Source organism: Juglans regia, chromosome 9, assembly GCF_001411555.2.
Source record: "Juglans regia cultivar Chandler chromosome 9, Walnut 2.0, whole genome shotgun sequence".
Classification (NCBI taxonomy): Eukaryota; Viridiplantae; Streptophyta; class Magnoliopsida; order Fagales; family Juglandaceae; genus Juglans; species Juglans regia.
In genome coordinates, this window is record NC_049909.1 from 331,352 (window position 1) to 470,440 (window position 139,089).

General features: G+C 37.9%; 2 protein-coding genes and 1 long non-coding RNA gene across 4 annotated transcripts; all 3 read right to left on the bottom strand.

Annotated features, from left to right (window-relative positions):
• Positions 1-9,197: 9,197 nt before the first annotated feature.
• LOC118349485 lies at positions 9,198-33,755 on the bottom strand. Of its 2 annotated transcripts, none has more exons than XR_004802441.1 (3): positions 33,529-33,755; positions 24,862-24,957; positions 9,198-9,617 (listed from the first exon to the last, which is right to left on the bottom strand). It is a non-coding gene; the product is annotated as an uncharacterized LOC118349485 (long non-coding RNA). The 2 variants fall into 2 exon arrangements; XR_004802440.1 differs by lacking the exon at positions 9,198-9,617 and adding an exon at positions 20,315-20,685.
• Positions 33,756-41,592: 7,837 nt separating this feature from the next.
• Positions 41,593-61,888, bottom strand: LOC109009731 (probable beta-1,4-xylosyltransferase IRX10L). Its single transcript, XM_018990331.2, has 4 exons — positions 61,493-61,888; positions 43,383-43,771; positions 42,928-43,169; positions 41,593-42,436 (listed from the first exon to the last, which is right to left on the bottom strand). The coding sequence occupies exons 1-4, from the start codon at positions 61,596-61,598 to the stop codon at positions 41,923-41,925; spliced, it is 1,251 nt and encodes a 416-aa protein (XP_018845876.1). The 5' UTR covers positions 61,599-61,888; the 3' UTR covers positions 41,593-41,922.
• A 1,790-nt stretch (positions 61,889-63,678) lies between these two features.
• On the bottom strand, positions 63,679-65,238 carry LOC109009722. The gene is made up of 2 exons (XM_018990321.2): positions 65,053-65,238; positions 63,679-64,326 (listed from the first exon to the last, which is right to left on the bottom strand). Exons 1-2 carry the CDS (start codon positions 65,236-65,238, stop codon positions 63,679-63,681), a joined length of 834 nt encoding a protein of 277 aa, XP_018845866.2.
• Positions 65,239-139,089: the final 73,851 nt, after the last annotated feature.

Consider the following 139,089-nt stretch of genomic DNA (forward strand, 5'->3'; position numbering starts at 1 on the left):
AGCTAGAGTTATTATGCCCAAAGATTGTACTACATCTCTAGAGAATCCCTTCAATGGTGTAGGTGACAACCACAGTTTTCTGGGGTCAATGTCTATTTTGGTGAAGGTGTCCCTATAGAGGATATTGGTTGAGCTTCTGTTGTCGATCAAAATTCTCTAAGTGCTATAGTTGGTGACCAACAGTGTTACCATTTATGCATCTGCTTGTGGGTACAAGACCCCTTCGCAATCTTCTTCCTCGAAAGAAATATTCTTCATGCTCTCTTGCCTAGGCTCCTTGTGTGGTCTGTCAATCATGTATACTTCTTCGTATCTTGCTCTACGAGTGTGTGATTTTCCACTCGAAGCGGAAGTTCCTCCCCAAGTGAACCCTCCTGCAATAGTACGTATCTCGCCTAGGGGTTATCCGTTGCGGTTCAAATCTTGGCTAGGGGCATCTCAGTCGTCCCCCCTTGATGTTCATTGCCCTCTTTGACTTCTACTTCGCCTGTTATCCCAATCATGCTTTGTTCCTTGCCTTTGCACTTGTTCTTCGGGCTTCAAGTGCTCTGCAATTAGACATTTCAATTTGTTGCTTCCTCTTAGCTCCTTGACTCGCCTCTTTAGCGTGATGCAGTCCTTTGTCCAACGGGTATCATTCTAGTGATAAGCGCAAAAATGTCATCCTTTTCTTTTCGCTCCACTACCTTCTATTCAATCCATTGACCAGTCATCTGACCGCACACTCAAGTTGCTATGAGCGAACCTCAAGTTGTGCCTCCTTGGGGCTGCTCGCTTTTCCCATCTTTTGTCGCTATAACTTCAGCCAACCTTCTCTGATACTCTTTGCTCATTGGACCTATGGAGGTCTTTATCTTCTTCTTTCATCTCCACTTTCCACGGCGCTATCAAGACTTGCTATGTGTTTTTAACATTGATGAAGTCGTCGGTCTTATCCATAAATTCTCTTAATATTGACGGAGTCCATCGTGCGAGTTCTATCATAAACTTACTTTAAGGCCACACCCCACCTAGAAGGGTTGTCAGCGTAATCTTCTCATCTTAGTCATCGGTCATTAGTCGCTCTTTATTGAACTTGATGAGGTATGTCTTCAGGCTTTCTTCCTCCTATTGTTTGATAGTTAAGAGGTATGCCACGGGTCGTCTTCACCTCTTGCTAGCCATGAAATGTGTTAGGAATTACTTGGCTAATTCCTCGAAGCTATCAATCAATCCGGTAGTAGCACCCCAAATGAGCTTCTCGCCATGCCCTTTAGCATCAATGGGAAAGCCCTACATGCCACCTCTTCAGAGAACCTGTGGAGGGTCTTGTGTGATTTGGAATTTTCCTAGTGGTCGACCAGGTCTCATGACCCATCATATAACTCTATTTGTGGAACTTTGAAAATCTCCTTCTGATTGTTCGTTGTGATCTGGTGCTGCTCCCTCACCGCAGGCTGGATTTTTCCATTTCAAGCTTTTGTTCTCTTATTGGAGGTTTCTATCGTTTTGCTCATTTTCTTTAGATTCTCTTCCATATCTTCGGAGGTGGTATCCTAGTCATGGGTTGTTTGGGAGTGTATCGTAGTAGACATGTGGAAGTCTCATTGACAGGTGTTCAAGGAATTTGTGTCGATCCCACATAAGGTACCATTGTTGATGACATTTTTTCACCACCAACTGATCTCGTTCAAGGACCTACAACAAGGAAGAAAAATGGGGCCTGGTGAGCTTGGTGCACCTTCGATGCCTAACTCAAGAATAAGGATGTATTACTTGGTAAAAGGGGATCTGAATATTGTACCTGAGTTTATTGGTGTTGGTCTCTTATATAGGGGTTAGTATTGTTCACCTGGGTCCAGAACTAGGTACCCTAACATACCCTGACCGAAACCCGGATCGAGTTATCCCGGTTATGACATGGACTGGAACTCGGATGAATCCGAATTTTTGAAGCTCGAAAATTCGGGCTCCAAATGTACCCTTTTTTTTTTACAAAAATTTTGGGTTGTACCTTTCTGTAAGATTATATACTCCATAACCATATATTATGAAACTCTGTTTGAAACGAAAAATTTTATTTGCACCAGAGGTCCTCTTTCTATGAATTGGTAGTTGTTGTTTGGTTTTTAAGGTGATTTAGGGATTGTGTGTACCTCACAGGAGTTCTTTCTTGCGTGCTTTGTAACAGCCCGCTAGAAATTCATTGGTGGAATTTCTATTGACTTTGGGAATCTTTTGAAAAACCCATAACTTTTACGAATCGACCAATAGCTCAGGTTTTAGTCTGTCGTCATAATCAGTGTTATCACTCACTATGGTGCTAGATTTGTGAGTTTAATTATTTGAGATAGTTAGAAGTGTCAGAATATGTTATGGTCTGCGCCATTAGACTCAGTGGATTATTTAGGATTTTATGCCGCAATAACTATTTTTTCATAATTCCGAACGAAACGTCTGTTGGAAATTGTGAATTTTTTTTTAGGGGAACTTCAGGGTTGAATTTCGGTAACGATTTTCACTATAGATTAATATGAATATTTAGAATTTTTTAGTACTCAGTTTATTATATTTTTTTTAGAGTGAATAGTAACCTCGATAAGCGCACCCATTGCAGTGTTTTCAAAATCACAGTGTGGAATGTCCAAATTAGGTTAGAGAAGTTTTATTTGGACACTTGGCAAGATCTTAGCCACACATAGTAAATGGCATTAGACACTTGGCACAAAGAAGAACCTTTAGATAGATTTGTGAAGGAATCAAGGTGTGAGATCATGCCACATAAGCAAAGCTGTGTTTCATCTGTTCAACTAAATTGTGCCAGACCAAAGAGGATTTCAACCCTAGCAAAACCCTAAATGGTTGGAATCCAATTGAAACCCCAAAAGCTTGGTTGAAACCAAAACCCTAAATGGTTTTCCCAAACCCTAAAGTTGGCCTCCAAACCCTTTTTAATCCGATTTCTAGCATTGTGTTTAATCACTTGATTAAATCACTTCCACATGCTATTAATTAATCAAATCTTTGTTATGACATCATTATCCAACCTTTTAAACCTTCAAAATTTGATTGGGCCAAGAAAAATTGATTTTGGGCGTAATAGCATCTCAAACCCATGCTCATTTGGTCGGTCAAAAGTATTTTTAACCATGGAAAGGTCATTCTGGGCGTGAAACTGGAGAGTATGTTATGTTTTAGAAGTTTTGGCCAAGCTAATGGACATATCTTGGTCCGAAAATTTTATGGAGTGTTTTTAACATGTGTTTATGAATGTTCATTGAGGTTTTGTTGCTTGAATAAAGCTTTTGATGATAGATTTTCTTAGAGTTAGAAACTTGAAAACTGGAAGTGGAAAAACAGTTTCTGTTTTGTGAAAGTTTGAATATTTCATGGTTTAATCTTATTCCAAAGGCTTTAATATTTTTATATGATGATCCTAAGCCTCTTATATACATGTTAGGATGTTATTTCGAAGATATTTAGTATTAGTTTTAAAGATATGATTTTCTATGCAAGAGGATTTCGGTTAGGCCTAAACTTTGATGTTTTTGAGTTAGATCCATGTTTTATTAAATTTTAGCCATGTGATTTTAAGTTTGATGGTTGGTTCTTCTTTAGGACACATTTTTAAACCATGTGATGTGTTAGTTTGAAGATCACATGTCTTTAAGCCATGGATCAAGAGATTGATCATAGTTAGTTGGGAAGAACAGTTTCTGTTTTGGACTAAGTTTAAAACCAAAAACTCCAAGTGTTGTTTTGTGATTTTTGGTGAGTTTTGTTTGATGATTTAAAGCATTTTTTATCTTAGGATGATGTTATGAATATGTTAGAAGTAAGATTTGATTTTTTGGAATTTTTGGAGATGTTTTTATTAAGGTCAAAACTTGTGATTTAAGGTTTACTTTTTGTTAAAAAGTGTGGGTCTTTTTACAAAAATTTTGGTGTTGATAATTAGCTTTTTCTTAATGGATATTTTTAAGGGTGTTTTTAAACTTAGGATAGGAAGATCTTTGTTACAAGATTTTGATTTATTCATGAGTTTTAAAACTTGAAAGAATTGCAACCAAAATCAAGACAAATGGCCTATGTAGGTTTCGGCCATAGTGAGTTTTTCATAGTTGTGATTGGTCTTAAATTGTTTTGAGTTGATATTTGAGTTTGGGACAAAATTTACATGAGGAATGTAAATTTTGGAATTAGGATATCAAATCCTTAAGTTAGGGGTAAAATGGTCATTTGTCCACATGTAGAGGGTAAAATGGTAATTTTACTCTAAGTTGTCTCTTTTCATATTTTTAATTGTTAGTAATTAATTTCTAACATTTAGAATACCTTCTTACAGTTCCTCGTGTTTCGCGCTTTATTCTAGTAGAACGTGACGATCGAGGTAAGTTAGCTTTTAACTTACTATCAGTTTAATGTGTATGAGTGATAAGTAAGGGAACTAAAGTGTATGAATGCATGTTATCATATATGCCATGCCAAGACATTACATATTTATCTGTTACACATAATTTATTCTATCATGAATTATTCATCTGTTACATAGGATCGTATTGCTATACATTTCAAGTATGTCATGTTAAATTAAGTATGCCATCTGTTATATGTATTTCATGTCACGTAATATTCACTGTCACATGTTATGCCATGTTAAGAAATATTGTATGATATATGCTATGCCATGTTACGAAATGTTGCATGTTACATGTATGTCATGTTATGAAATGTTCTCTGTTACATTTATGTTATGAAGTATGTCATGTCTGTCATCTTACGTTCATGTCACGTTATGCTACGTCAGGACTTCTGTCTGTTATATCACGTTCATGTTACGTCACGTTACGAAATGTCATGTATGCCAGTTAAGTTATTCATGCCAATCACGACCCTAAGCGCTAGGATGGGTAATATCCTAGTGGAACTCCTTTGTTCATGCTGGAGTGTCTAAATAGGTGTGAAATTTCCTGGGTTGACGAAGTACAGTCAACAAGTTGCGAATGGGGCCTAATTAGCTGGTCACCGGAGCGCGCTAGGCACTAACGCCGATGGTGCCACACATTATGTTATGTGTGTCCACAGCAAGTGTGGCACAAACAAATAAGTCATGGGGCCAAAACAACTGTGGAGCATACACTATGTGAGACACAGCAATTGTGACACGTAGAATACGTGGGGCCACAACAATTGTGGAGTACGTATTAACGCACTCACATCAAGTATAGAAACCTGTGATGTGATGAGGTAATCGGCAGGGACACACGGCTCAAGGGGACCTGTGTAGCACCCATATGGTCACTTTAATGATTAAGTCTATTGAATAAGATTTCAAGTTCATGTATTTCACGTTCAAGCCATGTTTCAAGTTCACGTTATGTTATGTTCAAGTTTACGTTCACGCAATCATGGTATTCACATGAGACAAGAATATGTCTCAAGTTCATGTTATGTTATATTCACGTTTACGTTATGTTTCAAATTCACATTTATGCTATGTCATGCTCAAGTTCATGTTCAAATTATGTATGTTCACGTTCATGTTATGTTTCAAGTCCATGTTATATTTTAAGTTCACGTTCATGCTATGTTTCAAGTCCATGATATGTTTCAAGTCACGTACATGCTAAGCTTCAGTTTCAGTTTAAGTTATGCCAGTTATGTTATGTTGTATGTCAAGTTATGCTATGATTACTTATGATTTGATCATGCATTCATGCTTTTACTGCCATGCATGCATCATTAACCTGTGTGGAAGTTTTCTATTAACTTGCTGAGATTTGTAATTAAATCTCACTGTGGTAGTCCCAACTACCATTCTCCCCGAATGGTAGATTTGTTATAGGATCTGAAAGAGAACCGGGAATCGACCAACTGAAAACGGTCGACTAAGTGACGGAGATGGTAGTACAGTAGTTACCTCAAATTACTACTTGTATTTGTGAAGTTCAATCTCCAGCACTCTTTTGATCACAACCATATAGACTATTGTTGTGATCTTAGTTATTTAACATGTCATTAAGTATGAAGTATATTTTAAGTATTTGGGATATTTCAATTTGGTGCATAGTTTTGCTAAAGAAAGAAAGAAATTTATTATCCGCTGTGAATATTGCATAATGCTAGATGCATGTTAGGAACATTGCATCTTATATGTCATGAATGGGGGCAAGTAACCTTGGGTTGCATGTCCCGACGCTTCAGATGTCCGTCCGATCCCAAGCGGAATCTGGGGGGCGTCACATGCTTTGTTCCTTTGATCTTGTTTAAGGTTTTCTTGAGTATTCATTGTCATAGATCTCGTTTAAGGTTTTCTTGCGTATTCATAGTAATAAATGTTGGTGCATCTCAGTCCCAATGTCATACCATTCCCTCCAGGTCTATGTTGTCTTGCCCTAATAAATCGTCTTCATCTGATGATATGGTTGTAGCCTTTTTTTTTTTTTTTTCAGAATCTAAATTTGCTTGATGTTCTTCACAACTGAGTTTTAAGCATTCTTTTTGGTTGTAATGTTAATTACGTATGTTACTTCATAAAATATACCATAGCCTATTTTCAAAATATTCAAACAAAGAAAAAACAAATGGGTTCCAAGTTTAAAACCCAGTACATGGACCGAGTGTACCTGAGTTTCTCTATGCAGGTACCGACCCAGTTTGTTATGGACCAGAACTCGTAACCAGATAATGGGGTTCCAGACTTGGACGGAAAGAAACCCGGCCTGGATGAACAAGCGTAATAGGGGTGAATCGTTGCTGATAAGGATAGTATATTTTTCCTCAGATCTTGAGCCTCTGATCACCATATTCTCAGGATATGACCCCAGAAGGAGCTATTTCACATCCCGAGAAATAATAACCCAAGTATCTTGTCGTTTCCTCAGCAATATATATCTGCTATGAAGGTCGGTTACCATAATAATATTATTGGGGGCGATATGACCCTGTGAACCCGAATATACAGCGTCCCTGTAGGTTTCTCGTTCCGTTGGGCCCATTACATGGGCCTTTTATTTTGTCAATGAGAAATTGTTGAAAGCCAATGACACCTTTGTTACAAAAAATGGCATTTTCGTGGTCAATATGTAGCTTATTTACTACTTAGAGGATAAAGTCCATGCATGAATTGACAGACACATTGTTACAAAGTTTGGTTTGATGAAGTGACAGAGCCATTGCTTGCTAGTTGATTATGCTTAGTTTTTGTTAATTGTGCATGGATTTATAAACTTTAAAATGTAAAATTCTTTACCAATTTTTATTTGGTAGATGCACTGATTTTTTATGGAATGCCTTGAAGAATACAGGTGATCACTGATGCATCATTTGGTTTACAATTTTTGAGAACTTTTCAAAGGTTTTGAAAGATCATTTCCCATCACAAGCTGACTTGGCATCAAACCACTTTCAGTGGAAAATGATTTGCCTAAAGCAGGTAAATAAATAGGGGGAAGAAAACTCTCATAAACTAAATTAACCATTGAAGTCGATTGTGTAACTACAACGAAATTGTCTTTTCCTTTTTATAGGGTGATTATACGTATTGTGGTGGTACAAATAGAATGCCCCTGTACATGTTACAAAATCAAAAGTTTCAGCTGGCTATAGTCACGCCAAAATATGAGTTATTACAATAATGAGATATCCGATAAAATTCAATCCAAGAGTGAAAATATGTACTAAATGTAGCTCCAATGATTAGTCAAGATAACCTATCAAAGTATGCAAGAGAAATTAACCGCTATCAAAACGTCTCAAAAATTATTACAAGAAAGAAAAGAGGAAATTAAGGTTCAATATCAAACCATCTCAGAGTGGTGATTCAAAAACTAAGATTTATCCCTTTAGAAAAAATTCTATTGGCCATCCTCTGTGACAACCCGGACTTAGCCAAGTCTTCGTCTGTATTTCATCACTACTTTATGTTTAATTTTTGCGCCATGCAGAAGGTGTAGAGTACTTAGAAACCTTGGACCCTATTTGGTTCTAATGCATCAGGCATCTAAGCCCATAAGATAGGCCCAGAAAGGCCTTAAGAATTCGGCCAGCCCATTGGGCTAAAGCCTAAAACCCTAAGGGAACAAGGGGCACACGCAACACATCCAACCTTTAGGCCACTTGTCACACATTTAAGACCAAATAAATCTAGACATGATTGTGGGAAGAACTGGTGAAAGACATAGGATTTCGGTAACCCAAAAGCCCTAGCACGCCTACCATGGCAAAGGCCACTTGTTTTGACACTTGTGTAACATCTTGCCTAATTACCAATTAGGATTAACCCCTAATCTCCATTAGAATGAGCTTATAATACTATATTATATTTTTGGGCTTTATAATTTTAAAGCATAAGATTTATTATTTTTTTAAGGGAGTCAGTTAGATTTGTTTTACCCATTAAACTAAGGCACTTAGTGTCATTAGTGGTTAAGCTTAAGGGTTAAGCATGGGTGGTTTAGTAAGCAAGCTCATTAGTGCTTCACTTAAGGCCCTTACACTCTTAGAATGTTATGGGCTAAGACTTAGAAGCCTTGAACCAAGCCTTATAAGAGTTCAAGTCTTTGTGGGTTAGCCTTAGAAAGGTATGGCGCAAGTGTGAGGAAGGCATAAGAGTTTTGGGCCTAACTTGGTGTTAGTTTTGACCCATATCCCATTTATGATAAGACAAGCCTTTCAAGCCCCATCTTTGTAGATCTTGAGGCCTCATGACCTCTTAAAATCTGGAACCAAGGCCTCCCATTAACCCACACCCAAAGCCCATAAAACATGCAACTCCCTCTCATGGTCTTTTTAAGCCCAACAAGGCCAAAGCCTTGTCATGCATTTTCACACATCTATTTGAAGCCCACATACACCATACCATTGGCTTCCCTCAAGCCCAAATAGTACCCCCATGCCCCCCTAGGACTCCCAATTGTCCATAATTAAGCTTCTAGCTTGATTTAAGGACATTAATCAACTTATCCATGATTAGTGATCTTTAAACCATGTTTTGAGCTTAATTTTCCTTCTTAATATTTTGTCTTTTTTATCTGATATTTTCTTGTTTTATTATATAGTGGCATCCTTATTAGATCATATTAGAACCCTAGATAAATCTCCACACATGTCATTAAGGGTAATGACATGTCAAAACCCTAAACTCACACCAATCGGCACACTTGTGTGCCCTTATGTGCAATGGACTGAACAACCCCTAGCCCAAATGTTTTGTGCATTTTTGCAAGGGAATTATTGTCTTTTATCACCTCAAAATACCCTTCTCAATGCAGACTTAGTGGTGGACGAAATTGGTTCCCACAACCAAGCCAAAAACCCAAAAATCGAATGCACCTAAACACTAGTTGGATGGAAACCAAATGCCTTGCATTTTTGTTTGATTTTCTACTCTCAAATGACCCATACCCTCATGCCACCTCCATCACCATACAATCCCTAAGAGACCCTCAAATGTATTATGGAAAATTGACCAAAAGTTTCCCCACAAGAAAATACACAAAACCGATGGCATCAAACGACCACCACTCAGCAACACCCTTCCCTTCACCCTTTCCTTTGAGCTGCCACTTCATCAGCATTTGGCAGTCAATCTCTCACCCTCCACCATCTAAAAGAGCCTTCCAAGAGTGACTCATGACCTGCATAAAACATCCATGAAGAGAGGACAAGAGGGTGAGTCAAGAATAATCAAAACTGCCCAAGAATGATCAAGAATGAGGTTTTAAGTATTGAAGTGATTTTTGGATGAGTTTAGAAAAATGTTACCATGCTTAAATCAAAATCGAGTTCATTAAGGTTGGATTAAGAGTTTAAATTGTTTTAAGTGAGAATTTTAGATATGGCATGTCATAGCATATTTTGATATGATGTATTAACATCTAAGAATGATCATTGAATTTTACCATCCGAATAATTCCCTTCCAATCATATTTAACATCTTCCATACGTGCAGCACAACGAGCTCTCCAAAGGGACCAAGTACTAAGAATAGGAATAATACCATGAAGCCAACGAACTTACGAGGAAAGGGAAGCCCGACACCCACCATACAATTAATACACCAGTCCACACATGTTTGTGGTAGTTGAATGCCAAAAATTGCTGCAAACAAATCCCAAACCTTCCTCCCCCTCTCATAAAGCACATGATCCAATGACTCAACCTTGTTAGAATCACATCAATGGCACTTAGAAACAACAGGGATACCAAGCTATTTAATAATTTCATCTACCGGAATAGCATTTTGACGTGCCCGCCAACCCAAAAAGGACATCAATTTAGGAACATGAACCTGCCATAGCCACTGCCTCCAAGGACAAACACTACCATGGGAACGAATAAGTTTCCAAGCCGACTTAGTAGCAAAAACCCCAACAACCATGTGCTTCCAAACTAGAACATCATTCCCCCCCGGCGAGAACATTCAACCTTGATTGAATGATTTTCTGAACCATTTCCTCATCTACAAGTTGCCGAAGACAATCAAAATTCCATTCCACCCCCTCCCATAAATTACGAACCTACAACTTGGAATCCCCCACTCTAGGTAAGTAATCCACAATAGGCCCATCACCTAGCCAATTATCATACCAAAAATTCAAAGACCCTTCTCGGACTAGCCATCTCGAATGCCTTAACATCAAAGGAAACATTTGCAAAACTCCTTTCCAAAAACAAGAGCCCTTTAGCACCACCATAATCGAGGCAACATGCTCATTCCACACATTTTTTCCTGAAAAAGTCTGACCAAAGAGATCCACCCATAAGTAGCTTCCAATCAAATTTCATGAACAATGATTGTCGGACCTCAGAAAGATCCCAAATCCCCAAACCACTTTCCTTAACCAGCAAACAAATACAATGCCAGGAAACCCATTTTCGAGTAATTTTAGCAAAAAACTTGCTTAAGGAAGTTAGAAAAAACTTGCTTAATCTTAGCAAAAACTCATTTAGGCAAATTCATCACAGACAACAAATGAATGGGCACACTATTAAGAACATGCTTAATAAGAGTAATTTATCCTCCAAACGAAAGTAATTTACTCTTCCAACCCACCAATTGTTTTTACACTTTCGCCAACAAAAGGTCGAGCATGCTCAAAGTCTTCCTCCTTCTGTGTAGCGGCATCCCCAAATACACACAAGGCCAAACACCTTCTACAAACTCCGAACTTCACTTCAGTTGCTCCTTCCGATAAAGGGCAAATTTGAGGAGAAAAAAATAAAAGACTTATTCAAACTTACAAGCTGCCCCGATAAGTTTTCATACTTCCCTCACCAAATTTCGCATAGACGCCTTCCCACCATTTGTAAAAACCAAAAGATCATCCATATAACAAATGAGAAATCCGAACACCCCCATTTGAACTAAAATACTTCACTCTCCCCAACTGAAACTCATGATGAAGCATACGAGAAAGCAATTCTTCCGACAATATAAACAAATACGGCGAGAGAGGATCCCCTTGACAAAGACCATGAGAAGGCTTAAAAAACCCCTTGCAACTCCCATTCAACATAACTGAAAAAACAAGAGAGGAAATGGAATTAAAAATCAACGTCTGCCACTTCTCCGAAAATCCAAGCCGGTGTAGAACTTCCAACAAAAAAACTCCAATCCACACGGTCATAGGCTTTGATCATATCAATTTTCATCATGACATTACCCCTTCTAGTCTTCTGATTCATGCCATGAACAAGTTCTTGAGAAAGAGACATATTGTCAAGAATACTTCGACCACGAATAAACACGGCTTGCTTCAGTGAAACAATGCCCCCAATAATTGGTGTCAATCTAAAAACCATGATTTTAGCCATGATTTTATAGACTACCGAACACAAGCTAATTGGTAAAAAATGACCAAAATATTCCGGCTCATCAACCTTCGGAATCAAAATAATGTTAGTAGCCCCCAAAAAATAGATAATAGAATACTTTCAAAAAAAGCCCCTCGCCATATCAAGAAGATCTTGCTTCACAACATCCCAAGCAAGGATGAAAAAACTTGCTGAAAACCCATTTGCCCAGGACTACTATCTTGCGAAGTAGATCACAAAGTGGATTTAACTTCTTCTAAAGATGGCGGCGCACATAAAATATGATTCTCACTCTCTATAATGGCAGGAGCCAGTAAACAGAAACTCTCCTCATCCACTTCAACTGAGGATGCTGATAATAAGTTTTGGAAAAATTGAACTGCCGCTTCATGCACCTCCGATGATTCTAACGAAATCCCATCACTAAGGTCCATGCGTTGAATCACCTTATTCTTTTTTTTTAATACGCAAGTAAGCATGAAAAAATGCCGAGTTTGAGTCTGCCTCCGTTAACCACTTGATGCGTGATTTTTGAGTCTCCCTCCATAACCAATGGTAAAAAACCTTCATGAGTCCCCAAAACATGCTGAAAACAAAAATATTTAACCCCACTCCTCTCCTTCTCCAAATGAATTAACATAGGATAATGATATGAAGAAGTTCACAGAAAATACTTCATACAAGCATCCTCAAAGACATCTGAAGAAGTTCACCAAGACCCTATCCAACCTAGCCCAAATCCTCCTCCTCCCGAGTCTTCCATTACACCAAGAAAATTTTTGACCAACAAAAGGAAGCTTAATAAAACCACAACCTTGAATACAAGAATTAAACTCGCCACCACCAAAACACGACCAAACACCCGCAATTAGAGCGCACATATAATCCCACAACTCCCTTCTCTTCCTTTGAAAATAGCTTGCATAAACAATGGATACCAAGACCCACACATTACCACTAACAAACCAACCAGACAAAGCTTGATCCGACATGGAACTTAACTCAAACTCCAAACCAACTTCCCAAAACAACCAAACTTTATCCCCTACTTCAGCGTTATTCAAAATATTTGGCAGGTTCATCCTCCTAGCCCATCGCCGATATTTATTAGAAAAAAGAAAAGGTTCTAAAAGCGCCACCACTTACGATCGATTTTTATTCAAAATGCGCCGAAACCTACTCTTTGACGAACGAATTTTCCTAATATTCCATATAAGTATCTGCATTAAAAAAATTAAATAATTCTTTTAGACCTAGTCCTCCTATCCAGGACAACCAACGGCCTTTTCTTTTTCACCCCCCTTCATTTCTTCAAAGCAACATTCAACTCCGAATCTGAATCAAAAGACTAATTCGCGAACTCCATCGCTTCCTCATACGATTCTCCCTAAGACATAGAACACCACATTAGAGGATGACAGGAGGACGATGGCAAGAAGGATGATTAATAGCACTTCTATTTAGGGGTGTAACGGGTTCGGTTCGGTCCCATTTTGGACATATTTTATAACCGAGCCGGTATATACCAATTTTGAGTTTTGAAGAACTGCACTGGTTATACCTCTAACTCGGTACTTCAAGTTTTGCTTGTTGAAGTCCAGTTCGGTCTGACTTTTCCAGTATATATATTATAGTATATAATAATATAGTAATAATATATTATAGTATATTATAATATATAATATAGTGATATATTATACTATACTAAAATATATAATGATATAGTATTAGTATAAATACTAATACAACAACATTATATTATACATCATCAAATGTTGTAGAAATCAAAACTGCTCCGCTATACCAAGAAAACCAAGTTTACATTGTTTTACCAATTGATGGATGTATAATCTAAAACCCCCTACACAGGACGTATATAATTTTTATAAAGCATCAATCTTCCAAAATAATAATAAAAAAATTTAAAAGAAAAACTAGAATGAATAATTGAAATGGAGAGATGGCCGACCTCTCACAGTTTGGATTGTAATGTAAAAACCATCGGCACAAGGGGAACGTCGAGGTCGAAGGGGCCTCTGCAGCACAGGAAGGGGACATCGCTTGAAGGGCATGAAGGGACTTCCATAAGCATGGGAAAGGGATGACTATAATAATCCTATTAATTCTATGTTGTAAAATGGTTGTAGCGGATGCAAGTTTTTATAGATTTGTAATGGAAAAATGAATGCAAATGAACTGTTTGTGAATTGGTTGAGATAGTTGAATGGAAAAGGAAAGTGATATAGGGTTCTTCGAGGGCCCCTTAACCTCCAAAAACTTCAATTCATAATTCTTGATAACTATTCAAATGCCTTTTTCTTGTGCATAGTCTGATCCTAATACCCACGCAGGAGTAACTACCCATAGCAATAACATATGGACACATGTCCTAACTCTAACGGAATAAAGCAAAAAATTGCAATACAAGGTTCTAGAACAAGTAAAAGAAATAAACAAGTAAAACGGTGCATCTTGATAACAGCTAAAATGGTGCACTTTGGAAATACTGAAATGGTGCGTGTGGCTTGGATGAAACAGTGCGTGTGGCTTGGACGAAATGGTGCGTCTTCACTTTGCTACTGCTGTGCATTTTGGGAATGGCTTGTTTAACTTCAATCTGACTTCCAACACTTAACTCTCGAAACTTCACTTTGTCTTCAATGCCCGTAACCCTAGCTCGTTTGTATTCCTTCTCCCTACTCTATGGGCTCATAACAATCCTCCCCTGTTAAAGGACCTTGCCCATAAGGTGTGGGTAGAGGTCCTTCATCTTCAAAAGTGGCTCCTAACTATTTTTCTCCAAAGAAGCCCCAACCCATTCGATCAAGACTTCTGTGATGGCATGGTCTCCTTGTCGTTTCAAATATCTATCGATGATGCTCTTGGGCTCCGATTGTATTTCCCCCTCTGTATTGACTGGAGGAAGTGTGGGAAGAGGGCATATTTGGTTTCCTAGTTTGCATTTCAAACAAGAAACGTGAAACACTGAATGAATGCGTGAAGTCACCGGCAAATCGAGCTTCTTCCTGACCCTTTGGAGCACTTGAAATGGGCCATAAAACCTTGGTGATAACTTGAGGTTGTGGCGTGTGGCGTTGGAGCTCTAGCAGTAGGGCTGCAAGCGAAGGTAAACCAAATCCCCTTCTTCAAACTCACGTTCACATCTTTTTTTGTCTGCATAAAACTTCATGCGTTGCTAAGATTACTGTAAATTGTGTCTAAGTAAATTTTTGATCTGATCCCTTGTGGTTAAATGTTGATCTACTACATCATTGAGTGTTGTACCCAAAACAAAGGAACTGAATCTCGGTGGACAGTAACCATATAAGGCCTCAAATGGGGAAATTTTGGTTGAAATGTGGTATGATGAGTTATACCACCATTCGACTAGTGGTAACCACTATACCTAGCCCTTAGGTTTAGATCCAGCATAACAACGTAAGTAGCCTTCAAGGGTGTTGTTTATGGCCTCAGTCTGACCATCCGTTTGTGGATGGTAGGCTGAGATGTAGTGTAAGACAGATCCCTTCAAATCAAATAAAGTCTTCCAAAAAACATTTAGAAAAATAGGATCACGATTTGAGAGAATAATCTTGGGAAGTCCATGTAACTTAAAAACTTCGCGAAAGAATAACTGTGCCACCCTAGCAGCTGTATATGGGTGTGCCAATGCTAAAAATGGCCATATTTGGTTAGTCTATCGATGACTACCAATACTAAAATGAACTCTTGGGAGTTAGGTAAACCCTTCATGAAATCTATTGAGATCTCCTCCCAGACTTGTGAGGGAATGGGGAGTGGTTGGAGAAGACCAGGTGGAAAAGTGGTTTCAGTTTTATTTATTTGGCATATATCACATTCCCGAACCAGTCGCTTGATGTCTTTCTTCATTCCTTGCCAATAGAAATCTATTTTTGCTCTCTTATATGTTTTCAAATAACCAGAGTGGCCTGCATGGGGATCTGAGTGAATAAAACTGAGGACCTTAGCCTTGAACAAGGACTGAGGGTCAATGACCAACCTGCCTTTTTTGAAGAGCAACCCTTGCCTTAAAACGTAACCTTTAGGCCTCTGTTGACCAATAGTAAGCTGCTCTACAATCTCCTTCAACTCGGGTGAAGCTGCATATGTAGCCTTAAGTTCTTCTATCCACATTGGGGTGGAAAATGTGATAAGGCCCAGAAATCCCCCTTGAATCGAATATGGTTCATGCCTCCGATAAAGGGTGTTATTCACTTTAGTTTCCCTTCCTTGTTTATTCTAGATCGTAAACTCATAGCCCATTAATTTTGTGATCCATTTTTGCTGCTTAATTAGGCCCACTTTTTGCTCCAATAGATACTTGAGTGATTGTTGGTCAGTTTTAACAATGAAGGTCTGGCCCAATAAATAGGGTCTCAACTTGTGGACTGTTGTGACTAGAGCTAGGAGTTCTTTTTCATAAGTAGAAAGGACTAGAGCTTTACCCTTCAATGCCTTGCTTGAATAAGCAATAGGCTAGCCCTTTTGCATTAATACTTCCCCCATCCCACATCCACTTGCATCGCACTCAATGTCAAATTTTTGTGAAAAGTTAGGCAACTTTAAAACTAGTGGGCTAGAGACTGTTGCCTTAAGCTTCAAAAAAAACCTCGTTAGCATTATCAACCCAAGTAAAAGAGATCTTCCTCAAAAGAGCTATGGGTGGTGTTGCGATAAGGCCATAACCCCGTATAAACTTCCGATAGTACCCAGTCAAGCCTAGGAAGCCCCTCAAAGCTTTAGTATTAATTGGAGTTGGCCAATCAACCATTGTTGTTACCTTCTTTGGGTAAGATTTAACACCCAATCCCGAGACAATGTGACCCAAATAATCAACCTCGGCCACCACAAATTGACACCTGGACAGTTTAGCAAACAAACAGTTTGAAGATAAGGTTTGTAGGACCAGTTTAAAATGCCCAATGTGTTGCTCCATGGTGGTGTTGTACACCAACATGTCATCAAAAAATGCTAAGATAAATCTTCGTAAGTACGGCCTAAAAATGGTGTTCAATAGCCCTTGAAATGTGGAGGTCGCATTGGTAAGCCCAAAGGGCATTACCAAGAACTCATAGTATCCCTCATGAGTTCGGAAGGCCATTTTGGGAATATCTTCGAGTACTACCCGTATTTGATGATAGCCGAATCTGAGATCCAGCTTTGAGAACATAGTTGCCCCATGTAGTTCATCTAAGAGTTCGTCAATCACTGGAATAAGAAATTTTTCTTTAATGGCTTCCTGGTTTAGTGTCTGATAATCGACACATAAGCACCAACTTCCATCAGCCTTTCAGACCAATAAAACAGGGGATGAAAAAGGACTAGAGCTTGGCCTAATGACACCTGTCTTAAGTAATTCAGCCACTATTTTTTCAATTTCTGACTTCTGGTAGTAGGGGTATCGATAAGGCCGTGTAGAAATGGGACTTGTGCCTTCCTTGAGGACAATGCAATGGTCATGAGACCTCACGGGTGGTAACCCTGTGGGCTCGTCAAAAACATGTTTAAAGGATGATAAGACCTTCCTAATCTCAGGATTTTGCACCTCATTAGTCACTAGTGCAGGTTGGGCATATAATTGTAGGATTAAACCCTTACCTTTGCAACAAGAGTTGAGAAACAGCTTGTGGCAGTTAGTAAATAAAGTGTCTTGTAATTGAAGGCCCTTAAATGTAATTGTTTGTCCCTCCCACTGAAACTGCATACGTAGGGCAGAAAATTTCCAATTTATTGACCCAAGGGATTCCAGCCATTGAATCCCTAATACCCCATCACACCCAGCCAAGGGTAATACAAAATAAGAGGGTTAAAAATAGGCCACTTTGATCCTAGTAACCACCTCATTACAGGCTCCCAAAGTTTCTATCATCTCACCATTTGCCACTTGCACTTTTAATTGCAGCTCACTATTAACTTGTAGCTTAGTTTTTTTTTACAATACATGGATTCAGGAAGCTGTGAGTACATCCTGTATCCACTAAAATAAGCACAGATGTAGCACCAATATGTCCATGCAGCACCAATGAAGCATTAATTGTAATGGTTCGGCCTTCAGGTGTTGTTGTTGTTGGAGCTATGTCACTTAAGTCTATGGTGTCATAGAACACCTCTTCACCCTTGTCATCACAAATATGGTCAGCAGTTTGAAAAAATAGATATTTGGGGATTTACTGACATGACCCAGGTGCCATTTTTCGTCATAGTGAAATCATAAACCTCACTTTCGTTTATCATCCATTTGGCTAGAAAACACCCTCCTCATAGGAGTAGGGGACTTTGGTGTTTGGGATGTACTAGTGCTAGGAGCTGATCACTGACTTCCGTTTTGGTAGGTATTTCAGTCTCCCCATGGTTTATCAGTTTTTTGTGTGCTAACCCAGTACTCATCTTGTATTTTTGCTAGGCCAAATGTTGCGTTGAGGTTCACAGGATTGAGCATCCAAAGAGGAAGATGAAATTCAACTTTAAGTCCTCTAAGGAAGCAGCTCAACTTATGGGTGCCAGAAAGGCCTTTGAGACGGTTTGAGAGAGACTCAAACTGAGCTTTGTATGCAACCACAATGGAGGATTGTTTTAGCCTAGTGAGGGACTCCATTGGATCATCATACGCTGTGGGACCAAAGCGTAGTTGGAGTGCTTCAGTGAAGGTATACCAATTTGTGAACTGCTCTATATCAAGCATCTTGGTACCACTTGAGGCCCTCTCCCTCCATGTGGTATGAAGCCATTAATAGCTTCAGCGAAGCAGGTGTTTGGTAAAAGGTAAAGTAGTGGTTCACCTTAAAAACCCATCCGGCTTGGTCATCCCAACTGAAATGAGGGAAGTCAAGCTTGACCCCTCTGGGTCCTTGCCTACGCAGCTCACCTTCAGGACTTGCATCGTGGTTTGGTTCCTGCTACTGGTGTTGTTCATGGTTGGGATGTTGAGTCTGGTCTGCTAAAATAGTTCTTAGCATATAAGACATTTGCTCCCTTATCTTGTGAATGGATTGATCATGCTAGAGTAACATGTCTTGTTGTTGCTGTTTGGTGCAGATATTCTTAGCCATTAGGAACGTTAGGCTCTAGATTCCACTTATAATAATCCTGTTAATTCTGTGTTGTAAAATGGCTGTAGCAGATGCAAGTTTGTATAGATTTGTAATGGAAAAATGAATGTAGATGAACTATTTGTGAAATGGTTGAGATAGTTGAATGGAAAAGGAAAGTGATATAGGGTTCTTTGAGGGCCCCTTAACCTCCAAAATCTTCAATTCAGAATTCTTGATAATTGTTCAAATGCCTTTTTCATGTGCATAGTCTGATCCTAATACCCATGTAGGAGTAACTACCCAAAGCAATAACATATGGACACCTATCTTGACTCTAACGGAATAAAGCAAAAAATTGCAATACAAGGTTCTATAACAAGTAAAAGAAATAAACAAGTAAAACGGTGCATCTTGATAACAGCTAAAATGCTGCACTTTGGAAATATTGAAACAGTGCATGTGGCTTGGAAATATTGAAATGGTGCACTTTCGCTGCTGTTGTGCATTTTGGGAACGGCTTGTTTAACTTCAAACTGACTTCCAACACTTAACTTTCGAAACTTCACTTTGTCTTCCACTTTGTCTTCGATGCCGGTAACCCTAGCTCCTCTGTGGGTTCATAAAAACCCTAGCTCCACTTTGTCTTCCTTCTCCCTACTCCATGGGTTCATAACAACAATGCATTACATGGATGAAGGGACCTCTCCAGCTTAGGAATCATACCACACATGAAGGCATCAAGGGGAAGGCGGAGGATAGGGCTCAGAAGGAAGGCGATGAAGATGCTCAACAGCTCAGGTGTTCTCTAAGGTTAGGTTTGAATAGTGAGTTGAGATGAGATGAGTTGAGATGAAAGTTGAATAAAATATTATTCAAATATGATTTTTTTAATATTATTATTGTTTTACTATTTGAAAAAGTTCAATTGTTTATTGTATTTTATATGAGAATTTGTGAAATTTGTAATGATGAGATGAGATAAGATGAGATGGGTTGAGAGTGTTTCTCAATCCAAACTAAGTTTTGCTTCTTGAATGAAACAAAGCATTTCATACGAGTTGTCCTTTCCCACTTAAATTTAAATGAAACAATGCGCTTCATCATCTACGTGGAGTGAGCCATGTAGGGCATGCGCGAAGAGTACCCTATTCAGGGACTGCAACATAATTACTCCTTAATTTAGCACACCACCGCACTATCAAAGTAATGCCTACTTGACTTAAAAAAAAAATTAAAAACAGGGATGAAGAGGACTTGAGTCCATATCCTCTGTCTCACATTTTGAACACTCCCCACTGTAAAGAAAATCACAAGAAAAAAGATTGCTCTATTTGAGGGAAGTGCCTTTAGAGGAAGGAAAGGTAAAGAGTGAAATTAGGGCTTCTATTACTTTTCCGGATGATTCTTACAAAGTATTATAGTAGTACATATACTGTTAGTGACCGCTTTTTCCCTCTCATGGACATGGTATGAAATACACCCAAACAAAGTAAATAACAGAAGTCTAAAGTTGCAGCTCTAATGCCAAAACAAGGGCTCGGTAAGCTACTGAGCTAACTCATTAAAGTGAAACAACTAAATAAACATAAACTAAGGTAGAGGGCCCATCTAGAGCTCGTCCTTCAAGTGAAATTAAACAAACTAGTTGACTTTGAACTAAAGTGTAACCCACACTTATGTCTCTCTCAGATGCCCCTTCTTGAACCATCCTTTGTTGCGTCTATCTTCCACAAACCCTAAACTTCAGTATGTGATATACCCACCCCTTCAAAACACCTTGCCTGCGAGGTGGGGAAAAGCTTCATTCAGTCGAGAATAAGCTTCCCAAGTGGCGTCCCTATTCAAAAAAAAAAAATTTACCTTCACAGGTGGCATGTTTGAAAAAATCTAATTGTAAGCGATTATGCACACTAATACGCACGCCCATTCAATATGATTGGTCAAAAAGTAGATTTTATTGAAAACGGTGCTAATTTGAATTTAGAATATGAAAATAATAATATTAGTATGCAGATTGATACGCAAACTTACTTGTACATAGCAAAACTCGGCATGTTTCTTTGTTTGTACTTGTGACTTGACCAACAACTCCAATTTTGCTATATTACTAGCCTTAACCAGTCCCACGACTATTTCAGATTTAGGGCTGAGGACTCCTTATCTTCAGTTGGTGGAAGCACAAGAACTATCACATACTTAGCTCCAATCTTCCTTTTAAGTTGGGAAATGTGAAAGCTGGATGGATCCATGAGGTCGCTAGCAGATCCAAGCAGTAAGCTACATTCCCACCCCTTTGTAGTACATGAAACGACCCAAAAACCGTAGGACCAGTATGAGGTAGCGCCGGTGTGCAACAGATATCTGTCGTTTTGGCTGGAGCTTTAGAGATACCCATTCCACTATCTTGAATTTCTTGTTATTTCCTCTTTAGGTCTGCATGTTTTTTCATTATATTTTGGGCTTTGTGTAGATTTTTTCTAAGTAATTGAGATATTTGATCTCTGGAGAGAGATTAGCTTCCACTGTGTCCATACGCACAATGCTTGGTATGTAGTCCATGAGCCTTGGTGGTGGGTATCCATGCAGTGCCTCAAATGATGTGAGTTTGGTAGATAGGTGTGGTATGGAGTTGTAACACCATCTACTAGTGGTAGCCATAGAGCCCAGTCCTTAGGTTAGTCCTGAGTGAAGCATCTTAAGTAGTTTTCTAGGATTTTGTTCACAGCCTCAGTCTGACCACCGGTTTTGGGGTAGTAGACTATGCTTAGGGTCATTTGCACTTCAGAAGTGTAAATAACTCCTACAAAAAATGGCTTGTAAATGTGTTATACCTGTCTGAAATAATGGATAGGGGTAACCTATGCAACTTGAAGATGTTCTTAAGGAAGAGCTCTGCTACATCTTTGGCAGTGTATGAATGCTTAAGGGCTATGAAGTGGTTGGGCTTAGTGAGTTTGTCCACTACCACTAAAATACTGTTAAATCCTCGAGAACCTGGAAGCCCCTCATAAAGTTCAAGCTTATGTGGGTCGAGGGAATGGGAAGGGTTGTAGTAACTCACTGGGCAATGCGTTGCCTGCCTTCACCCTTTGACACAAATCGCAACTCTTAATAAATTCCTTCACATCCCTTTCTAAACATGACAAAAAAAAAATCTCTCCTTACCATTTGTATGGACTTGTCATAACCTATGAGTCCTCCCCTCCCCCCCTCCCCCCAAAGGGCTACTGTGTGTAAGCTCTAATAACTTATTCTTTAATCCTTCATCCTAGGGAGTGTACAATTTGCCATTGTACAAAAGTAGTCCATCCCTCATGGTGTAAGTTGAGCTCAACTTCTCTTCCAAGTAAAGTTTAATAAGGTTTTATAGCTCTTCATCCCTAGTATATGTTGCCTCAACTCATCCGGCCAATCTATAGTTAGAAAAGAGATCAACATTGGAGTTTCTTCTTCCTTAGTCTCTCTTCTTCATAAGGCATCCACTACCCTATTTTCAGCCCCTTTTCTACTACTCAATAAAGTCATATCCCAATAGCTTAGGTATCCATTTTTGCTGCATTAGGATCCTAGTTTCTAGTCCAGTAAGTATTTCAAACTCTGTTGGTCGGTTTTGACCACAAAAGTCTATCCCAAAAGATAGGGTCTCCATCAAAGTATAGCTGAAACCAGAGTGAAGAGTTTCTTCTTGTAAGTTGGCATCATCAAGGACCTCCCCTTGAGAGTTTGGTTGTAGAAAGCTATGGGTCTGCCCTGTTGCATAAGCAATGCTCCAACAACATTACCAGATGCATCACACTCAATAGCTGGAAAGCCACTTCAGCTTCTTCACTCCAATGGAAATTGTCCTTTTTTAGCATTCTGGTCACGGGTGCTGCAATCTCTTCATATCCTCTAATAAACATGTGGTAGTACCCAGTTAAGCCCAAAAATCCCCTCAAGGCTTTCAGGGAATTTGTTAGTGGCCATTCCTTCATGGATTTAAGCTTCTCAGGATCTGCCCTGACCCCTTTAGCAGATATTAAGTGCATCCAAACCAACATTTGGACTGCTTGGCATATAGTTTGTACTATCTCAACGTTTCTAGGATCATTTGCAAGTATTTTTCATGCTCCAACGTTTTTTTACTATAAACCAGAATAATATCATAAAAAAAAACAAGAATAAACTTTTTCTAGTGAGGGCGAAATGACTCTTTCATTAGGCTTTGGGGTGTGGAAAGTGTATTTGTCAATCCAAACGGCATAAGTAGGAACTTGTAGCACCATTTGTGAGTCCTAAATGTTGTTTTGTGCACATCATTGGGCTCGTATTCTAGTGGTAGCCGGATCTCAAATCCAACTTAGAAAATGTAGTAGCTTCTTTCTCATCAATCAATTCCCACAGGTATAAGAAATTTATCTTTAATTGTAACATTGTTCAGACCCCTGTAATCTACACAAAGTCTCCATGTCCCATCTGCCTTTCTAACCAAAAACACAGGAGAAGAGTATGGGCTTTGGTTGGACTGTATAACGCCTGAGGATAATAGTTCCTGTAATATTCTCTCAATTTCATCCTTCTGGAAATAAGGATATCTATAAGGCCTTATAGATATGGGTTTAGTGTCAGGAATTAAATTGATTGCATGGTCATGTGTTCTTGGTGGGGGCAACCCTTTAGGTTTGGAGAGGACATCTTCAAATTGCCTTACTATGGACTGTATGGCTGGGGGTGTTTCACCTCCTCCCGCTTTCTGTTTTTTTTTTCCAACCCTCCCTCCAACATGTGCAAAATGATGCCTTCTTTTCCAACCCATTATACTTGTTAACTGACCCTTCCTCGATCATTTGTGATCTAGCCAATCCATTTAACTCAATTTTCTTTCCCTCATGACATAATTTCATAGTGAGCTTTTCAAAATTCTACAAAATAGACCCTAAGTCTTGGAGCCATTGGATTCCTAGCACCATGTCACACCCAACTAGGACTAAGACTTGCACATCCACAATAAACATAGTCCCTTGGATTGTAACTCGAACCCCACTACACTTTCCCTCATTAGGGATTAATTCACCACTAGCAACCTTCACATTAACCTTCTCAATGTAATCAATTTGCTTATTGCTTACTACTGGATCAAGAAACTTTTGTGTTGACCATGTGTCTATAAAGATGGTTACCCATTGTGCACCAATTTATCCTTTTATTCTCATTGTTCTTTGGGTTGAGGGAGCCTGTCAATGCATGCAATGAAATCTCAAGGTCTTATTGAGTGGCATTCAGTTTTGTTGTTACTAATTCTCCTTTATCCACCATTTCTTCCTCTTGTGCTTTCGATCCTTCTTTCTCTAAGTACTTCCTTAAGTAGGTAAAGTTTTGGGCTTTAACACTTATGCCTTGGGCCCCACTTAACATCACAATAATAGTATAGCCATTTATCCCTCATTTCCTTCATTTTGGCTTGGTTAAGTTTTTGGATTGACAGTGTGGTTTTTCATAAGCTTTTGGATGTATCTCCTAGATTCGTATTAGGGATGTTCAGTATCCCTAGGGTTTGGAGAGTATGAAATAGTGGTCCCAAAAGTTTTTTTGGATATGTTCAAATTTTCTCCTTGGAATTTTGCTACGTTGTAAGCTGTTGTTAGGTTGGGTGGGTTAAATATTCTTACATGTAATCTAATTTCATCTCTTAAACCACTAAGAAAAATAGCTTAGCTTGTAAGTATCAGAAAGTCCCCTCAACCTATTAGACAAGGTTTCAAATCTAACCCTGTATTCCTCTACAGTTCCACTTTGTCCTAGTCTAGTGAGAAATTCCATTGAGTCATCATAAGCACTATGTCCAAATCTCACCAGCATAACTTTAATAAATGAGTCCCAATCAGAAATTTGTCCAAATTCTTCCAAATCGTGAAACTAAATTAGGGCCTTACTCTCCATGTGAAATAAGGCTAGTCTTATACGGTGTTGAGGTAAAGTATTATGAACTTTAAAGAACTGATGTACTTGTAAATCTATCATGCAGGATCCTCACCATGGAAAACAAGGAAGTCAAGGCGCAAGGTCCTAGTCTGAACCCCACCCACGTGCTATTGTTGATGGTTGATTGGTTCTTCCCTCTGTGGCACACCTGAAGAAGATTCCTATTAGAATTAAATGAAGAATGAAAGAAATAAAACATAACTCTGTTAAGAAGAAGATAGCATGAAGACAAAGTATTGTGAGACTCTTGATACATTCAGATATATTGTGTAAAAAAAATGAATGATGATTACAGAGGAAACCGAGAGGGTCTCTTTATACAGGCCAAGAAAGAACAAAAAGTGAACTAACTAAAAATACTGGCGGTAGCTAACAAAACAAGAAAGAAGATTCAAAAACAATAAATAACTTTACAAGTTATCTAATAGTAGCATAGAGTAAATCAAGAAGGATTGAGTGTGGGCACTGGCTTTCCAAATATGGCAGTTATGTTTCCAAGGTCCTTGACTGATTGTGCTGTAACAAAAACATAGAGTAAATCAAGGAGGATTATCTGCTGACTTGTCTTTCAATTTCCTTGAATCTTAAGACTCCCCCTCAAGGTGGACACACGGATTAAGTGTGTTCATCTTGGACATTAGAAAATAGAATGTAGCAGTAGGTAGAGCCTTCGTTAGGATATCTGCAATCTGTAACTTTGAACTCAAATGTACTAGTGTAATGATTCCAGCAAGCACTTTTTCTCTAACAAAATGACAGTCCAACTCAATGTGCTTTGTTCTTTCATGGAACATTGGATTTTTGTTGAGATGTGAGGCTGCCTGATTATCACAATATAGGAGAGCAGGTTTCGGATGGCTTGTGTTAAAATCCTGCAGCAAGTTTATCAACCATACAATCTCACAACTTGTGTTGGCCAATGCGCGATACTTAGCTTCGGTAGAGGACCTAGATATGGTGGTTTGCTTCTTTGATTTCCAGCTAATCAAAGAATCTCCTAAGAAGATGCAAAAACCAGTGGTAGATCTTTGGGTCTCAGGGCAAGCAGCCCAATCTGAGTCGCTAAATGCTCTGAGAAGTGGTGCAGACTTGGAAGAATATAAGAGACCTTGGCCTATGGATCCTTTGAGATATCTCAAGACTCGATGTGCAGCTTGCTGATGGATCTGTGAAGGCCTATCCATAAATTGACTCAAGATGTTAACAGAATATGTGATGTCAGGTCTTGTAATGGATAAATAAATTAACCTTCCAACCAACCTCCTATAACTTGTAATGTCAATGAGAGGATCTGCTGTCAAATGAGAAATTTTATGATTTAATTCCATTGGTGTGCTGATGGGCTTGCATCCGAGCATACCAGCATCCTCTAAAATCTCAAGAGTATACTTCCTTTGATTCAAATGAATTCCCTTTTCTGATCTTGCTATTTCTAAGCCAAGAAAATACTTTAAGATGCCAAGATCTTTGATTTTAAATTGGTTGTTCAGATATGTCTTGATCGAGTCAATTGTTTTAAGATCACTACTTCCAATAAGAATGTCATCACCATACACTAATAATGCAATAAATTGGCCATCATGAATCTTTGTAAATAAAGAGTAATCTGACCTGTATTGTTGGAAACCAATGGCAATGAGTGAGCTGGAAAATTTTGAATGCCATTGCCTTGAGGCTTGCTTAAGGCCATAAAGAGATTTGTGCAGCCTACAAACTAAATTTTGATCTGTAATAGACTCCTCCTTAGGCTAAAATCCCAAAGGTAAATCCATGTAGATCTCCTCTTCGAGATCCCCATGGAGAAATGCATTGTGAACTTCCAATTGGTTCAAATGTCAATTGTGAAGTGCTGCCAAAGCAAGGAAGACGATAACAGTTGTGATCTTTGCAACTGGACTAAAGGTTTCATGAAAGTCAAATCCCTCTCTTTGAGTGTAGCCATTGGCTACCAATCGGGCCTTGTGCCTTTCTAGAGAACCATCTGAGTGCAATTTGGTTTTGTAGACATATCTACAACCAATTGCTTTCTTTCCTTTTGGAAGAGTAGTGATTGTCCAAGTATTGTTGGCCTCCAAGGCTTTTAGCTCATCGGCCATGTCTTTGATCCAATGCTCAGAGAGGACAGCTTCTGCATAGGTGGTAGGGTCTCGGGTAGAAGAGAGGGAGAGGGTATAAGCCTTGTGAGAAGGAGAAAATTGAGTGTAGGAGAGGTAATGCTCAAGTGGATGAGCAGTAGGGTGATGAGGTGATGGTGATGAGGCTGAGTTGCAGTGATAATCAAGGAGATATTTAGGTGGGTTTCTGATCCTATCCGATCTTCTTAGGGGTGGAGGGGATGGTGAATTTTGTGGTAAAGGACAAGGTGAGGATAAGGTGTTGGGTGGCAAAGGGGAAGAAGGGTCAGTTGGAGAAACTAGATCAGGGGAATGAGGTGAGAATGGATCTCTTTCATTGAAAGAAGGAAGGGAAGACGAGGGAAGGGGGTTTTGGAAGTTTGCATTGGAAGGGAGAGAAGGTAGAATGGAGTCTGGAAATGAAGATGATGTAGAATTGTAGTGATGATGCTGGAAAGGAAAGTAAGTTTCATGGAAAATGATGTCTCTTGAGATGCTATACTTATGACTGTCCAGATCATAAACCTTGTACCCCTTAACACCTGGTGCATATCCTATGAAAACACACCTCCTAGCTCTTGGATCTAGCTTTGTTCGGTTACGTTTGAGAGTGGAGATAAAGCATAAGCAACCGAAAACCTTAAATGTGAATATGAAGGAGGGGCTGAAAAAAAAAAGCTCATAAGGTGACCGATTGTTGAGCATAGGAGTGGGGATCCTATTTATCAAGTGAACTGCTGTTAGAACAGCATCTCCCCAAAACTTGGTTGGGAGAGAGGCTTGGAACAACAAAGGTCGAGTAGTAGAAAGGAGGTGCTGATGGAGGATTCCATGTTTATTATAGAATTCTTGCATTAAAAACTCTGCTCCATTATTAGATCTGATTTGTTTGACCTTGAGATTGTATTGAGTTTGTGTCATTTGGATGAAGGACTGCAAGAGGCTTCGAGTTTCAGATTTATACCTCATCAAAAATATCCATGTCATTCGACTATAGTCATCTATTATGGTGAGAAAATACTGATGTCCTTGAGGTGTGGCTTGTGAATATGGTCCCCAAATGTCACAATGGATTAACTCAAAAGGAGAAGAAGTAGAAGATTAGTAAGAGTACTCTTGATAAGCGTGAGACGGCTCCCCTTCGATAAGTACACCCATTTCTAGCTAGCCAGCCTTTTCTCTATCTTCTCCACTATCCCATCCCATATAGCTTTATTCTTGAAAGTTGCTCCCAAGGGGAGACCCAAGTATTTCATTGGAAAAGAGGACACCTTACAATCCAAGAGACTAGCTAACTTGAGAATATTAGAAACCACACCCACATGAACCATCTCAGACTTGCCCAGATTCACCTTTAGCCCCGACACTGCCTCAAAGCAAAGTAGCAATGCTCTTAAAGTTTGGATCTGGCTACTCTTTGCTTCACAAAAAACTAATGTATCATCTGCAAAAAGAAGATGTGATATGACAATAGTGCCACCCTCACCATTGACCACTTGAAAACCCGATAAGAAACCTCCCCCAACCGCAGCCTGCACCATCCTACTCAAAGCCTCCATAACTATGACAAATAAAAGAGAAGATAAAGGATCTCCCTACCGTAGACCCCTTGAACTAGCAAAAAAACCAGCAGGTGTACCATTAACCAGAACTGAGAATCGGGCGGTAGAAATACAATGATGCATACATGCAATCTACCTAATCCCAAAACCACATCTCTCAAGCACGTATAAAAGGAATTCCCAATTCACATGGTCATAGGCCTTTTCCATGTCAAGCTTGCACAGAACACCTGAACTTCCCTCCCGTAACTTGTAATCCAAGCACTCATTTGCAATAAGTACTGAGTCAATAATTTGTCTCCCATGAATAAATGTGTTCTGGGACTTGGAGATAGTATGTTCTAACATCAGACTAAGCCGGTTAGCAAGGACCTTCGAGATTATCTTATACACACTACTAACCAGGCTTATAGGCCGAAAATCTTCAATAGTCGAAGCCCCATTTTTCTTAGGAATAAGAGCAATAAAGGTCATATTAATGGACTTTTCAAACTTCTGAAAGGAGTGAAATTCATGAAAAACCTGCATAACATCACCTTTTACAATATCCCAACAAGTTTGAAAGAACCCCATTGAAAAACCATCCGGCCCCGGCGCTTTATCCTTTGCCATGCCAGATATGACCTTGTGGATCTCTTCTTCAACAAAAGGTCTCTCCAAAATACTCACTCTCTGCGAATCAATTTCCTCAAAATGCAAAGCATCAAGCTTCGGCCTCCAAGTAACCGATTCCAAGAGAAGGGACTCATAATACTGTACTATGTGATTTTCTAGCTCGGAAGGAGAAGATATCACCTGAGAGCCTGATTGAAGTGACTCTATGACATTGTTACGCCGGTGTGAATTAGCCACTTTGTGAAAGAATTTCGTACATCTATCGCCTTCTTTCAACCAAAGTGCCCTAGATTTTTTACGCCATGAAATCTCCTCCGATAGCAAGACCCTCTCCAAGTTTGCCATAACCAATCCCTTCCTCAATAACACCTCCTCCGTATTATCTCCCAAAAACTCTTTATTCTCAAGTTCCTGTAGTTCCTCCAACAGTGAAATCTTTTGGTTGTCAATATGACCAAACACCTCCAAATTCCACTTCTTCAAGTCTTGTTTCAATGCCTTCAACTTGCTTGCAAGAATGTAACTTGGGGTACCAAAAAACTGATATGAAGACCACCGACCACTAACCCTCTCTACAAACCCATATGCTGTTAACCACATATTTCAAACTTTAAATACCGTCGCCCCCTATGAATACCCCCACAACCCAGAAGGAAAAAGATTTCTTTTCTGTTTTGCGAAATGGCAGACATCACATTGATTGAAATCAGTACATTTTACATCCGAGGCATGAGAAGAAATTAAATTTAATCTCTGATTTGATACATGCCCTAATCTAAAATGACATAAATGAAATCTGGGCTTGCTGAAACTTGTTGGACTCAAGATAAATGATTGAGATAAGAATTAGTTGCTGCTGGACTTTGATTGACAAATGGACTTCCTAGTGAGTTGGAATCAAGGAAGTAGAGTCCTTCTCGTACTCTAGCAATTCCAATCATCGTCCATGTAGCTTGGTCCTGAATGAGACACTGTTTTTGAGAGAAAATAAGACACAAAGAAGGGTTTGAATTAATTTGCTGACTGAGAGAAGATTAAAAGTAAAAGATGGGATACATAGTACTCCATGGAGGGTTAAAGTGTTACTGATCTGGACAGTGCCTATTTGAGTGACTTGTGCTTTTTCTCCATTTGGCATCTATACATAGGATCGAGAAGTGGAAGTGATGGAAGAGAGGAGAGTGGTGGAGCATACCATGTGATCTGTGGCTCCAGTATCCACTATCCATGTGATGTGTTTTGGTTTGTGTGAAATGCAGGTGGTTATGGATGCAAAATGGTGGTCATGTTTGGAGGGAAATATAGGAGTTTTGGATGAGGATGAGTGATAAGTTATCATACCTACCATAAGGGACCTATGAGTGAGAGGACCAGGCTGTGATGAAGTCTGCTGTGAGGCATTTTTTTCTTTGCCCGAGTCCTCTATGCTTAGCTGTGATGACTGAGAGTTGGCTAAAAGCATGAGCTGTTGAATTTGAGCTTGACTCAAAACTAGTTGAGCAGGTTCTGCTGCACTGCCATTAGAAGGTTGACTGGTTGATTTGTCGAGTGATTATATCCTTGTTTGGTCTTTGTAAACTTGAAATCAGGAGGGAATCCAATCAACCAGTAGCATTTATCTTTTGTGTGTCCAGTTTTTCCACAATTATAACAAGTGAGATCAGACTTATCTTTCTTTTTGGTCTGATTGTGAGATGCCACTAAAGCACAAGATTCTGTAGCAGGAAGAATGGCAACCCGAGCATGCCTTTGTCTCTCCTCTTGAAGTACCAGGGAGAAAGCTTTGTCAAGTGAGGGCATGGGGCTCATGATGATGATTTGACCTCGAATGCCACCATATGTCTCATTTAAGCCCATAAGGAATTTAAAGACATAGTCTGTTTGCTGCCTTTCTCCAACAAAACTGAGTGCATCACAAGTGCACAGGCCACATGAGCAGTTTGGTGATGGTCGATAGTTGTGTATCTCTTCCCATACTGCATTCAGTTGAGTAAAATATTCCTTTACTGACTGAGTTCCTTGTATGATGGTCCCAAGTTGATGTTGAAGTTGATAAATGCAAGCATTGTCAGGTTGTGCAAACCTGTCTTTGAGTTTGTCCCATACTTTCTTCGCATCACCTATGAAGCAGACATTTGATGATATCTCCTGGGAGATAGAGTGAAGGATCCAAGAGAGGATGATATTATTACATCTGACCCATGGTCCATAAAGATTGCTAGATGTAGCAGGTGTGGTGATGCTTCCATCAAGGAAGCCTAATTTATTCTTGATAGAGAGAGCCAGAGTGAATAATCGGCTCCATGATAGGTAGTTGGGGCCAGATAGAGGTGGAGTAATGACAACAGTATTAATGCCATCAGAATGGTGAAGGAAATATGGGCTGTTGGGGTCTTCAGATGGTGAGAGATTTCCGGCTAAAGGATTCACGCTAGTTTCATCTGTAGACATGATGAAATTTGAACGAGAGTTGACAGTAGCGGAAGGAGATCAAAATGAAGAAGTTGAGCAGAAGAACAGGTCAAAGGTCCTGCTCTGATACCATGTTAGAATTAAATGAAGAATGAGAGAAATAAAACATAACTCTATTAAGAAGAAGATAGCATGAAGACAAAGTATTGTGAGACACTTGATACATTTAGATATATTGTGTAAAAAAATGAATGATGATTACAAAGGAAACCGAGAGGGTCTCTTTATACAGGCCAAGAAAGAACAAAAAGTGAACTAACTAAAAATACTAGCGATAGCTAACAAAACAGGAAAGAAGATTCAAAAATAATAAATAACTTTACAAGTTATCTAATAGCAGCATAGAGTAAATCAAGAAGGATTGAGTGTGGGCACTGGCTTTCCAAATATGGCAGTTATGTTTCCAAGGTCCTTGATTGATTGTGCTGTAACAAAAACATAGAGTAAATCAAGGAGAATTATCTGCTAACTTGTCTTTCAATTTCCTTGAATCTTGAGAATTCCTCAGGGCTGACATTCTGGTTTTTTCTCTATAATTCCATTGTTAAGGCTGACAATTGTGCTATGGAATCTATTTGTCTCTCATTTTGGTTATTAAATTCTTATATTGGGAGTTTGTTGATCTTTTAGGGTAGTGAGCTCATCTTGTAGATGGTTTAGCATGGATCCTTCTATCATAGTATGTACTTGGCTAGCGCAAAGACTAGTGTCTCTCTTGTACGAGATTTGTAACACTCCTAATTGTAATGAATATCAAAAGAAAAATGGTTGCTTGGGAGCACCTCTAGAGGAAGGAAAGGTAGAGAGAGAAATTAGGTTTTTTATCACATTTCTAGATGATTCTTACAAAATATTCCAATAGTACATATACTGTCAATATATACCCCTTTTCCTTCTCATGGCCATGGCCCAAAATACACCCAAACAAAATAAATAACAGAATTCTAAAGCTACAGCTCTAATGCCAAAGGGCTTGATAAGCTACTGGGTGAACCCGTTAAAGTGATAGCACTAAATAAACATAAACTAAGATAGATGGCCTATCTAGAGCTCGTCCTTCAATTGAAATTAAACATACTAGTTGACTTTGAATTAAAGTGTAACCCAAGCTTTTGTCTTTCTCAAATAGGATTATTCTCCGACCTGACCCAAAAGTGACCATTTCTGACCCGACCCAAAAGTAAGCTATTCCATTTGGCCGTTTTAACTGAATACCCGACCCGAAAATAATTTTGGAAAACCGGGTATTCCAACCCGACCCATTTTATTATCATTATTATTATTTTTTAATATATATATTTATTTATTTTTAGTTTACAGCAATTAAAGCAGGAACAAATATGATGTATATTCTGCAAAATCCCCAATAGAACTTCCCTTGACAAAAGTCCCGAAAGCCTTATATACCATTCGTCTAGAGCCAATTTCGTATCAAACCATGGGCCATCTTGCTCGAGAACATCAAGAACCCTCCTAGCATCAATCTTGATATTATCAAAGAAAACCCATTGGTGCTCGGTTTCATCCACATTGGTGCTCGGTTTTTCTTCCGAAATATTATCAAAATCTGAATATCTCCATGCTCTTTTCAAGGGTTCCTCAATTAATTGAAACCCATTACCAACCTTATCACCATCAAAGTCTCTATCGCAGAACTCTCAAGAAATGACCAAACAGATAAATAAAGTTCATTCCCAATACCCATTATATGTGGAACTCTACAGTACCCAACAAACTGAAGAAGCTCACCAAAGATCGAGAAATCTTAGAATATACCAATTCAAAAGGTTTGTACAATCAGACTTCAGGATACCAATTAAAAACAAAAAGGCCTAGATACATAAAATGGGTTGAGCCGAACAAAAATGCTCATTGAGCAAGGACCTCACTTGTGAAGTATAGACTAGTGTCATTGATGAAAAGGATTGGAGCTAGTGAAGGAAAGAAGGAATTTACCTATGATTGAGATGGTTGGTAGGGCAATATCAGTCTTTCTGAGCTAGTCTCGTGTGAGGTTCAGCTGCTGTGAAAGAGGAAGAGGAGGTCGCTATTTTGGAGAGAGAGCAGCTACCCTCCATGCGAGGGTAAATGGGAAGACCATTACGTGAATTGATCTGAATTCAGCACTGGCTTTGAGGGATTGGGAGAGAGTGAGAGCTACGAGGGATTGAGAGAGTGTGCCCCTTCAGATACCGTTTTCAGCTAAAAACTGGAATCAGGTATTACCCGGTTAAAAAGCAAACGGGTATCGATTATAACTAATTCCGGTTTGATATTCGGGTCGGATCGGGCATGTGCCTTTTTTGAACAGCCCTAATCACAAATGCCCCTTCTCGAACCATACTCCCTTACCTTTGTCTTCCACAAACGCTAGGCTTCATCATGTGACACATTTCTCCAAGCCCCCAATCCTAGCTTAAGATCTTAGAGCTTCTAACAAATTGTTTATAAAACATGGGCAAATTTGAAAGGAAAAGTTGTGAGAAAGAGGTCAAGCCAAGTACCTTGAAAATTCTAATTGAATGGAAGTTTTAAGGTTAAACAAATTGTACTGCATGGTTAATTTCGATAAAAGCTCTGGCAGGCTGAAAGGCATAAGAGAAAATAGTGGTAGATCTTCAGTTAACCTAAAATTTAAACATTGCAGCGACAACTTTGTGATAATTGAATTTTCGTGTGTTCTTAGCTTCTTTTTTTCTTTTTTTAATTCTTAAGGATATTTTTTGTACAATTATGTTGTTAGGGTTAGGTTAACGATATATCCTACATAAAGGATAACTTACTATTCATTTGATTTTCTCTTAGCCATCAATTAACTTCAATTTATTTAAACTTCGAAGTGGTTTTCTCTATTTTCAGGGTCGATTTCAATTTCTTTGGGTTTGACATTACTCAAGTTCTTATCCTACTACTTCCACTATGTCAATTGTAATCATGTCAAGCCGAAGATATGTGATCCTTATAAAATGTTAAAGAAGATTAGTAGTAGTGCGAAGGTTATAGATCTGTGTAAAGATGAGAGACTTTTGAAAACTTTACCTATAAGAAACTTATATGCATGAGTATCTTTGTGAAGAAGAACCTTTCTATCCGAGTTCTCCAATCTAGGGATGAGTTCTTTCTATCCAAACAAAAGTAGCCATGAATCACATGAACAAATTTGAGTTGAAAAATGAAAAGGATTCAGGACTAAGGCAGAAGGTAGATCAACGGGCACGAAAATCTGAGCTGAGTTTTGAACCCTAGAGAGATTGTAATGATCAAAGCTCAATAGAACTGTAGATGCTTTAGCCGACTACAAATAAGAGAAGATGATGTAGGACATGAAGCCAAATGATGTAGGACAGATAAGAGACTAGTAAGGCCTCGTTGGTTTCGCAGATGAGATGAGATGAGTTTAAATTAAAGTTAAAAGTTAAATAAAATATTATTATCATATATTTTTTTAATATTATTTTTGTTTTAAGATTTGAAAAAATTGAATTGTTTATTTTCTTTTGTGTTGAAATTTAGAAAAATTGTAATGATTAGATGAGTTGAGTTGTGAAAACAAACGAGGCCTTAATATGCTCACAGAGTGTAATGAACCTGGATAAAGTAACAGAAAACTGGTTTTGTACATATGGATGATTGTAAATGGACTGTGAAAATAAGGAAGATGTTGATAGATGAAGTTCACTGAAATTGTATAGACTTGGATCAAACTCTCTAACAGACTCCACTACTTCTACACAACCAAACTACTTGACACGTGGGTAAGGCTACTCCTCTCTGCATACTACAATTGTTAAACACACACTTCACTAACACTAATACAAAACGGCACCATGCAAATCTCTAGGAACAACGCGTCTCAGTTAGGTTCATAACAATTGTAACGCCTGGACCCAGTCAAGCTCAATTTATTTATTTATTTATTTATTATTATTATTTTCGCACGCCTGGTCCTCTTTGCAAATAGCCCAGCCCGGTCCTACCCACTCGGAAAACAACACGCCAACCTCACGGGAAGCCCCCTTTCGCAATAACATCATTCTCATTGGAGTAGGCCCACCGTGAGCAGACCTTGCTCCGCCGTACTCCACAGCCATTACACCACCCAGAATTCTCATTGCCCCCATACAAAAATCGACGCAACCCGTGCATGCACTACATCTCCACGAATTGCAGCTCCACCTCGCCGTGCGCCACCTCCACTCGACCATCATTGGAACTCCAGCTCCTCTACCGTACACCACTGCACCACCACCATAGTGCCGAGAACAACCACCTACATAGTGAACTGAAAACTCCCCTGTTTTAGCCCCTGAAAACAGAGCAATGCACAGCCGGTGCCCTTGTCGTTCAAAGCCACCACACACGGTGCCAACGCCTCCACGTCGTTACCACCAGCACAGAGAACTCTGACGGTCACTCCACGCCACTCCTATCACGCCGCGTCCCTACTGGTAAGCTCATAGAGTGCCACGGCCTCCTCGCGGTTCTTCTGTTCTCCCTCTCCGTCTCTCTCCTTTTCTACGTGAGGTTTTTCTCTCACTCATCTCTCTCTCTCTCTCTCAATGCCCTACCACCGTGATCTGCCACTGCCCCCAGCTGTGCCGCCGTTGACTTCCACCCAAGCCACCACTGCACATAGTTTCGGTATGCATGGCCCCTATCACGTAAATTTTGATCCTAGGTTATTTTCTCAAAGAGTTATGATTTTTCTTTCCCAAAATGCCCTTGATTGGGTATGTACCGATCATGCTTTTATCATCTACTATGCATGGGATTTTATTAGCAGTATAAGAATTCATATTTACAGATAGAAGTTAAATTACTAAATATATGACTTTTAAAGTATGATTAAGTTAATTACCAAAATGAATCTAAGTTGTAGTTGCTTAATTTTAAAAATAGTTTAGTATAAATATATTAGCTAGTATTAAATCTTATAATTTGATTTCATTAGTAAATAAGTTAGATTTTGTATTTTAGTTAGACTAATTATTTAGGCATTGATGAATTGAGAAATGTGACGATATTTTAGTATTACGTGAATTTAAATTTTTTTAGGAATTAAAATAGGTTATTTTAGCATCTTAGGTAGGGCTGCAAATGGTTTGGTCCGGTCCGGCGATGGACCAAATATTTTCAGTCCATCATTTTTCCAGACCGAACCGGACCGAATACCCAAAGGGACCGGACCGGACCAATCCAGTCGGTCCGGTCTTTTTTTTTTAAATAATTAATAAAAAAATTATTTAAAATACTAAATTAAATTAAGTGACTTATTAATGTAGATTATGTAACAAACTCAATAAAAAAATATTTTATATGGTCAATGATAATAAATTAGATGAAAATTATATTATTAATTTATATAATTACTATATAATTAACTAATTGATATTATATATTAGTTAATTCATAGATTATTAACAAGTGTTAATAACATATTTAAAACTTTATATTGTTAATACTAATAGGTTAGATGAAGATATATATAAAATATTGTTAATTTATAGAATATTAACAAGTATTAATAATATATTTAAAATTTTATATTGTTAATCGTACAATTATTATATATAAAATTTTTTTTTTTTCATTCGGTCCGGTCCGAATAATCCCTGGACCGTGGACCGAACCGAAACTTTTCGGTCCTCTAAAATGTGGACCGGACCGGACCGGTCTAAGTCTCGCTCCAGTCCGATCAATCCGTTCGATCCGACCGGACCATTTATCACCCCTAATCTTAGACTTAAATGTTGAAATACGTGTTTGATTGAAAATTTACGAGAATTACGTGATTATTTTATAAGTAACGATTAATTATTATTCGACATTTTGAGGAAATTTCATAAAAAAGCTAAGAAGTCCTAGTAAGCGGGGTTCCTATGCTAGACTTTGCATTAAAATAAAATAAGTTGAGGTTGATTGTTAGAAAATATATATATTTGGTTATGAAAAGAAATTTGAACTGCCTCAGTTATTTGTTCTGTATTACTCATGAGATTATGTTTAAGAAGAAAGTTTTTTCTGTCATGATTGGTGTAGACATGAGCTTATTTTTGACATTCTATTTCTGATCTATGCAAAAAAGAGCGAAAATGAAAAATTGTGCATAATTATATAAATATGCTTTGGATCTGCTTTGATTAGGAAGATGATATGATTTTGTTCAGTACTCTGTTTGGATAAGATGTGATTTCTGAAAACTTTTGGCATAACGCTTTAATTCTGAATTTGATTTTGTTTCCTCTCTGTTCAGTGACGGCCCTTCCACGGGTGATAATAGTGGATACGGCCCAACCAAGGGTAATAATAGTGGATACGGCCCAACCAAGGGTTATAATAGTAGATACGGCCCAACCACGGGTTATAATAGTAGATACGGCCCAATCACGGGTTATAATAGTGGATACGATCCTGCCACGGGTTATACTAGTGGTCTCTATTTTAAGTGCACACCTTGGTGACAAAGTGATTTATTTTCTGCTTGGCTATCGGCAGATGCACAACCCTACCACGGGGGTTATATATGGCCTCTGTTCTAATATGATGTTCTGATGATGATGATGATCATTTATGTTATGCCAAATGATATTTTTGAATGAATTTATTTATGAATCTTCGCTATGATATTTTGATAACATGTTTTGCTTCCGCACTCTGAAAATGAAAATGTTTTGTTCTGCATTCTGATCTCTGTAAATGCTCACGTTTAAAAACTAGTATATGTCATCTGCTTACTGAGTTGTTGATAACTCACTCATTATCTCCATATATGTTTCAGATAATTTTGATGGTTCAACTGGAGAACAAGAGTAGGAAGTTTTAGAAAGGTGAGATGATCGTAGTGGAATAAGTGCCTGAATGTACAAGTGCTTATTTGAGAGTCGTAGTTAGTAAACTGATTTATTTTCGGTTATTTTGATTTGATGAGATAAGGATATCTTTGAGTTTTTGGAGAGTTTTTAATTTATGTTATTGAGAATTTCTTTATTGTCCCCATGAAGGAACATAGATATTTGGGTTGATTAAATGGATTAACATTTTATGGAGTTTTCTGAATGTTATAGTTGTGTTATTAAAGTTGATATTAAGTATTAAGAGCTAACTCTCCGGATCTTCGGGAACGGAACGTTACAACAATTTCCACCCCTTAAAAAAAATCTTGTCCTCAAGGTTTAGAGCATTGATAGTTTCATGAATAAGCTGGCGTGTGAAGCTTCCAAATCCTTAGAAAAATATGTTATCACCCATTGTTTGTTAGAAAAATATGTTATCACCCATTGTTTGTTCTCTCTCTCCACATTAAACTCTAAGCTTTGAGTGGTGTTCCTGACATTATTGCAACAACTCTTATTTCGGCCATGGCTTGCAAATACATGAACACCCACTGCATTCTCTAATGCCAAGGTTGCACTAACAAGCTCCCAGAAAAACAAGAGCAATAGGAAGGAATATAAGATTGCTTTCCAATCTTGCTAAGAGCAATATTTGCTAATCCTACTTTTAGCATAGCAGACCCATTGAAGGGAGAGAACCCACATTGCAATGACAATTAAAGTAGCACCAAAAGTAGGCTTCACGTGAACATAAAGCTTTGCATTTTCCAAGATTCCATGTTTGACACTCTCTCTCCGACCATCACAAGGAAAGTCCATCCAAAACTCCTCGTCATTCACTCCCTCCTGGTAAATTTGAGTCACTATCAACAATAGCCTCACCATCCAAACAACAGTGCTCCATTTTTTAAAAACCATGAATTATAAGATGGCAAGAAGATTTCTTCTGGATGAAAAAATGCGGTGAGTCCATAGTAACTAAAATAGGATTTAGATTCGTCAAGCATGCAATCTGAAGTTCTTCTCCAGCATCCCCGTGGCTACTACAGAAAAATGTACCTACAGGAACTCCTCTCCCCCTCAAAAGAACCTTGTCCTCAAGGTTTAGCACATTGATCATTCTCCTCACTCCAAATAGCATAACCCACTTGTGAAGCAGAGTAATAAAATCAAGAGCAAAATAATAATAATAATAATAATAATAATAATAATATAACACCCAGGTTGCCTCTCTTATGTACTACTCTTCCATGGATGTAAAGAAAGGATAGTGGATGCCCTCTAAGGCAAGAACCGGAATTTTATAGCAAGTCCCAATCCCTTCCAAACATAGTAAACTCATAAAAGCCGAATGCCTACTGGCCACCTCGTTTATAACATCAAAGGCTTTGACAACTTCTTGTCTTGGCTTCTCAACATGATGGGTGATCCCAAAATAAATTTTAGAACTCTCTCAGTGCCAGAGCCAAAGCATTTTGTACAACATAATTGCTCAGTACTTTAATGGCCGCATCATCCCCTTCTACTTCTTCCACAGAGAAATTGTCCTTCATCACAGTGTACCTTCTCAGATACCACAAAAAATAAAGTGACACCTCCCTTTTCCTCATCTGGTTCACGCAGAATACTATTGCGATAAGTGGCAATTGCTTCACGTAAGTTCTGCATTGATGCACACTTGTCAACGACTCTATCCACCTGTCTTTTCTCTTGAACACCACCCTCTAACACCCGAATCAAGCTTCTTATGACTGCATATTCTCCTCTACGAATTTCCTCTTCTGAATTTGGCAAATGGTCAACAACATTAGCCCCCAAGTCGCAAACTCTCCCAATGGAATTGATTCTTGGAATACCAGAGCTCCAATTCGATTAAAATATATCAAAGTTGCAGTCACCATCCCAGTTGTAGTACGTCCACGTTCCCATTCGACAGTTGAAAATGATCTGTGTTTGTCAGCTTGAGAAATCTTATGAACCAAACAATCAAAATCCGAATACCTCAATTTAGAATCATGAAGAAAATTCTGGCGAATAGAAGAGAGACACCCCTCTGCTGCAACCAGGAAATTCCTCCCCATTTTTAAGCAAAGACTCTTATCATGCTTTTTGAGGATTTTTCTTGAATTTCACTTGAATCCCTGAAAGAATTGATTCACCCTCCTATCATCAGAATATTCACCAGCTATGGCTTCCACTTCATAGACGCCATCTTCAATGGTGAGGAAAGAGACGCCAATTGTTCCACCCCCCGGGTCGAAGACAAGCACACTCGTTTCACCCAAACTGCTTGCCTCCTTATCTGATAGCGTGCTTAGATCACATGTTATTATCCTATTTATCCCTATCACATCAGCAATTCTGGGTAATGCCCACTCAATAATTTCTCCATTAAGACGGAACCGCAATGCTCGATCTTCTGGGAGAAGAGAATTTAATTTCGGTTATGGATTTTTCAGAACCGAGGGAAGAGGGATTTCTGTGGGAACAGCTATCGTGGGCACTGCTACAACCACCACCTCTACTGCCTCTTCTTCTCCATCCTCCATCTGTGATGTGCAGTATTTTCTCAAAAATCTTTTCCATCAACGGCAACAAATTTGCTTGCTGTTTGTAAGTTTACTCCATCCATTAAATAATTGGTGGCTCTAGATACCAATTGTAATGAACCTAGATAGAGTAATAGAAAAATGGCTTTGTACATATGGATGACTGTAAATGGACTGTGAAAATAAGGAAGATGACGAGGGATGAAATTCACTGAAATTGTAGAGACTTGATTTTCGAGGAATCCAAAACCTCCCAAAACAGAACTACAATATTCTTCAGATTCCAGAATAATCTCCCTTCCATCCCTTCCCTTCCTTTTATATGAAATTATAAAGCAAAATAACAAACTCTCTAACAGACTCCACTACTTCTACACAGCCAGACTACTTGACACGTGGGTAAGGCTACTCTCTTGCATACTACAATTATTAAACGCACACTTCACTAACACTAATACTAAACGGCACCGTGCAGATCTCCAGGAAGCCGTCCCAGTTGGGTTCATAACACAAAAGCATTCAGTTACAGCAAACCTCTGGACAGATACGGCTGAAACCAATGTGCAGCAAATCTAAACTCTTCAACACGGCCATTTATCCCGAAACACAGATATCATAGCAGCCTCTGGACACCAGAATTTACCAAGATGCCAAACTTTTTTATGGCCAAAAACACTATTTTACAACAGAGAAAATGAATAAGTCCTGATTTAGAAGTTACTTCCTGTACTTAAAGGTAGATGATAACCAAAAAAGAAGTCACTGGTTTCAAGAACTTAACCACAGGGCAAATTACAACAAACGAGCATCAATAAAAGCGCAAGAAAAGAAAGTATAATGCATTTTAGCCAAGTAAAAAATTAGACTTAAACCCAAATGACCACCTCAATTAGAACATGACGCTCTTAAAAGATCACGAGGGTGGGTTAAAAATTCCAGTTAGAGTTGAGAATGCAATGGCATAGCCGCTACCAAGGTTTCAGATCACCCACTGGACCTGCAGTCCAGTTTAGGATTTTCTCACCCGACTTCAAGTAAATACTCTTGTCATGTGGCAACTTTCTTGCCAGTCCATTTAGAACTTGATGGAATGCATCTCCTGGTTGAGCTGGTTGTGGAAACAACATTGCTTGCTTCATTGAAGGGTTGGCAAGCAATCTTTGCTTCCTCAGAATTAGATCTGACGGGATTGATGTGAGGATGGTATCTAAGTTAGGAACGTCCTTCTCAGCTACAAAGACCCCAATTTCTTCCCATGGGATGGCATCAGCAAAGGGTAGAACAATGTCATCTGCTATGATAACGGGGATGCAACCAAATATCACTGCTTCTACCAATCTCGGGCTCCAAGGAGCCCAGCCAAGGGGGCATAAACAAAAGACAGCTCGTTGCATGTCCTCATAATATGTTGTTGGGTGCTCTGTGGAAATGTCAAAAAGCGGATTGTCCTTGAAGTTCTCCCACACTGCTGCCCGTGCACCTCTGTAAAATTTTAGAACAATGTTAGATTCAGTTATACTCACCCAAAAAAGTTAGATTTAGGTGTATGTGCATGCTTGAATGACTCGATCTATTTTATATTACGTATGGGGGGAGAAAACTTGGAACCTTTTCTGCTTCAGATTAAAAAAGTTCTTTTTTTCTTTAAAGAAAAAAAAAAACTCTATTTAGTCTCTTAAAATAGCTAAATAATAGAATTTTTGGACAAAGGGCTTTTCCCTTGCGCCATTGCAAAAAGAACAAAAACAAAAGGCAGCAGGCTAAGAAAGAAGCTTGAAGTTGCGCCTTATAATATGGCAAACAAGCTTTTATCAACATCCTTTCATATTCCTAGTATTACCACAAAATCCTCTAATCTTTTAATTTAATTGGACGGATGCATTCAACCGTTCAAAAAGGATATGGAAAGAAAATTAAAACCATTGGATTTCTAAACATCCTCTTGTTAGCATGTAAGTTTGATAAAAAAATACCTTGCGTAATAACCACCTTCTGGGTCATTTCCCACATCATAAAACAATCCCCGGAAATACACAAATATAGACCTGGGAGTTCTCTCAGGAATCAGGTGGGCTTGCATTTTTTGTGGAGGAGCGTATGGTGGTATTGTAATCGAGCTCTCTTTTAAACAAACATGATTCTGCTGTCCAAAAGTCTGAACCAGTGTTGCACGTTGGAGCAAGGGAAGAATTCCTCTTTCAATTGCCTTCTCCTCCTTCAACAATTTACATGAACAGAGTTGTCAAATGAAAATTACAAATAATGACAAAATTAGCCTGCCAACATACAACTATTTCGACAATCCAAAATAACATTGAGACACATTCTGAATAGTTGAGCCCAATAGGCTTTTCGAGAATCCATACAATAGGGCAAATTGGTACAAAGATATCATCCACTTTCAGCAGGCAAGACAAAGAGTTCTTACTTGATAATGGAAGCATGCTCCGAAGTCATGAGGTACTACAAAAAAGTGATCAGCACCTTCTGTCCGATTCCAGTAAGGCCAGTTAGAAGAAATGAGCTGTATTGCACTCCTCATCATCCGAGGTGACTTAAAAGGCAAAGGGAGGCCATTTGGTGTCAGGTCACAAGTAGTGTATACAGGGGTGTAAAACCAATCAGCTTCTTCAGGATTAAGGGTTCGAACAGGGCTAGATAAGAGAAATCGATGCATGTAGATCTCAGCTGCAAACATATGGGTTAGGCATCTTGGATCCTTTTGCAGAATCTTTTTGTTATATTTACTTGGAAGCTCATACACAAAAACTTTCAACCTTCCCACTGGATCATCTTCCAAGACATCACCGGCACTACCTACACTCCGTAAAAATCATACTTTTAAGTTCATAAATTGAACATTGCAGCAAGTGATATTAAATAATTTCCAAACATTTTGATAGTTCACTATTTTAATGGGACAATCCCTACACTGCAAAGGAGGATAGAAAAACTAAACAATATAAATTATACAACATTTTTTTTCAAGACTAGGATTAGCTAGCAAATTTATCAAATAGTTTATTGAATTAACCAAATAGCACTTCCTCTCCAAGAAGAACAGGATCCGGGGTAAAGTCATCAGTACAGAACCCACTAGACACGTGTAATTTTACCAATAAAACAAAAAGATTGTATTACACAAGTACATAAAACTAGATATGAATGACCCATTTGAACATCTTAAGATTTTAATCAAGTAATTATGCATGTAAAATAGATACTAATAACAAATATGTTTCCCATGTCCCCCTAATTTCTGAGACAAGAATCCATTTCTCCAATCAACTTTATCTCACATCATATCTTCAACCAAATAGTAGGTCACAACATCAACCAACATACCTTGGCCTTTTGCTGCGCTTTCTGTAAACTTGCTCAATTATATATATGCTTCCTAGTAGAGACATCTTAAACTATACACATTCTTCTTAGTATAGTCTAATGATGCCTAACTCATTAACAGAATGACCCATGTTGACATCAAGTTTGCTGTCTCCCATCTCTCACCATGACTCTGAGAAGGGCACTATTCATGGCATAGTGGTGCTAGATATTGAGACAATTGTCAGTATTATGCAACGCAGGATTCGTTGTGCAACACGTTTTATAACCTATAACACCCCAAGGGAAGGCCTAAGCCACCTCTAGGTCATACTCAACAATACAATTGGAGCCCCATTTGAATCATTATAAAGAATAAGAAGTTTTCTCCCTCTAAAGCAATGTAAGATCCAATACGCCACCTAAACTCATCCTTCAGTATAGGGTATTACAATCTCCCCCCTCAAGTTCCTGTAGTCTTTTCGAGCCATTCTATCATATGTGGCACACAAATTTTACACTTATGGTTGAGAGAAGCTCGAATACCATTCATAACTCCCCAAGAGAAAGCCCAAGAAATATTTGGGCCTATACTCCGAAAGGATTAGTCAATGGTACAATTGGGACCTAATTGGAATCATTAAAGAGTATGAACTTCTCCCTCTTAATCAATGTGGGATCCCATACGCCATCTATATTCATTTGTCAATATGGGGTATCACATTGCTTGGGAGGAAGAATTTCTTAATCTTTCTAACACCCCAATGGAAGGCCCAAACCACATCTAATCCATACTCCAAAAGGACTAGTCAATAGTACAATTGGAGCTCTATTAGAATTATTATAAAGAGCAAGAATTTATCCATCTCAAGCAATGTGGGATCCAATACATCATCTACACTCGTCATTCAGTATAGGGTATCATAATCTCCCACCTTAAATTCCAAACATTCTCATCGGGGCCATTCCATCATAGGCATTACGGCTCATGTCCCACATTTTAGTTGGGATAGGCTCCGATACCAATTGTAACTCACCAAGGGAAGGGCAAAGCCACTTACTGGCCTATACTCCAAAAGAACTAGTTAACAATTCAATTGAATCCCTATTGAAATCATTATAAAGAACAATAATTTCTCCCTCCCAAGTAACATGGGATCCAATACATCATCTACACCCATCACTCAGTATGGGGTATCACAATCCTCCCCCTTAAATTCCAAACGTCCTTATCAGGCAATTCCAACATAGGTGTCACGGCTCCCACGTTTTTGGTTGGGATAGGCTCTGATACCATTTTTAATAACCCAAGGGAAGGTACAAGCCACACTTGGGCTTATACTCCAAAAGGACTAGTCAATGGAACAATTAGAGCCCCATTGGAATCATTATAAAGAGCAAGAACTTCTCTGCCCCAAGCAATGTGCCACTTACACTTGTTACTTAGTATGGAGCATCACATTACCCTAACTGGATCTACCATTGGTACTAGAGCTATGTCCATTAGCAAAGAGAGGATTGAAAAAATGGAGACCAATATTGAGCAAGTACAAGATGAGATTGTGAATGAGGTACATTGTGGTGTCACTCCTACACAAATGAGAGTGGTTTAATGAAATTTTGTGTTTAGAAAAAAAAACAATTGCAGACAGCATGCATGTTCAACCGGCAGACAGTTCATGAGACAATCAGAACTTCGGGAATGCATGATGAGAGGCTGTCCAGGAAGAAATACCCTACACTAGAAGTGCTGAAGTAAAAAATAAACATCCAAGGGGATTTGTCCATTCTTCCAGCAACACAAAAATCGTCCTGAACTCCAGTAAACAAACATCCAAGGGGATTTCATGCCATGAAATGTAGTGACGGTGCCCAAGAGGATTAATTTTTAGTTGCAACCATGGTTTACGTCCAAACAAAAGTGCAAAGCCCCACAAATGTTTTCAATTGAGGGAGACTGTTAAAAGTTGATGCGATTTTTCTTGAATATTCTAGAAATAGTCATGATCATTGTACAGTAACCAAAGTCCATTGAACCTTGAACCATGAACCATGCATGTATCTAGTTTATTTATTGTACCTAGGAAGTTGTAAAGGCTAGTTCTAGAATGTATCTACTTCTCCTATATATACCCACTGTAGGGTTCTTTGTATGGCAAATCAAAAAATAAAAAAAAAACAAATAAAAATCAATCTTTTCTACAAGCTTTGTATGAACTTAAACATAGAAGTCTTCCTAATTCCTCTAGCCTTTTTTCACAACTTACCCATTCAATTAAATATCAGCTTTCAATTCCCAACGGTGGTATCAGAGCTCAAGTCCAATCAATTTTGGGTGAAGGGCACCATGGCTTCCAATTCTTCTCAACCATACGTTCCTATTTTTGGTGGTGAAAATTACGACTATTGGAGCATCAAAATGATAACATTTTTTCAATCTCAAGATTTATTGGGGGTGATTGAAGGAGTTGCAAATTCTACTAAAGGAAGTCCTCTCTCTACAAGTCAAACATCGAAACAAAAGGAGCTGAAACAAAAAGATGCCACAGCTCTTTTTGTTCTCCAACAAGCACTAACTGATACAATCGTTCCAAGAATTATGAGAAGCTAAATCATCAAAGCAGGCTTGGAACAAGTTGCAGGAGGAGTTCAAAGGTAACATCAAAGTACAAACTATCAAACTCCAAACTCTGAGAAGAGAACTGGAGAATCTTAGAATAAAAGATTCTGAGATTGCTAAAGATTATTGTTCAAGGATGATGGAGATTGTAAATCCGATGAGAGCTTAAGGAGAAGAAATCTCTTATCAAAGACTGGTACAAAAGATATTAATCAGCGTGATGGAAAAATATGATCCTGTTGTGGCTGCAATTGAAGAGTCTAACGACTTATCACCTACGTCAATCACAGAACTTATGGGCTCTCTACAAGAACATGAGCAACAATTGAATAGGAATTCTGAAGCCTCACTAGAGAATGCCTTTCAATCTAAGCTCAACGTAAAAGCTCAGAAATTAGGAGAAGCGGGAAGAAAATCTCAAAAGAATTCCAAAGGAGGATCAAATTCTCAAGGGGAAGAAAATGTGAAAAGGAAGGAAAAGAAAAGAGATCACCCAGCTTGTGGCATATGCAAGAAAACAGGCCATCTTGAAAAAGATTTTTGGCATCGTGGAAAGCCTCATTGTAGAAATTGTAATAAATTTGGGCGTCCTGAACAAGTTTGCTGCTTCAAAGATACTCATCAAGCAAATTTTTCTAAAGAAGACAACAAGGAGTACCTGTTCTATGCATGCCAAGTTGATCCTGAGGAGAAACATGAAAAGTGGCATTTAGACAGTGAGGCAGCAACCATATGATGCCTGGCGAAAGTATCTTTAGCAATATAGATGAATCTGTCAAGGCAAAATTCAAGATGGGAAATGGTGCTTTTGTGGATGCAACAGGAAAAGGCACAACAGCAATATAGATACTCTGCCTTCATCACCCAAATCCTTTCCCCCTTCATCTTTGAGCAAGCTGAGTTTTCACCGTTATCATCACCTCCAAGAAAGGTAAGGGAACCACATGAGTTGTATGAAACATGCAACTATTCAGTTTTGGAACCAAGCAACTTTGAAGTTGCATCAAAACACAAAGTATGGGTGAAAACCATGGAGGAGATAAAAATGATTGAGGAAAACAACACATAGGAGTTGGTAAATCGTCCTTGTGATGAATAGATCATTGGAGTTAAGTGGATTTTTAAAACAAAACTTAACTATGATGGCTCAATACAAAAGTATAAAGCGAGACTTATGGCCAAAGGCCACACACAGCAACATGGGATTGACTATAATGAGACTTTTGCCCCAGTTGCTCGAATGGATATTATAAGAGCTCTTGTTGCTCTTTCAACACAAAAGCAATGGAAACTACATCAACTTGATGTGAAGTCGGCTTTTGTTAATGGAGTACTAAAAGAAGAAATTTATGCAGAGTAACCACAAGAATTCACAATAACTTTTTTTTTTTTTTTTAAATCTCAGGGAACCTCTCCAAGGCAGGGCCCTTCGGACCCACCCCTGCAGAGTAAACCCCAGTCCCGTGCACCGCACGCTCGGAAGTTTCCCTACACGGACTGGTTAAATCGCTGACTTTTCAACAGGGGATGTGGCCCCAAAGGATTGTTTACACCTATGAGGTGTTGAACCTTTGACCTTGAAGGGAGTGATGCATAATTAAGTAGCTTAAGTGAGTGATTTATCTCATCAAAAGAGTTGAGAACTTAATTATGCATCAAATTCTAGTATTGGATGCCAAATTAATTAATGCCAATATTTTGCACACAAAAGTTCCATATTTGCCCTTCAAATGATAAACACTTATATTATGCTTATAGGCTGCAGGGCATGTTTGGAAAGAAAAAAAAAAAGTCATGCGGCATGGAGAGACTTGTTTCATTTCCTCACCCTTCAGCCGACATTTCCTTGGGGAATAAAGGAGCAAGGCATTCTTGGAAGGAGGAAAAGCCACAACAGCTAAGTCAGAGGCTATGGAGGAGATGTGGGACGTGAACCCAGTGGGAGGAAGTCAATTATGGGGTTAGTGGATGCCAAGGGACTTGGGTGACATAAGAAGTAAAGCACGGGCCAAGAGATACACAGAAAATTGGGGCTAAAAGCAAAAAAAGTGGTCCTTGGGCATGTACACGATTTGCGGTAAAGTTTTTGGGAAGAGGCGTGGTTTTGAGAAGAGTAAAAGGGCGCCAGAGAGCTTTTGGGGGGTAGTTCTTCCGGACTTTTGAGGTTTTTTTGGCTCAGTTCTCAGAGAAGAACAGGGGTTTTCTTTCTTTACAATTATGTTTGAATAGCAATGCTGATTTTCTTAGTATTTTCGTTTGTTTTTACATCGAGTATGGAAGGCTAGTTTAATAGCCTAAGCCAATGAAATAACTTGAACTAGTTGTGGTTTCTTGTAATGGAAATTGTCTCCGCTCTTATTCATTCTCATTTACTGTTTTGTTCATGGATTTATCTCAAAAATGACTTGAATCTCTAGCTCAAGATCTGTTGCTGACAAAAGACACATCAAATGCTTGAAAGAATGAAAGGATTCAATGCTAACTCGAATTTCTATTTACATTTATGAATTTAAAAAAAAAATATATGTTAAAGAACTTTGCAAATGAACTTCCAAAGTCAAATCCCAATTATAAATACCTTGGTTGGATTAATAATCGAGAAAAATAAAAGAGATTGAGATTGCAAGACTCACAACCAACTAAAGCTATACTTGAAGCTTAGGTGTTTGTTTCTTTGATCAAATCATAATTTTCTATTACAAAATTTGTTTCCTTTCTTTTGCTGCAAAATTTCAGTTTTCATTTTACATTTCACATTAGCAAACACCATCTTAGAATGACACCTCTCATCTACAAATCACAAACACCTTTCTAGCTTTGTACACAATCCATTTTACATTTTCTTTTCAAAAGTATTAAAAAACACAAAAACAATGTTCATGAAAATTCTCATTTGTTCATATACCAGAACTTTATCGCACCAACACTTGACATAAACCCTTTGTCCCTATGGAATACGATCCTGAATTCATCCTTGTACAACTTGACACTTCTACACTTGGAAGAACACATTTGGAACAACGTCACACCAAGACCAAGGTCTTCACCACTTGGGCCAACCCCTTGGGGTTACAACAACTAATGAAGAAGGAAAAGTTTTTCGATTGAAGAGAGCTTTGTATGGGCTTGAGCAAGCACCTCGAGCCTGGTACAGTAGAATTGATAAATATTTTATTGACCATAGTTTCAAGAGAAGTAAAAGTGAGCCAGCGCTCCACATAAAGAACCGAGATAACATGGATCTTCTTGTTGCTTCTATTTACGTTGATGATCTACTTTTCACCAGAAATAATCTATCAATGAGTGAAGAATTCAAGAAAGACATGATGAAGACTTTTGAAATGAATGATTTGGGATTGATGCACTACTTTCTTGGTATGGAGATAAGTCAAGATAAAGAATGAATCTTCATATCACAAAGAAAGTACGTGGAGAATTTATTGAAGAAATTCCAAATGTATGGTTGTAAACAAGTTGCTACTCCATTGGTACCTAATGAGAAATTAAAGAAAGATGGGTCAGAAAAAGCAGATGCTTCTCTCTATAGGAGCGTAATTGGGAGTTAGTATATGTTACTGCTACATGCTTATTATCCAAATTCATGCAAAGTCCAAGCCATTTGCAAGAAACAATGGATTATGGAATATTGTACAAGTCCACTACAAATACAAAGGTAATTGGATTCAGTGATAGTGATTGGGCTGGATAAGTGGATGACATGAAGAGCACCCCTGGATATGCATTCAAGCTTGGTTTTGGAATTTTTTTGTGGGTGTAAAAAAAACAAGATACTATTGCGTAGTCATCTGCAGAAGCTGAATACATTGCAGCGTCCGGAGCAGCACGCCAAGCAATATGGCTTAAAAGAATATTTGAAGACATTGGAGAACCACAAGAGGATCCTACAGGGATCTATTGTGACAACAAATCAGCAAAGGATATGACAAAGAATCCGGTTTATCATCGTCGAACAAAACACATTGCCATCAAGTATCACTTTCTCAGAGAAGTAGAAGCAAATGGAGAGATCAATACGAAATATTGCAGAAGTGAAGAACAACTTGCAAACATATTCACAAAGGCATTACCAAGAGAAGTTTCATTTATTGCAAAGAATGCTTGGAGTTTCAAAATGCATTAAGGAGTGTTAAAAGTTAATGCATTTTTTTTTAATATTCTAGAAATAGTCATGTTAATTGTACAGTAGCCAAAGTCCATTGAACCTTGAACCATGAATGTATCTAGTTTATTTATTGTATCTAGGCGGTTGTAAAGGCTAGTTCTAGAACGTGTCTACTTCTATATATACCCACGTAGGGTACTTTGTATGGCAATCCAAAAATAAAAAATAAACCAAATAAATATCAGTCTTTTGTACAAGCTTTGGAAGAACTCAAACATAGAAGTCTTCCTAATTCCTCTAGACGTTTTTCACAACTTACCCATTCAGTTAAATATCAACTTTCAATTCCCAACAGAGACACATATGATGATAGAAGTTGAAGAAGATAAATTAAAAGTGGAGGCTTTCACCATGACCCAAGCCCATGAAAAAGGGACATTCCTGAGGATATTCATATGATTGCCTTTCGCTCTCATAGTGATCTACATGAGAGTGATGTCTTTAGGGCTATGCCTTTATGTTCATTTATGCAAATTATATGACATTTAACATATGGTAAACCATGGGAATATCATCTTGATCAGATCTAGATTGTCAGATCTAGACTGTATTTGGGATTTGGCGTGCACATCAGTTCTTTTATTAAGAAATCAAGGTACACATTTGGGGGTGAAGGAGTGGACTATCTCAGGCATGTGATCTCAACCAGGGGTATGCTAATTGATTAAACTCAAATTGATGCCATGCGGAGATGACCATCACTCAAGATGATAACTTAAAGCAATTTTACTAAATAACATAGAGGGGAGAGAGAGCAAAAATGTTTAAAGTCCAGAAAGCTAGAGAACTAGAAGCCATGGTGAGCAGCCATCCAAACATAAGGGTGCTGAAAACAATAGCTTTTAATTCTGTCACTTTCCCCTCTTGGCATTCAAAAGTTCCAGCATTGCATTTTAGCCAAATACACCATACTAAATATAGGGGATCATCTTCCAAACTTCCCAATTTGTATGACCAACATAAGGATTCCACCATGCTTTCCCCATTCTGCTCAAACAAAGGGCACTAATTCATTACTACAATATACCTCTTTCATAGATTATTTGTTGTTAAGATCCTATGTAAAGCTGTTAGTCAAATGAAAAAAGCGACCTGTGATTGAGATTTTTAGCCTGCTCCGTGTATCCTTCCATGTTTTTACCTGTGCCCTAATCATTTCCCATCTAACATATCTGATCATCGCCACCTCATCTCAACTTCAAGGAATACAGCTTGATGAAAAATGATAACAAATTTCCATTTCTTAATCTTGGGCTTCTCCAATAGAAGTTACATTCCAATCAAGAAATGCTATCTTAATTCTGCACATGTGCAGCAACCAAAAGCCTCCTAACATTGGGATAATATAAACAACTCCGGGAAGATGGTCTTCAATGGCCCATCTATTGTAACAAAATCTGGTTTTAGATTCAGTGTCCACCCCATATCTAATAAACCTAGGGAAGTTCCCCCACCCTCTGTCATTTTTCCATACCCAACCCCCAAAAGACAACTAACCTCATCAGAACACCACCTTCCCACATGCTACCATATTTGGCTTCCACACCACCAATCATCACAAAGCCTCCATCTCCATGGCATAACTCAAAATCCATTACACCAAACAAATCTTTGTCGAATAAAATAATTTTACAAGTAAAATAACATTTTATTGAAAGTAAATATGCATAGCCCAAGTACACATGAGGTATACAAATAGCAACACCTAGTTACAAAAATCAGGAGTTAGAGAGTGATACAAGAAACTCACTAAAGCAAGCACCATTAAAAACACAAAATGAAGCCCAAAGAAAATAAAGTATGGAAAAAGAAGCTTCTAAGCTCATTCGGAGAACGCTCCTTATCTTCAAAACTCCTACAATACCTTTCAAGCCATAGGCACCAAATAATACATAGAGGAATCATTTTCCAAACATCCACATCTAGTGAGTTGGCCTTACACCTTTGCCAACAAACAAACCAATCAGCCACCCTCTTGGGCATCACCCAAGCAATACCCATTCTATTTAAGATCTCCCCCCATAACATCCTTGCCACCTCCTCACAATGAAGTAAAAGATGATCCATCGACTCCCCACTCCTCTTACACATATAACACCAATCAATTAGAACAAAACCCCTCTTTCCCAAGTTATCCATAGTCAAAGTTTTCCATTTTACTTTGTGCTAGTATTGGTACTTCATTAAAAATTCTCTCTCCATACAACGTCCCTCATACAATTCTTTGCTTCGTCTCAATGGCGTTTGCGGGAGTTTGATCGTGGGATTTAGTTCAGCAGGGGAGGATTCTTGGTGCTTTTGAAGGATATTAATTCTAGTATGAGATGTTTATCAATATTGAATCAAAACTGTTCGAGGTGTCTAGGGATGGGAGGTACGTGATTCTTACAGAGAAGGGATGGAAAGTGATAAAAAAGATGAACTTGGGTCTGGGAACAGTACATTGGTTTTATAATGCATTGGAGGTGTGCTTGAAGAGGGAGGGTAAGGGTTTTTACTCTGTATATAAGGATGGGGACAAGGGCTATATTGCGCAATGGTGTTTCAACTCGCGGGGAGAATACATGGCGCTGGTGGAGTATTGTGGAGGGGGTCGTCGGAACTTCGTCTTCATACCAGGGGATAAGGATAGAGTGGGATGGAGAAAACTAGTGATGGCGTTGAAGGAAGCTGGAAGTGGTGGTGGTTCAGGGCGACAATTACCGCCAATCACGATTGTGCAGAATTCAAATTTGCGCTCATACAGTGATGTTTTGCGGGGGGAGCAGAGAAGTGGAGAGGTCTCGAGACGTGAACTGTGCAGAGAAAGTGGGTTTGGTGAAGAAAGGTCCTGTCACTTCTGCGGGTAATGACCTGTTGCGGGATGGAGATGGCAGAGTTGTTGTTGCGCTGAAAGAAGAAAGCGTGATGAAGGCGTTAAGTGAAATGGAGGAGCAGTTGGGAGAGTTAACAATTAAAGTGGGATGGCTAAAACGGTGTGTTGAATTAAAAGGTATAATGGGACTGGGCCTGGGTCATGGACGGTATATTGAAGATCAATGGGCCAGGGAAAACATTGGTAAGGGGAAGGGCAAAATAATAGGCCGTGAAATTGGATTTCAGCCCAATAAGACCCAAAAACAATCTGGCCATTTTTGGAGGCAGACATGTAATCGGGCCCGAGAGGAGGTTGCGGGCCCATCGGGGGGTGGAGCTGAGCCGCCGCTTTCGGTGCTGCCACAGACAACCTTGCCGAAGGTGGTAGTCCCTACGGCGGAGGTAGTGGTGCAGGCAAAGGTCTCGAAAATCGCACAGAAAGGTGCGACGGAGGCAGGCAACTTTATGGCGATGTCTCTGGGGCCTGAAATTCATGCGAGGGAGGAGATGGGTCCATCCCACACGAGTGGGTTTTACAGGGGTCAACGACAGGGGATTCTCAGACACATTTGAGTATCATAACAGTGACAGAGCCATTGCTTCCAGAGTTGCTACAGACAACCTCGCCAAAGGTGGTAGTTTCTACGGCGAAGGTAGTGGTGTAGGAATATGTCTTGGAAATCGCACAGAAAGGTGCGACGGAGGCAGAGGACTCTATGGCAACGTCTTTGGGGCCTAAGATTCATGCAAGGGAGGAGATGGTTTCATCCCTCACGAGTGGGCTGTTACAGGGGTCAACGACGGGGGATACACAGACCTCTCTGGCACAGAAATATACGATGGAGACTAGCGGCACTTTTAAGAAGTCATTGACGGCTGGTGGCACTGGTTCAATCTTTACAGATGGATTGCTACAGGATTCAGTTATGTCTCAACTGGTTGATGGAGAACTTCTTGTTGGGCAAAAATCAAATCCAGAGGTTAATGAAGTAGTTGGTTCAAATAGTGATGGAGAAGCAAGTTTAGAAGGTATTAATATGCAGTTGGGGTTTTGTGAAGGGGAATGCACGGATAAAAGAGAGGCTGAACCATTAAGAGTGCTTCCTCCTAGCCCTAACTCTGAGTTTATCCCTGATTGAGTTCTCAAGAAAGTAGATGAATTGCAATTATGTACTGGGGTGTCTTGTACAGGTTTTGAAGAGCAGTTTTGGGCTCTGATTATAGCCATTGAAGAGAGTAGATTGAAGTCGGCTACAAAGAGAGATAGGGAGCTTAAAAGATTACAATGTTCTATAAATTATGAAGGGAAGGAGGGAAGTTGCAGTAGGGATAGAACGAAAGGGAGGGGTATGACCATTGTCCATGAAACCTAAGATTCTATCTTGGAACGTGCGGGGGCTTAATGAGCGCATCAAACGCTCCTACATAAAAACCTTGTTGCGAATGTGGAAGGTGGATATAGTGTGTCTTCAAGAAACAAAATTAAGATATGTTGAGCAAAGTCTTATTCGTAGTGTATGGGGATGTCCTTATGTGGGCTGGTCATACTTGGCGTCGGAAGGAGCTTCTGGGGGGGTGCTTTTGATGTGGGATAAAAGAATTGTGGAGGTGGTGGAGGAGTGTGTTGGGACTTGCTCGATGGCTTGTTTATTTAGAAATGTAATTGATGGGTGGGAATGGGCATTTGCAGGCATTTATGGGCCAAATCGATATAGAGAAAGGAGAAGGTTGTGGGAGGAGTTAGCAGGTGTATATTATCTTTGGGATGTGCCATGGTGTATGGGTGGGGATTTCAATATCATTCGTTTTCCAAGCGAGCGATCAGGGAATAATGGCCACTCAATAGCAATGCTCTCCGAGTTCATGTTTGACTTGAATCTTATGGATCTTCCCCTTACTGGGGGTGAGTTCACATGGTCTAATAATAGGGGGTGGTCGAGACTGGATAGGTTTCTTGTTTCTCCTTCTTGGGAAACCCACTATTCGGAGCTGTATCAGAAGAGGCTGGCCCGGGTTTGCTCGGACCATTTCCCAATTATGTTAGATCGTGGAGGTATTAATAGGGGTCGTCAGTATTTCAAGTTCGAAAATATGTGGTTAGTAGTGGATGGCTTTGTTGAGAAAGTTTGTTCCTGGTGGTCTTCTTATCAGTTCTCAGGTACTCCTAATTTCATTCTCTCTGGGAAACTTAAGGCATTAAAGCAAGATTTAAGGAGGTGGAACATGGAAGTTTTGGCAATATTGAAAATCAGAAAACTAGTCTATTAGAGGAGCTTCAGGACTTGGAGGAACAGGCGTTAAGGGGAAAAGCTTCGGAAGAGGCACTACTACGGAAAAGTGTAGTGGTGACTGAATTAGAGAGGGTCTTATTGATGGAGGAAACATCGTGGCGCCAAAAATCTAGGGCTCTTTGGTTAAAAGAAGGGGATAAATGTACGAAATTTTTTCATAGAGTGGCCAATTCTCATAGGCGTAACAACACTATTGAGTCCCTTCAATCAGGTAATCAAGTTCTCTCTTCTCCTTTTGATTTAGAGAACCATATTGTGAATTACTATGAGAATCTGCTCACAGAGCCGACTGGATGGAGGCCAAAGCTCGATGGTTTGCCTTTTCAGTCCATTGACACGCAAAGTGCAAGTTGGTTGGAAAGACCTTTTGAAGAAGAAGAGGTACAGAAGATCATTAGTAGCATGGCCAAAGACAAAGCACCTGGACCGGATGGGTTTTCGATGGGGTTTTTCCAACATTGTTGGGATATAGTGAAATGTGATGTTATGCGGGTCTTTTTTGAATTCCATGCTTTCCAAAATTTCGAAAAATGCTTCAATGCAACGTTCATAGCCCTTGTTCCGAAGAAACAGGGAGTGCTGGAAATCGAAGATTTTCGTCCCATTAGTTTAGTGAGTGGGATCTATAAAATTATTTCCAAGGTGCTGGCTAATCGTTTAAGTGTTGTGATGGAACAAATCATTTCAAAGTCTCAAAATGCCTTTGTGCGGGGGAGGCAGATACTTGATTCAGTTCTTATTGCTAATGAGTGTCTAGATCAGAGGTTAAAGGAAGGTAAATCAGGTATACTTTGTAAGCTTGATATGGAAAAAGCCTATGATCATGTAAATTGGGATTTCCTCCTTTACCCACTTGGGAGATGTGGTTTCGGTAACAAGTGGATCTCATGGATACGATATTGCATAACTAATGTGCGTTTCTCAGTGCTTGTTAATGGTAATCCGGTAGGTTTCTTTTGTAGTTCACGCGGTCTGAGGCAAGGGGATCCATTGTCTCCATTTCTTTTCGTTATTGTTATGGAGGCACTAGGCCGGATGGTGAAGGCAGCTGTTGAAGGAGGCTATATAGCGGGTTTTGTGGCAGGCAATGGTACTTTTGGTTTTGTCATGATCTCACATCTTTTATTTGCAGATGATACACTTCTCTTGTGTGAAGCGGAGGTGGGTCAAATACAAGCCATAAGGGCACTCTTGTTGTGCTTCGAGGCGGTGACGGGTCTCAAGGTTAACTTGGGCAAATCCGAGATGGTGGCAGTGGGAGTGGTGCCTCATATCAGTACACTAGCAGAAACGTTGGGGTGCGTAGTGGGTTCTTTGCCAATGAAATATTTGGGCCTTCCTTTGGGTGCCACTTTCAAAGCTAAAGGTATATGGAAAGGGATTATTGAGAGAGTAGAGAAACGATTGGCAGGGTGGAAACGGTTGTATTTATCGAAGGGAGGGCGACTCACTTTGATCAATAGTACTTTATCCAATCTACCAACTTATTTCTTATCACTATTCCAGTTGCTGGTAGGGGTGGCGCATCGTATCGAGAAATTATTCCGGGAGTTCTTGTGGGGTGGTCTGGGGGAAGAAACTAAATTCCATCTTACTAGTTGGAACAAAGTTTGCTCTCCAGTTTCAAGTGGTGGTTTAGGTGTTCGCAATTTGAGGACTTTCAATAAAGCGCTTTTGGAAAAATGGTTATGGAGGTATCAAGAAGAAGGGGAGTCATTGGGGAAGGAAGTGGTAGATTCGAGACATGGAGATGCTTGGGGGGGATGGTGCACTAATGAAGTAAGGGGGGTATGGTGTGGGTCTATGGAGATATATAAGGGGGGGATGGCAGTGCTTTGAAAATAATGTTAGATTTGTAATCGGTCAAGACACTCGCATCAAGTTTTGGCAAAATGTTTGGTGTGGAGAGCATTCTTTGGAGAGAGCCTTTCCAACTCTATATAATATTGCGGCTAATAGGGAGGCTTCTATAGCGGATCTATGCGTGATTGCTCAAGACTCTTATCAGTGGAACATTTTATTCACTCGGTCTAATCATGATTGGGAGTTGTCTATTGTTTCAGAATTTTTTAGCGTGATATACTCCTCAGAAAGATTAACGGCACAGGATGATAGGTTACAATGGAGTGGCAAGGACAGTAAGAAGTTCTCAGTCAAGACATACTATAAAATTCGGGTATCACAAGGTAATGAACATTTTCCGTGGAAAAGTATTTGGACGTCACGCGTACCTTCCAAAGTGGCTTTTTTTGTGTGGACTGCAGCACTTGGAAAAATTCTAACCACGGATAATTTAAGAAAGAGGGGACTCATAGTGATGAACTGGTGTTATTTGTGCAAAAAACATGGAGAATCAGTGGACCATCTACTATTGCATTGTGAGATGACGAGAGAGTTGTGGAATGGAATATTTCGTAGGGTGGATGTCGCATAGGTTATGCCGGCAAAGGTGGTGGACTTGCTTGCTTGTTGGAAGGGTCTACAAGGTTGTTCACAAGTAGCAGCAGCTTGGAAGATGATCCCGTTGTGCATTATGTGGTGTATTTGGTTGAAAAGGAATGCACGCTGCTTTGAAGATAGGGAGCAATCGATGGAGGAGCTTCAGAATTTTTTTCTACACACTTTACTATATAGTTCTCAGCCATTGTTCTTAATGGAAACAGTGTACATGAGTTCCTAGCTCTAATTTAGTTTTTTAAGAATGTATTTAGGTGTTTTCTATTGTATACTCCCTGTGTACATAGGCCTTGCCTATTTTCATTCATATTAATGAAAATTCCTTTTAACTGATAAAAAAAAAAAAATTTTCCATTTACTTTATTCTGCCTTTTGACCATAACTATGCCCAAATTTATGAACTTGGTTCACGGGTCAATGAGTCCATGTCACAAAATTAATCCCAAACAATATGTTCCTAGTGCATCTCTCCAAGTTGTCTCTTTTAAATTCTTAGCTAACTCATGCATCTTCAGAAACTATTCTCAATCTCTCATAGTAAATAAGCATTAAGTATTGATGCACCTTGATTGTAAGCACATTATGGGTTCAAGTTTGGACAAGATCAGCAGACTAATACAAGCACATTTGTACCAGTATTGATGCATATTTATATCTATGGTAAGGATATGGATAAATGGTGTATGGGATCTTACATTGCTTGGGAATGAGAAGTTCTTACTCTTTATAAGGTTTCAATGGGGCTCCAATTATATTATTGACTAGTCATTTTGGAGTATAGGCCATGTGGTTTGGATCTTCTATTGGAGCGTTACAAATGGTATTAGATCTTATCACTTACGATGGACTGGCCCGACAAGGACGTTGGAATTTAAGGAGGGGAGATTATGATACCCCATATGATAAGAATAGGAGTAGGTGGTATATGAGATCCTAAATTGCTTGAGAATGAGAAGTTATTGCTCTTTATAAGGTTCCAATAGAGCTCCAATTATATCATTGACTAGTCTTTTTGGAGTATAAGTCATGTGGTTTGAGTCTTCCATTGAAGCGTTACATAGAAAACATATTCAAGCTACATGGACTACTCCTCTCCATTGTATTCGACCGAGACAACATATTCACTAGCCATTTTTAGCAATAACTTTTTACACTTCAAGGGGTTCAAATGTCCCCAAGTACAACCTACCACCCGCAAACCAATAGACAAACATAAGCAATGAAGAAAAACCTAGAGAACTACCTAGGATGCTTCACTGGAGATCAACCAAAGGATTGGTACCTATGGGTGCCTCTAGCAGAATGATGGTACAATTCCACACCACACATGGCAACTAAGCTCACACCATTTGAGACCCTTTACAAGTACCCACCACCTAGACTCCTCGACTATATACCTAACACTGCATGCATGGAGGTTGTGGAAGCTAATCTCCGTTCCCAAGCCCAGACATCATAACTACTCTGTCGGAACCTACACAAGGCACAAGATCAGATGGAGAAATATGCAGACTTGAAGAGAAAAGACCAAGAGTTTGAAGTGGGAAAGAAAAGAACAAGATTTTGAAGTGGAAGACTTTGGTAGCTCACAGGCACAACCTCAAACTAGCCCCTCGATTTTTTGGCCCTTTCTCAATGGTATAGAAGGTCGGGAAGGTTGCTTATCAGTTAGATCTACCAGATTCATCCTGAATCCATCCCACTTTCCATGTATCACTGCTTAAGAAGAAACTGGGTGCCAAGTTCACAACGATCCCCGTGCTTCCTCCAATTGACGGCCAAGGGATCCTCATCCCTGAACCAAAAGAAGTATTGGGGAGCCCAATGACCAAGCCGGGAACCAAGAGAAAGTAGAGTTGTTGATCCCCTGACAGGGACAAGGAACTGATGATGCGAGGTGGGAAACCTGCTCTCATTTGAAGTAGGTTTTTCTCCACCTTGTGGGCAAGGTGTTTTGATAGGGGAGGATCTATCACAAGCCAAGATCTATGGTTGGAACGATGGAGAAGCTTCTGTTAAGCTGAAGCTGAAGGATCGAGACATAGGGAAGTGGGGGAAGATCTCAATTCCCATGGGCTTGCTCTTTGTTTAGTCAGTTAACTATGTTAACTAGTTACTTCATGTTACTTGTTGAAAGGGCCAGACATAGTGGGCCTTTATGTTGCTAGATTGAGTAGGTTGTTGTAGTGTCCCAGGAAGCTCGGGCTTTAGGGTCCAGTTTGGCAAGATTGGACTTGCCGTTTATTTGCTTTTGTAACTAGAAATGGCCCATGGCCTTTTTACTTGTTTCGGTTAAGGAAGTCTCACAATACATGTACTGTTGGGGGAATATTGTAAACAGCATCTGGAAAGTAATAGAATTCTCTTATTTCCTCCCATATCCTTCTTCTTCTTTATGGAGGTGTTGCCCTCAAAGTGAGCTTTTCTTGGGTCTTTCCTCTTACAACTTGTGTGTTACATGCCACAACATGCGCTCATTTCATATCATCCCCTTCCAGGTTTTCAGTATACTTCAAAGCAAATGCGGAATTGAAATTTATTCTCGAGAGATCTCAAGCATCTTACAAAGCTAAAGTACATACCCGAACTACAAAAACCCCACGACCCGATTAATCAAAACCCGAAATTCAAAACACTACACCTGTAAATTATATTTAAAGTTAAAATCCCTAAGAACTTATTACCAAATCAAACCAAATGTAAGAGAATAAGTGAGCATACAGAGAGAGAGAGTGTGTGTGCGTGTGTGTGTGTGTATTCAGCAAAATGAGCAAAGAGAGGAAAAAAATAAGTCAAAGAAATCCCACCTGAAATTCGCTCGGTGCGTTGACTGCGGCGCTGCCCAACCGCATCAATCCTAAACACAAAGGTGGCATAAAGAAGGCCAACACAAATCCACCTCCAACCTTTCATCTTCTTTTGTCTCCCCCACAAAACAAGAATATGGACTCTCCGATAACAGAATAAGCAAAGTAGAAAGAAAGGCGAGGAAAGTCAGAACGATGCTGGAAAATATGTCCCAAAGAAGATTGGAACTTGAAGAAAAAGCAGGAGAAGAGATGTTATGGTTGGGCAATCGTGGGAGTTCAAGGAAATGGGTTTTGCTCCGGCAGCAAAGTGAGACAGAGAAATGATAGATTTGTTTTGAAGAAACAAAGCTCAACCCCACTTTCCTTTCTTGTACTTCAAATCTTGTAAGTGTTTGAATAGAATGAGGAAATATTGAATAACAGTAAAATGTTGATAAAAAATAATAAATAAATAAATAAAAAATAGATAAAAAAATAATAATAAAATTAAAAATAAAAATGAGAGTATTTTACAGTGAGTAACCTCTCGTTACCGAATCAATCTCCGCGGTTTGACGAAGAGGTCAATCTCGTGCCATGCGGAAGTCTACCGCCTGACCTTTTGACATCCTCTCAAAATTTTATTTTTTTTTTAACATGCAGATTTTTTATTTTATTTTTTATTTTTTTGAAAAACCATTGAAATTTTCATTCAACAACACTATGGCCCTCAGCCATTACATTAAAAAGTTCAGGATCATACACTCCACTACTAGAATTTACAACATTATGATCTAAAAGTATAAGATTAGACTCTAACTCTGCATAACAAGAGTTTATGACATTGACATCCAACTGGGCTACTTCTATCCCACTTGTACCAAAAGTTGCTCTATGCTTCTCAGCCATAACCAGATCAGTAATATCAAGTTTGAGACAATCGACATCAATAAGCTCACAACTCTGAAACAGTGCTTTTTGTGCTAGCAAATGAGCCACCTGATTTGCATCCCTTTTGACATGTGATATTTTCCAAGTAATACCAGTCAAGATCAAATGCACATCATTCATGAGACATTGCAGCAAACCATAATTCTGAACATTCTGTTTCACTGCATTGACAACCTGCAATGAATCCCCTTCAAAAATTACTCTTTGCAGACTCAGCTCCTTACACAACTTGGCTGCTGAAATTAATCCTAGCTTCTGCTAGTTCAGCTTGTGGGCAGAAATGTAGTGGTTGCATGCATGAAGCCAGTACATCTCCCTCCAAGTCTCTAACTACAATCCCAACTCCAAGTCTGGTTCCTCTCTCTTTGATAGCAACATCCCAATTTATTTTTATCCAATTTGTCTTTGGAGGGTGCCAATATACAAGATCTGTTTGGGCCATGCTACCATGGTTTCTGAAATTGAGTTGTTGAGCACACAGCTGCTGAAAATCATTGTACTCCTGTGTTGCTCTCATAATCACAAAAGAAGGGTTTGTAAAACTATCTTCAAAAATCAACTTATTTCTTCTCATCCATAACATTCTGGTTATTTCTGCAAACAATGAGATTTCTACATTACCAAGTCTCTGAAGCATGTGCATAAAAATCTCTCCAAAATCTTGATGAGTGAATGTAGCTTTCTGGAATTTCTTGCTACCTAACATCTACACATCCTATGCAGAAGGGCAATCCCACAGAACATAAGCTGGAGTTTCTTCTACCTGCTGACAAATTGGACAAAAAGGTTCATTTATCACCTTCTTCTTGCACAGATTTTGCTTTGTGGGTAGAGCATCATTACAGGCATGCCACATAAACACTTTAACAGCATTTTTTGTATTCATTTGCCAAATATGCTTCCATAATTCTTTGTGCACTACTTGTATTGAAGTTTTCCCATTTCTCTGATCTTGTCTCAGCTTACAAAGATGATAGGCACTTCTAACTGTAAGACAACCATTTCTTGTATGCTTCCACACCCTCTTGTCTCTGGAAATGATAGTCTGTGCTACAGGTATCCTCACAATCTGTTGCACATCCTCTTCCCAGAAAATATTCTTGAGCATCTGTATACTCCACCACTTTGTAACTGGATCAATAAGCTTTTGCATTTGTTGACAAAGAGTTCACTGGAGTTCTTATAGTACCAGAATCAATAGTAGGAATCCACTGGTCCTGCCATATCATTACATCTTTTCCATTAGCAATTCTCTAAATCATGCCATCTTTAACAAGACTAATTGCTGAACTGAGGCTTTTCCAAGTATAAGAAGGTTGAAACCCAACTTTTGCCTCCAAAATAGATTTGTTTGGGAAATATATAGCTTTGAGAATTCGAGCTACTAAAGTAGTTGGATTCTGAAGAATTCTCCAGACTTGTTTGGCTAATAGAGCTAAATTGAAAGACATCAAGTCTCTAAAACCAAGTCTCCCACTTGCTTTATTTTTACTCAAATAGTTCCATCCTTTCCAATGAATTTTTTCTCCTTTGTCCTGAGTGTCCCACCAGAAGTTAGAAATCAATGAATTCAACTTGGCACACAAAGTTCTTGGAAGAAGAAACACATTCATACTGTATGTAGGTATAGCCTGGACAACAGCTTTGATTAAAATATCTTTCCCAGCTTGTGAAAGGAACTTAACCTTCCAATTCTCCATTTTTTTACTCACTTTTTCAATTATTCCTTGAAAAGCAACTGATTTTGATCTTCCAATGATTGATGGCAACCCTGAATATTTCTCCATGTTTGATGAGGCTTTCAAACCAGCAACTTGTAGCATATGATTCTTTGTTTCTTGCTCTGTGTTGTTGCTGAAATATAAAGAAATCTTGTTTCTATTGAGCCTTTGTCCTGAGGCCTGCTCATAGTTGTATAAAATCTAATTCAAAATAACCCACTCTGGTATACTAGCTCGACAAAACAGCATACTATCATCAGCAAAAAACAAGTGAGTCATCTTGATCTGTCCTCTGGCCATAGGTACCCCAGTAATATTCCCTTTCTGTTCTGCTTCACTTAACTGATCAGTTTACACCTTGGCACAAATGATAAACAAAAAAGGAGACAAAGGACAACCTTGTCTTAGTCCCCTAGTGGGTTTAAAACATTCTTGAGGGACACCATTAATCAACACAGAAAAAGAGGAAGAGGAAATACACCTTAAAATAAGCTCAATTTACCTCATATCAAAACCCATCCTCAACATAGCTGCTTTTAGAAAATTCCACTATAACCTATCGTAAGCTTTACTCATGTCTATTTTCAAAGCCATATAACCCTTCTTACCCTTCATCTTAGTCCTCAAGGAATGCAAGATTTCATAAGCAGCCAAAATATTGTTTGATATTAGCCTTCCAGGAACAAAGGCACACTGATTTTGAGAGATGATAAAAGGCATAATCGATTTGAGTCTATTGGCTAGCAATTTAGTGATAATTTTGTAAAGAACATTACAAAGGCTAATGGGTCTGTAGTCAGTCATGTGCACAGGGTTAATGCATTTGGGAATCATCACTAAATAGGTATAATTGATTTCTTCCAAGCCATGCTCAGAATTTAAGAAATTAAGAATAGCTTCACTGACCTCTTCCCCTATCACAGACCAGTATTTCTGATAAAAACAAGCTCCATACCCATCTGGTCCTGGTGCTTTGTGTGGTCCCATCTGAAATACAGCATCCTTAATTTCCTCTTTTCTAAAAGGTGCCAAAAGAGCTTCATTCATCTGTTGACTAACTTTTCTTTTAACTGGCTGCATCAAATTGTCCATATTTATGGGATTGGAGGTTGCAAAAAGCTCTTTGAAATACTAAGTGAAAGCTTCTCCAATGTGCTTTGAATATGAAATTGTCCTTCCATTCTCATCAATAATCTTGGTTATACTATTTCTCTTCTTTTTCTGAGTTGCACAAAGGTAATAAAATTTGGTATTTCTGTCTCCTTTATGTAGCTAAATCTCTTTTGCCCTTTGTTTCCATTTCACATACTCTCTTTCCAGCTGGTGATCAAATTCTTTTTGCAAATCTTTGAGTTGTTGAACTGATGTTGCTGTAACAGATTGTTGCAAAGCCTGAAGGGATTTCCTTTTCTGTTGGATACTGGCTCTAGAATCACATTCTTTTTGGTAACTCCACTGTCTTAGTACCTGTAAACATCCTTCAAGTTTTGTATTTATCTTTGAAAGACCTTCTTTGTTTCTGCCATATCTATGCCAAGCATGAGTAATAACCTCCTCACAATCAGAGAACAAAGATGTGCTGGTTTCCCAGTCCAAACCAACTATCCTCATATCTACAAAGATGTGCTGGTTTCCCAGTCCAAACATTCTGTTGCCCAACTATCATCAAACTAGGACAATGATCTTAAGAGTATGATGCTAACACTTTAACTTCTCCCCCACCAAAAGCTGCACACCACTCAGAGTTGGCAGTGACTCTATCAAGCCTTTCCTTTGTGAAATTAGAATCCTTTCTTAAATTAGACCAGGTATACTTTCCTTGGATACAACCCAAATCCTTCAACTGGCAATCTTGCAAAACACTTCTAAAATCTGCCATCTGTTTTTCTTCTCTTCGAGCCCCTCCATACTTTTCACTGTGATATAGAATTTCATTAAAATCACCTAGACATAACCATCTTTTAGGCTGAAGACGATTTAGATGTCTCAAGATACCCCACCATTCATATCTCTTTTATGTTTCAAGGTTTCCATAAAAACAAGTGAGCATCCACTCAACTTCTGATTGAACAACCCGCATATTAATATGTCTTTGTGAGTAGGTGCTTATTTTGATGTGTACATCCTCTGCCCATAACAGAATCATACCTGCACTTCTTCCCAGACTATCAACTAAAAATAAACTCTTGAATCCCAATTTCAGTTTCAAACCATCTAAGTTCTTCTTTTGCAATTTTGTTTCCATAAGAAACAAAATGCTAGGCTTGTGGATCTTAACCAACAGACTAAGATCTCTAACTGTCTGAGGGCTGCTAAGCCCTCGTCAGTTCCAACTTAGAAGCCTCATTTCTCCCGACGGGGCTGACTAGCAGCCTCCGCCAATATATCAAAATCCGATATTAAAGCTTTTTTTTTCCCCTACTATCTTGCTGATTTTCCTTTGCCCTCATATCAGATTCATCATCATTTCTTCTCTTCCTAGTTACATGAGTAGCAAGTTTCATAACTTCATTAGTATTCTGTCCCCTTGCCCTTTTCTTCCATCTAGTGGTACATACCTCAAGAATATGCTCAGATTGACACAACTTTTGCTGATCTTGCATGAGTTCTAACTGAGCAGGCTGGCTAAGCATCACCACTGTTGATAGAGGTTGAATTTCTAACTAGTCCAGTAAGTGCTTTGAATTATCAAGTACTAATTCTTTTGATTCTGCCTCCCTGTTGATCACAAGTAAATTAGCAACTTGAAGCTGGCCTATATTACTTTCTGCTTTATCCTCTTCTATTGTATGATGCTTCAACAATTCCTGACTTGACTCCACCTCAACCAGCTGAATTTCTTTTTGAGCTAGTTTTTCCCATGTATTACAAGACCCTGGCTTTATTATAGAAGGGAAGGAAGGACCTGAGGTACTTCCCTAGTTGGAAACTGCAGCAGAGCTTGAAGCACGCAACCATGATCCATATTGTTGCATATTGTAATCTTTTGTGTCTTCCATTTGTTTATGGATCCCCATACAACCTTGCACACCATGCTTAATAGCCCCACATTTAAAACAAAACCTAGGTAGTCTTTCATATCTAAAAGGAATAAAACTCTTCTGTCCCATCAACTCCATAATCTTCCCTCTTATTAAAGGTTTAATTAAATCAATCTCAACTTGCACTCTAATCCATTTTCCCCAGCAATTCCCATCAAAATCAGCTTCCACCTCAATAACTTTACGTATAGTGGATCCAATCCTACCTCCAATTTCCTTATTCATGCAATCGAGAGGTAGATTATGAAGTTGAACCCACATAGTAGTGGAATTAAAATCCAGATCAGTAGGTGGAGTAACACCATCAAATTTTTTTATGCAAACCAGATTAGTATCAAATAACCAGGGTTGACCTCCCCAAATTTTATTCAAATCTTCCTCAGTCTGGAATTCAAACATATAAAGATTTTCTCCTACCTCATGAATTTTCACTCCAACACAAGATTTTCACACTTTTAACATCGTATTATTAAATGCATCCTTATTAATCTTTTTATCAGCTACTACTTTTCCCACTAGACATAACTTTCCTCTCTTCATATTATTCTCAATTTCATAATCAGTTATAACAATCTCATACCTTTCCTCTTCCGTTAAGGAAAACTTACTCCATAATTCTGAAAGTTCATCATCCATTTGAAACAAACCCAAACCAGAAGTAGAGCAGACATAAAACTGAGTTATCAGAGAAAAATTAAGTAGGTAAAAAGTTGCCCTAGGCAAAGATCCCTTCCACCGAAAGTGAAGGACAAAACTTCCTCCTCACCAGAAAGTTCTCGAGTCGAGAGAAAACTAAAGGCTGCTTTTACCACGTAGATTTAGCGCCTGATAATGTCCTTGTTACCAAATATTGTTTTTGATAATGTCCTCGTTAAGATAGAGACAAGAAATGCTCAAATATTTTTATAATTTTATTTTTAAAAATTATTTATATTTAAAATATTGTTAAATCTTTTTAATCTAATTATCACTAGATCATGATCATTGTTTAAATATAAAAATTTTATAATTTTTCAAATTTCTAAACAAAATAGAAAAATTAATATAATACTTTTTTAAATTCAAAATAAAAATTATATTCAAACAACATATTAAATTTATAATATTTTATTGAATTTTTACTCTCTATTTTCACAAAACGTAATAAAATATTTTAATTTAAATAATTTTATTACTATTTAATAATTATTTTACTATTATTTATAAAATTTTAAGATACTCAAAGTATCTAAAAAAGCCATGAATATTTCAAACATTTTTGCCTTGCATTAAGGAAATTTTGTACAGATAAAAGCATATTTAAAAAAAGAGTTTTGCTATGTATAAGTAAGTTTGCATACTAATCTGAGTACTAATGTTGTTGATATACACTATTTTTAATAAAATCTACTTTTTGACTAATCATATTGAATGAGTGTGCATATTAATGCGCATAATCGCTTACAATTCTATTTTTCCTTAAAAAAATCAATTTAATTTAGACTGATTCAACTAGACTCATAAAGTAAAATAAACGAGAAAAAAAATAAGTAGTTAAAAAAATAATTGAATGTCAAAAATTGAATAAATTTTAAGATACTTTTTAATCTCTTAAAAATAACCAATTCAACCATTCAATCGTTTTAAGCCATTCAAAATCATGTTTTTTAATTAAGTATAATCAATGAGTTGTCGATTTCTTGTACAAAAAGAAAATATAACTAAATATATATTAATTTTCTTGTCCTTACATCTGCTAAGGAGCTTAAAGTAAGGGATAAAATATAAAGTTATTTATTTTAGATGTATTTAGATTATTTTATTTTTTTTATCAAAATTAGTTAATAAATTTATATTTTAAACTCTCGGCTTATATTTGTTTTATGATATTTTTATTGATATTGAAATACTCGATTTAAGCTTCTCATTAAATGGTCTGATTCAATAAATTCGATTAAAATTACAATATACCCCCCATTGTGAATGCGGCTGCCAATGCCAACACAGGTTTGGCATTCCAACCCAAAAGTAACCGGATGGCTAACAAGGAGCCCAACTTGCTTTGACTGTGAATAAACACACAATATATGGTGGGAAAATATTCTAAAATTACACAAAAACAATCTTATAAATTGATATGATTTGATGTGATTCGTTAATTATAAAATTACTTTTAATATAAAATTATTTTTATTATAAAATAGATCTAACATATCAAATGAAATCACGTCAATTTGTAAAATTATTTCATAAATTTTTTTTATAGATGTAGTCATACTTGTATGGCGACATGGCAAGCAGTTGGCGAGCTCGCCTTCCACTCAAGATGGTGCTTGAAGACATTATGTAGATGGATGGCGAGCAACCTAGGAGATGTTAATAGTGAACAAGTACATGACTCATCCAAGACTCAAAGAAACGAGATCTATTAAATGCTATGTGAAGCAAAGTATGGACTATTAAATAAACAATACATAAAAAGGAATCACTAAATGCTAAAGTGATAGAAGATTATTGAAATTAGTGAGTATCTTATACGAATCAATCTAGTATGTGTAGAAATGGCACAAGGTGTGCCATAATGGGTTGAAATTGTAACACCTCATGCCTCTAAAGCTTGTAAAGTTAGAGGAATCGAATGTTATTAGTCATAAACATACAATTTTTGTGCCAAATATAAAATATTCTATACATTTATAAAATCACCAAACACTTTATTAAAAGAATCTCAAAAATTTCATAGCACTTATTCCAACAACTTGCTCAAAATCATCAAAGTATCACACACTGACCAAACTATCACCTAAAATGACATCTTCATGCTTAAACCAATTTTTTACCCATCAAATGACCATGAAATTTAACTCAAAACATACCAACATAAACTAGACTCAAATCAAAACAACTTATGTGAATGGTACTTTGTGATAAAACACTTATAACAGTTTCAAACAAGTCAAGCGAGATAAGCCATAAAAACTGTTTGAGAGCTCCTCTAATTTTCTCCCCAATAAAAGGTTTGAAAAGTGATTAAATGTAAGAGTAATGGACATGGATGACTCTTATACATATGGAGGGGTCATAGGAGATGTGTGAAAAAGACTTTGAGTGATGGGGTGTTAGTTAAAACCAGCCCATGGTTTTCTGCTAGCAATTGCCACGTGAGAGGGAGAGGTGACGTAGCTCTTGGCCTTCCTATCAACCACTGTTTGGGGATCCTTTGGCTAGTGAAAGGACTGCCATGGGAGGGGGAAACTTCCTCCACAAGTATTGCCTTGGTGGCTTAATTTTGTGGGTCTTAACTGAGTGGACTTCCTTTTAGGGTTTCAATGGGGTTTGAGTTGCTATCATGTCTAAATATAATTTTTCTTGACTCAATAAAATTACCGAAGTTTAAAGAATAAATAAGGATATAATAACAAGAATTTGAGTGGTTAATAGTATGTGAAAGTAATTTAATCAAGCGATTAAACACTAGGCCAAAACCTGGTTCAATTAAGGTTTGGAGGCAAACTTTTGGGGTTTGGGAAAACCATTTGAGATTTCGGTTTTCATCAAGATTTTGAGATTTCAATTGGATTCCAAGTGTTTAGAGTTTCTCTAGAGTTGAAATCCTCTTTGGCTTGGCACAAAATGGATGATTTGATGAAATAGGGTTTTACTTAGATAGCATGATCACAAAACTTGATTTCCTTCAAATTTTCATCTCATGGTTCCTCTTGGTGCCAAATGTCCAATACTATTTACCAAGTGTGGCTAAGATCTTGCCAAATATCCAAATTAAACTTCTGTAAACTAATTTGGACATTTTATACTATGATTTTGAAAACACTGATCTAGATGCTAACACCGAGGCTATTCACTATGAAAAAGTAAAAAATAGACTTTGTACTATAAAATCATAAATAATCATACTAACCTCAAAATACAAATCGTTTATCAAAATTTGACTCCAAAATGCCTCGAAAAAATCAAAATGTATTTTCGAACAATTGTTATTCCAGAAATAAAAAATTATTTTATCGTGTCATAAAATCTTAAATATTCATATGAGACTAATGACATAGACCGTTTTTCATTCTCACACTTCTAAGTGTCTCAAATAAATAAAAGCGCGCCTCTGGCATCATAGTGAGGAGTGAGATTGACTATGATGACAAACTAAAATCTATGAAATTGGTTGATTAGTAAAAACGTTTTGGGGTTTCCATGAGGTTCATAAAGTTTAAAGCCATTCATCCATTGATTTTTTGCGCAGGCTGTTGGGACACCCCCAACATCCACTTGGGATGGGATGGAGACTTAAAGTGTCGGACATGCAATACAAAGTTCCATACTCTTATTTATGACCGTTAATATGCAATGCATCCCATAAATGCATCTAGCAGTATGCAATAACTGCAACAGAATAAGGGTGAATAAAAACTTATGCCAGAATAAACTAAAACATCCAAATATCATTCACAACCATCATAAATTCAAATCATAGGGTATCATAATCTTAGTTTAAGATAAGAAGTCACCATAGCTAAATCAACTGGTTCATGTGTTCTAATGCACGAAGGGTTAGGGTTATAATCATCAAAATGAGATCTAGTCTTTTGTCGAGATTTGGCTCATCTTCAATCAATTGGATCCACTAGTTCATTTGGTTCATCTTTGTCAAGTCCTGACACAATTTCTATAATTCCAAGTGGAATTATAGTGGGTCTACAAGGTGTAAGATATACTTAAAATCTTAATAAGTTAGACAACCAACGTGCACAAAAATAAATTATTCATGATAAATGATAAATATGAAATGCATGCAATGCAGAAAAAAAAAATCCATATTTGTCTCCCATCCAGATCCCTCAGCATTTTTAGAGAACTGAGACACACATTCTCTTCCAGAGAACATTTTTCACTTCAACCAGAAAAAAAAAACAACATTATAACATTTCATCATTTTTAGCAGTTCATAATTAATCATAACATTAACATCATAATGTATGACATTGTTACAGTTCCCCATGTGCACTGTGACTACCTGTTGTGACCGTAGTATAACTCACGTTGAAACTACGTTATTTGCAGACTCGTTCTTAATGCATTGGTAACATAATATAGCATCATCATACATCATAACATATACACTCACCAGCCTTGGGTGTCATAACACTTGATTTCGCTCTGACATTCTTTAAAAATAACCCATTTGAAATCCATTGACTGTTCTTTGTCAATCCAAGGGTTACCACTCCATTTTTACTTACTCTAGAATGGAAAAATGAGTTCCATTAGGATAATTCATCATCCTAGTCTTTGAGATCAGGACAAAAATTATTTTCATGCTATGCTTGAAAAATGTAGTTCATAATATCTGCATATGTAGCAAGCTTTTATGTGAAAATGACATTTATATGCAATATACTAAAATGAAGAAAAATTCACATGTCATGTAGGCAAGTAGTAATGTACTCAATATATCAAAAGGTAGGATAATTTGAAGGTTTAAAAAATTAATATTTACAAAAATACTCCTAAATTTTCAAAACTTTTCACTAAGGCCCTAATTTTTCACTAATTGGAAATGAACTTCAAATTTAACCAAATTTCATAAACCTCATACTTTCTTCTAAAATCATTTATGCCTTTAGAATTCTAAAAATCAAAGTGGAACTTGCTCAAACACACTCAACCCGTGACATGCACTCTAGTTGATGCCTAAGTGTAACTTAAACTATTGATCCCTATGAATGCATGCATATTCAATTGTATTTAAATGTAAATAATCACTATAATACTTAATTACATGTTAAAGGTTAATCTTGGATGAACAAATTCATCCCAAAACTTAATCTCTATTAAACTAGTCTTTAAGCATGTGTGATATTTCTTAATCTTATCACCAATACAAGAATTAAATCATGCATTTCTCTCCTTATCCCAATCATAATTTTTTTTTTTCTAAATGCTCATATTTCAAGCCTAGGTGAAATAAATCAAAACTTCGCAAGTTAAGAATGATTTAACCAAACCATGCATGTTTTGATGATCAACACAAGATATAAATTAAAATCTATCATAGCATGCTTTCAATCTCAAATTTAAACCTTCAAAAATCATCCTAAGACATTAGTAAATCATATAAAAAAATGACAAGATATGCCATAGCTAAAATTTCCACTTAAAAGTAATTTAAACACTTAATCTACAGCAGGTTTGGGGGGTGAGATGAGAATTTTGTGTTTTGTTTTAGTGTTTAAAATATTATGTTTTGGTATTATTATTGTATTGGGATTTGAAAAAGTTAAATTGAGATTTGAAAAAGTTGAATTATTTATTATATTTTATATGAGGATCTGAAAAAGGTGTAATGATGAGATGAGATGAGATAAGAATTTTGTGTCTCATCCCACCCCCCAAACCTGCCCTTAATCTACCCTTAATGACAGGATTTTGAATTAAGCATGGTAACATTTTCTAAATTCATCCAAAAACTACTCCAACACTTAAAATCACAACTTGACATGTAAACTAAGATCTAGAATAAAAAAAAACTTACAAATTTCATGACCCTCTACAACTCCCAACTCAAGAACTTCCAAAAACACTCACTCGATTTCATCTCTTTTGTACTCTAAGAGAAGAAGATCTCTCAAGAACTCAAGAGGAGCTTGAAGAAGAGATGTGGAGGAAATTAGGGGCTTGAGAGGCTTTTTATAGTGCTCAAAAGGAGGGGAGGGGCATCGGTCATGGCTTGGAAATGTGTCTTGTGATTGGTAGAGTGGGGCGGTGGTCGTGATGATGGCCTTCCTTAAGCTTGTGTCATGCTTTGCAGAGTGAATAGTGATATGAACTGCCATGATCTCATCATGGTAGGTGTTACAAGGTTGATAGAGGGGTAGAGCTACCTTGGTGTTGCAAGGAAGAAGAGAAAAAAACAATTAAAAACCAAGGCATGATGCCTTGCCATGATGCGCTGGGTATAGACCTAAAAACTGGGAAGATGTTCATTTTTTTTGCTTGCATCCTTTGGTTTATCTTCATGGTTGTTTTGTGTAGGTATCAAGTCACTTCTTGAATGCTTTTTCAGGTGGTAGAAGGTGGAGGGTTGGCTACCCTATGATGATGAAGGTGCAGCTCAAAGACAAAGGTGTAATGGAGGGTGGTTGCCAAGTGAAGTTGTGCACAAAAGCCATTCGGTTTTGGCTCTTCATGGGGGATGACTTGGGTCAAATTTATTATGATAATTTTTGGGGCTTATGGGGATTGGAGGAGCAAGGAGGTGGCATGTGGTGGTGGCTCAACCAAGAGCAGAATGCAACTAAATATCAATGTCAATCAGTTGCCATCCAACTAGCCTTTAGGTGGGGTTTTTGGTTTTGTTCTTGGAACCAATTTTGTCTAAGGCTTGGTTTGGTTCTAAAGGAATAGAATGAGGTGTGCTTGGTGAGATTAGGACAAAAAATGAGATGGAATTGGCGTGGCTATGGGGTTATTTTTAGTGCAATGCACATGAAAGTACACAAGTGAGCCGATTGGGTGGATTTGTGCAATGTCATGCTTTTGCTCTTAATGACATGTGTGGGATCAAGACTAAACTTCTAATTTAGTCTAAGAATGATTAAAAACAATAATAAAAATAATAAAATTCAGATAAAAAAGACTATAAAGATTATGAAGGGAAATTAAGCTCAAAGCATGGTTTAAATATCACTAATCATGTGGAATTTGATCAATGGTCTTAACCCAAGTTCAAACTTAATTTTTGGTCTAAGGAAAACTCTTAGGGGCATGGGGCACAATATGGACTTGAGGGAAACTCATGGTATGGTGTAAGTGGGCTCAAATTAGAAAGGTGAAAAATGCAAAACAAGGTGTTGGGCCTTGTTGGCCTTAAAAAGGCCATGAATGGGAGTTGCATAGTTTATGGGCTTTGGGTGTGGGTTGATGGGAGGCCTTGGGTCCAGATTTGAGGAGGTCATGAGAGGCCTCAAGACCCACAAGAATGGGGCCAAAAAGGTTTGCCTTAACATAAACGGGCCATGGGTCAATACTAACACTAAGTTAGGCCCAAAAGGCCTTAAGCCTTCCTCACACATGGGTCAAACCTTTCTAAGGCTATCCTACGCAAAATTTAAATTCTTATAAGGCTTCATTCAAGTCTTCTAAGTCTTAGCTCATAACATTCTAAAGTTTAAGGGCTTTAAGACTATCACTAATGGGCTTGCTCACTAAACCACTAATGCTAAAGAAAATAAATCCCAATATAATATGGTAGTATAAGCTCATACTAAGGGTTAATTCTAATGGTAATTAGACGGGGTGTTACAGGTGTTGTACGTGCTTTCACCATGAAATTGTACCCTCACATCGTGAGTTAGGACTCATCATTGCGGATAAACTAAATATGGAAACTGCTGATTGAGCTGAATTATTATATATTTTATACATCTAGAACCAATATATTTCAATTATTTCATCACATTATTATTTATTTTAGATGAAAAAATGGTTAAGAGGCATAAATCCAAGCTGTGATTTAAATTGGTTTATAGCATGGTTTATGCTTAATTTTATAATTTGTGATTTACTCGAGGAATATTTCTTCACATGGATTTCTGAAGACAATTGTATCAGATAGGGATACACGTTTTACCTCTCGTTTGTCGCAAGGTCTTCAGGATGCAATGGGCACTAAGTTGAAATTCAATAGTGCCTATCATTCTCAAATTGATGGGCAAACTGAACAAACAATCTAAGTTCTAGAAGACATGTTGAGAGTTTATGTCCTGCAAGGGAAAGGCGACTGGGAAAGCACCTGCCACTAATAGAGTTTGCTTACAATAATAGAATTGGCCACTTATGGCAACTAACTTTATGTAATGTCTTGAGGTTAATAAAGGGTGAGAAGCCCCTTTTTCCATGAAGTTTAGTATTGTGGTACATGTCACTAACGTTGTCACCACAACATGTTCCGTTTACATTTCATTGTGTTGTCATAAACTAAATATTTTACAAGTGTACTTTTCTTTCGATTACTACATGCCTAAATTCCCTCTTGGGTGTTGACCGATCAGCCAACATCCTTGGCACCATGGAACCTCACCTAGTCTTTCATGAAGGATGGGGCTCCACAACTTGGATGGTCGTTATTCCCATGCCAAGGGGTGGCATAGGAAATTCTTCTTCATCTCGAGTAATGGCTGGGGATTCCTGCCATGTGAGGCAATCCGTCAAGAACTTCCAGTTCAAGCGTTGTGGGATTTTGTCCCCTAGGACTGTGACCTTACCATTACCCTTTTTTTATCATACTTGTTTGCACCTGATTTATGCTTGGGCTGAACAGAACGATAATGCCACTTGGTCTACCGTTCTACTCACTCGTAAGAATATTAACAGGTTCTTGGTGTGTTCCACTGCCACTAGAAGGTAGTGGGTCTGCTCGACCAACCTCTCACCTTTTAGAGGAAACTATGGACCAGGCAAAGATTGACTTGGCACTAGTCTTGGATGCTAAGTCTCCCAGGTTGGTTGACCAAGGGTAGAGTCGGTGTCCCTCAGCTTCCCCTGGACGCCAAGACAAGATTCCTGATCGAAAGGGGCCGATATTGACATGGTTCTACACTCTGCGTTCTTGGAACCTGCTTCTGAGGTTCTTGCGGGTCCTTAGATGCCTTTTGATTAAACGGGTGAAACATCTTTAGTGACGAACAAAGGTGTTGGAAACCCTGAGGCTGGTGGAGAGGTGTTTTCCCGGTCGAGTGGCGAGCCTCCTTTGCCGTCTACACCTTCCATGGTCTCGGTTGGCCTAACCCCAGAGATCTACTTTGCTACTCGTGGGTTATCTCCGAATGATTCCCTGGGTGCAGGTTTTATCGAAAATCATGTTTACATTCCTTATTCGCCCTTTAGCGCCTTTCCTCTTAGGGGTGACGTTCGTTCACCTCCTCGCTCAGGCAAATTAGGGGCGATGCTGGCACTGCCTCAGCTGCTTCTCAGCCGCGTGCTCCTAACGCTCTGCCATCTCATGGCATTGATGGGCTAGGTAGCTCCAAAACGTCTCTTGCCAGGCGGAACTCAATTTTCTCAAGGCCTACCCCACAAGCAAACAGGCATAGGGACAAATATGTCCATGAAATTGCGCATAAGCTCAGAGTCTTTCGATCTTTAGAAATTTTCTTCATCTTGGTCTCCGTGTTTGGTTCAATCATGTTTTCTAGCTTGATTGGTTCTATGTCTTAGGGGGTCGACCAACTTGCCGCTTGGATCGTTGATAGCCAAGCTTATTTGAAGGAGGACCGTTCCATGCATTCTTTCATTGAGAAAGCTCAACGTGTAGTTTTCATGGCAAGGGAAGAGAGAGATGAGATGGCAGGAGCCCAATGGAGTCTTACTCCCATTCCTTGGAGGATCACATCGATGTTCTCTAAGTAAACGTGGTCGATCTTTGGTACGACTTGGAGAAGTCTCGTGAGGAAGTCATGAGGTGTTAGACAAGGAGTAGCACAATTTATTTCGAGACTATCTTCAATGCCTAGACAAAGAGTTGGAGGAGGAGTGCGATTGAGACACTTATAATGGTCGAGAAGTACAATGTTTGGGAAAGTGGCCTCTTTATTGCATTGGTACAATTACATTGGACATCTTACACAAAGTATCTCCTAAGGTGCTTAGCTTTTAATGGATGAGGCAACTCTTTCCCTTCGGTATCTTTAAGGTGGTATGATCCCAACTTGTGGCTAGCTGGCACCACATACCGTCCTTCCCATCGCTGGCCAAGATTTCCTTCTTCTGGTGTGGTTGTGCCCCTTTCTTTTAGGACCAAGTCCCCAACTTAAAATGACTTGGGTCGTAGTCTTCTATTAAAGTACTGCACTGCCTTTCTTTCATTAGTCATCGTCCTAACTTCTGCCTCTTCCCTTATTTCATCCAAAAGGTCATGACTCTCTTTTAACCCCTGGTTGTTTGGCATTTCAACTAAGTGCTAGACCCAATAGCTCGGCATTCCCACTTCGATTGTTATCATTGCCTCACTTCCATAAGTCAAGGCAAAGGGCATTTCCCCCATCGAGGTTTTGGCAATTGTGCTATATGCCCACAAGACTTTTGGGAGCTCCTTGGCCCAGGCTCCCTTTTTGTTTGTCAGTTTCTTCTTTAGCATACCCATTAGTGTCTTGTTAGTCACCTCGACTTACTTGGCTTGAGGGTGCACTAGGGAAGAGTACTTGGCCTTGATTACCAATCTGGCACACCGACTTCAGTAGTGGTCAAAATTGAACTGTCGGCCGTTGTCCGATATGATGCTCTGTGGTATCCTCAGCTGGCATATGATAGCCATCCACAGGAATCTGGTGATGATTTTGTTCTTGATGGTCATTAGGCTGCTTCTATGCACTTTTTGAAATGATCCACGCCGACAACAACAAACTTTACTCCTCCCTTGCCTGGGGGCCTAGGTCTGGCAAGGTCAACACCCTATTGTGTGAAAAGCCATGGTGACATTATTGGTGCTAATTCATGTGGGAGATGTGGTATTGGTGCATGTAGCTGACACTTTGTGCACTTTTTGACAAACTCTTCCGCGTCCTTGAGGGTGTGTGGCCAGTAGTATCCCGCTCTCTTGACCTTCCTCGCTAGGGCTCTTCCGCCAAAATGATTTCCACATACTCATTCATGTATTTCAGACATTATGTAATGCGCTTCTTATGGAGAGATGCACCTCAGGAGGGGCATAGAGAAGCCTCACTTATACAACACCGTGCCTCAAATTGAATAGGGTCGCTCTATTCTTCATCTTTCTTGCCTCCCATTTGTCATCAGGAGCTTCCCTATAAATAGGAATTTTGTCACATCAAGCACCCATTTTGAGGTTTTTTTTCTTACCTCCGAGGCTTCCAGCCTAACACCAAGGGTTCCTATCGTCCTGGTGGTCACTTTCCAAGGTCAAGTTGTGTCATCGATGCTTGATGCTGACTGCGCCAATTTATCAGCCTTCCAATTGTCCTCCTAGGGAACTTGGTTAATACGAAAATACTAGAAACAATCTCACCTTTCCCATACTTGTTGTAGATACTTCTTAACTTTTTCACTCTTCACTAGATATTCCCTCATTACTTGTTTGACCACCACTTCAGAGTATGCCCTCATATCGACTTCATTGGCACCCATGGCCTCCACTATGGCGAGTCCTGCCAGCACGACCTCGTATTCTGCTTCATTGTTGGTAGTCTTGAACTCGAGTCTCATCGCTCAATAACTTTCTTTGTTGTTGCTTGCCATTATGTATACCTTTACTCCTGCGCTAGTGCGACACAAGGAGCTATCGACGTAGATTTTCCAAGGCTTCCTAATAGAGGTTCTTGGCACTTCCTCGGGGAAGTTAGCGAACTTAGCTATAAAGTCTGCTAGTACTTGTCCCTTTACTGTGGCCCAGGGAAGATAATCGAGATTGAACTCACTTAGGTAGATTGATCAATTCACTAGGCAGCTCGACATGTCTGGCCGTCACAGTATATTTTTTTAATGGTGCTTCTATTAAAACTTTTATTGGATGTGCCTGGACATAAGGTCTCAACCAACAGGTAGCTACCACTATTGCGAATGCCAACATCTCCACTTTGGTGTATCTGGTTTTCGTTCCTCTCAAGGCTCGACTCGCGTAATAAACCAACCTATATAACTTCTCTTTTCTTGAACCAGGGTAGCTGACATATCTTCTGGTGTAATCGACAAATACAAATACAAGGTTTCCCTTTCTCTGGTCTGGCATAGGAGTGGGGGATTTGACAAATACTCCTTTAGCTAGATGAAGGCCCTTTCACATTCATCGTCCCAGTCATGGATCTTCTACATCAGCCTATTGACTTGGACACTAACCTATCTATTCTTCCCATCAACTTCTGCACCTTGTTTGGGTTCTTGGGTGAATTCATTTCAATGGTTGCCCGAATCTTTTCTGGGTTTGATTGAATTCCTCCTTCTAATACCATGAAGCCTAGGAACTTACCTAACCCCACTCTGGAAGCACACTTGATCGAGTTGAGCTTCATTTATATCGCCATAGTATACCGAAGGCTTTCCATAAGTCTGGAATATGTCGTTAAGGCTCCTGACTCTTAACCAACAAGTCATCTACATATACTTCCATATTTCAGCTGATTTTCTCTTTGAACATCCGGTTCACCAACCTTTGGTAGGTAGCACTGGCATTTTTTAATCCAAAGGGCATCACTTGGTAGCAATACATCCCCCAGACTATTATGAAGGTGATCTTTTCTTGGTCGCCTTGGCTCATCCATATATGATTGTATCCAAAATAGTAGTCCATGAAACTCAACATCTGATGGCCTGCTGTCAACTCTACGATTCGATCGATATGGGGGAGGAGGAAACTATCCTTCAGGCATACTTTGTTCTGATCTGTAAAGTCGATGCACATCCTCCACTTGTCGTTCGCCTTATTGACCAAGATGACATTGGAGAGCCATTCGGGGGTAGTAGGCTTCCTGAACCTTGTGACCAATAGGCACTTGACCACCTCTGCTATCATTGTGTACTTTTCTGTGCTGAAACTCCTCATTTTTTGTCAAACTTTTTTCACCTCAGGGTCCACTCATAGGTGATGTTCGATCACCTTCATGTCAATTATGGGCATGTCCTTGTTGCTCCAGGTGACAACGTCCCAGTGCTTGGCAAGTAATTGGTTCAACTATTGTCTTATTTGGGGCTTCATTTTGGTGCCAATCCTCACCGTTGCTTCCAGGAGAGCCTTGTCCAAGGCGACCAGCTCAAGAGGTTCTTTGACCTTTCCCTGCTTCAGATTTTGCTCATCTTGGGTCTCAATCTCGCGTTCAATGAACTCGGGTGGCAATACGGCAGTCATTCGTTGAGATCAGATGGTTTGACTACCTTCACATCCTTTTCCCTATCCCTGAGTTCCTGTACGTACCATTCTCTTGCTAATGCCTCTTCATTGTGCACCTCTCTAACACTTGCCTTTTTAGAGAACTTCATCTTTAGATGGTATGTTGAGGAGATAGCCTTTTGGGATTTCAAGGTCAATCATCGATGATGGCGTTGTAGGATGATTGTGATATGAACCCGCGGGAATGGAATCCCTTGAACCCACAATCAATTTAAAAACTCCCAAGAAAGCCAAAATCAAGTCAAAGGATGGAGAATCTAGACCCAATGAGAACTAGTTTCAAGAACCTAGATTATATTAAAATCTAGACTCGTTGAAGAACCCGTCTCAAGAGCCCAAATTACAAGGAGGAACGCCATAAAAGTTGTGATTTACCTTTGATAAGTTCAAGAGTTCAATCAAGAACAAGATGAGTAAACTCAACTCACAAATAAAATTCAATATTGTCTAAAACTTCAAATGAGGCTACAAAGAGTATTTAAACTAGGGGTGGCAATATGTGACACGACCCGTTAACCCAACACGAACACGACACGATAAAAGCGGGTTAGGGTTTAGCCTTAACGGGATCGGGTCAAAACGGGTTGACCCGTTAAGACACGATTGCTTAACGGGCCACTAATGGGTCAACCCGTTATGACCCATTATAACCCGTTATGACTCGTTAAAAAAATTAAATTTACCTTTATACCCTTAGACCTAAAGGGTAGGGAGGACGTTCCACTTCCTTCTTCAAGTTCTAAATTTATTTAGATCTGTGTTTTTAATTTTTTATTATATTTGAGATTGTAATATTAATATATATACATTGTATGTTTTGTCTATTACATTTGGGATGTAATTTTAATAATGAATATTATTACAAATTGTGTGGATCATATTTGTTTAGATTGTAATTTTAGACTTGTAGTTAGTTTTTTATTTTTTATAGATATTATTTATATTTAAATATTTATATAAAATCAATTAAGTCAAACGGGTCGTGTCGTGTCGTATCGTGTATGTCCAACCCATTAACGTAAACGGGTTGAAACGGAACGGGTCGTGTCGTGTTATGTCGTGTCAATTTATTTCTTATTCATTAACGGGTCATAACGGGTCGTGTCGTGTCAACCCGTTATCTTATCGTGTCGTGTTCGGGTTTGGAATTTTGACACGAAATCCTTAACGGGTCGTGTTCGTGTTGACCCATTAAGTGTAATGTACATACATTGACACGACACGAACACGACCCGTTAACACGATTTGACACCCCTAATTTAAACCAAACCTAATTAAAACCCTAGCCAAAATAAAGCCCCTTTTATCCAAAATGCCCCTGGATGAACAGTGTTGCGGCTACAATAACGCTACAGTAACATCTTGAAACCCTAGTTCCTAAAAAGTAACTTTCCAAATAAGCCCTTGGCCAAAATACAATGACTTCCCAAAAACCCTAGTTCATTAAAAATAAGACATGTGGGCCAAACATCTTCAAGCCCACTTATTCTAAACTAATAAAATAAATCATTTAACCAAATTGGAAGCCTCCAATAATAATATGCCCTATCTCTAAGTCATGTCTTCCACAGCTTGAATCAAGTGGATCAAAACTGGTTCTCCTTCTTTCAAGCCCATCTTGAGTGTTGGGCTCTTGCTAGCTTCATCCCAAGTGGATTGCACCAATCTGTGCATTGCTTCCTTGATCTTATTGGCCCTTGATCTTGTAATTGGCCCATCTGAAACTTGCAAAAGATCATTAAGAGTAGGCCCACCTTGGTTCCCATCATTCCCCCTCTCCTCAAAAGGATTCGACCTCGAATCTTCACTTACATAAAAATGAGAAAGATCAGAAACATTGAAAGTAGCAGAAACATTATACTCACCTGGAAGATCTACTTTATATTCATTGTCATTAATTTTCTCAAGAATTTGAAAAGGTCCATCTCCTCGAGGATGCAACTTAGTCTTTCTTTGGGCTGGGAATCTTTCTTTGCGCATGTGAACCCAAACACAATCTCTTGGTTCAAAGATGACATGCCTTCACCTTTTATTAGCTTGGGAAGCAACCCTTTCATTCTTTTGGGCAATTTGAAGCCGTACCCTCTCATGAAGTGACTTCACCAACTTCGCCTTCTTTTGTTCATCCAAGCTACTCCTGCCATCAACAGGTAAAGACATCAAATCCAAAGGAGTAAGTGGATTAAATCCATAAATAATTTCAAAAGGAGAATATGAAGTAGTAGTATGCATGGTCTTATTATATGCAAACTCTATAAATGGCAAACAATCCTCCCAAGTTTTTAAATTCTTATGAACAACAGTGCGTAAAAGCTGAGTTAAAGTTCTATTAACTACTTCAGTCTAACCATCAGTCTGCGGATGACAAGTAGTGGAAAATAAGAGCTTAGTACCCAATTCCCCCACAACACCTTCCAAAAGTAGCTAAGAAATTTAACATCCCTATCAGAAACAATACTCCTAGGTACACCATGGAGTCGCACTATCTCCCGGAAAAAACAAGTCAGCTATGTTTGTGACACCATCTGTTTTATGGCATGGAATGAAATGTGCTATCTTACTGAATCTATCCACAACCACAAAAATAGAATCTCTACCCCCTTTTGTCCTAGGCAGCCCCAAAACAAAGTCCATAGATATGTCTACCCATGGCTCACTAGGAACAGGTAAGGGTGTATACAACCCATGTGGCAAAACCTTAGATTTGGCCTTTCTACATGTAATGCATCTTCCACAAATACGATTAACATCTCTCTTCATCTTAGGCCAAAAGAAATGTTCATGCAAAATGTCGAAAGTTTTCTTGACACCAAAGTGTCCCATTAATCCCCCACCATGTGCCTCATACACCAATAACTCACGCATAGAACAACTTGGCACACAAAGTTTGATTTCTTTAAACAAATAACCATCATGCTTGTAAAACTTACCAAATGCTACCTTATCACATGCCACATACACATTAGAAAAATCAGCTTCATCGGCATACATGTCTTTCACATATTCAAACCCAAGCATTTTAGCACTTATAGAAGTAAGAAGTACATACCTCCGAGATAGAGCATCATCAACAATGTTCTCCTTACCTTGCTTGTAACATATGACATAGGGAAATGTCTCAATGTATTCCATCCATCTAGCATGCCTTTTATTCAACTTACCTTGACTCTTGAGATGCTTCAATGATTCATGATCAGTGTGGATCACAAATTCCCTTGGCCATAGGTAGTGTTGCCAAGTCTCTAATGCACGAACAAGAGCATAAAGCTCTTTGTCATAAGTAGGGTCCTTCAGGGATGCCCCACTTAGCTTTGCACTGAAGAAGGCTATGGGCCCCCTATCCTGCATCAAAATGGCCCCAATCCCTATTCCTGAGGCATCACATTCAATCTCAAAAGTTTTGTTAAAATCAGATAATGCTAATACAGGTGCAGAGCACAACCTTTCTTTAATAATGGCAAAAACATTCTCTTAATTAGCCCCCCAATGAAACCCAACATTCTTTTTAATTACCTCAGTGAGTGGTGCAGCAATAGTGCTAAAGTCTTTAACAAAACACTGATAAAAGTTAGCTAAGCCATGAAAGCTTCTTACCTCAGTGATGTTTTTTTGGCATTGGCCACTCCTTGATGGCCTTGACTTTCTCTTCATCCACCTCAATACCTTTTGCACTAACAACATAACCAAGAAAAAACAACTTTTTCCATGCAAAAGGCACATTTCTTGAAATTAGCATACAACTTTTCACATCTCAACACATCAAACACATATCTCAAATGCTCAATATGTTCATTTAAGTCCTTGTTGTACACTATGATATCATCAAAGTACACAACCACAAACTTGCCTATGAATGCACGTAGGACATGGTTCATTAATCTCATGAAAGTACTGGGCGCATTTGTAAGTCCAAATGGCATAACCAACCATTCATAAAGCCCATACTTAGTCTTAAAAGCAGTTTTCCATTCATCACCCTCTTTCATTCTAATTTGATGGTACCCACTTTTAAGATCAATTTTATTGAAAATACATAAGCCATGCAATTTATCAAGCATATCATCCAATCTAGGAATGGGATGGCGGTACTTTACCGAGATATTATTGACCGCCCTGCAATCAACGCACATCCTCCACGTCCCATCATTCTTTGGCACTAGTAGCATTGGTACTACACAAGAGCTAATGCTCTCCCTCACGTACCCCTTGCTTATCAAATCCTCAACTTGCCTCTGAAGCTCCTTTGTCTCCTCTGGATTATTCCTATAGGCTGGTTGGTTTGGAATAGCAACCCTAGGCATAAAATCAATCTGGTGCTCAATGCCTCTAATGGGTAGCAACTCATTTGGCATCTCCTCCGAAAATACATCCTCAAACTCCTGCAACAAAGAAACAACCAAACAAGGAAGAGACTGGTTAGTTTCATCAAGAGTAAGATAAGACTCTTTATAGATAAGAAAAATCATAAGGCGATCTGCGAAGAAAGCCCTCTTAACCTCACTCTCTCTTGCATAGAAACTCACTTTTGCCTTTCCTTTTCACTCTGCAGACTCTCTTTCTTTTTTTTTCTTGTGGCTCCACTCTTTTTTCTTTACTCTCAGCCACCTCTCTACTTTCTTTTTCACTCTTTCTTTTATGCTCATTTTTACTCTCACTCTTTCTTTTTTGCTCAATCACTTTTTCACTCTTTCTTTTTTTATCACTCTCATTTTCACTCTTTCTCTTTTGATCACTCTCATTTTCACTCTTTTGTTTTTGAGCAACCTCACTTTTCAATTTCAATTGGTCCTCATAGACCTAGCTTGGAGTTAAAGGAGCAAGCTTGAATGTTTTACCCTCCTTTTCAAAGTTGTACATGTTCTTGAACCCATTATGTGTCACCCTCCTATCATACTGCCACGGCCTCCCCAACAAAATATGGCCACCATGCATAGGCATAACATCACAAAGCACCTCATCCTGATACTTTCCAATAGAAAAAGTAACTAACACTTGTTTATCCACCCTAACCTCCCCACAATCATTCAACCACTGCAATTTGTATGGTCTAGAGTGTTTTAAGGTTGGTAAATTCAATTTCTCAACCAAAGTAGTGCTAGCCACATTAGTGCAACTTCCCCTATCAATGATCATACTACATACCTTATTGTTGACATGGCATCTAGTATGGAAAATGTTCTCTCTCTGTCGCTCTGCATCATCCACCTTAATGTGTTTATTGAGAGCACGCTTGGCAACAAGAGACTCACCTGTCACGGGGTATACCACTCCATCATCATCACTAGCATCAACCAACTCGGGCACCTCATCACTATCATCCTCACTCTCAGTCATCACCTCCCCATTGTCACGCACAATCATCATCCTCCTATTTGGACATTGAGAAGTAATGTGCCCTGAACCCAAACACTTAAAAACATTTAATATCTCTATTCCGTGAAGGTTGGGATTCTACCTTGGGTTTGTTGCTAGTTCCCTCATCTTTTCCCTTAGGTGGTTCGATCTTTCTCTTTGCTTCAGCTGGATCATTCTTATCCCACTTTGATTTCCAAGTAGTGCTAGAAACTGAAGTGTACCTTGTTGTTCATTTTCTCTTTAACTGCCTCTCCACCTTCAAAGCCATGTGCACCATGTCCTCTATCTCCACATAATGCTGCAATTCAAATACATTGGCTATATCCCTATTCAAATCACTCAAAACTATAACCATGGTGGCCTCTTGGTCCTCGTCTACATTAGCCCGAATCATCGCCACCTCCATCTCCTTATGGTAATCCTCCACACTCCTAGACCATTGTGTAAAATTTTGTAATTTCTGGTAAAGGTCTCTATAGTAATGGCTAGGAACAAATCTCCGCCTCATGAGAGCTTTCAACTCTCCCCATATCTCTATAGGCCTCTCATAATTCCTCCTCCTATTGGTCACTAATTGATCCCACCAAATAATAGTATAATCAGTGAACTCAATTACCACCAACTTCACTTTCTTCTCCTCAGAGTAATTATGGCAATCAAATACCAATTCTATTTTTTTCTCTCACTCTAGATAAAGTTCAGGGTCAGTTCTACCTTGAAAAAATGGTATTTTCATTTTGATGCTACCAAGGTCTCTATCTACACCATCCCGACCCCTTAGATTCCCCTCAAGTCCTCTTTCACGCCTAACTCTTCTATTTCTACCTAACCCAACTTCAGATGCTAAGTCTTCCTCATCCTCACCATCTCATTCATTCTCATACTCATTTTCAACTCTATGCTCACGTCGCCTCCTATCTCTCCCACCTTGTAGATTTCTAATCGCTGCTTCTTGATGATCCATCCTATCCCTCACTTCACCCAACACAAAATTCAACCGCTCAAACTATTATTACATGGCTTGCAACACAAAGAATGAGTTATCTGCTCTCCCCCTTGGTGATGAGCTACTCCGATGAGACATTATAAGGTGCTACACAAAAGAATGTTAGTGGTAAAAAAGAAAACCGCACACACTCCCTTACGTGTTTACACTCGAATAATGACACTCCACTAGTGTTTCACTCTTAATTGGCTTTTTTCCGATAATAGTCTCACACTCTTTTGCCTTTTACCTCAAGAGTTTTCCCACTCGAGTTTTTTAAGAACTAATTGAACTCAATCAAGACAAAGCAACATTATTTTATCCCAACTAGTAATTAGGTACATGAAACAAGAACAAGAGAAATACGGAATGAATGATAAAAAAGACGCGTGAACCAAGAAAATTATACGAATGAGACAGTAACTATAAGACAAGATACCAACTACAATAATGTATGTGGCCCCTTTGATGATAAGGCTCAAGAAAAATTTCAGATTTTTTTTTTTTGACCATTTTTTTTTTGGGCGATTTTTTTTTCTTGTCTTTTCACCAACTGATTTGATCACAATCAAGAATAAGCAATTGAGAAAACCTTAACAATAACTTAAAAACTCTAGGACAAGTAATATATGACATCCCTTAGAATAAAAGATTTCAGCCAACACAAACCCTATAACAATGAATTCCACAACCCTAACAATAGTGAAGAAATCCGGTAGCCACCTCTGTTTTTTTTTTTTTTTTGTAATCAATCCTAACAATGAAACCCTATAATTAAATTTGAGGATTGAAGAATTAAAAGATAGAATCAGACCTGATTGGAAACCTTGCTCTGAATACCAAATGATATGAAAACGCGGAAATAGAATCCCTTGATCCCACGATCAATTTGAAAACTCCCTAAAAAAGCCAAAATCAAGTTAAAAGATGGAGAATCTAGACCTGATGAGAATTAGTTTCAAGAACCTAGATTATATTAAAATCTAGACCCGTTGAAGAACCTGTTTCAAGAACCCAGATTACAAGGAGGAACGCCACAAAGGTTGTGATTTACCTTTGATAAATTCAAGAGTTCAATAAAAAACAAGAGGAGTAAACTCAACACACAAATAAAATTCAATATTGTCTAAAACTTCAAATATGGCTACAAAGAGTATTTAAATCAAACCTAATTAAAACCCTAGTTAAAATAAAGCCTCTTTTATCCAAAATGCCCCTAGATGAATAGTGTCACGTCTACAGTATGCGCGGCTACAATAACGCTACAGTAACATCTTGAAACCCTAGTTCTTGAAAAGTAACTTTCCAAATAAGCCCTTGGCCAAAATACAAGGCCTTCCCGAAAACCCTAGTTCATTAAAAATACGACGTGTGGGCCAAGTATCTTCAAGCCCACTTATTCTAAACTTATAAAAGAAATCATTTAACCAAATTGGAAGCCTCCAATAACAATAGGCCCTATCTCTAAGTCATGTCTTCCACATCTTGAATCAAGTAGATCAAAACTGGTTCTCCTTCTTTCAAGCCCATTTTGAGTGTTGGGCTCTTGCTAGCTTCATCCCAAGTGGATTGCACCAATCCGTGCATTGCTTCCTTGATCTTTTTGGCCCTTGATCGTGTAATTGGCCCATCTAGAACTTGCAAAGGATCTTTAAGAGTAGGTCCACCTTGTTTCCCATCAGATTGGGTCTTGACCACCAAAACATTGTCATTGCGGTGGTCGTGCATGGCCCTTCCCCACAGATACTGGTAGGGTGATGGAGACCATTAGCTATACCATTTCCCCTGAGATTGTTGATGCCTTCAACCCCCGCTTGAGATGGAACAGAGACTTGGAGCATTGGGACATGCAACATAAGGTTACATACCCTCGTTAATGACAATTAATATGCAATGCATCATAATTTGCAACTAGCAGTATGTAATAATCACAGCAAAAATAAGGGTAATAAAAATAATTGATGCTATAATGAACTAAACATTCTAAATATATTAATTAACCATAAGTAAGTACTTCCTCACTTAAGAGGTTCTCATAAGTTCAAAATAACGTGAGAGATAGAATCTCATAATACTGAAACTACATAATCAGATTAGCTCTCGCATCCGCTTTATGGTGTATAGAGTCAGAGCTATGAACCTCAAGATCAAGTCCAGCCACTTTTCCTAATTAGGCTCGTCCTCAACCATTTATAGCCAACAATTCATCCTACTCGTCTTAGGCTAGTCCTGACACAACTTCTACCATTTTGGCAAATTGTAGTGGGTCCACAAGGGTGAGATTTACTTGAAATCTCAGTAAGTTGAATAACCAACTTGCATAGAGATGAAATATGAATTATATAAGATAAACATGAGATGCATGCTATGCAGAAAATTAGTATTATCTCCCATCTAGATTTTTCAACATTTTTAGAAAAACTTTGATGCACGTTTTCTTACAGAGAACATTTTTCAATTAATCTTATCAAAAACATAACTTTTCATCTTTATTAAAACTATCATTAACAATAACATAACTTATGGTATCATCATAGTTCCCCATTATGCACTATGAGTACCTACATGTGACCGTAGTAAAACTCATGTTGAAACTACGTTGTCTACAAATTTGTTCTCAATACATTGGTAACGTAACATTTCATCATAACATAACATCATAACTTATGCACCCACCAGTGCTAGGTGCCATAAATGATTTTGCTCCAGCATTCCTTAAAAAGAATCCGTTCAAAACCCGCTAATGGTTCTTTGCTAATCTAGGGGTTTTCACTCTATTCTTATTCACTCTAGAGTGGATAGAGGAGTTTCACTAGAATAATTCTTCATCCTAGCCTTTGGGGTTGTGACAAAATTTATTTTTCATGCCATGCTTGAAAATGTTTTTCATGACATGTGCTTGTGAAGTATTCTTTATATAAAATGAAAATTTAATGTAATATACTAAAATGGTGAAAATTACACATGCCATGTAAGCAAGTAATCAAATTCTCAATGTATCATATGACATGATGTTTCATGCTCAAAATGACATTTATACCATGAATGTGGCATTTATATATAAACCATAAATAAATAATCTAAGAGTAAGTTAGATGCTAATTTACAAACTTTCCGAGTGTTAGAAAATTGGTGTGGTTGTAAATAGAGGTATTCTAAGTTAGGATTTGCATAACTAGGAAGATATTCATAATCAAAGTGTTCAAAAAATTCAATTTTTACAAAACTAACCCTATACTTTCCCTAAATTGTCTGTTAGGCCCTAAATTTTCAATATTTGCAATTGCGCCCCAAAATTCATATTTTTTATATTCTAAATCCATATATGCCCTTAGAATTTCAAGAATCAATTCACCACTATGCCAAAATCAACCATCCCGTGGCATGCATCAATGTGGGTCTATTTGTGATCTCAAATCTATAACCTCTATGGATGCATGTGTACTCGAATTCCATCTAGTGGCAACCATGAATATGGACTTAGGGAAATGATTATAACTTAGATTCAGTTCTCACGAATTCATCCCAACACTTATGCATTGATTAAAACCAAATTACCACAAAACCATCAAACCAAGCATATGCATGATGTTTCTATCTTTTCCTTGTCAAAGAGAGGTTTAAAACCTAAATGAATCATGCATTTTATTCTTATCCCAATCACAAGGCTTTTCAAAATGCTCAATACTCAAACTTAGGAAAATCTAACCATTCATCAAATAAACTTTAATCAAGTGAAACCCGAAAACATGCTTGATGATCAACATAAGAGATTGGTTTCTTAAACCTATAATGACATGCTATTTTCCTCAAATTGAAAACTTTCAATATATCCCCCAAGATGTTAACTACACTAAGGTAACATATCAAGACATGTCCTGACTAAAAATTCATACCAAAATAATATATTCTTTCAAAGCTTCAAATCTGGTCGAATTTCATCACTTCCATTTAAACCTCATGTAATTCAATCAATCCCTCATTCTCATGCTATAAATCAAAGCCTATCATGTTAATCTAACACCCCACAAGAGATAATGCAAGAATAGTTACAAAAATCGTGGCCCTTGAGCTCCAAGAACAACAAAATCCATGATCAAACTCTCAACCCACTCGATTTGTCACCTTCCTCACACTTTGAATGCTTTGCTCTAAAGAATACCAAAGGAAAGCTAGAAAGAGTTGTGTAAATAAGTGAGCAGTATATGGGGTATTTATAGGATTCCATAGATGGGTGAGGGGCACGGCAATGGCTTGAGGAAAGGGGAGCTGATTGGTGGAGGTGGGCGGTGGAGTATTTAGTGCAAAATGTCAATGGTGTCAACACTTGGTTCAGTTCAATAGCGTCCTAAGGTACTTGATTAAACCTTGGAAATGAGGTAGAAGAATGCCATAGGTGTAGTGGGATGCATTGGTGTAACACCCCACTCCCCAATAAAGACATTTTTAAAATTTTCGGTGAGTCAGTGTGCTACTAAACATGACAAAAAACTTTTCTTTTAATGATGCGCCAGATGTGAAAGATTCCATAAATAAAAAAAACTTTATTAAATACTTAAAATCCAAAATAGAGTCTATGGAAGCACTTATTTAAAAAAATACTAAAATCTCATGTGCTTATCAAGATAATTTATTAAAAACCTTAAATCATAAACTGAACATGACATAAACTATCTAGGCATCTGCCTCGCCTCCCTGAGGCAAGTCTTGTCTTACAGTTTCATCCTCATAAATGTCATCACGTGGGGTGGTTTAAAAACATAAAAATATATAAAGATGAGTTGAACACTTAATAAGCAACACATAATACAATAAATATAATAAACATAAGATTTCTTGAAAAGCGTGCATACTAATAAATACATATGTAAATAACATGAACATGAACTTATATGCCACATATCATAGGTTGATACCCACTATTGAGCCCCGTGGGTTAAGGTTAGTGAATCTAAGAAGATTCTGATTCCAACCGTGGCCACTGGTTGTGGAATCTGTACATAAGGAAGACATACTGGGTGCACAACTAGCATGTACGACCTGGCTTTGCAATATGCCTATAAGATAGGTACCGTCTTGATATCATAACTGATAGGTACCAAGATGGACCTATTCTTAAAGATCCTTTACAAGTTTTAGATGGGTCAATTACAAGGTCAATAGCCAAGAAGATCAAGGAGGCAATGCAAGGATTAGTGCAATCCACTTGGGACGAATCTAGTAAGAGCCTAACATGCAAAATGGACTTGAAGGATGATGATCCAGTTTTGATTCATTTGATACAAGTTATGGAAGAGGGCAACAACATGACTTAAAGGTTTTGGACACTTGAAGGCTTTCAACTTGTTTAATTCATTTAAAGAACTTATTTTATTGCTTTAGAATAATTGGGTTTATTATGAGAATGACTTAAGGGGGGTACCTATTCAAGGGCATGTTGGGAAAGTTATTATTTTGTTGAACTAGGGTTTCAAGAAGTTACTATAGCTGAGTATTGTAGACACGATACTATTCACTCGGGGGCATTTTTGGAAAATGGGGATTTATTTTAGCTCGGGTTTTAGTTATGTTTCGCTTTAAATACTCTTTGTAGCCTCATTTTAATTAGTTTATGAAATTTGATGAATTTATTCATTGTGAGTTGAGTTTATCTTCTCTTGTTCTTGAATGAACTTTTGAACCTATCAAAAGTAAATCATAACCTTTGTGGCATTCTTCCATATAATTTAGGTTCATGGGACAAGTTTTGCAACATGTCTAGATTTTCATATAATCTAGGTTCGTGAAACGAGTTCCTCAACTGGTCTAAATTTTTCATTTGCTTGATTTTGCCTTTCTTGGGTGAATTTTCAAATTGATTGTTGGTTCAAGAGATTTCATTCCCATGGGTTCATATAATTTGGTATTCAAAGCTCGGTTTTCAATTAGATTTGATTCTATCTTTTAATTCTTGCATCTTTCAATTTAATTCTAGGGTCTCATTGTTCTAGGGTTGCAAAAAAATCAAAAAACAAAAAGTAGGCTGTCGAAATTCTTAGGGTTTTGGTTTGACTGAAATTTGCACACCTAGGGTTTCAAAATTCTCTAAGTTTGTCAATTGCTTGGAGTGTCATTCTATTGATTCTCTTCTACTTCATTGTCAATTCTTGTGTGTTTGAATTCAATTGCTTGATTCTCACAATTAAATATTGTTGTTTGTGATTGAATTAGAGAAAATAAAAGAAAAGAAAAAGAAAAGAAAAGAAAATCGGAAAAAAAAGGTTGCATATTCAAATATTGCTACGTAGTTACAACAAAGAGAAAGAAAATCATTTGTTCATTGAGCTTTATCATCAAAGTGGCTGAATACATCTTTCTAGTTGGTATCTTATTTTATAATTACTCTTTTCCTCGTATAAATTCGTTGAGTCTCGTGTCATTTTATTCCTTCCTTATTTCTTGTTCTTGTTTCTTGAGCCTATTGCTGGTTGGAATAATATAAGGTTGTATTGTTTTGATTTAGCTCAACTAGTTCTTAAAGAACTTGAGTGAGAAAACTATTGAGGTAAAATGCAAGAAAATGTGAGACTATTATCGGAAAAAAGCCAATTAAGAGTGAAACACGAGTGAAGTGCCATTATTTGAGTGTAAACATGTAAGGGAGTGTTAGAGGTTTTTCATTAACATGCTTTTTGTGCAGCACATTACGATGTTTCATAGGAGTGACTCATCACCAGAGGGGATGACAGATAAATCATCATTTGTGTTGCAAGCCATGCAACAACAGTTTGAGCGGTTGAATTTGGTGTTGGGTGAAGTGAGGGATATGATGAATCAACGAGATGCAATGTGTAGAAAATTGCAATGTGGGAGAGATAGGAGGAGACATGAGCCTTGTATTGAACATAAGTATAAAAATGAAGAGTATGGTGAGTCTCTTGTTACCAGGTGTGCTCTCAATACACAAATTAAGATGGATGATACAGAGCTACAGAGCGAGAACATTTTTCATACTAGATGTCACATCAACAACAAGGTATGTAGTATGATCATTGATGGGAGGAGTTGTATTAATTTGGCTAGCACTATTTTAGTTGAGAAATTGAATTTACCTACCTTGAAACACTCTAGACCATATAAGTTATAGTGGTTGAGTGATTGTGGGGAGGTTAGGGTAAATAAGCAAGTGCTAGTTTCTTTCTCAATTGGAAAATACCAAGATGTGGTGCGTTGTGATGTAATGTCTATGCATGTTGGCCATATTTTGTTGGGGAAACCGTGGCAGTATGATAGGAAGGTGATCTATGGTGGGCTAAGGAACATGTACAGTTTTGAAAAAGATGGAAAAACAATCGAACTTGTTTCATTAACTCCAATACAGGTCCATGCGGACCAATTGAAACTAAAAAGTGAGGTTGCTAAAAAGCAAAAAGTGAAAATGAGAGTGATTAAAAAAGAAAGAGTGAGAGCGATCAAAAAAGAAAAAAGTGAAAAAGAGACTGAGCTAAAAAGCAAGAGTGAAAGTGAGATTGAGCTAAAAAGAAAGAGTGAATGTGAGATTGAGAAAAAAAGAAATTGTGAAGCCAAAAAGGAGAGAGAGAAAAATGAATGAGGGTGAGGCTGAAACTTATATATATAAAAAAAGAATGAGTTGAAAAACAATTGTAAGGCCGAGAGTTCAAAAAACGATGAGAGTGAAAGAAAAAAAGAGAGTGAAAAGGAAAAAGAGAGTGAGACGAAAAAAGTGAATGAGGTCGAAACATCAAGAGAAAGAGAGAGTGAAAAAGAAAATAGAGAAGAGACTGAGAGTTAAGAAAAAAGAGTAGAGCCACGAGAGGAAAAAGAAAGAGTGATGGTAGAGAGAAACAGAAAAACAAAAGTGAGTTTTTATGCTAAGACAAGCTTTTATACTAACGAATTTAATGACTCTTTGCCTAGTGTTATTCTTTCACTGTTGCAAGGATATGAGGTCATGATTCCTAGTGGTGTGTTTAGTGGATTGCCACCTATTAGAGAGATAGAACATTACATTGATTTTGTGCCAGGTATGACAATCCCTACCTGGCCTTTTTTTGAAGAACATGAGTTATTGACACACTTGAAGGGATAAGGTAAGTTGAATAGAATGCATGCTAAGTGGGTGTAATTTATTGTGACCTTTCCTCATGTAATCAAGTACACACAAGGTAAGGAGAATTTTGTGGTTGATGCTTTGGCAAGAAGGTATGTCCTTGTCATCATTTTAGATGCAAAGTTATTAAGACTTGAATGTGATAAGAAATTGTATGTTAATGATGATGGCTTGGCTAGTGTGCATGGAGTAAGTGAGAAAGCATCGTTTGGTCAATTCTATAGACTAAATTGGTATTTGTTTAAAGAGAATAGACATTGTGAGCCTACTAGTCTTTTGCGTGAGTTACTTGTGCATGAATTTGGTTTGATAGATCATTTTGGCATAAATAAGACTTTAGACATGTTTCATGAACGTTTGTGGCAGTATAATTTGCCATTCATTGACTTGTTACATGAACATTTGCAGGAATATCAATTTCCTTGATTTCCTTTCATTGAGTTTGCATATAATTGGATGGTCATTTTTATGTAAAGAAGATTTTAGACATATGAACGTTTGTAGTATCATTTGTCATTCATTGACTTGTTGCATAAACATTTGCGGGAGTATCATTTGTCTTTCATTGAGTTTGCATATAATTAGAGTCATTTTGGTGTAAATAAGATTTTAGACGTGTTGCATGAATGTTTGTGGGAGTATCATTTGTCATTCATTGACTAGTTGTATGAACGTTTGTGGGAGTTTCATTTGTCTTTCATTGAATTTGCATATAATTGGAGTGGTCATTTTGGTGTAAGGAAGACTTTAAATGTGTTTTATAAACACTTGTAGGAGTATTGTTTGTCATTCATTGAGTTCACATATAATTGAAGTGTTCATGCTACTACTGAATTTTCACATTTTGAAATTGTTTATAAACTTAATCCATTTACTCATTTAGATTTAATGTTTTTACCTGTTGATGACAAGAGTAGCTTGGATGGATTTTTTCAAATTCTTGAACAAATTAATGATAATGCATATCAAGTGGATCTTCTAGGTAAGTATCATGTTTCTGCTATTTTCAATGTCACTAACCTTTTTACCTTTGATGAAGGTGGAGATTTGAGGTCGAATTCTTTTGAGGAGAGGGGGAATGATGGACACTAAGATGGACCTAGTCTTAAATATTCTATGTAAATTTCAGATGGGCCAATTACATGGTCAAAAGCCAAGAAGATCAATGAGGCAATGTAAGGATTAGTGCAATCCACTTGGGACGAGTCTAGCAAGAGTCCAACATTCAAAATGGACTTGAAGGATGAAGATCTAGTTTCGATTCATTTAATACAAGCTATGGAAGAGGGCAACAACATGACTTAAAGACTTTGGGCACTTGAAGGTTTTCAACTTGTTTAATTCATTTAAAAGACTTATTCCATTAGTTTAGAATAATTGAATTTATTATGAGAAGGACAAAAGGAGGGGCGCATATTCAAGGACATGTTGGAAAATTTGTTATTTTGTTGAACTAGGGTTTCAAGAAATTACTGTAGCAGAGTACTGTAGTCTTACTGTAGACGCGGCACTATTCACTCAAGGGCATTTTTGGAAGCCAGAGATTTATTTTGACTAGGGTTTTCATTAGGTTTTGCTTTAAATACTCTTTGTAGCCTCATTTTAATTAGTTTATGAAACTTGATGAATTTATTCATTGTAAGTTGAGTTTATCTCCTCTTGTTCTTAAATGAACTTTTGAACTTATCAAAGGTAAATCACAACCTTTGTGGCGTTCTTCCTTATAATTTAGGTTTTTGAGACAAGTTCTTCAATGGGTCTAGATTTTCATATAATCTAGATTGTTGAAACAAGTTTCTCAACGGGTCTAAATTTTCCATTGGCTTGATTTTGGCTTTCTTGGGTGAGTTTTCAAAATTGATTGTGGATTCAAGAGATTTCATTCCCATAGGTTCATATCAATAACATAGGCCGTTACATATCTTATCATTCATACTTCATCATAATCATACTTGCATACTTATCATATCATAAATTTCAAAAGAAATCGTATGCATACTTGTCATATCTTGTCATATCATATCATAGATTTCAAATGAAATCGCATTCTTTCATAAATTTCTGTGATACATGTTTCCTCACATAAAATTATAATTTTTCATATATATTTTGAAGCATAAATCTTCACATAAAATCGTGCATTGCTTTTCATAAATATTTTAATACATAACTCTCGCATACAATCATGTCTTTTCATAAATCTTTTGATGTATAACTTCTTTCATAAAATCAAGAATTTTCATAAATAATTAATGCATAATTCTTCACGAAAAATCATGGATTTTTATAATTTTATCATGACTTGGGTACGTAAAAAATGGCTTCCAATGGAGGGCGTACATGCTTAATATTGTTATAAAAGACATGTCGTTTATCGTATATACGTGTAAGGGTATGATCATACTACTTACCTCGTAGTGTTAATTCAACATTTTCTGGGCACAACTGATTACAAAGGAGATCAAAGTTTGGATGTCGTGGCTTACAATAGTCTCTAGGTGGTTCGTCGGTGGCTCGAGACTGGAGGGCTTGGCGCTGGTTAGAGAGACAGAGAGAGAGAACTGAAAGCTTGAGAGAGAGAGAGAGACAGAGCAAGCGATGAGAGAAGTAGAGTCCGAAAGAGATCGGAGAGAAACAGTGGGCATGACGTGAGCTTATCGGAAGGGGTGGCTGCTTGGGCTGGCATGAGGTGCCCGACAACACTTTCTGTACATTGTGGTGATGACGTGGAGGGAGTTGGTGCCATGGGGTGGTTGGGCTGTGGCTCATGGTGGGGAGAAAAATCCTCTGTTTTCGATGGTGTAAAATAGAGTACTCCTGCAATGAAATTTTGGTGGTTGGTCTACAGTGGATTTTTGAGGGAGGAGCGTTAGTGCGGACAGGTGGTGCAAGGAGAAACTTGCGGGGTGCGGTTTGCTGTGGCAGTGGAGAGATCATGAGGGTTGCTGTGTATGGAGGAAATGGCGTGGACCAACTCGACAGTGAGGTTATTTTCGGTGGTTTAAGGTGGAGGGAGACTGTGTGCTCATGGCTTACAGGGTATGGTGGTTCCGTCATTGTTGGCTTGTAGCGGTCCTCCGGCAAAGTGGCTCTAGGCCATTTCGTGGCACTGTTGTGCCGTGGATGACATGAAGGGCTGGATTTAGCTACTGTGACTTGGGGGAGAAAGTTTTTTAACGTGAATGTTGGGGGTGGTGCGCTAGTCGTGCATGGGGGGTTGTTTGCGGTGAGAAGGGACAGAACTACAATGTTGCGGCTTGGAGGAAGAGGCTGGTGATTGATCATGCTAGAATATTGGCTCAGGTTAGACGTAATGAGTCTCGATATATAGACCAATGGAAAAGTCTAGTGATGAAGAAAAAGAGACGTACGTGCATGGGAGTGGAACTAGATTTCGTGCATGGTTGAAATTCATAGAAGGCAATCCGGTAGCTAGGAGTTTTATTATGAAAATGAAAGTAAAATCGTAATAGTGTTTGGAGTCTAACACTCACGAGCTTGAAGTTAAAAAAAAATAATGGAGCCTTTAGTTTAAAATAAATATAACTTATCCAATAACGCTTTTATGGGCTTTAACTCATTTATTGAGTCTAATAAAATTATCCATAATTTATCTCTAATAATATAGGATCAGCTCATTACAATTAGTGCAGAAAAATAAAACAAAAACACAAAAGGGCAAGGCCATAGCTGACGGTTTTGATTTCCCAAAACTGTCCAGATTTTTGCACCCTTCTTATCCCTTTTCCTTCGTGTGAATTGAGGGTATTATGACCATCTTTTGAAGTTTTTTTAGGTGAGGAAAGGAGGCATACCAAGTGATCATATTTGAGCAAAAAATTAAAAGAGGTGGTTCAGCCGAGTGGTTCATGTGTGTGCCTCTCTTTAACCCAATCGATTGGGTTGGCTTGGAGAGGTAATTGGGTAAACTGGCAATTGAGTGCTTTGAAGCACTTCTAAGAGGAAAAAATAACAATGTTGAGGGCATGAGGAGTGTGCCGCTGAAAATATCTACAAGTGCACATAATCATAACAAGTAGTGAAGTATTTTAAAGAAAACGGATATCAAACCCACATAGATTAATTATGCTATTGAGTATTGAAATTTACTAAATTAATTACTATTTGGAAAACCAAAATTTAAATAATAGATATCTAAATTAAGTTGAAGAAAAGAACATTAAAATTTAGATTTTAAAGATAATAAGAATACATCTAGAGCGTTTGATTTCACTGAACTTTATCCCACACAATTTATTATTCCTTATTATAGAATTCCAATTATCCCAAGTTGATGATACAAATCTCTTAACTTTTCAATATTTTCTCTCGACCAATACCAAAAATATCTCCAACTAATAATTCCATATCTTTATATGAATTTAACTAATAGGAGACTAATTAAGTTCTTTGGATTTTTCTTAAAAATTCACTAATCGCAGTAAAATATCTCTACTTTTGCTCAATTAATGGTGCTTCACCCTAGAGCTCTAATCACAAATCACATCTTGGTCTCAGTGCGATTCAATAGATTAAAACAATAATTAGCTAGAAAATTGCAAGTATTAACAACAAGGAATAAACACTCAATCATGAAAATATTGAAAATAAAATAATTTAGAATATAAATTGTGTGTTCAATGCTAGACTATATCAAAACTCTAGGAAATAAATTTAGTTCATAATGAAACTGAAAAGAAAAAAAAATAAAACTAGTGTTCTTCTTTGGAGTTGATTGATGAAGCATGCGGCTCTTGCCTCTGCTCCCCAGATCTGCCTTCTTGAAAGAAACTTAAAGAATAAACTCTGTAATATTAGATTCTAAAACTCAAACTCTCCACCAATTTCGTACTAATGATATGCTTGTATAGGGCCCAAAACAAACCCTACTGTTTTCATGATTTCTGCCTAAAACTTCGCCTACTTTTAAGACTACTTTTGGTAGCCTTGTACGTGCTCCAGGAGTTAGTATTTAGAAATCCTTACTAGGGATAAAGTGGTAGTCCTTTAAGTCAGCTTTCCAACCCATCTAGAATCGCATCCATTGGATATGTAAGTAGCAAGTTATGATCAAAACACTCAAGCATGTCCAGGCTGTCCCCTAGTGTATTCCGAACTTGGACTTCTTGTGGATTCCTTTTGTGATTTCTTTCTCTTTTTCTTGATCAAAATTACTTTTAAACCCTTTGCTAGTTGTTGTCCAGAATCGTTTAGGTTGGCCTTTTAAGTTGGTCGGTTAGACTGGTCGCCCAATCTAATTGCCCAGAGCCTTGTCGCCAAGTCTTCTCACCCAGGAGGTAAAATATCTCACTCATTACCTGACTCTTATCGCCAATTCTAATCGCTGTTGAGTCTCCTCACCAAAATCTCCTCGGCTCTCTTCAGATCTCTTTGCCTCTCATCGGTTTGGATCCGTAGTCTCTTCTTTTGTACCAAAATGCCCTCATTTAGTACTAAATATTATCATTCCTTCAAATCTAAGAAAATAAAGAAAATTGTGTAGAAATAAAATAAAATCAATAGTATTGAAGGAAAACTGACACTTTTCATAAATAAAAAAGTAATAATAATTACATAAAAATCACACTTATCAGGGAGGGTGGTTGTTTTGGTGCAGAAAAATCTTGAAGAGCTAAGTGTTACACAGTTTGAAATCAACCTACTTCTTGGTTGAATAGTTTGGTCTCTATTTTTGTTTCTTGGAATTGTCTTGCACACTTGTTAGATCTGAATCTAAGGTGACATTATTAGGATATAAGGGTTAGAAATCTTCTTCAAAATTGGTTGAAGGGGCGTGGGTTTTTGTGTGGTTTGAAGAGGGGTACTCAGTTTGCACCAAGGGTGCCGATTGGTGGGAATGTTAGCATTGACATGCCTTTGGTTCATGTGACAGGAGTTGGGTTAAATCTAACCTTCAAGAGTTGTCCAAAAGTGATGCAAAAAAAGTACATAAAACAAAAATTTTAGAGTTAAAAAAATATGAAGAAAAGGATTTCAAGAAACCATGCAAATTCATGATGCTTAGGTAACTATTATGTGAGATGAATAGTGATCCTTAACCCAAGTTAAAAACTTAACCAAGGTTAAATGGGAACTCTAGGGGCATGTGGTTGAGTTGTAGAAGAAGGAAAACCAATGGTATGGTGTATGTGGGTCCCATTTGGAATAATGAAATAAAATATGAAGCTTGAGCTTCATGGGTTGGGCTTTTATTAAGCCGAAGAACAAGCCTTGGTTGTGGGCTTAGGAGTGGGCTTATCCATGGGTCTTATGTCCATATTTATTGGGCCGAACCTTGGCCTCAATAGCCCACTTGATTGGGTCCTAGCCTTGGGTTTTTCTTCAATTGGGCCAATTCGTTGAATCTTATTCAGTTTGGCCTAATAACCTTATGTTTATTAGGTTGGCCCTAATATCAAATAGCTAATAAGTTAGGCCCATAGCCTTGTTTCCAACAAGTTGGGCTTAAACCTTAGTGTCTTTCCTAAGCCTTTATGTTTAAAAAGCTTGGTCCCTTAATAAACCAATCTCATGGGCCATCCTAAATCCATTTAGTAATTAACCCAAATTACTTAGCCCATTAATATGACAAACTTCCAATATGCCATGTGTCACTCTTCCATTAGCCTCTTGGCATATATTCTCAAAAATAATAATGAACCAAAAAAGTCTTCTATTAATTCTCTTAAACCCAAAGTATATGCCCCTTTTTGCCAACTCAAGTCCCAAAAATGATTTTATTCACAAATAGCCTAACTCCTAATTAACTAGAATCATGGCTACTAAAGTCAAGGCCTAAGGGGTTTCAAAGTGGGGTGTTACAACCCTTTTAACAACTGGGTTTTGGGCGCAATTGGCTTTGGTTGATCCCCATCTTCACAAAGGCAACCCAATAAAGGATGTTGGCTGAACTACCTTTGTCGACCAATATTTTCGAGTCGTGGAATTGGCTACCAACATTGTTACTTTTGGCGTGTCGTCGTGTAGGTAGATTACCCCATGCAGTAGTTGTCGTTAAAAGAGATGACGACTCCTGGTTGGGCTATTGCTTGCTTAGCCGGCCTCCTGATGCTAAAGATTTCATCATACCTTGCCCTCCGTGCATAAGTCTTTCTCCTGCGATCTTTCGGATTTTGCCAAGGGGGTGTCGTTCATGTATGGGCTTTGGCGATGGCTTTATTGGGTGGTCCACCTTCTTTTCGGACTCTCACTCCTATTGGGCCTTTGCTGCCATTCTTGCCTCCGTTCTCTCATTCGCATTGGGGGCAAGGAATTATGGGCGACCAAGCACTCTAGCTCTCCATTCTCTCGCATTTCCTCAATCCTCCGCTTCAAGAAGTGACAGTCCTCTGTCACTTGTCCTTTGATGTTGTGATATGTGAAATACTGACTCATTAATTGGACACAGTCATTTCCACCTGGGTTCTTTCTCCATCCCTGGTTTGCACGTTCATGTAGGAATACATCGCCCTAGTGCTCAGAGTTCTTAAAGGCGCGTTTCCCTCTCTCTGCTTGTCGTATTGGCTTTTCCTCACCTTTTGCTCTTTTTCTCGGCCTTTCCTATTGCTGGTTCCCTTTGATCGACTTTCCACCTATTCCAACTCTGATTTCCTTGAGGCGGTTAGAGCCTTGAAGGTATCCTTGGCATTGAGGAAGTCTTCAGCGTGATCCATAAGATCCCGTTGAGTGGTTGGGATCTTTCTTGCCAACTTGGCCATGAATGAGTTTTTGGGCCAGATTCTTCCCAATAATCTGCTAATGTGATGTTTTCATCTTGGTCGTCCGATGTCATGCGTTCTTTGTTGAACTTGGCGAGATACGTTTTCAGGCTCTCATCTTCTCTTTGTTTGACAATGAGGGATATGTAGTGGGTCGCTTCCTTCTCTTGCTTGCAATGAATTGGGTCTGGAACTGTCAACCTAGTTCCTTGAAACTATCTATTGAACTTAGTTGCAACACTCCAAATTGCCCGTCGCTGCTCCTTTGAGGGTCAAGGGAAGGCCCAACAAACGATCTCCCCGACAAAGCCGTGGAGTATAATGTTGGCTTTAAACGTTCTAAGTGTTCAACTGGGTCTTTCAATCCTTCATACATTTCGCTTTTAGACCCATAAACTTTGGTGGGAGTGGAATCACTATTATTTCTACTCTATAAGGCAAGTATGCGCTAGTGAGTAGATGGTCAACAGATGAGTACAAACCTATCCTTAGGATCGGGTAGTAACAGAAAAGCACGTTGAATTTTCTTCAGTCAATCCCACAGAAGGCCCCAACTATTACGGATGTGTATTGCACTCCTGCCAGTGACATTCAAGGACCTGCACCAATAAACCACAAAAGTATGTGCTTTAAGTAAACATATAAGTATGTTTATTAACAAAGCACCAAGGTCCTTGAAGTATGTGCTTCAAGGACTTGCAACCCAACATTTAGAACTACTTTATTTTCTCGGGGTGGTGGGAATATCTCGGATGCTTAAGCCAAAATAATGCTAGTGCGATATTTTATCCCCAAGAAGAGAATGATTTCAAGTTATCTTGGGCACATATTTCCATCTTGTATATAAAGAGCCAGCCATTAGGTGATATGCCTTGTCGAACGGCTCAATCCCCCCAATCCAGGTTAGGTTGTGGGTTGTTAGTACTTTGAATGTGTTGTCGTCTCTGGTGGAAGTATTATCCTAGGCCAACATTTTGACTTTTTATGTGATGCCCTCAAACTCTGCTTGGGATTTGACGGAACTTGAAGTGTCGAGACATACAACACAATGTTACATTCTCTTGTTCATGACAGTTAAGGATGCAATGCACCAAACATACATCTAACAATATGCAATATTCGCAGTGGATATTTTTTTTCTTTGAGCAATATCTGCTGAAAATAATATATCCCAACACAAACATCTTTCTTCAAATTCACATAATAACTGTATCCAAAATGTTACAGTACTTGTCGAACATGTCTATATCATAAAAAGTACTGGAGACAATGCTCCATAAATACAGTCTAGAAGTAAAATCTAATGTACTAAATCACTCAGCCACTCATGCAGCTCAACTATAATATCCAAACTAACATCCAAAAAATGGAAAATAGACTCCATCAACTCCTTGTATGTGCTCCTCATTCTATTTGACCTCTTCCAATCTCCCATGCGTGGTTTCTTCAGATCCTGACACATCTTCTACCTTTCTAGGGGGAAATAGTAGTTAAGACTACCAAGTGAGATTTCTTTACAAATCTCAACAAGTAAACTACCAATCTCCCATACGTATGCATGCATGACAGTAAAATGGCATTAATGCGTCATGATATGAACATAAATATGGGTGACATGACTTGGCAAATAACATGACATGTGCTTGACTAAAAATACGTGTCTAAACATGGATGTGACATGACTTGACCGAACTGAACTTAACAGGAACTAAACTTGACGCAAAGGACTTGAAAGGTAACGTGACTCATATTGAAAAAACATGAAAATGTATTCTTGTATCATGGGTTTACATGATGTTATTGTCTTGTGGAGCTATAATGATTTTTTTATCTCAAGGGATTACCATGATAGTGTAGTCTTGTCTCATTGAATTACCTTGATTTATTAATAATGACTTGAAAAATAACTTGACGTTACGTGGACATAACATGACTAGACTTAGAAAATATGTCATGATAGACTCGTGCGACTCGTGATATGTAACCGTGACGTGTAACAACTAAACATGTAAAGAAAAATGATATGACATTCATGGCATGTGACAAAAGAACTTGTAATAGATGACATTGCATATCATGGCATATGGTAATGAATTTGTGACAAATGACATGTCATATCATGGCATATAACAGTTAAGAATGTACTTCAAATAATTGATATGGCATGACATATTAAAACATTTATAATGATCATAAGTGAAAGAATAAAACATTTATGGGCTTACCACCATACATACATAAATATCTCAAAAGTAAGTTAGAGACTAATTTACATTATCGTCACGTAACATAAATCATAGCATGAATAAGCATTAACTGAACTGAGATAATTCCTAAGGTTAGATTATCTCACTAAAACTCATACAAATATAAAGACTCACCAACTTAGTGCTAAATTGCAAAGTTAACCATCTACATGTGGGAAATTACAATTTTCCCCCAAAATAAGGACTTTGTATACTAACTCCAAATCCTACCTCCATTTAAATTTCGTCCTAAATCCAAATATAAAATCAAAACTATTTTAAGCAACTCACAACTAGGAGAACTTCACTATGGCCAAATCACTTTAGGGCAAAAATCAACACTTTATTGCATACTTGACCTTCACAAACACTTTCATGCTTAAACCAATTTCACCAACTTCCAAAAATTATATACTAAGTTCTAAAATCATTCTAAGACATCAATAAATACATTTCATAAAAATCATACACTTCGTATACCAACAAAAATTACCAAAATACTAAGTTTTGGTCAAATAGAACAAACCCTTGATGTTCCTGGTCTAATATTTTTCAAATCAACTTCAAGGACTCCAAAATTCCATAAACATACTCTTAACATGTTTATAAATTAAATCAAAGTCAAAAAATTCCAGGTCAAACAACCAAAATTACAAAACTCATAACTAAACAGCTGGCATGCTCAATAAGTTCAAAGTCGTGTACCACATGTTTTGACTTTTGATCAAAATCACTACATTTGAAATTTTGATGAAGTAAACCTTTAATAAATAAAAATATATACTTCATATTCAAGTCCTAAAGATGATCCAAGTATATAATCTAGGATCACATGGCAAAAACTTTGTAAAAGCATAAAGCAAACCAGTGAGCCTCAAGTTTGTATCATAACCAAACCTTTGCAAGCATAAAAATTATTCTATCAAGATCAAAACCAATATTCTCCAAAAATAACTTCTTAACACATAAATAAAATCCTTAAGAACATCATATGAGAATATCAAGACCATTGGTTCATGTTTCCATATCAAAAGATTAAAACTTTCCCAAAACATAAACTGTTTTGACATTTCTAAACATGCAACCAATCCAAACCTAATTTGCATATTAACATTTTAAATCTTCACCACAGAAATAAATACCGAATATTATACCAAAGCCCTCACACACATATCAAAGTTTCACACAAACATCCAGACTCTCACCCAGTATGATCTTTGCATGCTCAAAAAAACTTTTAACTACTCAAAACACCATTATAAATTACGAAAATATATCAATAGAAACAATATCTATTAATGGATTTTTGTGAGAGTTGAGTCACAAAGGTTTCAAAAAATTCGAGCAAGAATAGCAAGAAAAACTGCGTGAAGACTCTCTCTTGGGTTCTCTCTAGAAAAAGGAATGTAAATGCAAATTTTGAAGTGTGGGAGGCAAGAGGCATGATATACATGGTAGGGGGCTCACATCGGGTGGATGAATGACCCTTGAATGGGAGGTTGGTCGCCAAAACGATGGAGGAAAGATGGGTTAAGCTGCTATCCCCTTGCTGCCAAAGCTGACTGAGTGGATGGCTTAGGGTGAGTAGGCTTTATGTCTTCCATCAAAAGACTATTGGGGGCTAAAGTGAGTGGTGGTATCAGCCCTTGTCTAGGCCTTGGGATGGGTGAAAATGCTTCCCCAAGAAGCCTCCCATGGTGGTGGTTTTTGGTGGGCCAAAATGGCTCCAATGGGCTGAAATAAATTTTGGTGTTTCATGGGCTTTACTTTGGGGTTTTGGTTGGGTTCAAGCCCAAATCTAAATTTTATTCACCCAATGTGATTACAAGATGTAATAGAGTGGTTAAGGATGCATGAATTAAGAATTGAGTGAGTGAAAGTGATTAATACAAGTGATTAAACACTTGATCAAAAACTGGGCCACAAAGGGTTGTAATCATGATTTAGGGTTTCAGCCATCATAAGGGTTTTAAGGTTTCAAAATCCAATGGTTTGGGGTTTCACTAGGATTGAAACCCTCTTTTGGTTGCTCAAAAAGTGTTTCAGGTGGTCAGATTAGTGTTTCCCTAGGTGGCACGATCACATTGCTTGATTTGCATTCAATCCATCACACTAAACTCACCAAGTGACAAGTGTCCTAGTACTGTTCCAATGAATGGCTAGGAATGGGCCAAGTATCCATCCAAGAAGCAATCCTAGTGATTCTAAGTGGATCTAAACATTCCACATAGCAATTTAACAATCGCTTGAATCGGGTGCCACGTCGTGCTATCCAGGGTGTTACTATTCACCTGAAAAATTACAAAAATTATTATTACATTATAAAATCCTAAATACTCATATGAGTCTAGTGGTATATTTTATGTTGTAAAATTTGACTCCTCAATGCCTCGAATAAATCAAAAGGTATTTCCGAGCACTTTTCATCCGAAAAATGAAAAACATATTATTGCACCGCAAAGTCCTCAATATTCATCTAGAACTAATGGTGCAATTGATTTCTCAACCTCAAATAATTAAAATGACACTTTTATCACCATAACGGGTAGAAAATCAACTATGCTGACAGACTAAAACCTAATCAATCACTCGATTCGTGAAGTCTTTATGGGATTTCACAAAGCTCCTAAGGTCTATAGAAATGTATCCATTGAGTTTCTAGTGGGCTATTACATTTTATCTAATTGATAATAATTTGCAATAATCTTATTACCCCGTTACTAATGGTGGTTGGATCGAAGTTCCATGCCAACATGTCTGATAGTTACGCTTTGGTCCTTCGCTAGATGGGTCTATCACCCTAGATCCATGGGCTTTCATAGTATGGGGGTCGGCCCATTTCTTTGGGGACAATATTTGTCCCTCTAATTCCCATACAAGATTCAACATCAAGAACATAGATTGTTTGTAACTTGTCTCTGAGTCGATTCGTCAATATGTCTTACTTTGACTGATATGTCTCTAACACCAAATGTTAAATATTTTAACATAAAAATTTAACTTTCAAAAGAATCCTCAACAATCTATGCTCTAATAAGTGAATCTAATAAAATAGTACGAAACAAAAAAACATACCTATATCTATATTGAATTGCAAGAGAATTGATGTATCATTTTAACTATTATAACACCTGGGCCCAGCACCAAGCCGACTTTCTAATTATTTTTTATGTTTATGAAAAGGCCACTTGAGATTAACGATTAATTTTTGGGATAGGCTATGGTTTTAAAATTTTATTTTTGTAGGATGTGGATTCTCATTAGGCCTAAATTAGGTTCATGGGCCAATAATTAGAGCCCAATTGTGATTTATTAGAGTATTTTACATAGGCCACTGCCCATAAATTATTCAAATAAATAATGAGATTTTCATGGGGCCCAATAAATGAGTTAAAACCCATTTAATAGACCAAATGGACCTTAATTACTTAGTAATAGCCCAAGAACTTTTCTAAAAGTCCATAAAAATTTTATTGGATAAGTTACGTTTATTTTGGACGTGAAAGTGTTCAACTCCAAACACAGTTACCATTCTACATTCCTCTTCATAATACAATTCTTAACTGATTGCTTTCTATAAACTCCAACCATGCATGTCTCCACGCCATGCACATCTTTATCCCTCTACATTCATGGCAAAAGTCCCTATATATATAGAATGCATACATGTTAGACCCTGTACTGGTGTTCCTTCCTCTAGCCTAGGGTTGTCGCACTACATACACCAACTCTCTCCATAGAAGATTTCCTCCCCAAGCTACTCAACCTTCACAAATTCTTTCCCCCAGGCCACGACCAGAAACACTAGCGGGAACACCTAGACAACAAACTAAGCCGCTCCCTCTGTCATGAACCACCATGGAAACCAAACCCACACACCCAGACCAACCTTCTCACACCACCATAAGGTAGCCTCACTGCCAAGCTCCTCCACGTGAACCACCCAGTCTCGACGTACCAGCAGCCTCCAGTCCACGTCTAGGAAGAAACCAAGCCACGAAAAGAACCTTCCCTACACGGTAGAACCTCCACACCATGGTAAGCCTCTACTGCATCAGAGAACCATTGCCCTTTTTCACCCACTTGCTGCCTAGCTCCGCCCTACACCACCGTCACCAAGATATCATCGCACATTCAAGAGGCCCCGTTTCCCCACCAAAACAAAGCACTACCCAACCCTTATAATCACAAACCCAAGCCTCTCACTGAGTGTGACACTTCACTGTCACCTCTGTGCTCCACCGTTTCTCCCTGAAAATAGCCTCGTTCCAGGTTCTATACCGACCAACTGCCACAAATCGATCGTGCCACTCCTCGCACCACCATACTCCACCGTACGTGATTCTTCCTCTCTCTCTCCACGTTCTCTCTCTCTCTCTCTCTCTCTCTCTGAGTGCTCAGCCACCCTACTCCACCCTAGTCTCTACCGCATCTACCTCTAGGTAAGCTCTGCATCCCAACGTGAAGTGTTGTTCTTTTTTGGTTTATGCTCTTCTTTTTGGTTTTGTTTTCTTGTTTCACCATAAACAAGTATATCCCTTTGACTTTTTGAAAAATAACGTTTAGATATCTTTAAATCTTATGGTCATGATATCCCTAGTATTTACAAAAATGCCATCAAGCCCTTTGGTCATTGATTATCCGTAAAGCACCTCAAGCCCATTTAAATATTTTTACATTTTTGCCCTAATAGGAAAGCCTTGGTAGAATAAGGGTTGGGCTTGACTTTTTAAAATTTGGACATGTACTTTTAAGATGAGTTTTGTAACAGCCTGCTAGAAATTTATTGGTGAAATTTCTATTAACTTTAGGAATCTCGTGAAAACCCCATAAGTTTTTACGAATCAATCAATCTCATAAGTTTTAGTCTGTCAACATAGTCAGTGTTATTACTCACTATGATGCTAGAAATATGAGTTTTATTTATTTGTGGTGGTTAGAAGTGTCAGAATGCATTATGGTTTACGCCATAAGACTCAGGGGATTATTTAGGATTTTATGGCGCAATAGCCCATTTTCATAATTCTGGATGAAACGTCTATTGGAAATTGTGAAATTATTTTTAGGGGCACTCCGAGATTGAATTTCGGTAAAATATTTTCACTGTAGGTTAATATGAATATTTAGGAATTTTTAGTATTAAGTTTATGATTCATTTTTTTGGAGTGAATAGTAATCTCGATAAGCGCACCAATTGCAGTGTTTCAATATCACAATGTGGAATGTCCAAATTAGATTAGAGAAATTTTATTTGGACACTTGGCAAGATATTAGCCACACTTAGTGAATAATATTAGACACTTGGCACCGTGAGGAGCATTTGATGGATTTGAAAGAATCAAGCTCTGAAATCATGCCACTTAAGCAAAACTTTGTTTCATCTGCTCAACTAAATTGTGCCAGATCAAAGAGGGTTTCAATTCTAGTAAAACCCTAAATGGTGGAAATCCAATTGAAAGCCCAAAAGTATTGTTGAAATCGGAACCCTAAACGGTTTCCCCAAAACCCTAAAGTTGGCCACCAAACATTTTCTAATCCGATTTCTAGCATTGTGTTTAATCACTTGATTAAATCACTTCCACATGCTATTAATCCTTCAAATTTGTGTTAGAACATCATTATCCAACCTTGTTAACCTTGAAAAATTGATTGGACTAAGTGATATTGGATTTGGGCTTGATAGCAACCCAAACCCTCTTTAAACCCCAAAATTTAGGCCCATTCGGTTTAGGCCCATTAAGGCCCACGAAATTGACCACATTAGCATTGCTTCATGGCTAAGTTTTGTACCCCCACTTGGCTGGCTAAGGTTCTTGAAATACAAGGTTCTTGCTAAAGGGCCACCTCACTCTTTCACTCTTACACTCTACCTTGAGAAAAGATCTGGGACTGATTTTTTATGAGAAGAAAAGGCCAACACTCAACCTTTCCTTCAGTCCTATCACTTTCCATAACTTGTGTAAGAGGCTCTCCAGTCCACTTCCCACGAAAAGCAACTCTCCTTTACACTTTTCCTTCATAGAACATAAAAGCCACTCTCGGTGTACCTCTTTTGAATGCCTGTTTCGAAGCTTTTGTAAGTGTTTTCTTGGAAAGTTTCCTTCATGGAAGTTGTTTATTTTCGAGTCTAGTTTATGCGGATATCTTATTTGTTCCATTTAGAGATCATTTGATTGGTCAAACGTTTTTTATACCCCACAAAGGTCATTCTGGGCAATAAATTGGAGAGTATGTTATATTTTGGTATTTTTGACCAAGCTAATGAATAGATCTTCGTCCGAATTTTTATGGAGTACTGTTAACATGTGTATATGATTATTGGTTGAGGATTTTTTGCATGATTGAAAGTTTTGGTGAAATATTTTCTTAGGTCTAGAAACTTAGAAACTTGAAGAGAAAAAACAGTTTCTGTTTTGAGAAAGTTTAAATCTTTTATGGTTTAATCTTATTCCAATGGTTTTGATATTTTTATTGAAAGATCCTAAGCATCTTATATACATGTTAGAATGTTATTTTGAAGATATTTGATGTTAGTTTCGAACATATGAAATTTTATGCATTGAGATATTTGGTTAGGCCAAAGTGATGATGTTCTTGGCTAAATTTATGTTTTGGTTTATGTTTAACCATGTGATCTTGAGTTTGATGCTTGGATCTGTTTTAGAACACCTTTTTAAACCATGTGATGTTTTGGTTTGAAGATCACATCTTTATAAGTCATGGATCAAGAGGTTGATCAAAACAAGTTAGAAACAAAAGTCTGTTTTGAACTTAGAAGAGAAACCAAAAAGTTCAAGTATGGTTTTAGTGATTTTGATGACTTTTGTTCATGATTCAAAACATGATTATTCTTAGGAATATGTTATGAGTATAGTAGAAGAAAAAATTTGGTTTAATCATGAGTTTTGACATTTGAAAGAACTACAACAAAAATCAAAGGAAATAGCCTTTGTAAGTTTCGGTCCTATAGAGTTTTAATGGTTGTGTTTAGTTTTAAATTTTTCTGAATTGATATTTGAGCTTAGGACAAAATTTACATAAGGTATGTAAATTTTGGTGATTTTTGGAGTTAGGATGTAAAATCCTTAAGTTAGGGGTAAAATGGTCATTTTCTGACATGTAGAGGGTAAAATGGTCATTTTACTCTATGTTGACATTTCTCCATATTCCTTATTGTTAGTAATTAAATTCTAATTTTTAGAAATCACTACTTTCAGTTTCTCGTGATCGCACTTGAGTTTTGTCTAGAAGTGCGAAGATCGAGGTAAGCTAGCTTTTAACTTACTATCAGTTTAATGTGTATGAGTGATAAGTAAGGGAACTAAAGTGTATGTATGCATGTTATCATATGTTTCATGCCAAGTCATTACATATTTATCTGTTATAGAGAATTTATTCTGTTATGAATTATTCATCTATTACACAAGATATTATGTCACGTATTGCTATACATTGCAAGTATGTTATGTTAAGTATGCTATCTGTTACATGTATTTCATGTCACATAATATTCACTATCACATGTTACGCCATGTTAACAAATGTTGTTTGTTATATGGTATGCCATGTTACGAAATGTTGCATGTTACAAGTATGCCATGTTATGAAATATTCTCTGTTACATTTATGTCTCGAGGTATGTCATGTCTGTCGTCTTAGTTCATGTCACGTTATGCTACGTCAGGATGTCACGTTCATGTTACGTCACGTTACGAAATGTCATGTATGTCAGTTAAGTTATTCATGTTCTAGTGGAACTCCTTTGTTCACGCTGGAGTGTCTAAATAGGTGTGAAATTTCTTAAGTTGACAAAGTATAGTCAACAGGTTGCGAATGGGGCCTAATTAGCTGGTCACCGGATCGCGCTAAGCACTAACGCCGATGGAGCCACGCATTATGTTACGTGTGTCCACAGCAAGTGTGGTACAAATAAATAAGTCATGGGGCCACAACAACTGTGGAGCATACACTACGTGAGACACAGCAATTGTGACACGTAGAATACGTGGGGCCACAACTGTGGAGTACGTATTAACGCACTCACAGCTGGTATAGAAACCTGTGATGTGATGCGGTAATCGGCAGGGACACACGGCTCAAGGGGACCTGTGTAGCACCCATATGGTCACTTTAATGATTAAGTCTATTGAATAAGATTCCAAGTTCAAGTCATATTTCATGTTATGTTATGTTCAAGTTTACGTTCACGCAATCATGGTAATCCCATGAGACAAGAATATGTTTCAAGTTCATGTTATGTTATGTTCACGTTCACGTTATGTTCCAAGTTCACATTTATGTTATGTCATGCTCAGGTTCATGTTATGTTTCAGGTCCATGTTATATTTCAAGTTCACATCCATGCTATGTTTCAAGTCCATGTTATGTTTCAAGTCACGCTCATGCTAAGCTTTAGTTTCAGTTTTTAAGTTATGCCAGTTATGTTATGTTGTATGTCAAGTTATGCTATGATTACTTATGATTTGATTATGCATTTATGCTTTTACTGCCATGCATGCATCATTAACCTGTGTGGAACTTTCCTGTTAACTTGCTGAGATTTGTAATCAAATCTCGTTGTGGTAGTCTCAACTACCATTCCCCTCGAATGGTAGGTCTTATTACAAGATCTGAAGGAGAATCGGGAATCGACCAACTGGAAACAGTCAACTAAGCGATGATGCGACGTAGGTGTTAGTACAGTAGTTACCTCATATTACTACTTGTATTTGTGGTGATCAATCTCCAGCACTCTTTTGATCACAACTATTTTTGGACTAGTGTTGTGATATCAGTTTTTAAGTATGTCATTATGTATGAAGTATGTTTCATGTATTTGCGATATTTCAGTTTGGTGCAGAGTATTGCTAAAGAAAAAAAATTATCCGCTGCGAATATTGCATAATGCTAGATGCATGTTAGGAATATTACATCTTATATGTCATAAATGGGGACAGGTAACCTTGTGTTGCATGTCTCGATACTTCAAATGTCCGTCCGATCCCAAGCAGAATTTGGGGGCGTCACAAGTTTGATGTTAAGGAGACTTGTGATCCAGTTGGATTTATGTTAAGTGACTATTAAGTAAAGATGTATTTTACATGGGTTTAGTTTTAATTGAGTACATAGGTAGCCATATACGTTATTTTATAGAAATAATCTAGATTTTAATGTATTAGTCAGAGACAGTAAGTAGATATCGATTTATATAAGAGGTGATGTTATTTTATGGTTACGAGAATTTTAGATTTTTAGGAAAAAAAATAGGTTATTTGAGTATTTTAGGCTTAAATATCAAAATACGATTTTATTAAAGATTTATGTAAGTTATGTGTTTATTTTATAGGTGATGATTGGTTTTCGTTTGGCACTGTTGTAAATTCAAAAAAGTTAAAAAGTCCAGGTAAGCGGAGTTTCTATGCTAGACTTCACATTAATGAAATGGATTGAGATCAATTTGGAAAATATGCATGTTTTTTTATGAAAAGCAATTTGAATCAACCTCAGTTATTTGTTTAACATTACTCATCAAATTATGTGTAAGAATAAAGTATTTTCTAGCATGATTGGTGTAGACATGAGCTTATTTTTAGCATTTTCTTTATGAACTGTACAAAAAGGAGCAAATATGAAAATTTGTACATAAATTATATTTTTGTGATCTGATTTTGTTATGTTCTAAAGATGTTTTGAAATCTGGTATGATATGATATGATTTCTGAAACCTCTGGCCTGATATTCTGTTTCTGTTCTGTTCTAACCTTACCACGGATGTAAAACCGTGGCCTCTGCTTAGGTTGGTACCAATTTTGCTGTTTCCAGTACACCCACTTTGGAAGTCAAAGTGGTTTTCTGCGTGGTTTTTATTGTGTGCACACTCGGGGCTCCAAGAATAATAAGGGGAAGTTTAACATTCTATTTATGCTCAGTTGGCCATCGAGGTTTGCACAACCCTATCACGGGAGTTAAACATAGAATTCTGTTCTGAGGTGATATTTCAATTATGTTATGCCAAAGGAATTTTTAATAAGAATATTTTTGAACTTTCGCTCTGATATTTTTAATAACATGTTATGATTCTGCATTGTGAAAGAAAATATTTTGTTATGTATTCTAAACTCTGTAAATATTTATGTTTACATACTAGTATATGTTCTTTGCTTACTGAGTTAGTGATAACTCACCCCTTATCTCCATAATATTTTTCAGATAATTTTGATGCCTTAGCTGGAAGTCAAGAGTAGGAAGTGTTTGCAAGGTTTGATGATCGTAAAGGAATAAGTGTCAAAGGGTACAAGATTTATTGGAGAGTTTTACTTAGTAGAGAAATTATTTTATGTTATTTTGGTATTTTGAGTCATAGATATTTCCGAGTTGTTATGGAGATTATAATTCATTTCATTAAGCTATTTATTTGGTGTCTCCAGTTTGGTGGAGGAATATATATTTTTGGTTTTGAATAAATGAATTTATATTTCATGGGAAATTCATAGTATATAATGTGTTATTGGAGATGATTTTAGGTTATAAGAGCTAATTCTCCGAACCTCCAGAAATGGAGCATTACAACTATATCCTAGTCATCACTGAACCTACAAGTATTTGGTCCCACTTTAACTCAAAATTGATTAATTTAATATATGCTATTGATGGCTTTCTAAATCTGTCTTCCAAGTACAGAAGCGCTATCAAAGTAGTACATGGATGAGTTCTATGGTCATTTCCACGGGGACAATCGTATTCATGCTAAACAAATATATAATGAAGTGTATTTTATGTGAGGAACTTGTTTGTGAAAGGGCTATTTACGCACCCAAGAAAAGTAACAAGAAAAGTATATTTATGTACTGATTTGAAGTGTATTAATGAAGAATGGTTTGGATCTTTTCTCTATTTTTTTTTTCTTCAATAATTTTCTGAATGCTTGTAGACATAAAAGAAATGGAAATTGAAAGAAATAAATGCTAGAGAAATGGTTGCAAGGAATTAGGAATTGCAAAAAAATAAACACCTAAGCTGCAGTTTTCATCCTTTCATAGATTGACAATAAAAATGCTAAAATCCCCTTCTACTCAACCATTAACCCATACGAAAGGATCGTGATTGGAAAATGTAACAAATCAAGCACAAGTTATATCTTAGCCCCCAAATTCCCTACTGAATTGTAAAGTTAGTTGAACAATAAAAAAAGACTATTAGAATCTTAAATCAAATCAAGCATCGGTTGTGCTTAACGTCCACAACAGATCAAAATGCATGAGAAAGAATTCCAAGCTTCTCCAAATATATCAGCATTACAACTCAATAAGTTGTGAAATGAAAATCAATGGGAAAATGAGAAAAGTCATGCCAATCTGTTTCTGGATTACTCCCCACAACCTAGGCTTAGAAATTTAGCCTAACATATTTGAATCCAAATATTTCATCCCTTTTCTGGAATCTAACCAAAAGATAATAAATAACATTAATCTCCCCAAAACAGGGGTCTGAAACTGAAAACCCCTCCAAAAGAAAAGGCAAAAAAATAAAAACTGAAGAAGAAAAAAAAACAACGCAAGGCTTCTTTTTTACTGTGCGTGAGCTACGTTCTTGTGAGGCCCCCTCGTTTGTGCGTTTCGGGTCTTGCGCTGCTCGATCCAGCCCCTACTCTCGCGTCTCGTTCCACCTTTCTTTCCACATGAGATGCGTTGCTGTCTCATTCCACTTTTCTTTCTGCGTGAGATGCGTTGCTGTGAAGCCATGATCCAGCTCCTGCAGTCCATTTCCGCGTGCGTGTGTCTGCTATCTGTGCATGAACTCGTCTGCCCCTCAAACGACGTTCTAGCCCCTGCGTTTGCATCCCGCGTGAGCTGTTCTCCTTTCCACTAGCATTGTGCGTGAGTTTCCAGAGCCTTCTTTTGGGTGTTGCCGTGTCAGTTGGGTATTTCCAAGGATACCCATGTGTTTTAACATTTTTCCCATAATGCCACCTTATTAAAAGATAAATAAAAACATAAAAATTACTTTAAAAATCCAAAAATTACTTTCAAAAAGTCAAAATTGTTAAAAGTAAGAACTTTTTAAAAGAATAGAACTAGAATATAAAAATGTGAAACAAAAATGAAAAAATTTGAAGTAGTTAATAATTAAAAAAAAAAACTACAGTTTTTTATTCTTTTTTAATTTTTATTGAGTTATCTTTGTGTTACTTTTTCTTAATTTTTAGAATTATCTACTCTCAAGTAATTTAAATATTTTATTAAGATGACTATCATGGCACAATATGTCATATGTTATGTTTTAGACATGCGTCACCGCCAGCTGATCTCGACCACTAACTTGCAACAGGTAAAGATAGTGGCCCGGTGTGTCTGGATACACCTCTAATGGTTAAGTTAGAAATATATATATATATATTTATATGTATCACCTTGCAATAAGGTATCAAGAAGTTACCTTCGATTGAAAATGCTGGCTCTTTATATAGACGTGGATTATTACTGATAATGATAATTTTATTCTTTCCCCAAATCCCAGGGACTCGATTATCAAATTCTTGAGATTTACTTTTGTAACACCCCGCTTCTTCCTTCTGACGTACGTTAGCAAATCTGAGGACGGGATTATGCAACGGTCTGCCCCTTCTCTCTAACGACTATGAACCTCGTCATGCGTGCCGAACCCTGATGGTGTGTTTTAAAAGATATTATGTGACTTCTAAGGCACGCCCAGTGTTTTAAATGTACTGGAAATATTTATAAGGAGTATTTTCAGTGTTATTGAACTAAGTTTGATTTTAAATACGACAATTATAATATTCTTGAAGAGCTCCAAAATATTATAATTGTCGGAAATCATTTTAATATTATTATTAAAATGATTTCAGTTATTTAAAATATTATGAGATTTAAATTATGTTGAAAGTTTTAATTAATTAAATGATTTTATCCTTTTAAATATATTAAATAAGACTTCATCATTTATTAATGATGAAAGAATATTATTTTATAAACTAAAGTTAGTTTAAATAATATTCTACCTTAATTCCTCTAAGTGCTTTTAATTAAGTTAATGTTTACGCATTTTTAAATCAGTGTTTTAATCTCTCATCATTAGATTGTTTTGAAAATCCCAAGACGAAGTGACTGGGTTAAATACCCAGACCCCCATTCCTTCTCCCTCACTTTTCCCTCCCCTCTCTCTCTCCTCCCTCCCTCAGCTCACGCTGTCCCTCTCCAAGTCGTGTCTTCCACTACCCAAGCCCGGTGCCGCCGTGCGCCGGTGAGTCTCACCTCTACCACCATCGACCTTCTCTCAAGCCGATGACCCCCCATTGGCAAAGCCAACTCCCATCTCGTGGCCACCTTCCCTGTTGCACGCAAGAAGAGAACCACGCACGGCTTCACCGTGTGCAACGCCTAACGCCGCCGTACGCGGCCACCACACTGCCACCAATGGCCTCCCCTCTCACCGATGCACCTCTCTCATGGAACCCAAGCCACAAGAAGCTCCCTCTTCCCCTCCGTTGCACGCATGTACAAAACCCATTTATGGGTTTCGCACGGCTTCAAGGCCACCGACGGCCCTAGCGACGCCGTGTGCCGGTTCCAGCTCCACCAGGCACCTCCCCTGGCCACCATGGCTCCTCCATGCCAGCCAAGTCCTCCCCCTCTCCCAAGCTCTCTCATGGAGTCTCCCTCCTTCCCAAGCTTGATCTGCTGCCGTAAGCCACCGTGGCACCACCCCAGCGCCACCACGAGTTCCACCGACCTCCCTCAACCCCTCCATGGCCAGCCACGACCAGCCAAGCTTTTTCCCCCATTTCTATGCCTCAAGACCCACGGGTTCCCCTTGGAAACCCACAATTCTGCCGTGCTCCGCCACCCCAACCACCATGAGACCACTAGCAGCCTCCCTTGACCTCCCTTAGCCAAACCCTAGGTCCAAACCACCACTTTATGTGGTGGGTAGCCACTGCAAGTGATGGACAACGCGTGGCTGACCACCACTGTACATGGCTAGATCCACCATGTTACACACCTTGCCACCATCACAAGGCCACCATGAGCCCTTCCAAGACCACACTTAGCTATCCAAACGCCCAAACAGCCACCGTACGATCGTTCCGAATCATCGGCTGTGATGATCAACGAGCAACGCACGGGTTATCCTGTCGATGGTATAACCCTCAATCCCTCATTATTTATGTTAGATGTTGATTAGTTGATTAGGTTGTGGACTGTGCTGTTAGTATTGTGGAGTTCACTGAGTTGGGATGTTCTGTGTAGTGAAGTGTTGGGCATATCTGTGTAGTGCACTATGAAGTGTTAGGCGTAGTTGGGAAGTGTGTTGTGATGTGTTGTGGACTGTGCTGTGTAGTGTGGTTGTGGAGTATGTGTTGTATTGGTGACGTGGCATGTGGAATGGGAACAGTACACGCTGAGTGTACTCTATGTGTGGCATAGTGTGGGATAAGGAGAGTATATGTAAAATACACCCTCCTGGTATATTGTGGAATGGGAAGAATATACATGGAGTGTAGTCTGTGTGGCGTGGCGTGGTGTGTGTGAAGGGAGTACACGTGGAGTGTTACAGTTTCTTCACTTACTCAATTCCTTATATGGTCCAAACTCCATTAAAGCCATGATCTCTTGCTATGTTTTGGCAAGGTGCTACATCAGGAATTTAAAAATTATGAATGGTTCTTGCCCATCACATCATCGGTTTGGATTAATTGTTCATGCTATCGTGCTCAGGGGTTGTAACGGCTCTGCGTCTACACCCACTCATGTCACCAGATCATGGGATCTATCCGTAGCAATCACGTTGCTAAACCCCTCGCATTCTCCCTAGGGCATTTCAACCGTCGCATCTCCCTTTATAAATAACTTTTTCCTCCCTCATGCTGCCCCTTTCACTTTTGCTTACTCATCTTCTTCACTATTTATGTTTTCTGTTGAAACCTTAAATTATCCTTCTTCATATTACTTTTCTGTGTCAATGGTTCGTTAGAATGTTTCTCGACTTCCTTCAGATGGATCTCCTCCTCCCTCTCCGATGGGGTCCTCGTTAACACTAGAGTCCTCTTTTGCCAGCGACATGCCCTATTATGAACGCTTCAATTGGTCATTTTTCCTCACCATGACTGACCTTAGGAAGCTAATTATGGAATCCTCGATTCAGTGGTTCTTGAGGTTCCTCTCCACTGGGCCATCAACTCCGAGGGTCTCTCACGGCTTGTTCCCTTTCTCATGGGTTACGACTCCCTTTCTATCAGCAGTGCATGACATTCTTGACTACTTGAAGTTGGCACCAACTCAACTTTACTCTAATGCTTGGAGAATTCTAATCTGTTGTTGTGTTTTCTGGAGAATGGTTTTGGAACCTGCTAGAGAGGGATATCTCAATTTGGCTGCCCAGGAATTCCTTGCCACCCATGCGGTCAAGGCATTGGAGGGCAATATTTGCAACTTTTATTCTCACCTCTAATATCGCCTTGCTCGATACGAAGACCATCTATAATGCCAAATAGTGTCAGAAAAAATTCTTCTTTGTTTTTGGCCATGGATAGGAGTTCCATTGTAAGGAAGCCGATAGGTCTGACTTCCTAGTCTGTCCATTTGGGCAAAAGTCCCCGACAACAAGGCCATAGCCGTTATTCTCTCTCGACAAGAGCTAGTTCGCGTTGAGAGAGTTTATTCTTGGGTTGAGCATAACCAGGAAGCTGTTTGGACAGAGGCCCTATTGACGAGGGCCCATGTTGACGGATTTTTGGTGATGTCCAATTGATCTCATGCGAGTAGTCATCGCCTTCAAAAGGAATTGGTTGCTTCCCATGATAAGAAAAGGCTTGCCACGACCACGCTAGAGAAGGAGGGGAAGCAGTATGGCTGCAAGGCCGAGGTGGTGCTCGAGCCTTGCGTGGCCCCAACCCTTCAAGAACAACTTCGGAGCCTCCTCGCTAGTTGAGTGATCTTTCTGGGTGAGCTGAGGTTCCTGTCGGGGGGCAATCTCCCATCCGAGAATGTTCTCTTGACTCAGACGGTCTAGGCAATTTCATGGGGTAGACCCTCACAGATTTGACCACGGCCCCCGACTTTGAGTTTCTGTTATTCCCTCAACACTGCCTGTAGGCATAGAGCTGGTCGACGAAGAGGAGGATGCAAACATCGACACAGTTTTCTCCTGTGGTCTTTTGGACACCTTTTCCAGTATTCCTCATGTCGTGACCCCAATGGGGGAAGTTAAGGAGCCGTTGACTGAGGTTGAATCTCAAGGGGAGGCAGGGGAAAGGGGACCTACCCCAAGCTCATTTCCCTCATCTGTCTCTGGTGGCAAAACTCTCGTACTCCCCCATGACTTGGAGTCAAGAGGGGGTAGGGTCTCGATTCCCTCTTCGCCATTTAGTGCCTCTTTGGGAGGACAATAAGGACCTTTTTCACCCCTTATCAAAGAGGAGCACGTGCTTTTGGCATATTCTCTCTGTGTCGAGGGGAGAGGCGAGGGGCGATCACCCACGATCAACCTTGATATAGCAAGTTCATCCCAGCCCACAACAAGGTAAGGGTGGGTGCCCTTGAGGGGACTCCTCGCCCCTGTGTGTAGGTGCATCCAACCCTTGTCTGTTGGGGTCCTTCCGTGGCTCGGCGCCACTTCTTTGAGGCGAGGCGCACTCTGGTCCATCTCGACCTTTGGCTATACCGAGGTCTAAGACACATGATGATTCTATTCGCGCTAGGGTGGACCAGTTAAGAGTTTTCTTTTCCTTAGTAGGTTATAAATTGACCTCTGCTTTTCTTTCTTTTCGACCTAGATCCTTATGTGTGTGTGATTTTGGCAGGGCATAGATCAGCTGGTAGCCTAGATCATCAACAAACAGGCCGAGTTGGAGGATGAAGTTTGGGCAAGAAGTATGTTCGCCTTCTAAGTGTGGAAGGAGGTCACGTGGGTATAGACTGAAAAGGCTGAACTGGAGGTGATCCTTGACCAGGCTTATGGCTACATACGGTCACTGCAGGGTGACTTGACCAGTCTATGTGAAGCCATGGTCGACTTTAGGGGGGAGGTCGACTAGGCGAGGGAAGAAGATGATCGTGCCCATTTTGAGCGACAGTTGCTCCAAGAAGAAAGAGCTTTGAGACAAGGAGAGTTGTCCCGTATGGAGCCGGAGTTGGAGGAGGCCAAGAGACACTTCCATGAGCTATCTAAGGTCACGGCGAAGAGCAAGGAAGCCCGTCTTCGCCTGGGATTTGATCTGGATGAAGCAAATGGGGGAATTAGAGGAGCTGTCCAGTCGACATTCAGCGATAAAGAAGGATCATGAGTGAATGGCCAAGAGACAATGAGTTGACAAATTCGATGTTGCGTATCAACCAAAGGGTTAAAGCTCGTGATAAGCGTATCAAAGAATTGGAATCTGAGTTGGCCACCTTAGACGTGTTTCACTGCCGATTGGTCTCGACTGCAAAACTTCAACAAGAAAAGTTGGTGGCCAAGTGTGCCTAGTACACTTCCGATACCTAAGTTAGAAATATAATATATATATATATATATATATATATATATATATATAATGTATCAACTTGCAATGAGAAATCAAGAAGTTACCTTGGATTGCCAATGCTGGCTCTTTATATAGACATGGATTCTAACTTATAAGGATAGCATTATTCCTTCTCCAAATCTTGGGACTCCATTATCACATTCTCGGGATTTACTTTAAGAGGAAGGGATTAACATATCGAGGGCAAATATCGCAGATATCTCGTTGTTTCCTTTGAAGTAGATTTCTTTGTAAGGTGATAGTTACCATATTAATTCTATTGGGCAATGTGATCTCATGGTGGTGAGCGTATGGTGCGTCTACAGCCATTAATTCGTTGGGCTTCCATAGGCCTTATTCAGTATAGTTGGGCCCGTCTAGCGAAGATAAAAGAACCTCTCCATGTTACATTCTGATTAGTTCGCATGTGACATTAACATCACATTGCATTTACATTATTATTTAGTTTAACTAAAATTGGATGGAAGGATAAAATTGCAAAACTCGAAAACTATAAGAGTAGAGTACTAAATTTAGAAATCAAGAAATGTCTCCTTCGTGCAAGCCTTATAAAATTTTAAATCAATTTTATGCAATAAATTTTTTGCCTAAGAAAATATTTTATAATGATAAATTTAGAAACTGATATATCTTGATGTGACAGATCAAATTGCGAAACATATTTATTATAAAATAGATTTAATATATCATATCAAATTACACAATTTTATAAGTTTATTTTTATAAAATATTTTGTGTAAATCTAGCATTGTCCATTTTACATTTCATTCTGCCTATGATGTGTTATGCAATCGAGAGAGAAGGGGGGGATCAAAACAATTTGAATAATGATAAAAACTGAGGGGCACCGGTTGAATTCAGAGATGAATTAAAGTAAGTTGAGATGGTTTTAGATGAGTTAAATAAAATATTATTAAAATATTATTTTTAATATTAATATTATTTTAAGATTTAAAAAAGTTGAATTATTCATTATATTTTATATAAAAATTTAAAAAAAATATAATAATAAATTGAGATAAATTGAGGTGCATTTCGAATCTGCCTTAAAATGAAATTAAATCAATTTCTATTTGATGATAAACCCACACATGGGGCTCTCGATGGGGCCTTAATGTTTTTTGTTTTTTGTATTTTTGTATTTTTATTTAATAATCAAAAAATATTTTTTAATAATATTAGAAATTTAAAATATATATATTTATAAGTATTAAAAATATATATATTTTTAAAAAAAACACTGTTGGGGAGCCCCATGTGTGGCCATAGAGCCACTCACGATTGAAAAGCTAAAGATAATTAAAGAGCAAGAACAGGACAAACAAAGTAAAAGGAAAAGTACTGTTGATGTAAGGAAGCCTGAAGGCCTGAAGCCTCAGGAGTCAGGCCTGAGCGACTGACTCAGTCCAGTCGAGGGGACGAATTCTGAGCATCCAACAGCTTACTGATGTGTCCTAATTTTATTGGGTACGAATTGTTGGAAGAGTTGACCAAAATGTATTTCTTTTTTTAAAAAAGAAAAAAAAAAAAAAAGAAATAAAGAGATTCTGAAAAGGAGAAAAATGTTTATTGAAGTTTTTGTTTTTGTTATTTTTTTTCTCTAATATCTCCGGGAGTAATTCTGCTAGTTTTTCAGGTGAGGCCCATTGGAACACAAATATTACAGACAAACAGTGATACATGTAATCTGATGACAAAAATTACTGGATACTAATTTATAATTTAGGGGATGTAAATTGGTCCGGCTCGCGAGTATTTTCTCATACCAAACACTTATAGAGATCAAACCAGATCAGTAGCAGTCAATCTGTTTGGTTTGATCTAATTATTTTATTATTATTATTTTTAAATAAATTAATAAAAAATTATTAAAATTATTAAAATTAAAATTAAGTGAATCATTAATATGGATTATGTAACTAACTTATTAAGAAAATATTTAACTATAATTATATTTATATTGTTTATAGTTGTTATTATTATATATATATATATATATATATATACATACATTTTTGGGAGTGGGGTTCCGAACTCCAAACCTCCATTTTGGAGGTTATGGGTTATATCAATCAAGTTATAAGCTTTTGACTACCGCTTACTAATTTAGATTTTACTCTTTAGTATGATAATTACGTAATTATTAATAATATCATACATTTTATATATAGTTAATGAATATCAAATAATTTCATTGTAGATAAATTATTCATACTTGCTTGCAACTGAGGTATTTAAAAAAAATAGCTAATTATTTTAATTAAGTGTAAATAATAGAGTTTGTATTATGTATTAACTATATATATATATAATGACATAAATTATCACATGATTTATTATTTATTATTAATTAATAGCATATATTATTGAATATTTTATATGATCAACAATAATAAATTAGATAATAAATTTATATAATTATTATATAAAAATAATATATTAAAATATTAAAAATATTTTAAACAAACATATTAGGATTCGGATCGAGATCCGGACCAAATTTTTGGATCCGATCAGTTTTTCTTGTGAGGACCAAATTCTTTACATCCCTACTCATTCTCTCCAACAAAAACTCATTAGTTTTTTTAATGGGAAGCAATATGTGTCTAGGAAAAATAAATTTACCCATTTCGCCACAAGATTCAGAGTCTGATGTATCTTTTTCCAATTTTCCTCCATATTCGAACTTAACAGTGGCATTGGAACACAGAAGGTCTTCAAATTGCTAGCATAACGATTAACATATATGTAGAAAATATGCCGCTAAGAATGAGGAGTGAGTGCAAATAGATGCAGAAGCACCTGATTGCATGTCACACCGTAATCTTAAAAGGTAAGGGAGGTTAGGGACGTAGGGTGTCTTGAAAAGTACAAAATCCAGCCTTTCAGAGAAGGAGAGAGATTATATATATATATTATAATATAACTGACTCCGCCCAAAAAACAATAAGGAAAAAAAAATGACCAAACAAAACTGACTCCGCTGAAGTACCTGACTGGTCTCTGTACTTCCCTGCTAATTTTTACGATGCCAAGGAATAGTAGTACTTAATTATCTCTCTTCAATCGAAAATCAATATCTTCTCCGCTTAAATGACCACTCTACCCCTTTTCATACTTGCCTTAATTAATGAAGCCTACAAAGAACCAGAATTTCAACAGGTGACAGAATTACCATCCATATTAGTTATATCGCCCACACAATCTAATGACACAGACATTCTTTTCCTTCTCAATGGAAACAGTCAACTTCGCAATGCCCCGTTCGGTAAATTTTATAAAATATGGTAAGCTGGTCCAGTTTACCTTTTTAACTTACGGCGAGGCTCTTTTTTTTTTTTTTCCTTATGAAAGGCGACCAACACAATTTTATTGATAATTCTTATAAATTCTCATGTTAACGGGTCAGAAATATAGGAAGAATTATCACCGATCCATAATTGTGATTCGGCTATCAATACGGTACTCTTGATGTTTATCTATAAAAATAAATAGTGAATAAGAAAATAAAAGATAATTAGAGAGACAGATTTATATAGTTCAAAATAAAATCTACGTCCACGAGTTGTTTGGAGAACAAAATCAACTATAACAAGCGATTTTACAATTTCTCGTACCCTCACGTATCCCTCAATATAATAGAAGAATTTAAAATTTCGACAGGTTAAAAATGATGTCTCCCCTGAGAGAAGACCCTTTGGAGTCAATGTATGTGGTTAAGGTCATGTGTAGAGAAGTAGTAAGGAATCCATAGATTTGTAGAGATCTCCCCCTTTTATATATGTCTATTTCCTTCTTTTGAGTAGTTGTGTCATAGTTGCCTTATGTCACTTTCACATTTTTGTATATGAGTCAACCTCTTTCGGCTTATCTTTTCTTTGCCTTCTCTCTTGTGTTTATTTCTTTCCTTATTATTAGTGATAGTTTTCAATGGGTTGAACCTATTAAACTTATCCCTAATATCTTACTTATGGCGAATGAAAACCTTATTCAAAAGGGAATTTGGGGGTTATATTCAAACAACAAGACTTCTAAATGTTTCATGGAAATTATTAAAACAATAATAGGTTTATAAATAGAAATCTAAAAAAGAAAGAAACAACTAATGCCTGAAATTAGGGATACATGAACAATCCAAAGCAATAAGACCAACCATACGTTTAGGAAGTTGTAAAATAGAAGAGAAACTTACCATATTACCATGCACAATGAATAGGGCAAGACTATTAGTTAAACCATTGTCTTCCCTATAAACATGATGGACTTCAAAAGAGAAAATGGTTTTTAAAGGCAAAATATAATCCCAAATATCAAAATAGGGGTTGAAAATTAGAATTAAACCGGTTAACCACAAGTTGGGAGTCCGATTCTAATAAGGTCCTACACGTCTAGTTGGTAACATAAAAGCAACCCAATCTTTAAAGATGAAAGCTCTTCAAAAGTGTTAGTGCTAGTGCCCAAAAAACAAGAAAAATAAGTAATAATAGAGCTATTAGATGTTCTTAATATGCCTCAACAGCCAACCAGGTCAAGACAGGTTACTTTTAGAAGTACTATCAATGTTGAGCTTGAGAGTTTCCATATAACGCCCCGGTCCCGCAAGGTTCGGAGAGTTACTTCCTAACACTTAAACTCACATTTCAAGAATATAAAAAAATAAACTCCAAATTCTCAATATCATATAGAAAATTCAATTCAAACCACTATACTTAAATCATCTCACCCAATGCCTCAAAATCTTGATCCTCTGCTGAACCATCAAAATATCTGAAAAGTATTTGGAGATAAGGGGTGAGTTATCAACAACTCAGTAAGCAGAGAGCATATACTAGCATGTAAACATGAGCATTTATAAAGTTCGGTATGGAGAACAAAACATTTACTTTCAGAATGCAGAAACAACATAATTATTTTCAGAACGCATAAACCAAACTTGGTACAAAATATCAGAGCGAAATTTTCAGAAAAACAAACTTGTTCCCAAAAAGAAAATCATTTGGCATATCCAAACTGAAACATTGTATTCATAGCATCACATTGGGACAAATACTATATTTAACCCCTGTGGTAGGGTTATAAACCAACATTATACCCGTGGTATAGTTATAAACCACCATTATACCCGTGGATGGGCCATATACCATGTTTCACCCCCGTGGTAGGGTTATAAACCACCATTATACTTGTGGCTGGGCCTTAACGGAAACAAAACGGAATATTATCGGAATCAGATCACATTCAGATACAGAATCAGAACTTCATGCCAAGGTTTTCAGATGACACATCATATCAAAACAAAATACTGAATAGTTTCAGATCATTTCACATGTTCGAAATAAACAGAAACCAAAACATCTTCATTTATTCATAGCAAAAACTTTTAAATTTTCATATTCGCTCTTTTTGCATTGTTCAGAAATAGAATGCACAAAATTAGATCATGTTTACACCAGTCATGATAGAAAATACTTTTTCTTATATTGAATTTATGCATATGCAGAATAAACATCTGAGGTCGTTTTCAGAGTTCTTTTAAAAAAACAAACATTCTTATTTTCAAAGTCAACCTCATTTCATTTCTTTTATGCAAAACTAGTATATGAACCCCGCTTACCTGAACTTCTTAAATACTATTCTGAATCTTTCCACAATCATGATGAATGAATGTCAATCGTCACCTATACAAAGCATTAAGCGTTACTAAACTTCTAAAAGGACTTGCTAAAACTCTCCATTTACTTAAATTCATACTACGGAAATAGTTTTAAAAAAAATAATTATTAGCTATAAGAAGTTTAACAAAATACTATCGTCGTTTAAAGTGTATTCTAAACTCATTATAATATAGTTTTATCAAATATGGCAAAACAAACTTAAATTCATTTCGAAAATTAACTTAATTATATTTAAAACTCATCTTTCTATAAATTATTATTAAAACGATAATTTAATACTGCTAACAAACAAAGTATTAGGACATCATAAGTTTCTTAAACAGTAGCAATACATAAAATAAAGTTCATTATAAAATCATTAACATAAAATACAACAAATCTATTTTAAACATCAAACTCATAAGAAGTTAGCTCATTTAAACAGTTTCTAAAATATAAAAGCCACTTTACACTTACAAATTACAACTTATTAAAATATTTATGTTAAATTCAAATAATGTAAAAAACTTAAAACTCATTTAGTAATATATACTCAAATCAATTTTGAAACATTAGAATAAAATAAAATCTTATTATTAATTCACTACTGAAAATAGTTATAACCGTTATGACTATATAACTAAAAGTTTTAGATCTTTAAATACTATCTACATAAAATTATAATTTCACGCTAAACATGACTTACAAGAAACATCTCAAATAAATCAAACTCAATATCAAAACAAACATCAAACAACAAGAAAGCATGCTGACTTATAAACTAAATGAAGTAATATAAATATACTTAAAACAATTTCTTTATAAATATCATGAAATCATCTAAATGAGAAGGGCGTTTTGGGAAGAACTATAAACAAAACAAGGAAACAAAAAGAAATCTTAGATTCCAACACTTCCAGACCAAAACCGTGTGATAGACTACAGAGGAGAGTCTCCACTCACTGAGAGAGAAGGAGAGGCCCGACGACAGTGTGGTGGGTGGAGATCGAAGTTGGTCGGCACGGCAGCATGGCACTGAGAAAGGGAGAGAGTGAGTGATGAGAGAGAGAGAGGGCATCGTGTGTGAGAGAGAGAAAGAAAGAGATGAGAGGAGTTTACGTATCATGCGGCGTGCATGGGGGCTTCGGGTAGTGGCGTTGGACATCTCTGGGCGGTGGATGCTTGCTTTTCGGCTTCGTCTGATGCTGCTGACGGTGGCGTCGTTGCCCAACTGTGGCAAGGCATGGTTCTCACTTTGGGCGACGATGCTCTATTTCCATGGTTCCAAAACAGAGCAGCTCTGGTTTTCGCTTTCGACGGACGATGGTGATTGTGGCATTTATGTGTTGAACAGCTAAGGAGTATGGGTCAACAGGCGAGTCTGGCGGCTTGTGGTATCATTGCCGTGTGAGTGGAGCTGGTTCCCGTTTGATGACACGGAGAGGCTGGGCGATGGGGGCAGTCCCATGGTGCTGCAACAAGGAGCAGCTAGTTGCTTCCGTCGTGAGTCCTGCATGGTTTGGAGGTGGAAGGTGGTTCGCGGGGGAGATTGAAGAAGAAGAAAAGAGAGGGAGAGGGAGAACATTGGGTGCGAGGTGGGTGCACGTTGGAAATGGGTTGTACTGCGGAGGAGCTGTGGTTGTTGTTTGTGTGGGGAGGAATGGCTAGCGGCGGCAACAAACGTAATAAAGGCAGTTCTCTATGCATGCCTAATGTGTATGTATAAATATGTGATGTGAAAACCTTAGAGAGATGAGGGAGACGTGCATGCAGATGGAAATAGAGTCGTGCGTGTGCAATGGAGTGGATAAAATACCATAAAGATGTGCGGGTGAGAAACTGCTCATGAACCGATAGTGTTTTTTTTTTCTTTTTTTTTTCAAGATTTAAACGAACGACCAAGATTTCCAAATAAAAATAAATAAATAAATTTGGTAGTTCAACCATACAAATTTTGGGTCTGGGTGTTACATTCCATGAAGAGAGGGATCCACTTCAATTGTAGTAGCAACACTAACATGACTATGTTCAAATCTAGCCTTATTCCTTGCTAGCCAGACCTCCTAGAGAATTAGGGAAGGTACCAAGCAGACAAGCAAGTGAAACTATTTAGAGCCACGAAAGGAGGACCACCAATAAATAGTATTATTCTTCCAACTACTAGAGATACTATGCATATGTCCAAAGGTAGAAGCAAAATGAAATCACACCCTCTTAAAAAGGGAACAATCATCAAAGACATGTTTAGTACTTTCCACAACACCATCAAGGCAAGATTAATAGTTGGAGGCTAAGGAGATTCCATATCGTTGGATCTTGTCGTCGAGTGACACTATTATGCCACAATTTCTATTTGAAGAGATCTTGTTGCAGATCCCATGACGCCAGATAAAAGACGCAAACGGGAAAATACAAGAGTGGCATCTGAAAAGATTCCAAGCAAATTTTGATGTAAAATTGCCATCTTGAGTATGCTTCCAAACTCTAGCATCAGAACCAGGCTTCAGGGTCACAGGCAATTGGCTAACTTCCTACAATAAAGAGTTGTCACTAAGACTCAAGAGATTATAAGTGACCCAACCAGAAGTAGAAAAATGTATTTAAGAGCTAAGGTAGGGGTGGAAACCAAGAAACCGTTTTTTTGGCTAAAGAGCCATTATTGGCTCGATTGTCATGCCAAAAGTTTAAATCATCCTCATAGATATTCCATTGACTTTCCAGATGAATAATAAGGATGAACTTGCAAATGATTTTTTAAGAGTTGGAATGAAAAGTTTTAGCCGCAATAAGGTTCAAGGGGATGTCATTGTTCATGTACTTTTAATGCAAGAACTGTGCTGGAACACAAAAATCTCCAAACCAATTTACAATGAAGTGCTTTGATGACATCATGTAGGTTTCTAATACCCAAACCTCCTTTTGAGAAAGGCTAGCAAATACGATTCCAAGAAATTAATTTCTATTTTTGGAGTGACCCTCTATTTCCCCTAGAAAAAGGTAGCAAAAGCTTTACGAATGGAGCAAGTCACCTTTTTTGTGGGGATTAAGAGTGAAATGGACATGAATATGAATGGAGGATAAGACAAGCTTTATAAGAGTAAGTTTACCTCATATAGATAAGAGAAGACCTTTCCACCCAGCAACTTTCTTTTCAATTTTGGAGAGAATGGCATCGTGGTTAGAAATCGAAATCTTCCTGTAAGAGAGAGGCGCACCCTAGTAAGTGGTAGTGAAATAACATTCCTTAAAGCCCGTGGTATTCACAATGATGTGCTTGCAAATTCTAGAGACACTCTTGTGTAATAAGAAAACACTTGTGGAGTGATTAATCTTTTGGCCAGACATGCTTTCATATTGAGTGATGAATCTCATAAGATTGGTGAGGCTCTTCTTAGAACCTTTAGTGAAGATTAAGAGTTCATCAACAAAAAAAACATGAGAGATAGGGCTAAAACCTTGAGGGACAAAATATGGGATGATATGACCATCCACGATGAGTTGATGAAGACCCCTACTGAAAGGTTCTTCACTAAGGATGAAAAGCAAAAGGGACAAGGGATTCCTTTGCATAAGTGAAGTAACTAGAGTGAGTACCGTTCAAACAAATAGAAATGGTGAGACTCAAAAGACAAAGATAAAGAAGAGAGATAACATCCGCACCAAAACCAAAAGAAAAAAGAACACGAGTGAGGTAGTTCCAATTAACTCTGTCAAAAGCTTTAGACATATCCACTTTTAGCATGACATTGTTACCCCTGATTTTTTTGCTAGAATATGAGTTAACTTCTGGGCCAAAGAAATACTATCAAAGATGATTCTACCCTTAACAAATGCATCCTAATGTGTCGAAACAAGTTTTGGCAACAAAGTAGCCAAGCGAGTGGCAAGAGTTTTTGAAATGATCTTGTAAGACACTTGGCATAAATCAATGGGCCTAAACTTTGAGAGGAAAGAAGATCTATCAATCTTGGGGACAAGAGTGATGAACGAATGCTTATAAGAAGTATAAAGTAGCTTTCCTTGAAAAAAATCATAAGTGCTTATAAGATCATGTTGAATGATAGACCAACATGTGAGGTAGAAAGATGAGGAAAAACCATCAAGACCAGGGGTTGAGCCTAGAGGGATGCTTGACAATGCATATTTAACTTCCTCAAGAAAGGTAAGATTAAGCAAGAAATCATTTTCAGCATCTAAGACCTAGTTGGGAATAACTCCAAGAAGGGAAGAGGCATCAATGAGACTATCGGCAGTTAATTGAGCGTCAAAGTACTCAATAGCAGCCACATGAATAGTGTTATGATCAAAGGAAAGAGAACCGTTCGAAGGTTGAGAGAAGCAATAGAGGTTTTTCTCTTTTTGTAAATCATAATTTGGTGGAATAATTTAGTTTTTTTTATCGCCCTTATTGAACAATTGGATTCTAGACTTTTGTTTGAAGAAAACCTCCTCTTAGTGCAACAAACCATCATAATCCTTTTCTAAATTGTGTAAGATCTATAAATCAAAATCATGTCGAGAATGTTCCAAAGCAAATTCAGCAGTTTGAATTTTATTTTAAAACAATTACAGTATATGTTACATGTTTTTAAGTGGAGAAAGAAACTAATAAGAGAATAATGAGAGCCTATGGCATTTGATTCACTTTGAAAACCAACTAATCTCCCAAAATTCGAAGCATTTGGTCCAAAGTATGATTAATTATTAGATAATTTTAGAATATAAATATAGTGGTCATCCTACTTTATCATAAAGTTACAAATCATTAAAATTATTTATATAACTACTAGCTTTTAAGGTGATGCCTTGTAACAAGATAAGAGTGCTATGTATAGTCTGCCTTTTGAAAATACCTAATAACAACTCCCAAAATATATGAAATATCCCTCCCCTAAAATTTTCACTTTACTCTCTAGTCTAGAATTTCTCCTTTTTCGCTATCTGTCAAAATATAGAGGATAAAGCTTATCACCCAATGATAAGGCAACAATCTATAAGTTATAAGCAGTCAATTGCACCTCAAGATGTTGCACTTCAAGATGGTCTCAATAAGTAGATATACTTTAGGACTTTGCTCACAATGAGTTGTGTTTGATGTAATCTTAATCTCTGCATGTAATTTACTTATAAATAATAACACGAGGTCTTCATAATCATTATGGAGCACTGCCTTTAATTTTCAAACCTATAGAATCTTAATGGAGGATATGAATAAGCCCTCCCAGTGTCCTCCCAACCTTAACCGAATTCTATGTTGTTTCCACTCTCTTTAGTTCAAGATTTTACTCCAACACAAATATTCATACATTTTTCCACCACTAATATTCTTAGTTCAATAACTTCTTTTATATGGTTCACTTTTTTTGAAACACTAGAGATCTTCTTACATGTCACAAATAACACCATTGTTCACTTTTAAACCTCAAACATTGTATCAATAATAGCATCCAAAAATCACAAGTACAACCATAAGTGCCACTAAATCATTACATGTCTACGAGAATAACTCAAAAATCTACATAAATGTTCTCCCCATTAGAGTAATAAAACATGATACTAGGTAGTCGATAAATGGTCTACCAAAAGACAATTAGGGCACGCTTTTCAATTATTCTAATGAGGTTGAACGTCTTAATCGTAAACTCCCTCCTCATATTGGTCTGCAAAATCTATGATTCTGAAAATCGGCATAGTAGTGGACTACCACGGTAAGATTATAAAATCTCAACAAGTTAACCCTAAGACATGACTCATGATGGTATGTAATGATAGATATCAACATAAATAAGTAAATGTATGAGAATGAAACGCACATATGGAAACTTTTCTTTAAATTCTTGAACATCTTCTTTTTTAGAATTCCCCTCTTGTTCCTTATTAACCGTATGTCATGGCTTCCCATAAAGATCCGGACACACATCCTAGTTTTCCTAGTTCTCTTCGTCACGACTACTAGTAACGTCCAGTCAATGTGACTTCGTCTCAAGAACACTATGGCTTGCATATCCTTCTTTCACCTTAAGACTTTCTAGCCTCCACCAACCAAGAGGCAAGTCCTATGATCCAAGACTGCTACATTCTTGTCTGAGATCATTGATATCCCAATGTCAACTCAAGGGACACCACTCCAGAGACACCACTCCATTCTTAAATATTCCAGAGTGGTTAGAGCAATTCTACATAGATAATGCTCTATCCCAACTTGGGGTCATGATCCAACCTTCATGTCAATTTTAGAAAATGATGCAATTTTTCAAAAATGCATGCTGGTGATAATAAAAGCATAAGCAAGAAATAAATGCAACATTTACAAGAAATGATAACATAGAACTTATCCACTATGCACAATATACAATCATACATCATATGGTCATACTTATGGCCTTAGAGTAACATACCTGGAATCTCTAAAATTACCGAAGCTTCTATTTGTTTGTTGGCTGTGCATGAGAGAGTATATTTCAATTAGACTAGAATATTAGACGGCTAACTCATATGGAGTGGAACAAGTAAACTTAGGAATTTGACTTAGATTGATAACCTTGCAAACAAGCCCTTATGAAGGCCAAATTTACACTTAGACCTTTTGATTTTGACTTATTGTCATTCGGCCCCCAACCCTCAAGCTATTATACCCAAGGGAAGCTAAAGTCTTACTTTTCAATGCAAAAGTCCCTTCTTGGTGCCCCATAGGAGCCAACCTGAGAGCCTCAAAAGGCATTATTCCATGTTTCTAAATCTTAGTTTAAATATTTGTCTCAACTAAACCCTTACTTATCCATAAGAAATCATCGCTCAATCTTTAAAAGGCCAAACCAAAAGCCATTGACCATGGAACTCTCTCTCTCTCCCCCCCCCCCCCCTTTTTTTTGTCAACACATAACCCTCCTTTTAGCAACCATCAAGACATATTGTAAATTACTCTTCTTGGTTTATATCTAGAACTATTAGGAGGAGAGTTCCAAACCCATGTTTGGTTACCTCACACTTGCACATACACACTCATATGTTCATGTACCCATACTTTTACACGAACATGTACACACATATAAACATGAAATCGAAACCTACCATGAGCCCAAATCAAGCCTTTTTATACATCAAACAAGATCAATCAACACATACAAATATTTATGTATAAAGTCAAATATCAACTTTTACCCCAAAATCATATTGAAATCCTAATTTCCCTAAGCACACTCATTCCAAATCACACATACCTTTTCATCAATGAGGAAATTGAAACCATCAATTGTAAAAAATCAAGTTTTGCCGAAAAAATTCCATACTATACCCATCAATTCAAACAAGACCAGGCATACAAAACTCTAAACATAGTTTCTTACAAAATATCATGCCAACCTTTAAGAAACCAAAATCTAAAACCATATAACTTTAGATATACTAAACATTTGAAAACTTTCATCATCATACATACCAAGATGATCATAATGTAAAATCGAGATCATTGTCATTTTGAGACACATTTGGTTCACAAGGGTCCTACTTTACCCAACAAAAATCCTGAAAAAACGTTCATGCCTTGGAAGTCATTAATCATCAATGATCCATATTTATCTTTACTCATGCCATCATATACTTTCTTATTTTAAACTTACAAGATTCAAAACCTCAAAATACATCACTCAAATCATATTCAAGAGATTGAACACGTACTCACCCAAAACCTTTTATTGACAAGTGGGGCTCTATAACTTTAGCCATCAAAACTCATTTCAAAACACACCCAAGAAAGCATCTAAAACTCAAGTAAGAGGAGAGATGTTGAGTCTTCATACCTTAAGAGCCTTAGAACCAAACTCCAAGAGGAGAACCTAGGTGATGGTGAAGAGTTCTTAGCATAATGAAGGTTTGAGTGTTTGTATAGGTTAGCTTAATAGAAAGAGAGGAAAAAATAGAGATGAAATTGTGACAAAATAAGGGAGTAAGATAGCTTAAAGTCTAAAGAGCTTGAGAAGGAAATAGAGAATGATAGGTGTGTATGTGTGTGTGTGTGTGTGTGAGAGAGAGAGAGAGAGAGAGATAGCTTGGGGTCTTTTTTGGCATGATTTGCAATTGGCCCTAAGTTTTGCTTTCATCCCCATTGTATATCCGTATGTCTAGGCACACAAGTGTAAGATGAATGCAAAATAAAATATTTCATGAGCAGGTGGTGTAAGGGTTCAACCATAGGGATGTGAAGCAATTATTGGATCCCCATGGTCAAAATGGCTTAATGTAAGACACTTGTCAAAAATTTTCTTGAGTTTGACTAGAGGTGGATTGGAGTTGAGTTTGTAGATGTTAAGAGCACGGTCAGTTTTTGTTCACTATGGTGGGGCTGTTGACATGCCAAGGTCTTGGTGAAGTGGCAAGCTAGCATAGATCCAAGTGGATGCCAAGTGTTATGCATCTAAGTAATGTGTCCTAAGCACCCAATGGGCTAGTGGATCCTATTCAAAGCTTTCTTAGGCTGTTTTAGGGTTGCCATGAGGCACTCCAGGATTCTGTACACAAGTGAGGCGTGGTTGCCACATGGAGCCATCATTTTTTTATAAGTGTAGGCCTTCCATTAGAGTGTTACAAACTCATGTTGGTGATGGGTCATATTTGAATATTGCTCCTCTGGAAATTTCTAACACTCTCTCACTTAGGCTTCATTTTTATTAAAATTTTTATTGCATGTGCCTACTATTCAAAAAATTCTACTTAAAGTTAGCAAATTCAGTTTTGAAAGTAATGTATTTATTGAATTACATGGTGCTTATTTTTAGGTGAAGGACGAAGCCACAAGGAAGGTCCTCCAGCATGGCATACCTATACAAGTATTGTACTTGCTATTACTTGCTCTTGTACATTCCACCTATCCTCAAGTTCATGTGTCTACTAAGATCTTACTTTAGATGTGGCATTGTCACTTTCAAATCTGTTGTCTTTGTTTGCATGTATCTTCAGACACGCTTGCACCAATTTGTGGTACTTGTTAACCAGGAAAGAGACATCCATTTATTTTTTTTCCTTTTCATATTCGATCTTCAAGTCTCAATTGGATCTTCTCTTTTTTGATGCCTAGGACCTTGCCCTTTCTTTGTCTACCCTTGATAATAAATAATGTCATTTTTTTTTGTTGTCCACATTAGTAGATTTCTTTAGCTTTTCTTCTTACTAAAAAATTTGGTGTTCTACCTTTATTTTGCTCTTTTTATCTATTTTTGACACAATTGTGATAATAGAAATAGATTTGGATGGGGATTTTGCTCTCTTAAAAAATTCTTATCCTCTCTTGGTATCCATCATCGTATCACCTGCCCTCACATATACCAACAAAAAGGTTTCATCGAACCTAAACACCATTATGTTGTGGAAACAACTCTTGCCATTCTCTCTCATGCCTCTTTACCTTACAAATATTCGGACTACACCTTTAACATGGTGTGCTACCTAATTAATCGCCTTCCCACTTTGGTTTTGTTTCACCTCTTTCCCTTTGAGAAATTGTTTCATAAAGCCCTTGGCCACTCTCTATTGCATGCTTCAGGTGTGAATGTTGGCCCTATCTTCTTTTGTACCAATCCCTTAAAATGTACTTCTAATTTGAACAATGTATCTTTTTAGGCTACAATGGCCATCACCGGGTTTACAAGTATCTTCACCCGTTGAATGGTCATTTGTTCATCTCATGCCACGTAGTTTTCAATGAAAACCAATTTCCTTTTTCAACACCCATGTCTCTTTATTTCCCTCTCAATCTCAGATTGTCTCTCTTACTCCCGACCTCCACCTGGCTCTCCCTTCACTAACAACTCTGTTGAAGTTTATTCTTCATCCATTAACCTCCAAGCGGTCATTCGTTTTGCTGCCGCATCTTAACTCTCCTTCTATTTTAGGTGCTAGCCACATATATCTCTCACCCTCTCTTGTACCGATACCAAGTCTCACTTCCTCCCCTCATCAATCATCCTCTATTACTTCTACTCTTGCAGCTCCACGCTTTCCTTGTACTCATCCTATGTGCACATGACTCCATGATAGCACTGGTGAGCCCAAACACATCACAAATGACACAATCATGTACCCATTGCCAAAAGCTTTCCTTTTAGAATCTGCACCACCGATTGAAGAGCCAAGTTGCTTCACTTCAGCCATCGAGCATGCTGTGTGGTGTAAAGCCATGGATGTTAAGTTTAATGTACTACTAAAGAATACTACCTAGTCCCTAGTTCTAACCACACCTAACATGAACATGGTGGTAGCTAATGGGTCTATAAGATTAAGAGAAAGTCAAATGGATCCTTGGATCGATACAAGGCACATTTGGTAGCCAAATGCTATCACCAACAACCTGGCATCGGATTTTGAGAGATCTTTGATCCTTTTATGAAACCTTGCACAATTAGATTA

Excerpts from the sequence above, each read along its gene's own strand:
- LOC109009731 (XM_018990331.2), bottom strand. The coding sequence starts at position 61,598 with ATGAAAGGTTGGAGGTGGATTTGTGTTGGCCTTCTTTATGCCACCTTT. Across the intron at positions 43,772-61,492 it reads ACGCACCGAGCGAATTTCAG|GTAGTGCCGGTGATGTCTTG; the intron begins GTGGGATTTCTT and ends TACGGAGTGTAG. Across the intron at positions 42,437-42,927 it reads GAAGGTGGTTATTACGCAAG|AGGTGCACGGGCAGCAGTGT; the intron begins GTATTTTTTTAT and ends AAAATTTTACAG.
- LOC109009722 (XM_018990321.2), bottom strand. The coding sequence starts at position 65,238 with ATGGACAATTTGATGCAGCCAGTTAAAAGAAAAGTTAGTCAACAGATG. Across the intron at positions 64,327-65,052 it reads GGTCTGTGATAGGGGAAGAG|GCCTCAGGACAAAGGCTCAA; the intron begins GTCAGTGAAGCT and ends AACTATGAGCAG.